This window comes from Chlamydotis macqueenii, chromosome 9 (genome assembly GCF_036417535.1).
Source record: "Chlamydotis macqueenii isolate bChlMac1 chromosome 9, bChlMac1.mat, whole genome shotgun sequence".
Taxonomy (NCBI): domain Eukaryota; kingdom Metazoa; phylum Chordata; class Aves; order Otidiformes; family Otididae; genus Chlamydotis; species Chlamydotis macqueenii.
Window position 1 is genome coordinate 4,115,052 of NC_141564.1, and position 144,179 is coordinate 4,259,230.

Consider the following 144,179-nt stretch of genomic DNA (forward strand, 5'->3'; position numbering starts at 1 on the left):
CTTTGCTTTTAAGCAGTAGATGGGTAGCATTATACCGGCCGGGTTAGTGCTAAATGTTACCAACTTCAGCCTCATTCCTCAGGGGATCATGAAAGAAAATTCAAGTGAGATGGTTTTGAGGCGAAATTCTTCTTAATCGGAGTCTCTACCATCCCATGGGTAGTGCAAGGCAGGAAGTCTGTTAACTGACTTAAATAAAAAGAGCTGCCTGATTTAAATTTAAATTGTATTGTTCAACAATGTTGTGTAATTAGATGGGAAAGCAGGAAAATCCTTTTATTAGAGATGTCTTTGTAGACAGTAGCCATGAAAGCCGCAGTGGTTGACGCTAATTACCATATTTTGTTTAAACTTCCATCTAAATGAAAGGATCTTTCAATTCAGAAGCTGCAGCCGTACAAAAACCACAAGTGCAGCTGAATTGCTGCTGCCAAGCAGATGGGGCTTTGATCAGAATAAGTTATTTGCAGCTTTATTGTCTGGCTGCCAGGGTGGGGCTTGTGTTGAGCCACCTCGCTCAGAGGGGAAGGGGAGAAATGGGTCTGGCTGATGCGAGATAAGTTCGGGGGAGAATTTCCCCATTCTTAGATTGTTTGTGCAGATGAAAGTCCAAGCTTGAAAAGAACAGCAGTAAAGTACTCGATATTGGGCCACTCTAATAGGTAAGGTGGTTTTGGTAGGAATACATGAGTATGTTTATTTTAGTTTCAGTATGGGAAGAGGGGGAACAGAGAATGCTGAGCACAGCTGACTTGTGGATTTTTCCCAGGGCAATTCTGTCTGGAGCATAGGAGTTAAAACTTGCACTGCTCTACTTTTTCACTTATGTGTTTCATACTGTATGAGATGGACAAAAACTGAGCAGCTTCACACATCTGAGATGCTTTTTGCAAAGCCAGTGTTGGAAATTGGTGGATTTACAAAGCCATCAAGAGAGTAGGATTGGGGTAAGTGAGAATGCCGGAGAAGGGACAACAGCGTGCTAAAAGTTCAGTGGTTTTAGGGCAATTTAATTTTTTTCCAGTTATATAACATCCCTGGGGGCTTTTTGATTACAGCAATTTACTGGTACAAAACCTGATTTCCAACGATGAGTGGAGAAGGTAGGAAAAACTACCTGGCACTCTGTGGATTGGAGCTGGGAAATGTGGACAGATGGAAGACACTAAAGTATAAAAGTAGAAACGACCACTGTAGGACAGGACTAGCCTGAGCAATACACAGCAAACTTGTTTTCTTTTTTTAAATTATCCTCAGTCTTGTCTGCCAGTGAAAGTGAAAGCTTAAAAGTGAGAATTAATAATTGTTTCTGTGATCTTGTTAGTCGAAAAGGATAGCTATGGACATGGTCTTATTTTGACCGGTGCCATAACTTAACTGCCTACATTCAGGCATTGAAGCTTTCTCAAGCATGGAAAGTCTTTCACATGCAAAGACGGAAAGGAGAGGAGTGGGGGGTGGGGGAAAAGCCAAACCCAAACCTGATAACTCTGAATTTCTTCGATGAAATACTCTGGCACAAATATTGTGGCAGAACAGTATCATCTCCAGGCAATTACAGTCGGGAATATTTGGAGGCCATTTCAGAATAATGTGGTTTTTTACTTTTTTCTGAGATGATAATCCTGTCTGTGTGCATGTTGGTATGTGCTGGTGCTCAGTGTTTGAGATTTGGCCTTCACCATGCGTATGAAACTTGATAATGGTCGACTCCCAAATAGCAGTGCATGGTCTTAAATTGGTCTGGATGTTGAGATCTGTGTGATTACTGCAGTTGAAGTGGATTCAAGAGAAAACTGTAGATTTGCTGAGCCTGGCTTCCATTTTCACTTAGGCAATACAAAAAAAAAAAACAAAAACCAAAACCAAAAAAAACCAACCCAAAACCCACAAAACCCCCCGAATCTCCAAACCCAGTCATTTGGATATATTTTGCTTTTTTTTCTTAAAGTCTCCTCTCTTTCTTTTACAATTTCACTTCTTGTCATCTCTCTGAAAAAAACTATCTCCATGGTGCTTTACACATAAGAGGGTTTCAAAGGAAAACATTATAACAATCTAGTCTTTGTGTCAGACTGTCTTAAAAAAAGCCTGAGAAAGTTTAAAGTCAAAGGGTAGTTCTTAGCACTTAGACATTTTAATCACATTTTATAAGTCAAGCTTTGTTTCAGAAGCACAGCAACACAGATGTCTTTGTTCTAAGCAAATTGAGTGCTCCTCCTAAAGTAAATAAATAAGAAAACTATTTTTGTAGTAAAAAAGAAACTCAGGTTTGAGATGCTGTGTTAAATCAAGCAGATTTTTGGATGCAAATTCCTACATTTAGTTCAGAATGTTTACCCCCACCCCTTGTCTCCCAAATGAAACCATAGTAGAGAACATGTTTCAGTAGCTTGTGTGGTAGAGTGTTATCGTTCACACCAGCAATCTGCTTTTCTAAATGGAGTGGACATAGAGCTAAAGGAATTTAAAAGGATGTCCCACTGTCACCAGTGCTATGGTAGCACATGAATGGGATGCCCAACAAGTCTCCAGCTCTTCTGCAGAGGTGACATGCCATAACTATACACTTGGGAGTAAGGCATTCAAATATTTGTCCCAAGATTGTATTAATCAGATTTTCTGAAAGATCTTAGAGGAATTTGAAGCCTCCCAGGGCATAATTTCTGAAAGTCTGTTAAACTGTACAACAGGCTGCCTTTTTTTTTTTTTTTCCCCTCCATGAGTGGTAATGGATAAGCAAAACCTTTTTGTGATATTTCTGGCAGTAATATAACTTTTTTTAAAAAAAAGGAAGGAGGAGGGAAAATATTTTAAAACCAACTTTCTATAAGTTTTGGCTTTTCTCCAGGTACAGAAGGCATCAGTGGTGGTGGAGAGAGAAGGCATTGGTGACAGGCAGAGAGCAGAGACTGTGGGGGTTTTGGTTATCTTTTTTTTCATTGCATCCAGCATCTGCTGAACCCTCACGCTCAGGTAGGACACGTTTGAATTGCTCCAAGAGATGAGCCTGCTGCTTCTCGCTCTGTTACGGCCTCATACCAGTGGAATAATTGGCGTAGACTGGGGTATATGCAGACAATCGTCGCTGTTGGTTCTTGAGGATTTCACCACAATGTCAGAGAGCATTTCTTTGACCAGTAAAAACTTTATCAGGTCAGTCCTCAGACTGAACTTGCGGGTTACATGTTACCGCATAATTGAGATACTTTTTGCTATTGAAACAATCCATGATGCAGTTCTGAACTTTTAAAAAATGTTGAAGTTGTTGTGGTAAAGAATAATATGTCTCCATATACTTTATTGTATCAAGACCTGTGCAAATGGCTGCTCCGTCCACCCATCCTGTGCATGAAGCTAATGGCAAACGTAGCGATTTGTTATCCTGACAGTACAGGAAGTGTTACAGTCTAATTTGCAGTTTTAAGAATTAATGCTGAAGTGATGAGAAAGAGGTGATAAAGATCGTAATCTGAGTGAAGTAACAAGGACCAGGACAAGAGTAGTGGCATTTACTTGGACATAAACAAGGTATTTGTTTGGCACTGCTCTGGTAGTTCAAATGAGGTGAAACAGATATAGAAAATCTGGGAAAGCACGTTTATAAACAAGAGTATTTACCATAGGTGTCCATTTATCACCAAGTTATGCTAGAGACCAATATATCTTTCTTGGCTGGTTTATATTTTTATATTTGGATATTTTTACAAGAATAAAATGAAAAATGATTAGCTAAAGAGCATTATACTTATGTAGCTTGTTTTCTTTTTGTTTTCTTTTTTTTTGTAACTTCAAGGTATTTCGTGAACCATCACAGTGACCTTCTGATTCACAAGTTTCTGTTCTTATTAGTGGTTAACTAAAAAGTACAAGATGACAGCTTTGTGGCTGCTGTAGTGGTGGTTTGAAAGTAAGAAATGCAGCCTTCTTTTAACCAGGAAGGAGTTAAAAGCAAACCAAATTCTTGTGTAAATAATCTAAAACTGGCAGCAATTCGAACAAGAACTTCCCAAATTGTGAAGCGTGGACTGCAGCCATTTGGCATGTTTTTCTCTGTTGTGCAATGTCATGTAATACAGTAGCTGGATGATTTTACCATATTTTGGAAGGCTATGTAAGCACTTGAATGCTTTCATGTAGTGACTTCAGACGTTTCAGCCTCTCAGGAAAGAGTTCTATTTTTGAGTATTTGAATTTAATCAGTGTCTGTGAAAATCATTAAGGATTGCTAAAGGAAAAAGCTCTCTGAGTTACAGATTTCTGTGCCTTAGGATCTGCAAAGCTGATGGTGCGTTTTGGTACGTTTTCTGATTTATTTGGGGAAATGGGTGTTCCGTAGGTTGCGGGTGAAATTACAGTCTATTCATGCTGTTTTACAGAGCTTCTATCTTCAGACTCCTAACTGAGGCTCAGAGGATTCCTGTATAGCTAAAAGCAAGCCATAGGTACCCCCAGCAGATGATTTATAACATCACTGTAATTATAACATAACTTAATTGCTCTCTGGAGAAGTACATCGATATCTGTATAGGAGACACTCTACGCGTGTCTTGGTACAGGGTCGTGAGAGGAGGCTCCTGCCTCAGGTACGTGAAGTTTAACATCTGGAGTAAGCTCTGTGACTATCCCCCTTGGCGTCTAGCGAGTTGGACTCTCCAGGGGCGTACAAATCAAGTCGCACGCTGTAAATTCACACCGTTGCCTGTTATGCACTCTCTTCCTTGGGCAAGCGCTCAGTAAAAGGACTGTCCTGGTTTTGAACACACTCAAAGGTTGTGGGCTTGGGGCCTTCAACCACACCTCGGCTGTTACGCTTCTTCAGGCCTTCAGAGCTTTTGGTGATCTCATTTTATAAACACACTTGTTAAGGCCGCTGAATCACAACAATCCCAGAACCTGTTGATGTGGAAGGGTTGCTCCATACAGGATTTTACTCACAGTGACGTGCTCTAATGTAGATTTTGTTTATTCGATGGCTGTTGGTTGCCCCATGTGTAGTGAGTTATGATTAACCTCTGTCTTCTGCAAAGCAGAGTTCATGACATCATGTTTAGAGGACAATACTTGTGCAAACAAATGTTCCTCATATTCATGGCAAATCTGCCACTCATTTCAAAGTGAGCCTACTTATAAAACCAGTCTAGGTGTAATTAAGGAAATAGGTTTAAAAATACCTGTCCTGACGGTTTGTAACAGTTTTGTAAACTTTCATGGAAACCTGAAAATTTTACAGGGAAAAATTGAGTAGGACATCAGTAGAGCGTTTAATCTCTGGATGTATGGTTTGTGCTGTGTGAAAACGCGTCTCCGAAAAATAAGAAATAAAATAACAGATCTTAATCTAAGAAGAAGGTTTTCCTGCATATTGCTAAAATTAATCTATTTCAGAGGAGGTTCACAAGAACACTGAGTAGTTTTAGTAACTTGATCCTTTTTGCTCTGCTATAAGAAAATCTACGTGGCGAGTTGCTTAACGAATTGTAGTTAACTCACACATTGAGAATGCCTTTCTTCTAGGGAGAACTTAATTGTGCATTTAACCCATTTCAGGACAATTTCCTTATTTAGAGCAGAACTTCACTTTTGCAGAAGAGGCCTGGAGGGACAGACTGCAAAGAAAACGAGGAGAGCTTCCTCTGGGTTGTTTTGTTAAGATGGTTTTTCCCTTACAGGACTTTCTCCTCTCCGCTGGCTCAAGGTCAGCAGTGACTTTCCTGGCTCGCTTGGAGCACAGCGGTAATGAGAACACACTTCTGGAAATGGCTTTGTTGTCTGTTGCCCTTGGAGCTAGTCCTTAAAAAGGGTTTTGTCCTTAAAAGTGTGGAGGAGCAACACTCAGCCGTAGCTAAATCCCCTTCCATTAGATTCACAGTTTGGAGGGTGGGAGGCTGCGTATGTTACTTATGCTCCCTGAAGGTTTCTTCTTCCTCTGTCCCTCCCTTGCTGACCTTGCCGAGGTGTTTGGCTGGAGCCAGGGCTGCAGTGATGCTGGCTGCCGCTCCCGAATGGAAGAGGGGGAGATCCCAGCCTGAACCGCACAACCGTTAAAGCCGCTCTTCAGTATTTGCCAACCGGAATTCCGCTGGAGTTTTACATTAATTAAGACTCTGGTATGTTGTCTTGAAGATTAGTTAATCTTGTCATTGTTTTTGTGCTGCTTACAAATACAATTAACAGCTATTAATCCCTACGCTTCCTAAGAAATGAGCAATAGCAATTTCCCCATCAGCTTGTTTTTCACAGGCATCTGTCCTGAGCTTTACCTTTACGGCAAGACAGCGCTAAACGAAGCTACCTGCAGTTCTGCTAGGTTCAATCTGAAATGGCTTAAGGGGCCCTAAAAACACATTTGAGTTATAGTCAGCCTGATAACCTATCTCGGGTACCTGTACTAAATCTCAATTTTACTTTATTTTATTTTATTTTTTAAATTTCCATATTCTCAAAGCAGTATTACGTCAAATTACAGGTTCCCTTGTCAGCAGCGTAAATTAATGTTATCAATCAATCTTCCTTCCTCCAGATAGTACTTTTCTAGAGCCTGCGTTTTGTTATATTGCAATGAAAATAAAGTTGATCTCTTATTTGGCTAAATGATGGTTGAGGTTTTGTTTTGTACCTAGTTTGGCTATTTTTTATATTTCTTGTGGCTCGAATTGGTTATAATGGGTCCTACACTTAATGTGTTTTAATTATTTCCTATCAACATTTTAAACTACAGTGGTCTCAATGTTATATAATTAACTCAGGTCTTAATAATCAAGAGGATCTTAACATTATTTAATTAAATTTTTAATAGATATGTTTAACATCTACATTTTAGTAATCTCATAAAGATGTTATCTTTCACTAAGGAATCAAAAATGTGTCTGTTATCCTGCTGGTCAAAGGCTGTAGATTTGAATTGGGCTTTTTCTTAGCTGGAGTTTTTTGTGGGTGTCATTTTTTGTTCTTAGGATAAATATTTTTTTAATCAGGAGAAATATCAACACTTGTGTACTGAACAAACTTCTTCGCTGCAGTGAAAAATCTATAAATCTATACAGTTGAGCTAAAACTTTGAGATGCCGATTGAATTGTATTTAATTGTTTCAATTATCTGGATCCACTTTCAGGAAAAAGCTGAGAGCCTTCTCACAAGTTCCTTATTCCAAGTCGAGTGTGACTACCTAGCAGTCCAGAGAGACACACATTCACATGGAGCCATGTCTCAATAGCAGGATTTCAAATGTTTCAAAAGCAAACAAGTAGTTATTTAAATAATAAAACAAACACCTGCTCCTTAAAAGCCAAAAGCAAAGAAAATCCAGCCCCTTCCTGCAAAAAAAAAAACCCAAATCCAGAAGCATTCTCTGTGGAAGAAAGTGAGTTAGTGCCTTTAGGAGTCTGCTGAAGTGAAAGCTCATTCTGCGCTCAGCAACTGAACAATACAGTCACGTTTATAGTGTTCGCTCTAAATAAATGTTCTTTGGCGAGTGCCTCCTTTACTAAATATGCTTTTTGTGGTTTTTACTTTTTCTGTAGCATCCCGCTCCTTTCATCTGCTAGATTTTGAATCCATTTTTGACAAAGTATGATTTATGTTTGTTTAAAAAAGAAAAGGAAAAAAGCTTTATGCATCTTGTATGTGAGACTTTTTTTTAACCTAAGAAAATTGTGAAGGATCTTGTCAGAGTTGATTTCTTTGTGTTCATCTAAAGAACTCCAGTTAAAAGCTTTTTGAAGTGTGTAGCGACTGCAGCAGCAATTTATATGGATGGGAGATCAGAGCTATATAATAAATAGCTAGCTGCATATATATAATTTCTGAAAACCTGCTATCTTATCAGTTAAAAACCTTTTTTTTTTTTTTTTAAATTAAAAAAGCCTCTAATTAACCACATGGTAATATTGTGGTATGATTAAGGGAAGTTTAATTTGAACTAGAATTCATTTATTTGCCAACATGAGCACAGTTTGGCAACGTGCTATTTAACTCCATCTCTGAATTGAGCTTTCTGCGTCGCAGCAATATTATTACAATTTAATGACAGAGCTGCTGACTTACAATTCAGCTAGCATGCAATTACAAAGCTTCTTGAGCAGCCTGTCCTCATCCCCAGCTCCGCTTCCATGGGTGACTACCCCAGAGATGGCTGACACTCTGCGGTCACCGTTCACTTCAGCATCCCTCTGTGAAATATTTGGGGCAGAAAGGCCCATGTTCCCCAATTGTTTCTGGAGGGAAGAACTGACTATCCCACCCCTGCTCCGTTGTATCAGGTTTTAACAGGGAACACTGAAGTTCTACAACTAGCAGACCGCAGTGAAATCTTCCTCCACGCCCTCCACCGTCACGTCCTGTGATGGTGTGCTCAAGCTTTGCTTTGCTTTCCTCCTGCGGAGCAAATTCCCCATCTAGGACCAGGTGGGTGGTGAATGCGGTTTCCTGCTCCTACGACCTGCCTCACCAGGCTCTCTGGAGTACCGGCTGCCCAACAGGGTACTTGTTGGGAGGATGACAGCGTTGGTTTGCCTTCCTGCTTCACTTCCTCTGGGTCAGTGGAGCAGAGGACCTGTGCTGACTTACTAAAGCCCACTGGTGTCTCATCAGAAGCAAGTGTCCAGTTGTGCCTGCTCCAGCTGGAGGTACTTGGATGTTCCAGGGAGCTCATGTCAAGCCAGTTCCGAAAATAATGCGGATGTGCTCTAGGACAGTCCCTCAAACTGTCTCTGGTGTTTAATGTTACGCTCTGAACGTGATCGTTTCAAGTCATATTGAAACACGAGCTGATTTTGTGATAAAGCACCTATATAGTAGACCTGTGGGCGTCATCTGAAATGTAGAAGTCACAGAAATTCCCTAATCATGTTTTTTGGGATTGGACTGATGGCTGCAGGATATGAGAGAACAAAACTCATTCGAACCCTCCTTCCAGAGGGCTTAATGCTCATCTTTGGTTTCCTAACCCATGACTGAAGTCGCTGTCTTTAATGCTTTCTTCACATGAAAAATCTGTGGCAAAAGCAGTGAAGCACGTGATCTCCAGTAACATACGGGATATTCCAGGCCAGGCGGGATGAGGCTCTGAGCAACCTGATCTGGTCGGGGATGTCCCTGCTCCTTGCAGGGGGGTTGGACTAGATGACCTTTGAAGATCCCTTCCAACCCTAACCATTCTATGATTCTATGATACATCATTTTGATTTGGCTCCTGCTGGTGGTGTTCTATCTACTGTGTGAGAACAAGAGGAGGTGACAAGATGACAATCTTTCCTTCCCTTTTTCTGTTTGATTCGAAGTGGTTTAGGTCCCATGTCTTTTCTCATTAAATGCTCAGTCCTGCTTTTTTGTACATCTGAAACAGACTGCGTCTTTTGTTTGTAAGGAATGCAACTGACAGTACAGAAGGGGTAAGAAAATGTCTTTCTGGCAAAAATGTCCCAGAAATTTGGCTTAAAACAGGAAAGTGCAGTTTTATATGTCTGTACAGATGTATTTAGGTATCATCAGGGATGTATATGTGTGCTTTGAACGATCTGCTGGTCTGTTATTCAAGTGTACGACATGGTGGGTCGCTAATGGAAGAGAGGAGCGTGGCCTCTGGCTGAGAGGGGGACGTGGGACCATGGCAGGACAGGGCAGAGCCAGGTGAGCCAGCACTCTGTGGCACCGCGTTGTAACTCAAACCTCAGCAGACAAATGTGTGGGGGTGTACTGGCATTTTGGGGGCTGAGTTTTTTTCTAAGTGGTGCTTCATAGGCTGCTAATAAAACAGAAAGGGAGCTTGTAATTAGTAACAATTATGCCAAGTACGCTGCAGAGTGAGTTAGTTTGCTTTTTTGGAAGTATTGCTTTTTTGTTAGTATTCTGCATGTCTTCAAGACAGGTTTTATTGTTCTGGCAAACTACTGGCATGCCTGACTGCTTGAATATGCTATTATTATCCGTTACCTTTCTGAACTCAGAAAGTGAAAAACAGAAGATTGCTGTTAGGTTTTCTTTTTCTTTCTTGGCCAAATTGTTCTTCTGTCATATGACAGAATTGGGAAGAAGTTTCTGTTCAAACATACACATTTTTCTTGAGAGAACAATCTGCAAATGTAGATATTAAGTGTTCCATCTCATAACATGTATCTAGAATGCGTAAGACATTTTCTAATATATTTTGGGGTATACCCTGAGGATATAGTTTATTAATAGAGCTAAACAATGACTTATTTGTTTCCATTAAAGATGTCTTTTGATCGGTTTCTGATTAAAAGAAAGGGGGGAAAAAAGTAGCTTCCCCTGAAAAAGTGACAACAGCTGAAATGCATGCAATTCAGCATTATGGAATGCCATGCAATTATTATTTTAGATCCAAACCAGTTAATCTTTCAAAGGAAGAAGTTCTTGGCATATCCAATTTCACGTTCTGGCTGTGCTTTCTGGTGTCACCAAGCGAGGTGCATGACGGCATTTCTTTCAAACAAACAGTTCTCCTGTTAAAATATTTGGGTCATGCCATCCAGGAAGAAATAAATTCCAGGTGAGAAGCTTGTAGCTAGGAACGCTGTGGTACAGACAATGTGTTGAACCAATTAACTGGGGGGGGGGATAAATTGGAGTTTATGAAGTCCTGGTTTAATTCCCAGCACAGAAATGTGTTAATTTTTCCTCTCTCATTCTCTACAGTTTCCATTAAAGGTCCTTTCCTCCCAGTAAATTCCAGGAAGCTCCAGCTGTTAACTAGCTTGCAGGATGGTGTTTGTAGCATGTTGGAGTTTGTCTCAAGCTAAATGCAGGCTAGAATTTGGGAAGCAGGCTCACCTTAGAGACAAAATATACAATAGCGTTAACTCCTAAGGTGGATATAATGGGAATTCTGCCTAACCCTTAGCTACATCAATAGGAACAGGACCATGTGATTTATGACTTAATGTGTGACTCCAAAGGTGGAAAACCAAAGCACGTCTCCATTTGCACACACACTTCGTTTTCATTTTTGAGGGCTGAGGTTCTGCTGGGATAGAGATGCAAAACAAATCATGAGTCTCAGGGTTTAGGGGCTTTTACACCAAAATTGCAGATTACAAAGGAGACTCTATATTAGTCCTGAATAGTTTGTCCTTATTTTCCTAAATAAATTAACACAGTCCAGTTTGATTTCTTTTTTACATCTTTAATTTGCATTGTGTTTTCTCTGTGCTGGTACGGCAGTGATGCATTTCTGTACTTGCTCGTCTCCATCTCATTCAGAATTCACAGGCTTCCTGACTCTCAGCCCTCCTCGCTTTACCCCTCGTCCTTGTTGTTCTGTGACCTGCTCTACTTGCCGGAGCAGCTGTTACTCCGGTGCTACCTTTCCCCCATCTGGGAGGCAGATGGGCTGATCCACAAAGAGCCGCTATTTGTTCGTAGATCAATTTTCAGAGAGTCTAAAGTGAGCAACTGACAGCCTTCCCAAAGATGCTGAACATGTCCACGCCTGGGCAATGTTCCACAAAACACGAAAAGTCTTTGAAGACTTTCAGAAAGATTCCTCTATATATATAGGAATAGGAAAAAGGACAGAGCATGGTAATTTTCTTTTTAAATTAGGAGACTGTCTTGCATACCTTCTTATGCAAGTACCTCTGCATTTTTTTATTTCACTCTATTTGTTAAGAGAGAAAATATGGCAAAAGGAAAAAGGGAGGGCTTATTCTCCTGTCCTAGACAACAGCGACTGCAATAGTTTAAGTATTTTATGAATTCAGCAAGGATTGTGTCATATCAGAAAACTAATGCTTGTTTGTATTGACCTGTGATCTCTTAGATTTTTCAGTTTTCCTGCTGGCATCCTGCTCTTCATTTCAATGTATTTGGGCTTTGCTTCCTGGAAAGTCATTATATCCTTGGTATCTAAATATGGTGTAAAACTATTTATCCTCTTGTTTTGGAATTGTTGGAGCAGTACAAGATGGGCTAGAGGTACCCTTGGTTTGTCGGAGTTCCGTTAGCAGTAGGGTGTATGCCATAGTGTATCTGACATCACGTAAACTGCGTATACATCACCAGAAGGAAAAGCTCTGTTGCAGGGCAACTTGTTACTTTATTAATCCTTTTTAAAATCAATCATAACAGATGGAAAATAAGTGAATAAGGGTTTTTGGGTTTATTTTTTCAGTGAGTGAAATGATGAGATTGTTTTCTTTATCTCCTCAGACCTTGAGTTCCTAGTGGAAAAGACGCTCAGTGAGACACGTTCCCCTTGACAAACATTTATGCCAGACCAGTCTCTCTACTGCAGTCGACATTGTTTCCCTTCACAGAGATTGCACCTCCCTTGTGAGCCCTGTGCGTCGTCCCAGGTAGGGTAGGTGGTACTTTGGAGAAAATATTAACAGAGAGTCTGCATATCCTGAAAGTGACCCTGTAGGTGTGACAGTCCCGTAAAGAAGACGATACATTTTCACTTCACAACAGAGGACGTCACAAGAGTTGTAACACACTTTAATTGAAGAACTGCTTTCTTGTAGAAGCTGGCCCACATGTATTGTGTGCTTTTCACCTTTGTTCACCATCTGTCCTCGCTGGAGCTGACGGCTGCCATCTGAGGGCTGCCTCCCTGATGCTTCATTCTCTGATTAGGGGCTTATGGCACCCTCGAAAAAACCCCAGCAAACCAAAGACAATCGGGTGTCTTTGTACGGCACGCACTTCCATATCCCCATGGCGCTTTTGTGTGTGCGCCCTTACCGACGGCCTTTTGTGTGTCCACACCCCAGATGGTTGCCTGCACTCAAAGCCTTTAGCAGAATCATATCCAAATTGTCTAATGGATAATAAACTGTACTGACTTCGCTTTTGATGTGAATGGAAGTTCACAAGAAACAAAAGATCTCCTGGGGAAAATGGCCGAAGATATGTATCATTGTAAATCCTGACGAGGAGGGGCGAGCTGAATAAATTACGAATGAATTACAACTACTCGCTGGGTTTGCTGAGGAAACAAGCGCTGCAGAAGGTGGAGATTAAACCCCAGAAAATACGGTAGAACTAGTAGAATATCTCTAAAGTCCTGTTGTCTAGATTATTGCAGCTGAGCGACTAACATAGACTTTCTTGTATATTCTGAGTCCAGCTGGGCCATATTTGATACTAGGAATACTTAGCAGTTTAATTTTACCAAAACAAAATGCTTTCAAGAAGAAGATGATTTTACAGTTGCTAGAGTATTCCCAGAAATTCACAATGGCAACAACAGAAAACCTTTGAGGCGCTCTCCCCTCCCCTCTGCCCTTCAAATCGGGGAACAGAAAAATGTGACACATCTTGAGAGCTTCAGATGGAGTTTCCTGGAGTTTCAGATGTTCGTAATCAGCCTGAGCAAAAAAAAAATCCACATGGATATTAATCAGGCTTAAGTAGTTATCTTTAAGTAAGTAAGTATTCCAGGGCTGGGAAAACAAAGTTGTGAGGGTTTTTTGGTTTGGTTGTGTTTTTTTGGTTGTTTGATTAGGTTTTAAACATGGTGAAAAATTTATTAATGTAAATTTTTTTTCAGCTTTCTGAGGCATGTTGCTAAAACATGCGTTTTTTAACAACTAAATGGTTTTTTTTTATATTTTTAGAAGTAGTAATTAGCATCGGACTTTTTTAACATAGAAGATAAGGTTATGAAACAGTAAAACTCTTAGATATATGTAATATCCCTGGAATATTCATATATATATTTATATATCTATAAAATATATAGAAAACCTCCTATAAACCAAAGGTGAATGTCTGGAATATGCTGGGTAACAGTAGTGTATTTTAATAGGGGGGATGTGAATAAATCCATGTTTGATACAGTTTCCGTAAGTTTTGGAAAACGCAGGATTTTTCTTCCAGAAGTAAGGCTGGGGAAATTCTGCCTTTTCAAAGAGAAGGATCTTTTTTGACTTACCTCTTCACTTGCCTGATAGTTATATTTTGAAATCTCGTGGAAGTCATCCACTAAGTAGTTTAAGAAAGCAGTTTTGAAACAAAAAACAGTCTATTTCAGTTAAAAAAAAAATCTGGGCACTGTGTATGTGAGATACACTATTATTTATATTTCCAGAAATACTTCAGTAGGAAATCTGGGTGACAGATCTACCCACATCAGCTCCTCCTGACGGGATCTGAAAGAACAGCTAATGCGCTATGGCTTTGCATGCTCAAGTTGCCTGTGATCCAAAGTATGCATCTTGTGGCTTTCCGCAAGTAATTATTTTCGGATGTCGTAGTCACATTAAAAGAAAAAGGAGAGATCATCACAGTCACTTCTTGCTAACTATAAAGTCAAAACTTTTCCCATGGGAGGCCATAAAGACCTCTTATCTCGCTTGACTGGCTCGATGGACAAGTACCAATATTATCAAAAGCATCAACAGTATCTAATCTGAGCTTCCTTCACATGGGCAGCAGCTGATGTAACAGGATGAATACACAGTAACCTGATGATCCAGGGGGTTGGATCAGCCATGAGTCAGTCTGAATGAGGCTAAATTGATATTGATGCACTGAGGAGTCTTAACTGAGCTGGTGAGGATCCACTCGCACCCCAAACTCATCAGTGTCACTGCCCTTTTGCAAAACAAGCACATTATGCACTGCAGCGTCAGCAGTCTTCCACGCTGACGTGGTTTGAGGTGTTCCTGTGACAGCCATCATCCCAGACTCCAGATCCATCTCTTCCTGTTGAAAAGTTTGTGTTTGATTTCTCTCCTGAAGTGGCCCTTCCTACAGTTGCTATAATGTACTCCGGGAAGCGCTATGTAGTTATACCACTTGAAAATTAAAGCTGGTGCAAAATATGATTACGTGCATTGTTGGATTTCAAAGCGGAGACCACAATGCCAGAGTCTTGTGATGTGGACTAGCTGCCAGTCAGGTTCTGATGGGGTTTGCGGCATTGTAATGACTTGAAAGGGTCTAACGTAGTTTCAAAGGCAGCTCTAAGAAAATGCCTCTTTGTGCTGGAGTGCAGCAGGCAGCCGAGGTGCGGGCTCTGGGCTTCCCAAACAGGAACTACCTCCTCAGAGGTCCTTCTCAGACAGAGCTTTCTGTGTCGGAATTTAACCACTGGAATTTGCCCTTCAGGTTGTGCAGAACCTAAAATGAGTAAGTAGAACGAGTTTTGGATTGTTTTCAGTACAATAATAACTATTGCCATTGTTGATCAGTTGATTCTGTTGTGTCCTCCCTGCCTTGTTTACTGCTGGCACAGGCCAAGCAGTCATGACTGGCTAAGAAAATGCTCTTCCCTAAAAACCTTGTACTGTCTTGTTCCTGTGTTGGTGGAAACTTATGGCTGTTTAAATTTTACATGAATGAAAGACTTGAATACCAACTCCCCAGAGCTATCGGTTGCTGCAGACAGTCCTGGAGACCGTGAGCTCTGGAGAAGTTATACAGGAGCAAAACGAAAGGGGACTTGAGCTGCTTTCTTCTTACCTGAGGGTGTTGTGTGTGTGTAGTCTGAGTAGTTTTTCTTCCTTATGTGACGTGTTTGGGGAAGAGACTCCACCATGTTATAGGATATGAAGTACAGAGTAAGCTTTGGAAATACATCTGGGAGTGTGGGTAGTTCTGCTTTTGGATAGGTGGACTTTTGACATTTTAGAATAAGCTACTTCTGCAATGTTAAGTGTTTCTGAATGTCATCCTCGTTTCTCAAATGGGGCACGCAGAATCTTTATGCTCTGTTTAGAGTCTCTGAACTAGTGAAACAGTTATGCAAGTGCTGATTTCCTAATCTCTGTGGGTTCTCCTTGTTGTGCTTGCAGGGGGAGGTACTCAAAGGCGGTAAATTCTAACTTCTGCCTGATGGCCCAGGGGAGCAGATCTCATTCTCGGTAGCAATTTGTCAAGTCATTAAGAGATACATGTCCTAACTATTCCTTAATAGTTTTGGTAGACTCCAAGTAAGGATGGTAAAGTCAGAATTCACAGTTACAAGTACGTTGCCGGGTCAGAATGCAAAGAGCCGTGTAGAGAAGCTCTGTCGCAGGAAGGTGTAAGCATCTGTGTTTCTCTGGATCCTTTGACACAGATGTCCAGCGCTGATGGAAGCAGAGCTTTGGGACTGGAGCACTCTTAAGACTCAAACATCTTGTGTGGGAATTTTGTGCACTTTAAACAACTATAGCTAAGGTCATGTCTTTTCATGTGGATATCTAAAATGAGTGAAAACGAAGATTTTCATCATCATCCTCAACTTTGGTTCCCCTGTAAGAACAATGATTGTAGTATTGCTGTCCCTAAGAGGGCTGTCAGAAATAACATGGGTGGGTTAAGCACCTTAAGTGGAAAATAGGATGCAGTGACACGTAGTTCTTCACAATCCATGAATCTCAACTGTGTGCTCGTGCTGTCTTGTGGACTTCAAGGTGGGCTTTGTCCATACTCTGTTCTGCTGATAGCCATTTGTTTGCGGCCTCACTCAACTCTCCCCTCTGCCCTTATCTGGAGCTTTCCCAAAACTCAGGCCTGCATTCAAACAGGAAGAGTTCCAGGGATGTAGATGCGGGGGGCATAGAGCAGGGCCTAAAGGGTCTTTTGTTGCGAGCTCCTTCTGCCTGGCTGGAGGCAAAAAAAAGCCGGGCGGCTGCTGGGCAGGCGGCCTGAATGTCAGCAGAGCAACTCAGCCTGATACTGAAAACCAGAGCAGATGTTGGCACTGCGAGTATGGCAATACCCAGAAGCCAAGTGGATAAAATAAAATAGTAAATTATTTGTTATTTAGATGGATTGTAGGGTAAGTGCTCGGTACTTACTGCAGTGTAGGAAATGTTTCCTAATGACTTTTGGGCAGAGTTGAGGATGGATGGAGGTTCGCCATGCGGTGACCGTGGAACTTACCTTCAAGGTGAGCGTGTCTGGGTGCTGTGTGAGATCAGCTCAAAAGAACCAGCTGTACCTGTACCAGGCTCAAAGTCTGTTTAAAAATCGTATTAATATTTTAAAATGTACTTGTTTCTTTTCTTTTAATGAGCCCTGTGGGGAGGTGTATATACGTTCTCATCTACACACCAATAGCATGTTCTAGCCCTCGTTAATCAAAATGACACTTTCTACACCCTCAAGTGTTTTCCCATTTGCACATGAAGTGTGTTCCCAAAACTCTGTGCTGCCTGATTGATCTCTGCATTGTTCAGTTTCCAGACCGACATGTCTAACGCTGGCTGAAAAGATACAAAAGTTGCCTTCTAATGTGATTGCTTTAATCTTCTTTTGTAGAATTAGTATTACACACCATGTAGAAAGTCTTTCCAAGTTTGCTTTTTTGCATCAAGCTTGGCACAGGCATGAAGGATCGCATCCCGTCTTACGCTGGAAAACAGGCTGCTTGCTGCCAAAAAAAGGTGTTAGGAGACACTGCTGCTTGGGGAAAGTGTGTAAGATGAAAAAGTCTGTTAAAAACTGAGGGAAAGAAAGGAAAACATCCTTCCAGGCAGGAAGGCTTGCCCCGCTTCTTCTGTTAAAAAACTGCCTGTTCTAGGGCTCTGCTCCACAGCGAGTGACGTGCAACAGGTAGGAGCCAGTGCGTGCATCCAAGAGGAGAATTTAAATTCAGTAACTTGTCCGCCGGTAAAGAGCACAGACAGACTACTCATGTCGAGACTTCCACGTGTGTACGTACAAACCAGACAAAGACCGCCTGAGGGGAATGGGAAACAGCAGAAAGCCCTTCCTGGGCTTAAAGAACCGTGGAGCATCTAGAAAACTCATTCATCCTTTGTTTTCTATTTATTGTGCTCCTACCAGTTATCCCAGCGGCTGGTGTGTACGCAGGGCCTGGAAAGGAGTTTAGTGCTCTTTTCTGAAATATTTCGGGTTTTGGGAGTACCTGAGCTCTGGAGGCACCTCTAGGTCCCCAGAGAAGGGCCCCTGCCATTTTCTGACGCTTTTCTGCCCGCATGGCACGTGTGAAACACACGTCCGGTTTTCCTGCAGCTTGTACTGAGGATTTCTTGACTGAAGACTCTCAAAGAATTTGCAGAATTTCCTCTCAATTTTTTTTTTTTTTTTAGCTGTTGAAACGTATTTCTCTTGTCTGGCTCAGTTCTTTGCTAAAAGCCTGTCTGAAGGTTTTAGTAAAAGAAATAAAAATAATGTAGACATAAATATCACCATGAAACAGTGGGGGAGTGGGAGGAGAAATCTTGCCCTCTTTGTCCCCAGAAGTATAAAGCAGACGTAGAACAACAGAATTTGAAGAAAAATTACTTCCCAGTGTATGTTCTTCACCATTTTAAGTTTTTATTGTCTCGTCCTGCAAGAGACAGTAATTTTTGTCACCCTTAGGGTCTGTGAGAGAGCTGAATCTATTTTTTGGGGTGGGAGGAGAAGCAGCATCTGACATTTCTTGTCTCAAGCTCTGACCTAGGTACAAATAATGCAAAGAAAAACCTCCAAAATGTACGTGTTTGGTGTATCCTAAGCCCACGTGCGGTCCCCAGCTCCAGCTTTCCCTGCCAGAGCGGGAGGTGCCAGCAGGATTTGGGGCATTTCCCCGTCGCTGCCCCACGGGAGGTGGTGTAGGGGAAGGATGCTTCTCCGTTAAGGAAAGTTTGTAGGTGGGCGAGTTCCACGCGTGCACGGCCGGGGGGGGGTCTCTGCCTCCGCGGGGCCGGGGCGGGCCAGGGGGCGGGGGGAAGGGGGCGTCGCCATCTGTTGTTAATTCCCCGGTCATTGGATTAGTAACCGGTGGTGATGAGATCAGCGGGATCGGCTTTCGCCAGGGGGCACGGCACGGCGCGGCCCGCGCTCCCCAGCCGCGCCGGCGGGCGGCCCCGGGGGGAGGCAGCGCGCACAAAGCCCGGTAGCTGCCACCGGTACCGGGGCTCCCAAACGAGTGGAGAGCGGGGCTGCGCCGCCCCGGAGCCGCCCGCAGCCCCCTTCCCCCCCCCCGCCCCGCTTTCCCGGGGCAGCGGCGGCTGGGGGCAGCCCGGGGCCGGTACCGGTACCGCCGAGGGGACGCGGCGGCTAGGGCGGGTGGTGGGAGGGGGGGTGGTCCGGGTTGGTTTGCTGGTGATCCACGTCGCTCCCGCTGGATTCTCCCCCTGCCCGCCGGCCGGATCGGTAGCGGCGCTGGGACGGGCTCAGAGGGTAAGTTTGGGGTGGGTGGGCTCTTCTGGTCGTGGGAATTCTGCGTGTTGTGCCACAGGGTGGAGGGATGAGGGGTCTTTTGTGCTATTTTCCACGCTGGTGGTTAAAGATATAACACTCCTGAAATGTTTTATGTTTTCCCGTGGAATGTTTTACGGTAGAAATCGGTTTCTTGAGCTATAAAAGAGAATATTTCTAGATGCGAGCGAGCTGGAGGTTTACGTTTCTTACCCACGGACTTTGTTTGACTTCGGGCCGGCGAAAGCCCAGCCTCTCGCCTAACCGTGGCCACGAGCTGACGCTTTTCGGTGGGGACCGGGTGCGTTTGCAGGCGGCAGCAGCCAGATCCCGCATCCAGCGCTCAGGGGGATCCGGAATCCCCCCCCCCCCCCCCCATTCCCCCCGCCCGGCCGGCCAGGGTGCGGGGCGGGCTGTGGCTTCTTCAAGTCGAGCCCGAGTTTTGTTTGCCGGCCCTGGGTTTCCACAAAGAAAGGTATCGAGTGAAGGTGCCCTCGCGTGACTCGTGAGAGCTCCCACGGGTGTGCCCATCGGCTCCGGCTCTTCCCACGGGAGGCCCCGTCCCCGGCGTGGGCGTGGGGGAGCCGCCGCTGCCGCCGCTGCTCTGATGTCGGGTACAGCCCCTCGCTGCCGAAGTCATAACCGGCATTTTCGGAGCGCTGTTTGCCTGGGGTGACAGATCCCCAGGAAGATGTCTCCACGCCGCGACAGAGCTTCTCCTCCGGGGAAAAACTGGCCGCGAAGAGCCACTGTTCGTGCGTGGGGCGGAAACCGGCAGCGTGTCGCGAAGGACGCTCCGTTTTTAATGTCGTTTCTGTAACCGAAGCAGCCAGGGACGTGAATATCCCGTTGCCCTTGGCTGTTTGGTGCTGCTGACAGAGCAGTGCCAGATGCCGTACGTTCTCTCCACGACAAGCGGAGGCTTTATAGCTGGCCTGGGTAACGGGAGTCTGGTTTTCCCGGTAGCCGATGGGCCTGGCTGCCTTGCTGCTGGCCCTGGGTGTCCTTGGATGACCCTCCGGTGCCTCAGTGTCCCTGCCAGGGCTGAAGGGAGGGCCGGTGCTTCCCCGCCTCGCAAGGGTGATGTGACTTCCCAACTTCCCAGCTCCGGGCCTTGCTGGGGCCCTCATGTGGGAGTTGCCCATCCTGGCGCTTTGGGGCTGGCGGAGCCGTGTGCTCGCGCCGGTGCCATCCTACCAGCTCCTCTCGGGACTTCTGTTTGTCTTTGCCTCAACCAGTTTTGAAACGCCAGGCTCCCTCTTCAACAGGCTTCGGGGCTCGGGAGCGATCAAGCAGTGCCACCTTTTTGCATGGAGCTTTTCAGAGTTGTGAGATTTTTTTTTTCTTTTTTTTTTCTGTCGAAGCATAAAAAACCCCTAGTGAAGTACTAACTGAACTTCTTGAAAGAACCAGAACTTCTGATTTTTGGTTTGACCAGATTACAGTCATCTTTATGACTCGCGTTTGTGCAGCATAGGAATTTCTGAACGATGGGCCGTCTCTCCTGCCGCTCCACAAGCTGATTAACTTGTCAGGCTTCGGTGTTGCTGTGTAAACCTCTGTAATGGATTTTCCATGTACCAAGAAAAATGGAGCAAGCTATTTTTGTCTCGTTTTCCTTCACAATCGCTCTTTGCCCCTCTTCTGTGTATGGCTCACTGTCCTCTTTTTGCGGGCAAGGAAAATAATTTTCACAGCAGAACTCGATGCCATGTCACAGGACTCTGGTGAGTTGGCTTTTTTTTTTTTTTTTTTTTTTTAAATTCAGACAGCTGGAGACTTTTTCCTTCGAGGAGCTGTTTTGCCTACACGTCTGAGGCATAGCGACAGCGATCGAGGAGGAAAGCAGAGCATGGTTTGCTGAGATGCTGAGATGTTAATTGTTAACAATACTTAGTCAAAGTGATTAGCAACATCCTGTTAGATACTGAGCTGTCCCATCCCCATAATTCTTCTTGGCCAGGAAGAGGAGGGTGGAAAGAGGGAGGGCTTTACTGTATTTGAGTTCTGTAAGCCCTGCTGCGTTTTGGCTGTCTCCTCTCTTTAGCCTGCTTGGCTGCTCACTGCTGCTACGCTGACATCCTTTACTCGATTCTTTTTGTACTGGGGCAACATCACTTCAGTGTAAATGTGAGGCTTTCAGAGCGCTTCCAGGCACGGTAACTCCCAGCTTGAATAATGGTGATGCAGAGCGGCCTTGATGCCCGCTTCCATTTCCTCCCTTGGTTAGTGAGGATAAATGCACTCTTCTTCTTAATAGAATATCTGTGTAAAGGAAATCTAGACAGACTTTCATTTTAGCAGATTTCCCAGGACAGACATTTGACGTAAATGTTGCTGGACTTCATCAATCCTGGCTTAGGGCCCAGGCCAGACTGATGGTAGAGAGGAGTGGAGGCCGGAATCTGGGGATGCCTGCCTTCCCGACGCCATCCAGGAAGCAAACCTGGGCTCGTGACTCGAGCGGCGAAGGGCTGCACGCTGGCAGAACTCTGTTTAGACGGACACGCAGCAAACTTGCTGTAGTCTTGCTGAGCTGTGTTAATGCTGTACACAGCTTGAGGCTGGTGGAGATGCAGGCCGCACATGGTGACCTGGGGACTTAAAGTATTCATTAAGTCAGTATAGATCCATTTTCTGGGAAGGGGGCGATGCTTAAGGCTGCCCATTGAATAGTTAACCCGTTTTTTGAAGTCGAAACTCTATACAAGGTTGCTATGTGCTGCTAAATATTTGCGAATAATTCTGGAAGTTAGTGTTGTTGGACTTACTGTTTGAAAGTAAACATGTGCTGTGGGTTGAAACTTGCCAGACCAGATAGCTACCTCGCCCACACGTATTTTTCGTGGGATTGTGTGCGTGCTCGTGAATCTGCGTCACTCCCTGCAGCGCACACATCCTTCAGGGATGGCTTTAAGCTGTCTTTGTAACGTGCAATTTAGGCAGCTGAGAACTCTCCTTGGCTTATGTACGGCTTTGCTGTAGGAGAAGGTGTTAATGCATCACGCCCTTCCTGGAAGAGTAGTTTGTCTTCAGACTTCTTCATTCGACTTCTGCTCAGGTCGTTTGTGGGGGTTGGTTGGGGCATTTGGCTGATTTGCTTTTTGCTTTGAAAAGGAGCGGGTGGATCGCTAACGTGGCTGGTGGACCATATCCTACAAGGACACCGGAGTGTGCCGCTCCAAAAGGGCTGACACCGGAGTTACCGATAACGAACAATCAACTGTTGTCCTTTGAGAAAGTTGTTCTGTTACACTCCCCGAGCTCCTGTGTTGCTTGCAGGCAGCTGTGTACTTGATCTGTGCTCTCTCCAGGGTAAAATATTTGGAATGGTGGGTGCTATCTGAATCCTGCGTTAAGGTGATGTCTGCTCTGATGTTAGGAGATGCCTTTGCCTTCCCTCTGCTGCTTGCACGGCTCTTATTCTATGGTGATAAAATTGGGTTTGGGGATTTTTTGTTTGTGTGTGGAAAGCTGACAGCATAATCAGTAGCGTTCACGTCCTGGCAAGGAAAAATCCTTGCCCTGAAGAGACTTAATTTTAGAGCAAAGCTTAAAGAAAACAACGTGCCCCAGTAGCCTTGGTGGCAGCATGGAAAAATCCGTTGAAGAGGAGAGCAAGCCAACGTGGGTCATGTTTTGGGAGCAGTGCCGCATAAGAGAGCGCTGCTCACGGGATGCCGTGACTTTGAGCGAAGAACTGCACTTGCCATTTGACTGGCAATATTTAATTAAAAACCGATGGCTGTGTTTTGGCTGCCTGTGTTGAAGACTGGGCCTGCCCATCATGAGTGCTGGGCAGAGCTCCCTGCTTTCCTTCCTTTGGTTCCTTTTCCACCAAAAGTGGAGCAGTGACAAGTAGTGGCCTATTTAACTTTACATCTCTGTATCTTTATATTTTTGTGGGGTTGTCTTTTCTTCAATGGATGTCGTCTTTGCCTCGTGGGCCAGTGCAGTGCAGCTCCTGGTTTGTGTGGGAACTGAAATGCAGAAATTTAACGTAATTTGCTGTGTTTTGGCCATAGCAAAGAAACACCTGAGGGACAGTTTATATCTATTTTCTTCCCTTAGGAAGAGGTGAGGTGCCTAGGCTAAACACGGGTGCTCAGCTGTGACCTAAATCTCTTCGTACTGAAGCCACGTGAACTTACACCAGCGCTGAGTGGTATTCTGTAGAATTTTTTGCTTCTGTCTGCATATTTTGTGCATCTTTGGGTTGAACGTCACGGAGTAATCCCGCTCAGGACTGGTGTCAGATGACAAGTTTTATTGTGTTGCACTGCAGCGCGTGGATGACTTGGCAGCTTTATCTTTGAGGATTTGTCAGGGGCTGAGGTGACAGGTACACCTTGGTGTGCAGCGTGGGGCGCAGCGGCGTATGAAATCTGCCTTTGAGCTGACTGCAAGTGAATTATTTTGGAGCCGTACAGCAGAGTCTTTAATTGAGGTTTGCTTTCTTGATTTAAATATGTGCATTTCCAAAAGCTCATTCTAATATTGCCTTTCACGTTTTACCCTGTCACCAAAGTCTTCTCATAGACTGGGTTTTCCCTTCCTGTGGTAACAATTCCCAAAGAAGATCTCACAAAGGGATTGTGAGAGAGAAGATTGCTCCTGGTTACACTAGCTGGTCAGAAGAATGAGGATTTCCTTCCCACAGAAACAGACCCATTCCTGGGACCTAACCAGGTCTGAACTGGAGTCGCTCTGCCTCCCGAGATCTCCCCGTGGTGGGGCAGCCTCTGAGCTTCCCACGGGAAGTTTGGAACAGCGCTGTCTGGACACTGCAATAAAGGGCTGCGGTAGCGACTGCTGGCTTGCGCTTCGCTGTGGTGTTTCTCCGGTAATTTTTCTGCTTGGGGGCAAGTGAGGCTGGTACCCAGAGACCATCCGAGCTTCTTCTACACCGAGCAGCAGTCCCACGGGATTTCCAGTTTTTCTCACGGTTAGACTGTGATGTTCAGTAGTTTGAGTAATGGTGTTTCAATTTTTTATTTTAATTCAGTAGCCTTTGTTAAAAATAATATTTCATGAATATTTCTAAGTCGGCATATTTAGAGTGGCTTTTTCAAGGAGGCATTGGTCATGCGAGAGCACTTGCACGGCTTTAGGCTTTTAAAAAGGTGAGATTTTTCAAAACTGCTGAAAGATTTAGGTACTTAATTGCCATTTAATTTGAACCGCTTCTCCTCCACCTCTTCTTCAATGAATGCAAAACCAAATTGCCTCCAGTGGAAGGATAGACTTTTTCATTAGGTACTGGAGGTCATAATCTTAAAAGAAAGCTGTGTTGCACCGAGTATTTACGTCAGTGGTGCATTTCATACTGAGAATGTGCTGACCACAGAAATCCCAAAGTGGTGATTGTAGGCATAGCCATGATCTGTGTGTTTGGGTTTTTGTTTTTCTGTAAGAATATTCTGAAAAATAGTTCCTTGGGGAAGGGCGAAAATGGCTTGGAAGAGTTGGCTGCTGTTGTCTTTGGACACTGAACTAATTCCCCAAAATCTTGAGCTTGTTTCCTGATTAAAGAAACTATTTTATGATAGAAGCCAGATAAAGTTAAACAATAAGTGCACAATGTTGTCAGCGAGGACTGTATTATTTCACAGGTGAGAAAAATGCTGTGACAGTCAAACCTATGACCAAAAAATAGTTGGGTTAGTGTTGGGTAAAGGGAATTTTTAATTTGGAGCTTTAAATATTTTCTAAGTTATTAGCTAAAAGTTTTCTTGTTTTGAGAATCGCTTGAAGGGTAACTTGGACGTACAGAATAATCTGGGGGCCAATACTGGTACTTTTGAAACTTTTTTGTTTTCCAAGTTAAGCATTTTAAACTTCATTTCCAGAATAAGCTCTCCTGTGTTCCCCGCCAAAGGCTGTCATGTGCTTTTGGCAGCAGAATCGTTGTGGTGTTTGAACTGCGTGGTTGCTTTAAAATAAAGTTCAAATCTTAATTTGTTCATACCAGTATTCCTTGCTCAGTGATATCACTACGTATGATTTTGTAGTGTGACCTGTATTTGAGGTCATTTATGTGAGTTGCTGGCTCAAGTTGAAAATTATCCCAAAATTCAGTGTAGCTAATCTGGGGATTTAAGAGTTAAAATTGAAACCAGGTCTTTAAGGCATTGTTGTGTTGTATTATTTACTTTTCTGGCTGAGACACTTAGTTGAGGTTAAAAAAAGCCCATTAAAATTTAACCACTCCATTTGTTTGGTTATCTTAAAACTTTATCCTTAGTTAACCCGTAAAAAGATGTTTGTAGATATTTTTTCCGATTTGTGTGATGTATTTGCATGGGGAACTGGGTATCTGCTCCCCATGGTTTGTCTCCAGGCTGGTTGAACTTGCATGGACCATCTGGGTGTGTGATTACTACCTTGTGCTGAACTTTTTCAAGGCCCTGGGAATATTTTAGTTCACTTGAGCAGGGTCATTATTTTATCCTTTGCATAGGAAGGAAGCAGCAGCATGGCCTTGGGCATGTGCTAAACCTGAGGCTGTTGATAAATTGAATTCTGAGCTTTGATGGTTTCATCCCGTGTTTTAGTGCAGTCCCTGTCTGGGGAGCAGAGTTGGGTGGTTATTTTTGGGGTGCGACCCGGCAAGGTGGTTTGGGTGCGTTACGTCCTCTTACTTTCACAAATTATGGTGCAGCATCAAGAAGCCAAAATACTATTTTCTCCGTCGTTGCTGCAAACTGTTGTCAAGCATGGCAGAGATGACAGAAGTTGTGTGAACTGAAGATGGTTTCACATTGATGTGTATAAAAGACAGCACACATTGCCACCCCACCCTCATTTTGGGCTGGTACGTACTGGTGTTACACCTGGTTTGTGCCAGGCGCTGGCTGTGTCCCTGTGTTTCAGTGTTGTCAGTCCCTGCTGCTGTGAACATCGGGGCAATGCCTGCTGTGATATTCTCACTTCTACTTCAGAGTGTGCTGATTGGTCACTAAATATTTATATAGCCTTTGGTTTTGATGCTGCAAGATAAAACGGGTGTGTTCTCTATCATCTTCGGTATCCAAAAGCAAATAATGTATTGAGGCTGCTGATTATTTAAAATGATTAAAACATAAAGTAAAGAAGTTCCTTTGTACTTCGGTCGGCGCTGACGTAACTGTTTCCAGTAGTCTCAACAATCTCACACGTACTTCACTGATGGCTTGTTTAGACTGCGACGCGGCGTCGTAAGCGCGATGATCGTCTCCCAGAGATGTGAGAATGTGCTGGGGAAGGATTTGTTACAACATGTATCCTATCTCCTCCTTTGAGGTTTAAATAGAACAAGATAGATGAAACAAGCATGCGCATGAGACCTGGAATATGTACTGGTTGTTCTTAAGTTTTTGGTTTTGTGTTTTTGTTTTTTTTTAAATGTTTATTTTAATGATATTTGAAGCAAAATGTGTGGGTGGAGAGAAGGGAGAGAGCCTTGCCTGGGCAATGCCTCTTCTGGTAGCTGTGAACTGCAGCGCAGACGTAGTGGGAGGAAGGAAAGAGAAAAATGTTGAACGGCACAAGTTCTTGGAGGTGCACCTGGAGAAAAGGTGATGAACTTGTCGCAGGGACTAAGCTTAAGGCTTCATCGGGATTTAAAAATGAAATGGGGAGTGCAAATGAACTTCATAGGCAGGGCACACAAAGGAAACTGACACAGTTGCTGCAAGACACTTCGGTGATGCTCAGACTCCTCTGAGGAGTCGGCACTGGTATGGTAATGGGTGATGTACCTTTCCTCCTTTCCTTGCCTCAGTAAGCCGCACTGGGATGGGAGAAGTGCTTGAGGCTGCTGCCACTGAATTCATGTCTAGGGATATAGTGGTCTTTCACTTTACCTTTTTTTAATTTTTTTTTTTTTGTTCTTTTTTTCTTTCTTCTTTGCGCCACTTACAGCATTGATAGTTCACTTGTGTTTTCTGCTCTTAGACACTGTAACCAGAATCAACAGTTCATTTTTACTCATAGACACCTCTTTCTAGCAATGTTGAACGATAGTGCAAGAGAAGAAGAACAATCCGTACGTGCCAGGCCATCAGGCCATCTCGGCTTGCCTGCTGGAAGAAGACACCAAAGGGAAATTCAAGCTGAAGTGTATTGACGCTCCAGGGACCGACGAGCTAGCTTTGACTCCTGCGCTCCACGTCCTGCTAATAAAAGACGTTGGAGCAGGAAGCCTTAATGAAGGCAGGAGCCAGCCCTCTCCCTTTACCCTCTTTATTTTTAGACTTTGTTTTCCCGGGGTAAAATAGTTGGCACCCTGGGGGAGCTATGCCCAAGGCTGGGCAGAAATGTGACTCAGTAGTGAAGGCTGCCTGGTGTGCGGTTGTTTGGGAGATGAGGGGAGGTGATTTCTCTTTCCCTGTAGCCGGAGGCTGCTGCCATAGGTGGGCTGATTGTCGGTGTAATGTAATTCCAGCATGTGGGGAGGCCTGACATCCTATTTGCTTCTGCAAATAGATAAAGACAGGGAATTAATGCAGAAGTATTTTTCTTTTTATTTTGGATGCTGGAAGGAGTGGGGAAAAACACTGCCTGAATCTGGCATCTAAATGTAGATGTCTGAATGGGCAATGCAGGAAACGTAGTAGTGAGTGTAGCAAGCAGCTCGGTTCCCCCGGAGCGATGCTGGCAGCATGGACAGCTTGGGCACAGAGCTCATGCCGGCATCTAAACCGTGCGGAGCGGGCATCACTTGCTGTGAAAAATGCGCGTGGGATGCTTCCTCTGGATATCCTGACACCACGGCATAACTGGCATTGTAACGTGACTTCCATCGCAGAGTTGTCTCTGAAGTGGTCCTCACAAGGGACATCCTGCTCGTACTTTGTGGTTTGTTTTTTTTTTTGGTCTGAATATTTGCTGTGGTTTTTGCTTCCACAGCTGTTCTGTGTTTGATTTCCTAAGTGGTAAGAAATGTGGTATGCTGAAATCAAAGCTGGGCCTGCTGGTCTATTGTATAAATATAATAGTAAGGGAAAATTCAAGCAGTTGCTGTGTTACAGCAGAGATGTGTGGGTTGATGGTCTCGGTAGGATTCAGTTCTTGTGTTTGTCTCTTACAGTGCAAGAAGAAATAATTATTACATGTAATAATTAGCTTTTGAAATAAAGGGGATTATCTTTCATTTTAATCGCTCTATCTTAATAGCAGGGAAGAAAAATAATAATTTTCTGAGAGCCTTGACTCTGTTCTTGGTGTTTCCTAGAATGACATCTTAATTGAATTTTGTATTTATGGGACGGATACTTAAAACTTGTTATTCTCATGGGTTCTTGCCTATTCCCCCACTGTACATTAATCAGTTGTATTTTTAATGAGTGTAAGCTTCTGTCCTGCTTGTCATACCAAACAACAATTCAGTGAACAATGTTTTGTGAAGAGAATTATGACTTCCAGTGATCATTTTAAATGTGGAACTCTACCTATTCAGCCGCACGTCTCTACTTAACACAAGGCATGGTATGGTTGCTTTGTGTTGTGAATAGTTTGTAAGTAAATAACAAAAATAGGTTTAAATGTCATGCCTGTCCCTAGCAAAACTAATGGCTGGTAACTCGCGTCATGGCTGGTGATAGATGGTACTGTACTGGGGGAGAACTTGCGCCCAGAAAAAGTAACCCAAGATCAGGACTGGCCGGAGACTGCTTGGTGAATGTGTTCTTCCCTAGATGCTGTCTTAATTCCTTCAATTAACTTGATTAAGCAGCTTAGCTTAAACAAGCAGAGTTTGTGACTTGGAAGTTCTCCCGTGTCGTATTTTCCCATTGCCTTGGGAATTAATTCCTTTGCTGTTCTGTCTGTGTAAAGCGGGCGGCCTTGGTTGCTCCCGTGTTTTGCGCAGACGTGAGATGGTGCACGCTTAGCATGAGCGGCACGCGCAGGGGCGGGGTGTCTCCACTCTGCAGTTGGATCTAGGCAGAAGTCGTAAATCATAGTGATTTCTGCACAGTGCAATTGAATGGAGACTGAGTGTCTCTCTTTTTTATTAGCATCCAAAGTTCTCCCCTGCTTAGATCACTGTGAATCCTTCCTCAACAGAGCAGAGCGTGGCCTCTTTCCCTTTTGTCTTTATCTCTGCTTTGGAGCTGGGTTTGTAGTGCAAGGTTAGCTCTGAGTGCCAGCCATGGCTACCTCTACCTAGGTACCTAGTAGAGCTTGGCCAAAGCAGTGACCGAGAAGACTTTGTACACGGGATTCTTTGCTCAAGAACGCTGTGTGCTATTTTCCGGTTACGGCACTTCAAGCTGCATTTTCTCACCGCTCTTGGGCGGCTGTTGGCTGCAGCTGTGGCACTGGTCACCAAATATTTTTCCTCTCGCCCTTGCCAGTCAAGTGGTTGCTCTTGTATTCTTCCGACCACTGTTTTAAGGCAGTGGTTCCCAAACAAGGGAATTGCACTTGGGGACCGCTTGGAATATAATTACTTTTCCTAATTGTACCCCCAGTGTCCTTAGCAGGTTATTTTGGACAGTTTTCTGAGTAAGTGCAAGTATTTCTGTAGCACTACAAGTTGCAATGTCTCAGGTAGGTTAAGTCCATGTGGTAGCTTCAGAAATTGGGATCTGTGCTTATAAGTGTGTTTTTTTTTCTGACAAGATTTTGAGAGAGGACTTGACACTGCTTCTACCTTTTCTCCTCCTCTTAATTGTACTGTGTTAATCAAAAGTGATGACATGTTTTGATAATTACTGGTGAGTCTAGATTAGGATTGAACTAGGTATCTGCTACTTAATGAAAGGTGGTGGTTGAACATGCTTCCATGATCTTTCTCTTCCCAGCAGTGGACTGCACTGGCCTTAAGAGCCTGTGCTATGGAGTTGGAGGTAAATGTCTTTAAGGGATGGTAAAAGCTGGGAAAAATATTAGAGTGGTTTAGGTGGTCTTTGTATATGCATCAGTTTCTTCCCCTTTCTCTACGTTGATTATGAGGGGAACATTAAATGAGACTGTATGTTGATTCTGGAGGTGTATGAGATGAATTCCCTCCTCTTCCTTCTCTAATTTTGGACAAGATTAACTTTTATGTCCATTGCAGAAATGGGCACTTACTGGCCTTAATTTTATCCCAACGATGAGCTCATCTACATCATAGAATCTAAATTTAGTCAGGCAAATCCCGCCTGTGGGATCTGCTTAATATCTGCAGCAGATTCTTATAATTTGGACATGGGTGGTGTTTAAGGAATTGAAGTGGGCCGGTGCCTATGGAGAAAGTAGGAGCAGCATCGTCTGGTGACTAGTTGGGATGATGAGGCCTCTGGAGCGAGGTCAAGAAGACTCATGTGGAAAAGAGCTCTGAAAGTGGGAGAGAGTCAAAGCCTTGGTTCTTAAGAAGAAATGATAAACCCCACAGGGACACAAAAAGAAGGTGAGGTGAATTTCTGTTATGCAGTGAGATGAATTTGGTGTGGAGTCTTGGGTCTCAATGACCAACAAAAGCTGGTTAGCTTTTATAAAGCAGTCTTGCCTAATTGTAATTATTTTGGGTTCAGCTTTTCATGAGTAGTTGAGTCCTAATAGGAGAGCAGATTGAAGTCCATCAGGAAGGCTGCATGATGAAGCCAGCCTTGTGGCTTCCCAGCATTAAAGAAGCTGGTACTGGGATGCGCAGGGGGAGGTGTGGAAAGGAGAGGGAGACTGGAAAGACTGGGATAGTAACAGAAAGATGATATGCAGGGGAGTTGAAAATACCTATTCTTCATTCCTTCCCTCAGTGTGGAGAAAGAACTCTGCTCATGAGAGAGGTTGTTCGGGTAGTTAGAAGCGTTAATAAACTTCTGGATTTTCACACTCCATTTAACTTCCATACTGCCTAAATTACTTTCTTCAGACTTGGCTCTACTTTTGATCTGTCTTTACAGTCAACTGTAACAGAGTTAACGGTAAATACAAAAATGCACAACTGCTCTCCATCCCATGACTGTAGTAGCAATTTCCATGTCTGCACAACGCTTCTGGGAAAAATATGTCAGTTGTCTTTTAAAAGAGTGGTTGAGACGTCAACCCCCTCGGATGTCTAGGATCTTTAAATACTGTTTGTTGGTTGTTGTTTTTTGTTTTTCTTTTTTTTTTTTTTTTTTTTTCCCTCCTTAACCTGTGGCTGGAGGGCTTGCTTGCCTCTGCTGAAGCGATTTGTGGTGTTTGTGCAGTATCCGACGTGGTTTTACATTCAGCAGAGTGGCGTGGTTTGTAAGTGACTTCTGAGTCTTAGGCAATTGTAAGCCATAGCTTGCTTGATAAATGCAAATTTGCATTTAGGTTGATACCAGTATCTTGGCTGTGATGTGATTCTGGAAGGACATTTCTATTAATCAACTGAATTCTATCCTGCCTGTGCTGTTCTTGAGGATGTGGTAAACAAAAACAAAGTCCAGCTCAAAGAAAGTTGAAAAAGAATAATTTTTCCACTATTTGTTCAGGAATGCAGGTCATACTTATAACTCAATGGGAAAATTACTTTTTGTCTTTTTCTTTTCTTTTCTTTTTTTTTTTTCCCTCCTGGAGGTAATATCTTACTTTTAAACATATTTCTAAATGTTACTTTTACTCTTCATTATGCTGGAAATCAAGGTGGTCTGTATATCCGTATGCAATCTAGGGTTTCACTTGTTCTTCCAGATTTAAAAACTCTCAATAACTTTCTATAAAATAGATATTATACCTGTTGATGGAGCTCAGCTTGTATTTACTGCTGTGCTTTCTCTTTCTGTATAGTGCTGCTGATCCAAGTTTAGGCTGAGCATATTTTTCTCCAGCGCAAAGCAGGGACCTGCCAGAGTTCCTGGAGAATCAATATCTCACAAATTTAGATGATGTTGTGAAGATTCTTTGCAATAATATCAAATACAGGTTGTTTGGTTGTTTGTTTGTTTTTTTGTGGAACGATTAGTTGGAGCATGCTCATTTTTATATCTCTTAGCAGTGGGAACTGAAGTGTGCAGTTACTTTGAGAGCTACGGACCTTGCATTTGAGCTCAAAGATCGTAGTCTGTGGTGAGTCTCCTGTAGGCAGGCACAGAGCTGGGTTATTTTTATCCATGCCTCTATTAGGAAGTCTAGTGTGGGGCTTTTTAAAGTACTTTCCTGGGGTCAAAAATACCTGGAATTGTTGGCACTTGTAATACGAAATTCTTCTATGCTGTTAGTCATGTCAGTAGTAAGGAGATGTAAATGCTACTCAGAGTAAGAGTAGCAACTTCTTTCACTGTGGCTTTTCCTAGTTGGAGACCCTCTCAGATTTTAACACTGGAAACAGCCTGGGATGCTCTTTCTCTGTAGAACAGTATTTGAAAAGGTAGCTCTTCCCCTTAATCTGGCTCTGGGACAGTGAAAGATCCAGAAAGAAAATAACATTCCACGTAGCCTTCCCCACAGCGAGACCATCCTGAGTTCTCACCAAGGCGTCCCTTGTGTCTTCAGGAGTGGCTGCACAGACTGGACATGGGGACATAACTGGCTCTAAGTCTTTAACTCCTTAAATCTTGGTGGCCTTTCCCAGCCTCTCTGCATTACCAAGTGTCCTATTTCCTAAATTAATAGCAAACACAAATGAAAATTCTGCTCTGTAAAACGGGAAAGCTTTTATGTGCATAAGGAAAATCAATTGTGTTGCTTGGAGCTGGGGAGGTTTGTTTCTGTGATATTGCTTTCCCCGTCATCCCTGTTTGTCTGTGCAATTGTTCTCAGCTGACAGATGGGCTTTAGCAGGGGCATGTGTGTGAGACAGATGAAATTGATTGCTGTTGCATTAAAAATGTGTTAAGTTTTTCTGAGAAAACATACATTTATTTATTTAACAGCGAGTTGGTTTGTCTTTTTGTTAGCGCTCAAAAGCTGTAGGCAGCTTCATTTGTCACCTCACCCGAGAAATACAAAATAATCCACGTGATCTGAATTTGTGATGGTGCTTCCTTGATATATGTGAAGTGTATTTACTTAATTTCTATTCTTTAACCTAAACCACTCCAGAAAGCGCAGGACTGATGAAGCATTGCTTCCTGGATCTGCGTCTTGTGGCTGACTCAGTATGAAATCTTCAGGACTCTTTTCCTGCAGTTACATCTTTGAAGGGAGCTCATTCTCTTCTGGGTTCCTTGGCGAGATGTGAACTGCAGCCCAGCTTGGTCTTCCCTGGGGTCACTTCCAAGGTGTCTGTCCCCTCCTCAGCTGCCTCTCCCGTAGGACCAGAGTTATCTTTGAGCCTGCTGCTGTCCTCTCAGATCTGGCTGTGGTGGCTAGTCACTGAAATAGTTAATGGGAAGGGTTAGGAGGGCTGCAGATGGTGTGATTGTGTAAGCCTATTTTCCTATTAAACAGAAGAATACGCTTTTGTTCAGGATCGAACTTGTTCTTCTGTATTCATCTCCTGCGTGTTTGTGCAAGTACAATGGCTGGGTTCCCTCCAACCCTGCCCTCCCCCTCTCCCAGTGCAATCCTGAGTGGAGGGAATGGGATCACCTATGGTGTGTTGAAGACTGCCTCCGTGGGCATCTCTTCTGCATCAATCTATTGAGGTCCTCCAGGTCAGATTGGGACGTGCCTCTGACGGGCTGCTTCAGCTGGACCATCCGATGTGTTTGCTTCTGGTCCACCAACAGCAAGAGCATCTGACGGCATTGTCTGTACGTTGCCGCTTCAATTCAAATGAGGATTAAACAGAGTAGGGCTTAGAAGGAAAAGAAGACGACAAAAGTATCCTGGCCATTCCAAAAGCACTGCAAATTTTAAGCCGTTAGTGAATGTCATCTTATAAATGGTATGGAGGCTAAGCACTAGAATTATCCACTGCAAAACATGTAGATGGGTACAACCAGATCGTGCCATCTCTTGTAGAGTCTAGCAAGTCTAGACCTAGGCTCCATCATGATATATGAAGACTTGCCAGGCTTGGAAAATGTTGACACACATGGAACACTAAGCCTGAAGCTTGAGCTAAGGGGCCAGATTTTCACTGGAGCATGTTATGGCAGCTTCTGCAGTTGCAATAAAGTTCTGGTGAACAATCTTGTCAAGCTAGAGGAGCTCTTGTCTCTCTGATTGTCGGTTTCTACCATCTTTGGACCTTCCCTCGCACTACTCGGGGATCATCTCTGGCACATCCCCTGGGATTAGCTGCTGGCTAGGCTGAGGAATGATGCTTTCCAGGAGTCTCTCTCATCTGTGACTTCCTAACTTTTCTTTCGTTTTAACTGGCTCCACTGTACGTTACAGCAAAAGAAAGGTAGCGGGAAGGTATTCAGCCCCATCTGAGGTCATCGTTTAATGAATGTTCTGGTTTTGAAACTGAAGCTGTAGGGGATATTGATCCTCTACAAAGCTGTGGAGGTAAAATGTAAAATAAACTGTCTAAAAAAAGTGCTAGACTGGTGAAAAGTAGTAATGACTGGAGAGAAACTGCAATATTAAAAATTATTCCTTGGACTTTAAATCTCACATGGTTGGACACCTATTGATATTAGTTGGTGAAGCACGGCTGAGTAGAAATGTAAAATGGCAGATGATCCTGTAAATGCAAAGTGGAGCTAAAAACATAATTCTCAATTTAGTGTTAAGCCTATTTCATGTGTTAATCTGCACATTTAATGTAACCCTGACACTTAAATGTTCCAGATGGCTACGTCAGCCGTTTGGGATGGTACTCCCTCTAACAGAAGGGTGGCTGAAGGATGATTTTTCTGCCTGAAGGGTGAGGAAGATGTAAGCAGAAGCTCGTGACTGTACTGAATTTAGACGTGAAGTTCAGCTGTGCCCCTTAGGGCAGCTTGAAGTGACTGGAAATTCCCTCCACGGCTTGGGCTGCTGCCTAAATAGATGGTTCTGCCTTTCAATTTTTTTTTTCTTTTCTTTCTCTTCTCTTATGCCAGAGTAAGTGTTTACATGACTGTCTGATGTACCCGACCAGAGGGTCTATCCACCTGAAAATCACCTGGCAAAATAAAATACTAGATTGTTGCCCACTTCAGCTTTCTGAGGCAGACCCATGTGAATGCAGGTTGCTGCAAGACAAAAGGGAAGAACGAATAGGAAGGGGTGGTAGCAGGGATGTAGCAGCTTGAACACCTGTAAGATTACGGCAATTGTGGAATCATATGAGTATTCCTGTTAAATACCTTGGAAAGAAAGGAAATGTTTCCTTTCAGTAACTTTAGAACTGGAATGGTGCTTTTTTAAAAAGTACTTGCATAGTAAAAAAAGTAACTTTTATTGTATTATGTTACTATATTTGTTCTTCAAATTACACTGCTGTATTCTAACTGAGAAGTCATTATGCAAAAAACCTGTTTACAGAATTGAAGTGGTTTTTTTTTTTTGTAATCTTTTATGTTTCTTCAGAGTATAAATGTTTGCATCTAAAACCAACTTTCAGTACTAGAGACGCGTGTTCCAGAGACACATGCAGAGAGACGGAAGGCATGAAACCAACCCAAAACCTCAAGTCAGCTCAGTTCCAAACTATGGTGGATGGAAGTATTTAAAAATACACGGTCTGCTGTATTCGTAGCTACCCAAGATTCCTTCTGAATTCCTCACCATATGACTAAACTGCTTCTAACTCCAGTGGTACAGATGGTGTGGTATTTCAAATTATTCTAATTCCAAGCAGCTAAATGCACAGTTTATTTTAATAACAAGCTTATCTTGAATTTTGAAACAATTACATATTTGTAACATGACAAAACAGGTTACCCTCTACGGAGGAATGTCCTTGGGATTTTCAGGATCTGCATCCCTTTCAGGAACTGAAGAAGTCCTGACTTAGTGCTGCATTGTTCCTTCCACGTGTTAAATGTCACTTGCTAAGTGTGCGTGCAGCATCACACTTTATCTGCAGCGCAGGATAGTTCAGAGTATCCAAGCGTTTTTGTCTGGTTGCTTTGTTACTGTATATTCCCAGTCTGACAAAGGAAGCCAACATTTTTCCAAGGGGGTGATAAATCAACAGCGTTGGATACCAGGGTCTACAGTTGAATCCAAGCTGACCAATCTCTTCAGGGTGCCAAAAATGTGCTTAATTCATTGTCACCCTCAAAACAGCGTTGTCATGGTTATGTAGCTGTTTGCGCACTGGGAACGCAGTTGATAGACGCTGGGCCGCGTGCCCTTGCATTGTCTGGGCTGATGTACAAGTGCTTGTTCTTGAACTTATAAACCCTTCTTCAGCAGCTTGCCCAGCACAGCAGAGCTCATGTTTTTCTTCTTCATGTGGCTCCTGTGGAGGCATTAGGACCAGAGTTAGATTCAGAGTACTCAACACTTTGTGTCTGTGTCCTGTTCAGGCATCTGGGGAACAAATAATTTTGGTGCCCACGGAGAAGAGGCCTTGGTTCAGAGCCTCCTGTTGCAACCTTTAGCGTTTGGGAGTGCTTGCTTGGCAGGGGAGGTGGCAAGGAGGTGAGGTTTGGCTGCGGGAAGGGAAAAAACCAGCGAGGGTCGATAGCAAAGAGAGTGGGGACTGCTGCGTAGAAGTTTGACATGCTGGTAGATAGAGGCATCACCTTCCCTGCTTCTACTGATAGACAGTTTTACAGATCAGTATTGTTAGTTGGGACTCATCTAGTGTCAATTTAGCAGAATTAACCTAAGCATCAGCAAGTTCTTAGTGTAGTTTTGAATTGTCTTTATGTGGTGTCACTTCTTATACATGTTTTTCAAGCTTTCTGCACATCTAGTTCATGAAATCCAGAGGGAAATAGAACTGAGTGCTGAAAACTGACTTTGCAAAAAGTATGTTTCTTTTATCAGCAGTTATGTTTTACCGATGCCGATGTAGGATTGTAGAATGGTTTGGGTGGGAAGGGACCTTCAAAGCCCACCCAGTCCAACCCCCCTGCCAGGAGCAGGGACATCCCCAACCAGATCAGGTTGCTCAGAGCCCCAGCAAACCTGGCCTGGAATGTTTCCAGGGATGGGGCAAAAAAGCACCCTATTTAATTACAGCAGAGTGACATCCTAGCAAGCCTTTCTCTAGTAAGTATAATTTGTGTTCTTGTTATGAATAACTTCCCTAAATATTTTGGCAGTCTGCATGAGGACACTGCTAAGCGACGTTGACACACTTTTCCTGTTTGGAGTTGGCTTGTTCTTGTGCAGTATACTTAATCTAATCATATCCGGACAAAGCGTGGCAAGAGTCTGGAACTGTGAGACAGAAATAACGTGGGTTACAAAAACTAGCAGTCTTCTCAACCAGAGACTTCCAGTTGCTGAAGGAGTGTACTAACGTGGTGGTGGTTCTCTTCCCATGAAGATACTACTTTATTTTCTGCAAAATATCTTTTATCACAGGGATAACTGATGAAACTTAGTGTTTCAGTTGTAGTCACTAAACAGGTATAGTGGAGAGATCATGTGTGTTAAGCCAGATTGAAATATTTATTTATTTCCTACATCCTGTAGTGGTTTGAAATTACTGGAAGAGCAAAGCTTTGGAAAAAACCTTTGAATCAAAACCATACAGTGAAAATACATGTTCTTTTAATATCAGAATATTTACGTGCCTAGCGAGAAGAAACAGGTAAGGAAATCTAAGCTTCTCTAAGTAGTAAAGGTTATAAAAGTCCCAGGAGTTGAGTGATGGTGCTGTACCTTGGCAAGTTTTTATTAATTCAGAAGATGGTGAGAAGGTTTTAAAATGAAATAGTTCTGTAAATTGATTGAATAGTGTGTAATCTGTGGTGTAGCCATTCAGCTCTGCAGAGAGGAAGCTGGTTTGGAGTACCTTTGCCAGATGAATTGCTCCGTTTCCCCTCGTGAGTGCTGTGCTCGGCTTTCCCAACAGCCGCTGGCGTGGGATAATTGGATAGCTCTGTAGGGAGAAGCTGCTTGGAGATCCTGACAGGAACGATGTGAATGTGACGCTGCTGAGGCTTCTGTGTTGGAAGTGTGGTGTCACCTGTGGAAGTGGGGAGGGGAATGTTTGTCACTGGAGACAGGCTGGTGAGCTGCACTTCTCCAGCAGCAGCTTCTGATGGGGTGAGGGACAAGGGGATGCCGCTGCAGCCGTTCCTCACCTCGGCATGGGTCTCTGCCATCTGCTTGGTGGAAGTGGGCAGGATGCAGACAAGGAAAGCGAATAGACGATCTTGTCTTTGAGACAGGTCGCTCCCATTGTGAGCTGCTAGGAGGACTTCCAGCACAAGTCCTTCCCTTTGGAGCTCACGTTAATGTTGCACCGGGTTGTGAGCAGGTGGTACGCGTTGCAACCCCTCGCTGCCTTCTCATATAAGGCTTTGTTTTTTGCATTTACTGGTTCAAGTCCAGTCATACTTGAATGAGATGAGTGTGGCTGTAGTTGGCTGTCTAGGAGAAGCTGAGAACAACTACCGGCTACCTGCAACTAGGATGCAAGAGCGCGTAATACGTTACAGTGGGTGGGAGAAGTACGCAGTGCAAGGTAGCTTTTGAGCTGCACCACTGCTCAGGAACTGCCGCATCTTGAATGCATTAGTAAGAGTCTACATTATCATCCTGGAGTGAAGAAACAGTTGTGCACTTGTCAAAGTGCTCACAGTGATGCATTTTGCTCCTCTGAATTACCAATCTATTTATTAGTGGCCTATTTACGTTACAGTTTGGGGCACATTAGGAAGAATGTTTGTCTGTGGCTTGCCAAGTGAGTCACTGTGGTGTTTATAATCTCTTGGTGGTTTGCCAGATAAGCCTCTGTGCCAAGTTCAGCTTCTCATGTGATCAGGAAGCCATACAGGAAGATGCACTGAGGACTTCCCTGGCCGTCTCTCCTCGGCACTCTGACAGGGATACAGCCATCATTTTGTGCTTTAAAGAGGAGATTTTTCCAAGAAATGTAGAGCTTAATCTCATAGAACAATCACTGGGGTTCCCTTTGAACATCTGACATCTCCCTTTTCATATTTTTCTTTCAAGCTCAAGTAATCAAGCACCCCTTTCGAAGGAACTACCCAATCCCTCAGCGTGTATCCTCCTAGGAAAGCTTCCTTACCTGATGACATTTCCTCCCTCTTGCTCTCCTGTGTGTACATCAGTGTCAGCGTTTCACCTCCCCCAGGATTATTATTGTGGAATCAGGTATTGGACTTGTTTCCATGGGCCGAATTTGCCATCGTACCTTTGACACAACCTACAAGTACTTCTGCAATAGTGGGAACAGCAAACGTCAAGTTAAATGTGATGATTATTTAAAATTTCAAATTCCTTTTACATGGTTTGGAAGAAGGAAGCAGGATCGCTCGAGCTGATCTCAAGTGGGGAGCTCCTGTGAATCATTCTGAATCCTCCTACGAGTGTGATGTTGCCCAGAAAGGTGGTGGCTGCCCCATCCCTGGAAACATTCAAGGCCAGGCTGGATGAGGCTCTGAGCAACCTGATCTGGTTGGGGATGTCCCTGCTCCTTGCAGGGGGGTTGGACTAGATGACCTTTGAAGGTCCCTTCCAACCCTAACCATTCTACGATTCTATGTGAGGGGCTTGGGGGCTTATGTTTAATCTTGATTTTTAAAGATGAAAATTAGGTGCAAAGAGGTAGCTGTTTGTGAGGTATGCACATATACACATGTGGGACTAGTCACCTGAAAATAACATCTTTATACAGTAACTTCACTGTCACATAGATTTGAAAATACATTTTTTAGTTTTTTGTACTTTTATTTTCCCCAAAAAAAAAAATGTTCATGTAAGACAGACGTTTCATTTCTATATTTAATACATGCCTTCCAGTACCTAAAGGGGGCCTACAAGAAAGATGGGAACAAACTCTTCAGCAGGGCCTGCAGCAATAGGACAATGGGTAATGGTTTTAAAATAGAAAGAAGCAGATTCAGACTGGATGTAAGGAAGAAATTTTTTATACTGAGGGTGGTGGAGCACTGGCCCAGGTTGCCCAGAGAGGTGGTGGATGCCCCATCCCTGGAAACATTCCAGGCCAGGTTGGCCGGGGCTCTGAGCAACCTGATCTGGTTGGAGATGTCCCTGCTCCTGGCAGGGGGGTTGGGCTGGGTGGGCTTTGAAGGTCCCTTCCAACCCAAACCATTCTGTGATTCTGTGGCTTACCAGGTAAAGTCTTGCAAGATGCTTTTGGCAAGACATTTATGCCCTTGTGCAGTTGTTGGTGTTTTATGAAAACCAGCTGTCGCCTAGGATCTTCATGCTTTTGAGAGTCTGGTGATTTTTGCTGCTTCTGGAGACACTTCATCACTGTCAGTAAATAAACAAGTGGGTCTTCTCAGCTGTATTTGAGCATTTCTGGACTTGGCACTTATTTTTCTAGAAGACAGAAATATGTCTGCTGCTGCAGACACTTTATTTGATCCCATGTCAATCATCTACTCCAGTTTGTAGGACTGTGTCTTCGTTTTTATTCCTTTACTACTTTGAGGTTCTTGGCTTCCCTTTGCACTCTGCCTGAGCTCTAAAAGGTGAATTAATTGAATTTATCCAGGCTGCAAAGAATCTCTCATAGACAACTTCGGAAACATCTTACCTCGGTGCTTTTGACCACTTCCAGCTAATTTTTTTCTTTTTTATTCTTCATAAAAAATCCTAAAGCTTGATGAATTTTTGTTGGTTTTTTTATTTTTTTATTTTATTTAAGGACAGAGTATGTTTAAAGTAAACATTTAAAATTTGCAGCCATTTGCCTTTGACTGTATTTGCTTTCATAATGGCACAGAAGCTGAAGCCCTGTGTTGCCAGCTCGAAATAAAAGGAGATTCTGCCCTAGCGCGTGTTTCTAAGGCCATGAAACAAAAGCGTAAGTGAAAGTGAAGCCACCGCCGACCGTAAAGTTTATTGCTGTTGCTGGGGAAATAGCGTCTGCCTTCTTCAGGACGGCTGTGAACTTGGCCAGACAGAATGGGTGGAAGGGCAGAAGGTGGAGAACGTCTGCATCCGATTATGAATTGGAGGAAATGACTGTCTGCGCTCTGTGCGCTGGTGGGCTCCGTATCCTGCTGGCAGGCTGCTTAGTGCCGTAGGATACGGAACAAAAAGCGGTGAATTGTCAGCTTTCTGTTCAAAATAACTACTGGGGATGAGAAGTTGTTCTTTAAGAATATGCTGTGGGTTTTCTGTTGGCTTTCTTAAACTAACTGGAAACTTTCTGCTTTCTTTCAGGAGCCTTTTTTTCTCTGAAAACGTTGCTGCTAAAAAGCTCCAAACAGGAGAAGTAAATCCAGTCGGCTTGTCGGGTCACTGGCTCAGCGTAAAAGTGCTTTCATGAGGTAACGTTGGGCCAAAGTCAACTTTTCCTTCTCCTTTGTAAATCTGCAGCCAAGCAATGGGCCAGAAAATCTCAGGGAGCATAAAGTCTGTGGATGTAAGGGAGCCCCCTTATAGACCTGTGAAACGGGAGCTGAGAGGCCCGGATTTTTGCAAGCCTGCCCGACTGGATATGCTGTTGGATATGCCCCCTGCCAAGCTGGAGGTCCAGTATAAACACGCTTGGAACAACGAAGATCGCTCCTTAAATATATTTGTAAAAGAGGACGATAAACTGACTTTTCATAGACACCCAGTCGCCCAAAGCACAGATTGCATCCGGGGCAAAGTTGGCTACACGAGAGGCCTGCACGTCTGGCAAATCCACTGGCCCACGCGGCAACGGGGAACTCACGCCGTGGTGGGGGTCTCCACGGCCGAAGCTCCGCTGCACTCGGTGGGATACACGTCGTTGGTTGGTAGCAACAGCGAATCGTGGGGCTGGGATCTGGGGCGCAACAAACTCTACCACAATTGTAAAAACCAGCCGGGGGTCACGTATCCTGTGTTTTTGGAACCGGACGAGTCTTTTGTACTCCCGGACTCCTTACTGGTGGTTTTGGATATGGATGAAGGGACGCTTAGCTTCATGGTGGATGGACAGTACCTTGGAGTGGCCTTCAGGGGACTAAAAGGGAAAAAACTTTACCCCATAGTCAGTGCAGTTTGGGGGCACTGTGAAATTACAATGAGATACATCAACGGACTTGACCGTAAGTGCCACCATATTTCTTTATTACGCTGTCTTACAACTTTTCTCATGAAGGATTTATTTCTTTATCCTTTCACTGTGAACAGAGTGTGCTGGGGGCTAGGGGATTGTCCACTCTGAGGAGGTTGCATTCTGTAGTTACTGGCCACAACTACTGTCTCTCCTTTGTGTCTTGTAATGATGGCATGGATTCTATCAAAATATTTTTCCTTTTGGAAAGCAGAGTGGCAAGAAATCTGCGTCCAAAGAAAGTGAACAGACTGAGAAAAAAGATTCTGAGAAACTTCCTGGGTATATTTAACAGTAAAACTCTTGTTTACTGGAGGATATGTTTTAAATCTGTGGTTTCCAAACAGGATTTGTGGATCCTGTAAAAATTTCCTGTAGTAGTGGGAACTCTTACATGGTGTGGATAAACATAGCTGAGTGCAGGCCAGTGGGCTTTCTTTCCATAGCTGCCGTTCCAGGACCCTCGGAAGCAGCTGTGGATCCCCAGGAATTGGGGAGCTTGGGTCAAATGTTGCTTTCAACAGTTTTTCTGAAAGAGTAAGAACTGTTCCGTAGTTCATTTAGGAAGGTGCTCTCTTAGGGTATTTTCTTCTCCAGAAATACGGGGTTTTGGATAAGCGTGAGCTATTTTTGATCAAAAGGGGTACTATCAAATAAAATGGTTACGTAGTAAGGAGCAGCGTGTTGCTGCCGTGACCCTGAAGCAGTAGCCCACCAGAAGATGAGTTGCAGAACTGAGTCTTGTCCAGTTCTTCTCACTGCTCGGGAAGACGTGTGCTGTGCCAGGTCCATACGCAGCACTGCGTGCGTTCCATCGTGCCCGTTTGTCTACGGTTGGGGAGTGGGAGGTAATAAGTGGAATTTGGTTCTTGTTTAAGGCTCTGTTGTCTCAGCCAGATGAGGAACCATGAACATAAATAGATAGATTTAACAAAAAATAGATGACTGAAGACAATTTTCATGGCTTTTGGCCTTTATGAATGAAACCTGGTCTTGTAAAAAGAGAATAATAGCAAGTGTACAACAGCTGCCCTTCAGTTAGTAACTTCTAAAGGCGTGTACTATTCTTTTCAGTTAGGAGAAGGTGGTCTAATTTTTTTCTGTCAAAAATTAATTCTCTGCTCATTAGCCTTACATGTGGGATATGAAGTAGAAACATAATTAAGTAATTTGACCCTGTGTAAGATTGCCTTTTTCGTAAACAGCGGTAATAAGCACTGGGGGAAAGAATCTTTATCCACAGAAGCCCTGCAGGTTATTACAGCTGGATGCTGAACGGCAGCTTCCCGAGTGCTTTCGGGTTTTTTTTTTTTTTTTTTTTTTATCTGCCAAACTAAGCAGAGTACAGCTCGGCTGGGTCCACCAAGGAATCGTTCTGCATTCCTTTTGCTCAGGGGAGCTCTAGAAAGATGAAAACACAGGAGGAGGATGTGAATGAGTTTGGTAGAAATTACAAAATGAAGGGGGCTAAGAAGAGCAGGATAGCTGTGGTCTGTGAGGTGGCAGAGAGAAGAATTCCCATCCGGTTTCTCGTGGGATAATTTTGCTGGAAGACGCAGGAGATAGCTTCCTAAACTGTCCCTGAGAAAGTCAAAGTAGTCTCTATTTTTTTTTTTTTTTTTTTTTTTTCTTTAAAGCATGAGCCAATGGCTAAAAGCAAACTTGTAAACTGAGCTTTTATGTAGGCCTGAGTGTTAACCTGATCACGTGAAGAGGAAGTTTAAAGTCACTTTGCCGTGGGGTGAAGTTTGGCATCCTGGAATCACATCATTTGTTATCACACGTTCACTGATCCATTACTGTCCTGCAACAAAAACAGCATTCAGGAAACCCAAGTAGCTTGCTTAGCTGGTGCTCTAAAGCAAACACCCGTTCTCTGCAAAAAGTGTTTCTGCCCAGCGGTGCAGGTTTGGTTGTGGCACTCTTCCTCTGCGCTCTCATAGCGCGTAATATTACAGGCTTTGGTAATTGTTCTTGTGACAATCAGAGTGGATCTTGAAGAGCAGTGAGGCGCACGTGTTGTATTTGCAATTTTAAATATATTTGAATATGGGCAGAGGGGTGTTGTTGATTGCTTGCTTTTTAACCTTACAGGTTCTCTCTCTCTCTCTCTTTTTTTTTTTTTTTTTTTTTTTTTTTTTTTTTATCTTCCTTGGAAGTATCTTACACTGCTGATTACAGCTTTTAGTAGCTCTGGCAATGGTAACCTAGCTGTTCTGGAAGCTCTGCTGTCAAACGGTGCCGTGTGACTCGCTGTTCGGTGATTAATTGTCACTGCTCAGAGTGCGTACTGCAGCCTGCAAGGGGTGTTTGTGTGGTGTCTTATAGAGCAGATGCAGACCTCGGCTGCAGGGATCTCTAGTGTTCAGTGCTTGCTGTTTAAATAGAAGGCCTCTGAATACTTTAAAGGCCTGTGTGTTGCAGTCGTCTGGCAAAGAGTGCAAGGCTTGCAGGAACGGAAGAGTGAAAGGATCAAATCGTGGGCTTGCACAGCTGCAGCGAACTTAAACATGTGTCGTAGTGATAGAGAGATGAAGCAGACTTTGAAGTACGTTAACTATGGCATAGATGGAAGAATCATAGAAGACTAAGGCTGCAGGTCTCAAAGATCAAGAACCTGTGTGCCCTCTGAACTCAGGATATTGCTCCTAGAATAATGCTGTCATTAAAATGCATCGTAGTTCTTCCAGCTGCATCTGGTACCCGGAGCATTCTGCTTCCAGAAGCTGCTTTGAGCATCACATGATGTGCTGTGAGTTTCACAAGACACTTTTTCACTCGTGTTTGAGAGAATTGGAGTTGCAAATATTTGTCAGCGTTTGGGAGGGAGGGCAGGGGGACAGGATGGAGAGTGCTCAGCATCAGCACGTTGAGTTCTTCCCAGGACAAGCTTCTTTGATCAGATGCCATCAGTATTTACCACACTGATGTTTCCTCAGTGCCTAAGTTTTACAGAATTTTACATCACGCTTCTGACTCACTGCCTATTGCAATAATTAAAAATCCCAAATAACATAAATGCAGTAGATATTATTTTTCAGATGCTCTTTTCGTCAGGGGACATGCATGTTCAAAAAAAGCTTGGCTATTTCTATCTATTGTCTGATGAGGAGTCCTGAAGATTATTTATAGACTGAAACAGAAGTAGTGAAACACTTCTGTATAAATCTGTACCTTGCAGATCATGTCTGATACATTAGTACTTGTGTGTTTAAACAAAGCAGTGGGAGGACAAGATAACAGTGCTGTGGTGGAAAACTTGGTCATTGTGTAGGTGAGTTGAATGTAGGGATTTATTTCGATTCTTAAAAATGCCTGACAGAATAGTCAGTATTTTGACTTCCAGAAGTCAAAATACTTGTTATAAGTGTGCGTTACAGATCCAACTCGGCCATATTCTTAATCAACACGGAAGAGCAAAGCAGATGGTTTGTATTCTGTATGTATATAATAATAATACGTGATCCATAGACATAGAATTTGATAATGCAACTCATAGGTACACAATTCAGAATTTAATATCTTCCTAGGTGGGGAGAAGGCAGAAGAGGGCTTCAGAAAGTTTTTGTTTTGGTTTGGTTTTTTTTGGTTTTTTTTTTTTCCAGCCATCCTTGTGTGATAGCATAGTTGGTTGAAATGAAATGCTGAGTGCTGGCAGGAGGGTTTGTGGGGCTCTGCTAGTGGGAACCATCCGACGTACACACATCAGCACAGCACGCTCTCGCTAGCGTGTCGTGAAGAAACATCTGCAGGTGTGCATCAGCACTGGCCTTCTGGCCGTCTCTAAAAATGCCTATCAATAGTGCTTTTAAATTTCTTTATCCTGTCACATGCACGCTTGCTGAAAGTGCAATGCTGGCTGCTACAGCTGCTGCCTTGGAGTTAAGGGTCTGGTTGGGATACATTGTGGGACGTGTCCTAATTAAAGACAATGTGATTGCAACAATTTTAAAGCAAGCTACAACTTGCCAGGCTCTTGCCTAAACTCTTTTGACTGTTGAGCATTTGTCTTGAAAGAGAAGGTGTACTTAGCAATATAATTTACAGAAAAGATTTGTGTGCACCAGTTAATATTTTAACCCTCAGATCCTTCTTGTAGTATTCGGTGCTTATCCTGGGTTCCGTCTTGGCCCGTGCGTGGCCTGGAGGAAGGGTGGGCCCGGCAGCTGCGGCTGCCCCTGCAGCCCGCGGGGGAGAAGCTGTGGGGTTGTTCTGTGTCACTGGTGTGGGGAAGAAGGGGGCTCAGGGCGCATCCCCTCAGTTTGCTGATGCAGCTACAGAAGTTTTGGGATGTGGAGTCTCTTGGAACCTTCTGCTCTTAGCCTTGTGGAAGGCCACACCTTCACCCTTGAATCACTCGGGCCTTAGGCTGCATGTGTCTAACATTGTGAAATAAGGATGATGGTTCTAAGGTAAAATAACAAATTTGGAGCTATGGAACTAAGCACAACTTCTTTCCTCTTCCGTACTGTTCTCAGTTTATTTTAATTCACAACGGTCTGCCTCTAACATACCACAAATGCTAATTATAAATATGGCCTCTTCCCCTTGGAGGCCTCTGTACAGTAAAGAAATCTAAGTCAAAACTGCAGAACTGTTAACTGCCAGGAGAAATAGATAATCTCTCTTTAGACTCCCTGAGCTTTCTCCCAAATGGTTTTCAATTAAAATGTTTAAATGGACGTGGTTTTTTTTCTTTATCTAAACATGTTTGTTTGATATGATATTTATATAATGCATTACTCTGGGGGTTGCGATGGAAATAACGCAGTCTGAAAATCCAGTACTGCTAAACTGTAGGAAGAACTTTCCCTACAGACACGCAATCAGAGGATGAAGTGGTAGTAATTAGGCAGCTAACGCTGTGAAGAAGCAATCTTTAGCTTTTGAGATAATTTAACAGGAAGCAGAATTTTCAGTTCCTGCTTGAGGAACCAGACAGCTCATTGGTGGTGGTTTTTTGTCTGTTTCCACATGCATCCCTCTTGCCCGGGTTAAGTGCATTTCTTGTCTTTTAATCCTAATTTGTTGACGCTTTCTAATTAAATTCTTAGTCTCTTCTCAGCAAGTTGAAACCGCTACGCTGTCCCTAGAACATGGCGCTGGGTTAATTGGCTTTTTGCCCCAGCCACCTCCTGCCCCTTGCTGCTGGGCTCTGCACTGCATCTCTCCCCAAGATACTCTTCTTTTTTCAGTCCTCCCGCTTCTTTCCCTTCTTCCCCAGCTGAGTTTTTCTTCTTTTACGTTGCCACACTCTTACTATTAATAAATTCTTACCCTAACATGAGCTAGGGCAGTTGTTGTTATTGAGAGCAGCAGAACGTTTAGGTGCAGTGTCACTTTTCCAGAGGAGGGACGTTTCAGATGGAAGGGTGTGATTTTTAGCTGTAATGGTGAATGGTCTTTGTAATGATCTCTTCAGGTATGTTTTGAATATCTTGGTTGTTTTTTTTTTTTTTGCTTGTAGAAATTAACTGTAATCATGGAGAGAATGATCTGATTGCCTCAGGTTGGTAGTAACTAGTTGCTTGTGAAAGTGTGTAGCCAGAAAGAGTTTCTCCAGCTCCTGCACATGTAAGATTCTGGTCTTGTTTTATACAACTTTGACCTATTAAGACCTCCAGCCACAGAGACCCCTCCGGCAATCTAAGGCACTCATTAGCTTTACAGATAACAGTGGGGTTTTGGGTTGGTTTTTGGTTTTGTTTGTTTGTTTTTTTCCCTTACAGTCTAGTCTAGTTTGTTTATTTAGCAGGGAATCCAGTTATCATGACCTGAAACATGAGAAGGGGCTGACATACTTAATTTTAAGTTCAGTAGCTCCCACAGCGGAGAACAAGCATCGTCAGTCCACCGTGTGTTACGGTTTATGTGCATCCTGACATATCGGTGCTTTTAATTCCTGCTCTGGTTCATAAAGATGCCATGGCAACCACCAAATCTGACAGTTTTAAGGAAAAAACACACATTAGCGTGTTCTGATCGTGTTTCCACTCCTTTCCCATGTATCCTGTTTTTAAGAACCAAGAACCTTGAAGAGCAGTGGTTACACCTCTACTCTCAAAGATGAAGTGGATGTTGTAATCTCAAGTTATGCTTTGAATGTGGTATTTATTACACTAAAATAGCAATTAGAAATTTGATAAGCCTTGCATAAACCTTTTATGATTTTGCTTGAGCTACGATGCTGGAATTGCTCAGCGATGTGAACTAATTCTCACAGGTTTCTATTAGAAGTGGAAATTTGGATTTACTCTGTATCGCTGTTGGGCATTGTACAGCATAAAGCCAAGCTTCGGTGCAAACAATGATGCTTCTGCAATACATTATCCAGTGATGTATTTACTTTATTGCTGAAAATGGGTGTGCTTTGTCCATTTTGGCTGTGACTTCATACAAAAGGTAAACATGATGATTCTGCCGGTGATTCCACTGAAAGTAGTGATGGTGCTGCCTACCTGGCTGCGTCAACGAGAGGAAAGCCGCCCTGACAGCAACGCTGCGTTAAAATAATGCTGAGGCTCTGACTCAGAGGCTGGCAAGTGCCAGAACAAGATTTGCTTTGTGCAGCAGTAATTCTGAGCTGGGCGGCCTTCAACTGTGCCATGTCCCACTTTCTCCCCAATAATGTTTTGCTCTGGCATTTTTTCCTTGAATCTTCTCTCCCCAGTGCTCTGTATATGTTAGCTGGTGGGTGTTTGTTTTGTTTGGTGGTTTGTTGATGGTGGTTTTTTAAATTTTTTTTTTTTTTAATTTCCCTGGGATAGCTGGCGGGGAAACCTGTCAGAGCTTGACAGTCCCTGCGTTCTCAGGTTCAGTTTTGTGTTGTCCTTTGAAGATAAGAACCGAGAAGTCCTGCTAGTGAGGACAGGACTGGATCAAAGCTCCCCCTCGTCTTGTTTGATTTGTGCATATAAAGAGAATTTAAGTAACTTGAGTCTTTAAACAGTTTTGGGGTGGGACTGATGATCAGATCTGTCATCAAGCCTGTTATCAAACCTGATTTTTTGCTGAAAAACCTCCAACACTGGAAGTGTGAGATGGGGCATTTCAGTCTTCAGCGTTGAAACTCAGGGTTGAGGCAGGGGAAATGTTATGCGAGAGCTACTGACACAACTTAACTTCATGTACAGGAACTATGAGGATTCTACCAGACCTGACACATCTTTGGACGGGGTTTTGGCCTTTTTTGGTTGTTTGTTTGGGTTGTTTTTGTCTTTTTTTTTTTTTTTTTTTTAAACAAAAGAGAAGATTACTTATTAGCTCTGTCTCTGCCAAGTACTCATCACTGGTTGGCCAAACAAATTATCTTATTCCAGAAAAGTGACTTTTATGAAACCCAAATGTATTATGAGCAAAAAAGTAGGTAGCATTAAAAAAGGAAAATTTTTGCTTGAGATTCACCATTGCATTTTCTCACCACAGACACTTATTTCTACAGCATGCTGCGTCCCCATTGCAAATGGGAGTCATGTCTGCGTGTGTTGTTTGAGCATGATAGTTAAAGACGACGTGCTTCTGCTTTTCAATAAAAACTGTAAATGTTTAATCATATTCTTCTTGCGTATGCCACATCTCTGTATGCCTGTTCAGTATGCCACTGAATAGGCCACAAAGCCTTGATATGGCATCTTGAAGCAAAAAAAAAAAAAAAAAAAAAAAAAAAGCTTCCTCTTCTCTGTGGTTTCAGCAAGCTTGACAGCTACAGTATATTTAAGCAAGACAAAGTGATTAGTTTCCTTTAGATCCTGGTGCTTTGCCTCATTTCTTGTAGTGTTTACCTTCTATTTTTTGGCATTCTCTGAAGGAGGGAGCATGTAATTGCTCTCAAAAAGATGTTTCTCTGTCCATCAAAACAAACCAGTGTGGGGTGGTATTAGCACCCTGTTCACACTTTATGCTTCTGAAAATGCCTCATCTCCAGGTAATTCATATGATGTAAAATACGCTGTTAGGAGAGGCTTTTTTAAAAGATCTTTCTCTGTAAAGGTTAAAACAATTTTTAAAGGCTTAGGAGTTAGGGCTTTTAAGCACTTAATGATTTTTTTTTTACATAGAAAATTTAAGCTTAAAAGCTAGCATAAGTATTATGAAAATAATGTATTTTCGCTGACTAAAACTCCCCAGTAAGTTGCCTCTGGTGAAGGGCATTGGGCACGGGCACCAGATCGGAATCTGATGTTCACACCAGCGCAGCCCAGCAGCGTGCTTGGAGTTCACGTACTTTCAGTGGCAGCTTTTTTTTCCAGCCTCGCTTTGTAGACTTCTATATTCTTTGCAGTATTAACTGCCACGGTGCTGAATTAGCCCTTGCACTGAAAAATTGGTCGGGTTTTGACACCGGTGATGTTGAAGGCTGCCACATTTTATGAAACCAGCACTGTACGGTGGGTCACTTGGGGCAGACTGGACTGGAACCTGTGCGTTGGCTCCTGAAGAAATGCTAATTAATTTCTTGGTTCATACTGAGTTTTATTGCACTGGAAGGTCTCCTCATCACGTATGTGGACTCTCTATCTTTGTTATTTTAACTGAAGCAATAGCCTTAATGCGCTGCGTATGGCTGTAGCCATGACTACTCTGCCGCTCGGTGCGTGCTTGCCATATGTGTAAACAATTTGCTGATTTTTAGTGGTATGACCTCTTGGCCTCTGCCTGTATAAACAAATGAAGGCCAAAGTTCAGAGAGATCAGAGGGGAAACTTTAAACATCCTGCGAAATCTGCAGTCCATTAAGTGTACATTAGTATTTGGTTACAGCCGATCCTTTTGTACTTGTAAATAATTTGCTCGTGACACATTGAGGATGGCTTCGCCCAGTGCACAGAGACTTCAGGGAACGTAATTGCATTGGGTTTATGTTGAGAAACCAGCTTCTGTGGTATTTTCTTGTCTCAGGAAGGGAAGTAATGCTAACACATGCTTCGCTTTTCATTTAGGTTGACATTTAAATGTTTAAGTTGTGGGGACAGGCCACTGAAAAAAGGGCTGTAGCGTAGAAGGAATGAATAATAACGTGAGAGACAGACGACCCTCAGGTAACAGAATGAAATGTGTACCAGAGGAGGAGGAAAACTAAGAGGTAAACTGAGTGCCAGCAAGATCTAGGGAGATCTATTTGGAAGAACAATGTGAAGAAGGCACTAGTGCTTCAAAAGAAGAGAGAAGGCAGAGAAGTATGGTAAGAGGGTTAAAAAAGGAAAGATGCCGAGATCGTAGCAGGAGGAAATAAGCCTTGACGCGGTAAGCCAAGGAGCAAACAGAAAAGAAAGGTCAGGACTATCCAAGTTGCTGGATGACCAAACATCCCTACTTTTTTTTTTTACTTGCAGCAGGCGTTTTTCTGGCAGGAGCACAGGAGCTCGGATTCCAGGCCCCAGCTTTATGGTAGGGAGTGAAAATTAACCTGGCTCCTCCTGGTGTTAAGCACAAGTGTGCTGGGCTTTCCTGGTCCTGGCAACTTGGTTTTGTAAGTCAAAGCAAGTCAAAGAACTGGACAAATGTTAGCTGTGTTTCCAGTATGAACTTTACAGGAATCACTGTGGTGCTCTTGGCCTCTCAGTCTTTTGTCATTTGTGACTTTACAACTGAGCTTTTCAGTTTGAGTAGAAATGACTGAACTGTTAATACTTCTGGATCCAAGAGGCTGAATTAACCCTGCAGATTTTTCTGACTGAAATAGCCTTAATTGATCGCTGATGGACTTGTATGTTTCTAAAAGTCTATTTTTCTTAATTTTCTGAAGACTTACTAAAAATGGAAATCTGTTATTGCTACATAACAGATTCTGTATCCTCTAAAAGAATTGTATTAACTTCCAGGTATAACTGATCACCAGTAAGAAGTTTAAGGCCTTTAATAATTCAAGAATAAAGAATAAAGTAGAAGCTAAATGGTTTGTGATGCAAACATCTTCAAAATCCAGCGTGTAGCCTTGAAATACTGGAGTTACAGCCTTTTACGCTCATCCTGGACAACATTTCTGAATGAAACATAAATTGGCAGCGTGAACAATGCATCTGTATGCAAACAGCAGCTTCCTGAGAATGCTCCCCCCGTGCCCCCCCCCCCCCCCCAATCACTTATGCAGAGGAACTTCCAAGCTTCCTCTGGCCCGTTTTTTCTGAACACCTTTAGTACATAATGCATATATAAGTTATAATCTTAAAATAATACAAGAAGTTTGTCCTCAAAACAGAATGCAGATGGAACAAAACAGAACGATGATTTGGACTTGATGATCTTGGAGGTCTCTTCCAATCGTAAGATTCTATGATTTGAAGTTTGTACCAAAGCGGGTGATGCCTCCAGCAGCTTCTCTGGCTGTGGAGCAGCAGCAGTTCTGTCCTTCTGCTCCTTACCCACATCCTGCTGCTCTGGTCTCTAAACATCCAGGGTGTGGTGTGGTGTTGAGATGCTAGATGTGAGAACTGACCTGTCTAGGGTCTAGACGAGATGCCGCACACGGGAGTAGTCAGTAAAAGCTCACTGCTGAGGAGGCGTCGCAGTAGAAATTGGCTACAGATTGGCTATTTCCAAAACTGTCTAAAAAAGCATGACTTTTGGGGCGAGGGATGGATGTCTAGCCACTTAGAGAGGCCTCCCCTGCAATGTTTTGCTGTTGTTTTTAGAGATTTTCTAATGGGGAATACACTGTTGTGGAAGTGGCCTGTCATTTCGGGTATAGTGCTTCTTTCAGAGCAAGAAAAACCATTACTTTGTTGTGGCGGATGGGTTTCTCAGCAACCCGCTCGAACACACTGGTCAACAAACGCTGGAGCTCCAAGCAACTTCTCATCCGACCGCTTGGCTGGAACCACCATCTGCTTTCTGTTCCCCAGATTTCTGTGTTGATAGAAACTTCCTTAAAATGCAAGTATCAAGAAATGTTTTGTGGATGAAACATGAGTGAGCAGAAAATCTAAATGTCACTTTTGCTTTAGTACACTAAATTGCTTATTCCCCATTAGTCTGAATTATTGTCATTTTGGTTTAACAGAAATTCACTTTAAGTGTGAATTTACTTACTTAATTTATAAGACATCTTAATAAACAGTTACATTAAGCATGTAACATTAAATAGGGAAAAGGCTTACTTTTCTAGGTAGGAAATTACAAAATGCTGTATCTGAAAAAGCGTGTTGGTAATCATTAGGCAGGAGGGAGCTGAATTAACATTTTGTACAATTGTTTGGTTTCCATCATTGACAATTGCTTGCAATGACAAATGTCATGATTTGCTATTTATAAACAGGATAAGCTGTAGATCTGAATCTCATTAATTTTAACCTCTTCTAGGTGTATTCTCTCCTCAGTGCACAACTACCTTTGCAGTGTTAATTTTTAAAAAAGGTTAGGCATTTCAATGAGAGCTTTTGGCTGACTCTATATGGTTAGTGTTTGAAGTAATACGTGGAAGTAGATGTTTGATAGGAATTGGCCTGCTCTTAAAGCAGGGGGGAAATGCTAATTGAATGTACTCTCTATTTGGGAAGTTGCTCAATACTAAGAAAAGCAGAAACTTGCATTTATATAACAAATATGAGAATACACATTTAAGTGTAAAAAAAAAAAAATTTAAAAAAACCCCAAAAAACAAAAACCAAGCCCCCCAAAAACAACACCAAACCAACCAACCAAACAAAAAACCCCAACCAAACAAAAACAAAGCAAAAAAACCCCACCAAACTTTTTTTCCCCAAGCTTTTAGGATTAAGATTTTGAGCCAAAAAGACAGATGGTAAATCTATTTCCCAATGCTAATCTGACAATAATGTTCTGATCCTCGGTGGAGCTCAGTGACGCTGTGTGCTCGTCTGAAATCCACGGGCTGCTGGTAAAGGGTATCTCCTCGTGCAAAAAGTCTTCTGTGTTGCTTTAGCTGGTGATGGAGGAGTGCCTTCTGCTAGGGAGCAGGTAAGGGTGATGCTGTTCCTCTAGTTTCTCTGCAGTGAGCCTTGTAAAATACTGAATTTTCAGGAGGCAGGGAAGAAAAGTGCTATGTTATCCTTTTCTGAGTGAACGGCTGTAAGCCATCTTTTACTTTATTCTTATTTTCTATCTTTAATCTGCAAATGATACTGTTTATATTCCTACAGAATTGAAAAATGGGCTCTGTTCAACTGATTCTGCCCGTTGTTTTGCAGAAACAGTATTTAGAAATAGTCTTTTGAGGTAAAAAGGGAGAAATGACCTTTGAGGAAATTGGGGTAAGCCAAGTGAGTGAGTCATAAAAATGCAGTTGTGCAAAGCTGTCTGGATGTGTCTTAAACCCATCTAAATTTGAATTCATCCCCTGAAGAAACTCTAAATTTTTTTTAATTTTTTTTTTTTTAAAAAAAAAGAACAAAACCCAGAGAGAAGGGCTTTCAGAGGCCTTCTGGACCTTCTCACGGCCGGTGCTGGGCAGGGCCTCTTTTCCTTCTGTTTCTGTGTTGAAGCTGGTCTCAGTCACTTGGTTTCTTCGGGGCTCTTTGACTTGGTTTGGCTCTTGCTTTTCTGTTTTACCCGGAGTGCAATAAATTGGTAAGCAAATGGAGCCTCTTTCGCATAAAGGCCGATGTTTGGTATGACATGAGGCTTTTGAAGAATGAAATGTTCTGGATGAAGCAGAATTAGGCCTGTAAATTTTCCAGGTCTTTATCTGTTTTTAGGTAATGACTTCCACATTTGGCTGCATTATAATTTTACAAATAAGCTTCTGCAGACAGTTTCCATGCCCCATATGGACCATCCAAGATGGATGAATACAGATATTTCATTCTTGCCCACTTTAGGGCCTATCTTGAAATTCTCATCAAACACCTTCAGCTATTTTTGAAAAAGTGAAACCAACTGCTTCATTAAACACATAATTGTGTGGTGCAGACAGCAGTCTCCGAAGATGTTACTCCTCTTTTTGCTAGGTAATTGTAGTGGGGAATTCAGTGCCCTCTGGGGCACTTCTCCTGCCATCGGTCTCCAGTTGTTTCCTGCCTCACAGGAAGAACAGCGAACAGTAAATGATTTCTGGTTTTAATTAGGCTGACACAGACGTGTGCCCTGAAGTGCGTTAGAAGGTGTTGTCATTAAGTGTAGTGTCCCTATAGGCATTTCCTGGGAGTCCCTTACGGGGATGTCCTGTCTCTTTTGCCTCATTTCTTGAAGCACCGAGACCTGGACTGCCTGACTGCCGCACTTCCCGGAATGCTGCTGACGGGGTCTGTTGGCCTCCGCTCCTCCTTGCTGTTCAGGTGCAGCCAGACGAGCCTCTGACTCCGGGGCAGCTACAGCAAAGCAGCGAGCATGTAACGCACAGCTCAAACCAGCTCTGCAGTGCCGGACTGTTAGCAGCAGTGGGATGTTGGTCCTGAAAGCAGAGGTAAATCCACATCCTTTTGGCCCAGGGATTCATTTTTATTGCCTATTTGCTGCTAGAATTTGTATTCAGATGGTAGTTTTGAACAAAATAACTGGCAGCAGTGGTGGTCTTGATGAATGCTTGTTTAGGCTCTTCATACAGAGGGATTTAGGTGTCTCTTCAGCCATTGCAATTTGAGTTCAGTCCCTTTTTAACAATAAGCATATGAAACCAGAACTTCCACCACTGGAATGATGGCTCTGCAGCACTCCAACTGGCATTTTTGTGCTCAGACTACAGAAATTTTCATGTTGGTCCCATTGAGGCCTCAAACCTACCTCTGCAGTGCTTTTCAATTTTTCTAGATGTTCCGGTTGAGAAAACAAGTATATTTTTATATTATCTAGTCGACACGTACAATAGATTACATTACAGAGGGAAACTCATCTAGTTTTTGCTTCTCATCGATCTAGGCTGGAGATCTAGTGTTCAGATAAAAATTAAATAAAAAAACTAACAATATGGGCTTCTGCTATTGGAAACTGTAATAAAGAATAGAATTAATAGACAAATGAATATGTATGATGATAATTGTGATTGTTTCATGGAAGGGAGTTAGGGTAATGCTTTTCAAAGTTCTCTGAAGGTGGTAAAACGTAGGAGTAAGGGCAATCCGCTATGTTTTGAAATTCCAGATGCTTCAGAGAACCTGATGAAAGCATTCCTTCTGAGAAACTTGTACATTGTTGAAGTTGGACGTTTCTTTAGGGAATTTTTTAAAGACAGACAACAAAAGATAGAAGTAAATGGTCCAATCTTAAGTTGGAAGGAGATTATTAGTAGGATCTCTGCTGGGATCGACTGTGCTCAGTATGTTAGCAATGAACTGGAAAATAAGGTGAAGTAATAATTTACACAAAATTTTTCAAGGTGGATAAATCTAAATTGGACTCCAAGAAGAGTTCTAGAAGAGCCCTGCAGTACTTAACAAGTGGGTAATTAAGTGGTAGGTGACATTTCAGCGATGTTATGTGCACAGTAATGCAAAGTGGAGGACAGTGGTGAGGGGAGCAAATCTGCTGGATGTAGTGTGTGAAGAGTTCCTGAGCATCATTAACTGCTGCCACCTGGAAAGAGATCCTGGAGGCATTGTGCGTGCTATTAGGAAAGTATCAATAAAGAGTGATATCCAAAGGGTGAATGGGATACTGTGAACCAAGCGAGGAAACCTGGTTACGTTATTGTGGCCACCTTGTATCTTGAGTATTCTGTGCTCTTGTCCATACCTGTTTTCCTGTACCGCTTCTCCCCCGCTGTAAAAATAAGTACATAAGTACTAAACTAAATAAATATTAAAATTTAATAGGCTGGATGAGAAGGGAAGTATGGCTTCTGCACAAAGAAAGAATAAATAAACCTTGATCTGACCTATGGTCCACCTAGCTCGTTATCCAGCCTTCAATAATCATAGAATCATTAGGGTGGGAAGGAACCTTCAAAGCCCGTCCACTACCACCCCCCTGCAAGGAGCAGGGACATCTCCAACCAGATCAGGTTGCTCAGAGCCCCATCAGACCTGGCCTGGAATGTTTCCAGGGATGGGGCTTCCACCACCTCTCTGGGCAACCTGGACCAGTGCTCCACCACACTTATAGTAAAAGATTTTTTTCCTAATATCTGATCTAAATCTACCCCCATCTACTTTAAACCCATTACCCTTCATCCTGTCACAAGAGGCCCTGCTGAAGAGTCTCTCCCCACCTTTCCTGCAGCCCCCTTTAGGTGCTGGAAGGCCGCTCTAAGGTCTCCCCTTCTCCAGGCTGAACAGCCCCAGCTCTCTCAGCCTGGCCTCACAGCAGAGGTGCTCCAGCCCTCTCATCATCTGCGTGGCCTCCTCTGGACCCTCTCCAACATGACAATTAATAGCTGACAGTTACGTAATTAATATAATACATAATAATATAATTACATAATTAATATATAATTACATAATTAATATGATACATAATATAATGACAATTAATAGCTGGCTCTGGGAGAGTATGGGAACTGGGGAAGCTTATGGGGTGATCCCTATTTTCCTGATTTCCATGAAGCTTATTTTGTCTGAGTGATCCCTTGGCCTCTCATAATCTGGATTTCAGTGATTTACTCGGCCAGATGTGTATATGTTTAGTAACCCTTAATAGTTAGTTTCCTAAACTCTCTAGTCTCTTTTTGTGGAGCTGTGTAAGCATTTTGCATCCAGAGCACGCTGTGGCAACTTACATATGTGTTATGTGACAAACCACCTTCTCTAGTTTGTTTTGGCTTAGTTCTTCAGCCTGAAAAAGAAATAACTGCAGAGAATATTAAAAAAATGTCTATGCATTCATAAATGGCACAGAAAAGTGACTGTGGAAGGTTTTGTGTCAAAATCTGATGACTGAGGTGTTCCAGTGAAATATCAGGTGCCTTATATTTTTTTTTTTAATATATATATTGAATAATCAGTCCTGTGAATCATTGTGGTGAGATTATGCGGAAATCGAAAGTATAAATGGGTTCGAAAAGAGGTTAAATATATTCATAACGGATCTACTGATATTGGTTGAACGTGGCAGTCCAGTTACATCCTTCAGCATAGAAAATGGAAGACAAACAAGCATTAAATAAACTGTAATAAAATTATCTGCTCATAAAAAAAAAAGTTAAAATTTCATATGATGCTTCCCTTATATATTAAAATAAATACAAGCTTTAGTTATATGTTTATTAAAACTAAAATGCCGGGAGGTAACAGATGTGAATTTGTGGCTCTACATATAATCATCTACAATAGGAGGGAGAGCGTAACTTCATTTTTAGTAAAATGTTAAGTAATTTTGAAGAGCACTGAAGAGCAATGTTATGCATTCCAGCAGGGATGACAGGACTGGTTTGTCTGGTCATATCAGGTGAATTTAGTTTCCACTTTGCCTCTATGAATAAGATTAAAATAAGGTATGGAAATACTACTGTTAGAATTATTTTGTATTCTGCTTCTCACATGTGTTTTCCATTACCAACTAAATGCTTAAAATAGTTCCAGGAGACTAAAACCAAGTTTTTGTCAGACACAGTTTATAAAATATTTTCAACAACTTAAAATGGAAACAGCTTAAAACGGATTATTGTAGGTAAGCCTAAAAACTGCCCTCAGAAAAGATCAGACCATGGCAGAATTCCTGCTGTTGCTCTATAGTGGAGTTAATTCCACCTTTTTTTCCTGAGCTGAATACGGGCATCCGTTCGTATTCAGGTAACCCTTAATCCTGGAAGGAAGCTGTACGTGTTGGTTGCAGGTAGCTGCTGACCCATCTTTTATTCAGAACTGGTCATCGCAAACCAGTAAGTGTAAAACCTTCCCCGCTGAGGAAGAGCAGCAGTTATTTTGTTTTCTCTCTTTAGAAAGCAGATGCAGCTCAGCCTGTGAAGAAGGAGAAAGTTCTGTTTAGAAAGAAGTACATTAAGTCTGATCTAAAAATCCGTATGTTATTCAAATCCATCACCAGTGCTTCAGGACAGCAAGGGAAGCAAATGCCTCCTGCTGACTAATTTTATATCTGCTTGATTAGACGCAGCTTTGAGAGTTCTGTTGGCAGGTTGCACTGGTTAACTAACTGCTGCAGTACTGGAAATAGGAGCCGTGTTCAGAAAATGGGTAAAAACTGGTATTGCTAAAATTGCCGATATGGACCCTTGAAATGGTTCACTTGGAGTTTTGTCTGAGTTCTTGGGAAATTTGGCCTTTCTGGTTTACTTCCAGTGTATATATGGATCGATTTCTTTTAATGATCGTGTCTGGTTTCTGCTTGCGTTTGGGGCTTGACGCTCTGTATCGGACCCTTAACGCGTTACGCAGCACCTGACAAAAGCTGCCTCTTGCTTCGTGCTCTTCCTAGGAGAGCTGGTACAAGTTTTGTCTCAGTGGGCTGGCTGTAGAATAGAATTCCTACTGAATCCGAAGGCAGGGAGTGAAGCATCAGGACACCTTTTTGGCAGTTGGAGTTGGTATGACTCTTTGTTGCAAAACATCACTTACAAATGTGTCACCAGAATAGTGTCCCAGTTTGGCTTTTAATTCATTGAGTGGGAAAAAAATGGAGGTTCTAGGCAATGCAACAATACCAGAAGCTTGTGTTTGTGGGTTTTTGGAGCTAAGCGTGTGTTCTTCTGAAGGAATTACCTGAACTCTATGCCTTTTCTATTTTATTTTTGTGTCTTTTAAACTTTTTTTTCTTCCTAGTGTTATTTTAAATACGGAGCATAACTGGACAGTACAGTCTGCGCAGTCCTCCCTATAAGCTCCCTGCTGCTGTTTTGTTGGGAGAAGTTGAGCTCTTCAAAAACTACAGTTTAACAGTGCTGTGATGATGTTAGGGCTTTGAAGCGCTTCGTGTTCTTTCCTGACATTAAGGTCCCATTCAGGTGCCAGAAATACCAAGGCAGGGACTTGGTAGCATGTTGTGCACATCATGCAAAAGACTTGGCCATGGAAAACATTGATGAATTCCTTGATATTGATGTTTTGGGTTTATTGCTGGTCTTTTTAGAAATAATCTCTTTGGTTGTCTTGGTTGATAAGCCTAGACTGAAGAGGGCTGATACAGAAGAAAATGGTGATCTGCAACCGGCTTGGAGTACCCCAGGGCAATATTAGACTCTTCCTCTTTATCCCCCCTCGCCCCATCCCTTCTGTGTGTACTTTGGGGTCAGTTGGGTGTTCTAGCCATAGCTTGTGTTTTTCATCTTTCACAAGCATGGAATTTGCTTTCGAAGTCTGACTGCAGTCGCAAAAGACGAGGGGGCTTGCTGGGTCAGTATTGTCCGATGACATTTAATATTTGACTGGATTGCGTCTGAGGCGTAGGAGCTGAGTTTAGTTACTGGTGCTGTGTTGAGCGTGCTGTGTTAAGCTTCAAGGGGGAAGTGAAGCGTGTAAAGTAACATAGGATAGCTCTTTGCCTTATTTGTAAAGCTCTTTTCTGAAGGATCTGGGTAGTGAAATGTATAATATGTTCTTGAAACTGGTGAATCCTGGACAGAAAAGAGAGTAGGGTACCTTGATAGTACGATCACTTTGGGGTATAGGATGATTTTGCAGGTGCGCTTATTAAAGGTGACTTCATTAAGAAAATTATTTGAGTTTCATATTGGGATTGACTCCCATTCGAATGAACATCACCCTTTAAGAAACATGGGTAACGGACATAAGAGCTTTTTGCATAAGAATCTGTTTTATCAGATGCTTATTTTTGTTGGTGTGCGTTCGTGTACTTTGTTGGAAGCATTTGTTCGTTGCATAAGCTCTTAGTGCAAATCTTTATTTGCTATTACATTTTATTACAAAAATCTTTTGACTAGACGGCTACTGTGTTAGAAACACTCTATTAATAAATTCGCTTCCTGCTTGGCGTTGCTTTATTACAAAGAAACTTTTTGTGGAGCAAATGGGTCCTGCCTGTCTTGCTCTAGGTACTATGATTACTGCAGAGTTAACGTGGCCATGTGCTTGCAGAAAGTTTGTAAGGTGAGGGAGAGAGCTTGGCGTTTTGTTAGCTAAAAAGCTTGTGTTGGCATGAGGCCAAGGTAAACAGCACTACCCCTCCGCGATTACGATTCGCATCCCTCTCCTCAGCCCTTGGGGTTCCTTGGGATTCGTGGCATCGCCCAGGGCCTGCCCACAGGCGACACCGATCCTGTTATTGTATTGAACAAGTATATGCAGTGCATCTGGGGAGAAATAAATTTTCTGTTCTTTGACTTTTTTAAGAGAAATTTTACTGCATCTCCCTTGACAAACAGTTCCTGTAGGTGAGTGATTGCTGTTTTCCATGAAGGGAAAACGTGTGGGTGAATCCACACGTTCCTCCGTTACGGTTTAAATGTCTGCCTTCAATGTAAGATTTTAAAGCATGTGTAAATAAAGTGGTAAAGCAAATGTCCCCATTAAAACTTACTAAATTATTGAAATACATTTTTTTTTTTCCTGCAAATCACTCTAGGGCCTTGTTTGTTTAATTTTGTTTAGAAAAGCTTAGAAACATTTTTCTTTGGGAAAACTCCACATCAACTCCTCCATCACATTTTCCTCTCTCTGTACATACACATATCAACATAGGTATACACAAATAAATAAAAGCAACATTCTGAAGCATGGAAGAACCATCTTCTGTCTCTGTCCATCAGAGGCGAGGTTGCCTTCCGTACTGTGGTTGTCAGCTGCCTTCCCTGCCTGGTTCACTTCTTCTTCAGCCAGAAACCGCACCGTGGCTCGGGAGTTTGGATTCAGGGAGAAAAACTGATGAGAAAGAGCTCTTTCAGTTCACATATGCGGGGCCCAAGAGGATCTGCTGGTTTGAGGGAAAATATGAACTGGAAGTAGGTTGCATGTTTTAATAGTGCGGGTAATTTATTATCCTTTGGAACAGTTCATCAGAGCATATGCAGTAAATTCCTCTTGTTCCAGAGAGTGGTTTTGGTTTTGTTTTGTTTTGTTTTGTTTTGTTTTTTTAATTCCGCTACCTTCATACAAATGTATTCCATTTATTGGATCTGAGGTCTTTCCCTCCGTATGAGATCTGGAAGGTAAAGGTTTCCAGGAACACATGTTGCAAAGTAACCTTTAATAGCAGGCGATTTCCCTGGTTGGCTGGATAAGGCACAAGAGATGTGACAGTTCTTGGTCTGTGAAGCCTATGAGGCCCTTGACTAATGCACATCTGGCTGACGGACGCTGGGTTGATAGATTCCTTGGTGACTGCTGTGAGCGAGCGAGAGTGGCACCGCAGGATTCTTGCCTTTTGGTCATTAAATATCATGTAGTCGCTCACATTTCTTTTAGACAGCAGCTAATGAGATTATGGATATTTTATGTCATCTCTACGTCAATAATGCAATGTGGGCCCCATGGAGAATCGTTTGGGTTTTTCTTTGACAAAGGAAGCGAAAAGATAATTTAACTCTTTGCAGTAAGAGATTTCTTTTAGTAGTTCCAACTTGTCACGTCTATTTGTGACCTTGAAGTCACACCTAGAAGCAAGGAGGCTAATTAGTAAAATTTTATAATTGCTTTGGATGACTCCCTAAATTATAGCCATGCAATAAAATCAGTATCTCCTGGAGCAAAGCAAGTCGTACTGCAAACACAGGCTAGTGCTCAGGGGTATACTGGTGGCATTGTTGTGCTAAACAGGTTTCAATATCAGCACTAGGTTGTTGTTTGGTTTGGTGGTTTTTTGGTGTCGTGTCTCCCCCCCCCACCCCCCCATGAGGTTCATGCTTCAGGTTGCATTTCCTGATTAAATACCTTGCTTCTTTCGTTGCTTTGTACATCCAGGTGATAAAGATAAGTGAGACTTCTCTTCCATGTTGTTTTCTAGTGGTTTCTGAGTAACTCCCTGAACTGGCAAATTAAGTACTAAGAAATGAGGAAAGCCATTTTGGTGCTGAAAATCCCCCCATGTATGCCATTCGCTTCAAGAAAAGTTTGGGCGTTTTTTTTTAGTAGGCTAAATCTTGTGTCTTGATGGAGTAGCTTAGCAGCTCCATTTTGACTTCACACAAGGGCTTAAACCATAAACGAGCAAACTTTGTAACTGAAGAACCATGCAATCGATACAGACGTCTTGAATGTCTTTTACATAGCACACAACATTGTATTTTATTAGGTATCAAAGATTCTGGTTCCATATCATGCTACAAACCACTCCAGGGCTTCCTTGTATTGCTCAAGGATATCACGCAGAAGCTATTTGTTTACCCAGAAAATATTTGCCCAGTGCTTATGGGCACCGGTATAGCACAGAAGTCAAACTCCAGTGTCCTCAGGTTTTGTTCAGCAAAGGCAAGTTTGGGTAATGAGAGAAGCTGAACGTGCTAATGCCATGGCTGTGTACTGAGCACCAAGCCCAGCTCAGGGTGTGAGCTCTGTTTAGAAAATCCTTCCAGTGTATGCCTCAGTTCATCTGAAGTCAACGGCATGTAGGAACTTGCTCAACTGTACTCAAGGACTTCCTGGTGCCTGGCCCAGATCTGTAGAAAGAGACCAACGTACTGGTGGCAGAAGTGGGTTACGTGCACGTCTTACCGAGCCAGCTGATTCATCAGTAGTGATGGAGCTTACAAAAGACTCGTTCTTCTGTTGGTACGCCATATATTAAGATAATCAGCTGTGGTTGTAAACTGACTTATCTGGTTTGAAAAAAAAAAAAAAAAAACAACAAACCCACAAACTCTTTTCAGTCTTTCATCAAATACTGTTTTGCTGATGTTGACAGAAATGAGAGACGGGCGTGCTATGAATACACTTACCCTCTTTTAAGTTTGTCTGAGATAATGAAAAGTCACATCCTTCCCCATCCACACCAAGAGCAGACGTGCTTTTTGCCTACAGACTTGCCGAGCTGGCAGTCTCTGTCACTCGGTCTCTGCTATCAGCCCATCGTCTGGTCAGGTTTTGATTCTGCTGGCGAATCTGCAGCATCTAGGTAGTTGATGTAAGAAGTTCCCTTTTTGTTCCTACTGACACTTCATCTTCCTGTGGTATATTTCTGTTTATGGTAGTTGATTTTTAATTGCTTGTGTTCTGTTTAATGTGCATGACAAGGTGCAGTTGTGGCATTGAGATATTCCCCTTTGCAAGCACTTGGAAATAAATGCCTGTTTACTGGTGGGTTTATATACGCCGAGATCTTAAAAATAACAAATTTTCTAGGATCATTTTTTGTCATCACGTACACGGATAAAGTCCTGATGTACGTTAAACGCAGAGGAAGGTCTTTGCGGCTCGCCCCTGCTGCAGGAGTCTCCTGTTTGAGTGACTTCAGCTGAAGGGGGAAAAGGATGAGTCATCCATCAGCTTATCATAAGGCGGCATAGACAGCTGGAAATATATCCTGTCTGGAGATTTGATTCCAGTAATCAGCACAAAATAACCGTTGGCATCACACGGGGTAACGCTGAGCCCGTCTCGCTGGAAAAAAGCTGGGAGGAGGGAAGGGATTAATGGTGCCAAAATAGCAAAGGGTAAAATTGTGGCGTGTGTAGGCCCGGTGTGTGTTCCTGTCGTGTTGTTTGCCTTCACAAACTACATGGAAGCAATTAACTTGGAGAGTGTTGCTCTGAGCTAGTATCTTATTACGATTTTCTTTTAAAAAATAATAATAATAAAAATCTAAACATGGGAGTACGGCAGTTTCTGTGCCTGGGGCTAAACTTGCGGCCTGGGGAATGGGTTTCTCACAGTACATTTCTTAATTGTAGGCAGCTTGGGTTGAAATCTTGAATGTAGCTTGCAGAAACATTTGAGAAGGATGTGGCCAAAATAGGCTGTGTATTTAATTTTTATGAGCATGGCTTTTGTATTTCTGTGGTTCAAGGCTTGAGAATTCCATGTCTCCATTTGAACTTTGAAATAAGTGGAAGTGGGTGAAGTGAACCAGTTTCCCTTGCAAACCTCGTGTTTGTTTATTTGGAGTGCTTAAATCTACCAAGATATTAAAGCAATATAGCTGCTTCCCAAGGCAAATTAGAAACATGGCCAACAGCGAGGAGTAGCGTGCGGGTTTGACATTATTTTCTGTCTTGGCTGCACAGCAGCCATACAGACAACAAATATCCCAGGCAGACCGAGAGAGGAAGAGATTGCGCGCTCTCAATGTACCCATGGCCAGCTTCAGGAATAGTATTTTAGCAGTATGAGTGTTTATTAAAGCCCTTTTTCTTTCTGAAGCTACCAGTGTGGTTAGGATCACCCCATAATATTCCTGTCCAAAACAGCAGTTACAATTAATATATTTTTCTTTTATCCAGTATTATGAATTTCATAATCTGTTCGCTGAGTGCACAGAGTACATGAGGGATTTTGCATTCATTTGAAAAAGGCTAATTTGTAAAGCCTCATGCAAATCATCTCTTTAGCAGAAAGCCCCAGGGAGTATATGTATACTTTGTTTTCATGCCTTTATCAAATGGATCTGTAGGTCGGAAGCTTTCACAGTACAGAACAGGAGCAGCAGGTTACTTCTCTGCTCGGCATATGGAAATGAGATTTCTTAAAATCACTCAAACAGTGATGTCTGGATTTGCTGCTTTGAAATGGAAATTGGTTGCAAAACAAAGATGTTGCTTTTATCCGGTTCTCTGATAGCCTTGCTGGTGCTTCTACAGGAGGCAGGAGTGAAGTGTAAGGTATTAAAATAACAAAACCGCCAAATCCCTTTTTTCCTTTCAAACTAGCTGTACGCAGTCCATGTTCAAAGAGTTCTTGCTTCTGTCAGAAACTTCCCAAGTTAACATAAAGGCTATAGTTCTGCTAAATAAATGTTGAAAATGCTCACATCAAACGTACGCGCAGTGGGATCTGCAAACGTGGGTCTGGAAGCGGGTGGCCTGAAAATCCAGCCTGGTTCGTGGCTCCCACGCCAGTCCTCTCTCTGCCTAAAGTACCAAAAAAGAACAGTTTCCTCTTGTGACTGAGTATTTTTCATGCATGAAAAACTTAAAAATAAGAGGAGGGTGGTGATTGTGTGTGGTCTGAGGAAAGAGATTCATCAGTTTAATACTGAAGGATGTGCATTAACTGCTGAATCATCCTCTTGGGGATCCTTTGAACTGTAATCTAGCTGAAAGGAAGTGAACAGGCTTTTTCTGTGCAGCGTAGCATCAATACGGCATCTGTCTCTGAGGGCTTAGTCTTTAACATGAATTCTGTTATTTGCATTTAAAAATTTATTTAGAAGTTTATGAATAAGCAGCACCTACAGGATAATTTGTTGGAATGAGCATGTGAAAAAGGCCTGCTCTTTCCCACAGGGAATTCTGGACGAGTGCTTTGAAGTTTATTCTTTATGCACTACCTAATTTTTTTTTGGATGACTTGAAAGGCTGCCAGCGTCTCTGCTGATTCAGAACAAGCTGATAGTGTTCTCGCTCTCCGCTGCGGAGATATCTGTCTTTGGTGGCTGGCCGGGGTGAATTAATGCAATGTTTATGGGGCAGAGTCTGTGAAGCCGATGCAGAATCATTTTTAGAGAGCAAGGATCTCTCTTTTCATGTAAAATCAAACAAAATAGAAGTATATTTCATACACTTGTAATTAGGAAATTTCAGTGGGGTGTGTGTTAAGCGTTATTGCTTAGAAAGGTCATGGAGGTTTTGCAAAACTTGTGTTCTGCTTTTTGCTATTAAATTGCAGCCCTTAACGTGGTACCAACATAGTCTAATAACAATTGAGGATACTTTTGCAGCAAGTTTGACGAAAGAAGTGAAGTCAGCAAAATGCAGCAGATGAAGCAGCAGGCGCAGTCCATGCAGAGAAGACGCGCAGGTTTCCAGGGAGAAAGGTGTTTTCAGAGACTGGGTCCATCCCTGCCTCCTCATGATCTGGGACAGTGAAAGCCCGTTTGCATATGGTTGCAGACTACCAGGTTATTTTTCTTAAAATCCTGGGAATGAGAGTATGAGGAAAAGAAATCCAGTCTAGGCCACACGTGTGTCTGTGGATAATGGCCCTCAGGAAGACAGCCTCAGAGAAGTAAGTCTGGTTTTTGTGAGCGAGCACCTGTTGCTTTTCACAGAAGCGATAATCCCGGAGCAGCTGCTGGGTGGGACTGGTGGGATCGGCTCCCGGGCCCTGCTGTTGGCATAACGTGTTTAAGACCCTGCATGTGGACTCACTGATCTGCTGTGTGACAAACACAAGCGGCACTGGGGGAGCGAGGACCGGCAAATGGAAAGTTACAGAAGGCTCCTTGCTGCGGCTCGGCGTGAGTTCCTTTGCCCCTTCAAGAGGCCGCATGAGTCCTCTGTGAGCTCTGGGTGCCGTGGGTCCGTGTTTGCAGGGCACAGTGCTCACACTGCCCTAGGCACTGCCTACGTTGGTCTTTCCCTTCCAGCCTCTCTAGATGACAAAAAGCCCCACAGTGTTTTAAAGCAAATGAATGTGTATATTTCCTTTTCTTGAATCTGACTTTTACAATGTCACAGCATAGCAAATTTCCAAATTGTGAAAGGCTTCATCTTGCAGGTTGTGCTGTTTCTCCCGTGGGCTGAGCTGGCACCGGCATTAAGGTAGGACTTCAGGAGGTCTTGATTTAACAGGGGCTTGGAAGCCTGGTGGCACTGACAAGCCCTTTAAAACCTATTTTTGGACTAGAAATACTGAGGAAGGACCAGCACTGTAGTTTTCTAGGGCTCAGTATTTTCCCATCTATGTCTTTAGGCAAACCCAATGGCTGGGGATTTTTTTTTTTTAGTTTTATGTTTTCCAGAATGTTTGCATAAAATGAGGAAAAAAACCAATCCCACAACATTGTAAGGTTTTATAAAATTAGTAAAAACACAGAGTTATTTCTACATGATCATGGGGAGCATACTTCTGAAACGAGTCACTTTTTTCCTGTATCTTTTTTTTTCTCCCCCTAAAGTGCCTGAAGATGATGCTCTGAAGATGCAATTATCCTTACAAGGGCTGTGCAACTTCTTGTTCATGTCGTTTGTGTAAACTCCCATGACTGCTGTCTTTTGGTTATTTTATTTGCAAGATTTGGACTGATAAGTCCCAGGTTGGGTGCACCAGCCAGGATCAACCCTGGTCAGCTTCTCATGGTTGCCGCTCCTTAGCAAAATGCAGTAGCGGAAAAAAGCAGTGGGTCACGGTATCTCTGCTGCCACAGAGCAACACGGTCTGTCTCTCTTCGTTCCTGTACCTGTGCTGCAGTCTAAAATTGTGTGGCATATGTAAGCAGACGCGTGTATTTAAATGCAGAAAATCAGAGGATACTACTTCATAACTCACCGCTGTCTTTTTTTTGTGTGCCTTTTGAAGAAGATTCCATTCACCAGAAGAAACACTTTATTCTTGGAAAGGTCTTCCCAGCGCTGGTGTAGCTCACAGGGAAGCAGTTGTTGTTAATAAGAGAGTTGTGTCTTTCTCAGTCATCTGAAGATCACAAAGCACATCACAGGCATGTGAAATAACAGATTAAAAATCCCTTTGCCCTCTTCCTCACCTCTCCACTAGCTCTGCTTCTCTTTTTTCTTTTGTCTGTTTTGGTGTTTGTCTGTGTAACCGAGATCTATTTAAGATTTTTGAAAGGTGGGGGAGTTTGTTTTTTTTACTCAGGATATTCCTTTAATGTACTAGAAATCACCTTTTTTAGTTTACATTTATTGCAGTGTTTCTTGGAAGCTGTGAGTGAGAAAAGACAAGGGGAACGGGAGTTGCCTGTTAGATGGCTACAGCCTGTAGCATGCACCTAGCTCTCGAAATGACCAAGCACCTACTCATGCTTCAGGTTTTTTTTCTGTTAAAATACAACAGGTAAATTTTAATATTCTTTTTGTTCTGGCTTTTGTTGTTGTTGTTAAGGTATCATTTGTTTGTGTGGTGCCTGCAGGACTCTTAGCCCTGGGCCCAGGCGAGGCACGTGGCCAAGCCGGAGAAGTTGATAAATCTCGATAACGCAACGGGCAGTGGGTCAACATTCTGTATTTGTCAAGGTGTTAAGTATCTTTATGGCAAATAATGTAATTTCAGGGATGTAATACGTGCTATCAGTTGTGCTAATTTTCTTATAATGTTGCATTTACTCATTTGGGGTTTTGTTTGGAAACTCTCAAAAGAAATCCTGCTAGGTTGCATAGCAGTGTTAACTGGGCTTTCAGAGTGTCATTTAAAATTGATATGTGTCTAAATTCTCTATAGTGCTCTGGAAATGGAATGATCAACAATCTATTCATTGATTTGGTTAGCAAGTGTCAGGCACCATAAATACAACCGTGTAAATCTATTTAGATAGCTAAGGAATACATCGCTGTTCCAGAAATAAATACACTTCACTCGTCTTTTTAAATGTCAGATTTCATTTGGTTATGATTTGTGTGATGGGCTTCTGACATGCAGACAGTGTATGGCTCAGAGGAGGATCAGTTATTGATCCTCAGCCTTTAAAGAACATAGTGACTGTTCCACTGCGGGAACCGGGACCAGCGTTAAAAAAACAGCAGCGTGTGGCTTTCCTACAGAGTGCACGGCAGTGCTTCCTTCCGTGCTGGCACGCGTCGGTGAGGTTAACTCAGAAGGCTCCGCTTTTTGTAAAAGGTGAGCTGAAAGCTCTTCCCTGCTCACCTCTATCCCAAAGGATGGGTTGTATCATAACAGAGCTCCGTGCCATAAACTTTGGAATAGTCTCTCCTGCTGATGTGTCTTGAGGTGAAGAGTGTTTTTCGTGGGAGTTTTCTTTCATCCAAGGTCAGTTATTACTCTGAAGCCTAAGCAGAAGGTATATAAGTACTGTTAGAAATAAATATATAGTTTCTTCAGTCTAAGACGGAAATCCTCATGTGGAGGTTTTCCATTATTCCTCCTTTCAGGAGTTCTGGTGAACTGCAGTGTTTCCATAACTCGGGATACAACATATTTCTTAGCTTTTCATGACAAAACACTTGTCACGGTATCATTAGCCCCAAACAGTGAGTGACACAATATGCTTTGGAATGTGCATGGATGGGTAACTGTAAGCAATGCTCAGATTATATCAGCAGAAAATAAAATCAGATTCGTAGTTCAGCAAACGGAGTATGCAATCTTTCAGGAGCCATCTGTGTGTCTTGTCCTGCCCAGTACCAGAACACCTGGCCTTGACAGAGAGGACATCTCTTGTTGCCCAGAGCCAGGTGAACTGGTGGATGCATCTCCTGAGCCTGAGAAGTGACAGAAAGATGAAGCCACTTTTCAGAGAGCTTGTTTTAGGATATTCTAGATGTTTGCCTGCGGAGAATAAGCCTTTGTCAGTAAGTGTCCGCTCTCATGAAATGCAGTGACTTTCTTCCACTGACTTCCACAGCAGCAGATGAAGCCCCATAGTGTTCCCAACGGCTGAGACACAGTTTTCTGCCTTGCTTCCTAGTCTGGCAGCATCTGGTGAGCGTCTGCACGCTTTGGGTTGGAGCCACAACAATGGGGCTTTTGTTGCATCCAGTGTTTTGGAAGAGGAGGAGGTTGTGTGAAAGTTAGTTTTGGGTAGCAGCTCATAGCTGGTAGCATGTTTCCCGTCACCCTTCAGTTGATGCTGCAGATGCAGTGTTACGTTGCCTGGAAAGGAAAATGGGAGTGACTTTTTCATGAGGGAAGTTGGACTGTAGAGAGGAAATGATTCGCTGGAGCTGTTTGTGGTCCCCTTAATGTGTGGGAGTTGGGATTTGGGCAAACTATAGAAGTGGGACTGATGAAGTGGAACTCCTCCTGCCTCTCATCTCTTACAGCTTACGATTCAACCATTGTTTTCTGCATTCAGTTAGCTCATTTGGTTGTCTCCTGCAGCCAGGTTTGGAGACACATGCTGATTAAATTGTTTAGTAGTAATAGGTCTCGAGCACTCACATAAATTTGCAAGAATAATAAAGAAGTCAAATGCTATTCCAGGTGGGAAGTAGTATGTTGAGCAGATAATTCGTAGCAATGCGAGCTCTTAACACTTTCTCAGAATTGGGGAAGGAGAGGTAGTTTGGAAACACAAACTCTAAATGGGAAGTTTATTGCTTGTTGTTGTTAACATTTATGTTTTATTGATAGTACTGTATCCCATACCTGTGCTCTGCAGCCAAGTTCAGGTTTTCCAGTTAAGCAAAAGGCTTTGGTATCTGTATTTTGACTTCAACTTTTAAGCAGTCAATAAGATTTTTACTTTTAAATGTGTTTAACAAAGTTGGAACAGAAAAATATTGGTTTTATGGTGAAGACTGAGCAAATTCTATCAAAAGCTAAGAAGGTATGACAGGTGATAAAACTGCTTAATGTATTTATTACCCACTTACTGAATGTTATCAGGTGTTGTGTTTTTTTTTTCAAAAAGAGAGTGACATGACAGCCAGCGTGAAAACTGTTTCGTTTGATCCTGGGGTTGCATCCCAATGTCATGCGGGACCCCAGGAAGGAAAGGTGTGACGGTTCCTTCCTAGAAAGCAGCCCTGTCTGCTCAGCCAAGGGGCTGGAAGGTGGCAGGAGACACAAGCCCAGAGGTCAGCTTGAGGTGTACAGGATGAGGGTGGCTGCCGGGAGGAGCGGGAAGCTGATGCACAGCCGAGGGCCATATCTCCAAGGTAATGGAAGAAATAGTTTCTCTGTGGACATGCTGGGGGAATTTGTTCCCACCTGGAAAACTGCGGAGTTCATTAGCGAAAGGCAAGTTGGAAGGAAAGGACCTCTACTGCCAGGCCGTGGCAGGAGGTTTCTTTACAAACCTCTTAACTTGGATTCTATTTTAACCATGGGATCCAAATGTATTTATTTAACATTATCATCTTTAGTTTGTTCTGATGAAATCAGGCTTTAAGAATGAGTTTTTCTGTGGTGTTTCCTGGGTGCTTACTTTATGGTAAAGGTTTAGAAGACTTTTCCTCAAAATATTTGCGGATTTCCACATCCTTTTCTGTGGGTGACTGCACCTATTCTTGTATGCTTGTCCAAGGGTTTTGTCCATTTAGGTTTAAAATGAACGTTCCTAGTGGAGAGGGAGCTTCTGGGTTCTATCTGAAAAGTGTCTGGATGAGTTCTTCATACTGTTAAGCAACGTGGGAGTTATCTTGAGGCTATAATTTGTCTCATTTGTTTTTGGGGGTTTTCTTTTTTTCTTTCATATGCTCAATATTTTACCACATTCTCCCACAACCCAGTACTTTGGTAGTGCAAGTGCCTTTTCCTTAAATAAATTGAAGAATTTTGCTTTCCAATTTTCTTTTCTCCTAGGTAGTAGTGGAAGATAAACTCCCCATATAAGCCAGTTATGGATAATGCCACTCAATTTGGAATCCACTACACTGCCTTTCCACTCTTGTTAATATTGTGTTGGTTGAGACTCAAACAGGTGACCAGGAGAAAAACTGGGTATCTAAGAGGAAGAGATGAGGATTGTGTTTCTGTACTACTTACAGAAAGGATGAGGGTATACTGTGTGCTGAGCTATAGAATATACGCACACTAAGTTTTATCTGGAGGTAAAGATGACAGCAATGTACCCGTGGTTGATTTTATGTTCTTGTTTGGCTCCATTATTTCTTCTTTGGGACTATGCTAGCACATGGTATCTATTATATGATAAAAGTGGAGCTTCTTGTGGCAAGGCAGACAGAGCTTCCTTACAAGATTTTTGCCAGCAGTGTTATTGGGACGACTCCCAAATTGGTGCCTTCGAAGTAAAAAGAGAATTAGTGATGTACTCCTAGACCAAAAATAGAAAAAAAAGGTTTTTAAAGTATTTCACAATAAGCGACAGATACCACTTAGGGTATGATTGGTGTCTACACTTCTGTTCTTATGACAGTAGTCATTGTTGAGAGAAAAGCTTCTAATGAGGAACCAGTTACTGTTTTCAGTCCTTCATATTTTTTTTTTTTTTTTTGTTCCCAAGCTTGGCTACCAGTATTTGGACATAAAGTATTACTCAAGAGTCTATATGGAACATACACTTTCCTTAACAATCTTAAGTCTCCAAGTATTAAGGAACAAGTAATTTTTTTTTTTAACTAGAATGCAATTGGAAATATAATGCTTCTGTAAGTGCCACCAAACTTAGTGACTTCTTGTTTCCTGTTTAAACTCTTTATTATTGCCATAAATAGAATAACAAGCCAAAGTCAAAGGCTTTACTCCAGCTAGTTGAGACCTGCAGAACTGCTGTGTATATGCAGTGAAGCAGCTGGCTTCAGCTGGGTTATGGTGAGTACTACAGGAGATACTGACTGCGGTCACACTGGCTAATAAGTTCAAAGCAGAGCTCTGTCGTGAGATTTAATGCCTGCATCCTCCAGAGAGGAGGGTGGGGATTTAGAAAGGAAAATAGGCTGTGTGGAGAAATGAGAAGGTCTGCTGCGGTGGTGCTGTGATGAAGCAGTAATTCATCAGCCTGGTGACCAGCAGAGAGAGGACGTGTAGCGGGAAGGCTCTTGGCTGAAATTATGTTTGTCAGATGGTAAATACAGCTTTTCCATACATTTAGAGAATAATAGAAAAAATGTACTTGAAAACTGACTCTTACTTTTGTATCTTGGGTAAATTTAAAGTGGCAGATCTGTCTGGAACAGCCAAATACACTGCTCTCCTCTGTCCCCATCTCTGCACAATGTGGGGCTGAGGGGACGCTCTCTTCGCTTGCCCTGCCTGCAGAGAAGCTGTCAGCAGTGAAGGAGAGGATTCAGGGGGTAAAGTACAGCTAAATCTCCTGTAAACAGTGAAACTACAAATATCTCTGTCACGAGGTGCTGGAGGTTAAAGCCTGCAGAGCTGTTACAGATAGAAAGGTGTGAACAAGCAGAGAGGCTTGGACAGCCTCAGTAAGCATCAAAACCCCCTCAGAAAGCAGGGAGGGTCCCCTTGTGTTGAGCTGTGTGGAAGAGGTAGGAGGACGGAGCGAGCAGAGGTCGCTCTCCCTCCTCGCTTCACTGGCGGCATGGCCTCCAGGGCAACCTGGTGGCTGCGCGGCTGCAGGACCAGGCCTCGTGGAGGGCCGGAGGTGACAGGTACGTACCGTGGCAGGACACTGGGGTGGAGAGCCATCTCCTTTGCAACGCTCTTGATTGCTGACAGCTCAACATCCAGTCCTGTATTTCTGACTTGTAAGTTTTGTGGTCGGGTACCTGCTGTGGGACAGGCCGGCAGCTACTCGGGTGCAGAAATGAAAGACGTGCGTGTGCCCTGCCGAAGGCTGCACAGAAAAGGAGACTCGGGCGGTGGAGGAGGGGTACGCAAAGCCAAAGCACAAAATGGGGGAAGCAGGAAAGAATCAATAGTTCATTAGATTTGTAGAGTAGAAGGAGGAGAAAAAGGATTCATAGTTCATCACATCTGGAGACTTGGCCTGTGAGATGTGGTTAGTTAACTCAGGAATATTCTGTGCTCTAATTAGTGGACATCATCTAACAGCTCGCATCAGTACATGTAAAAAAAATAAAGGAGAAGTAGAAATTAAAGGTAGGCAGCTTGCAAAGCCTATCTTAGGGGCCGGCACCCCCTTAAAGAGAACTTGCTGACAGATATGAAATAATTCCTTGAGGTTCTTTGGCCCTCCTTCACCACGAATAGCATCGCTCAGAATTCTTCAGTTTTCAGTTCGGATTTCAGTGAATGCGAGTTTTGTCTGCAGGATTTGGCGTTGTGGTTTTAATAGTTCACAGCCCAGGTGGAAAGTAAATACTGTGTTACAGGAGAGAGGTTTCAGACTTGGGTGTGAGGTTTCCTACAAAATGAGCTCACTTATTTAACACACGTTGGCTAGAAGTAATGCAGTCATGCAGTTTCCATAATTACACTGTAGAGAAAGAATGGCTGCTGTACTATAAAGGCATATTTTTAGAAAGAAGGCTGCAAACAGGCAGCGTTCGTTTGAGCTGGCACTTCACAGCGGATGTAAATAGTTTAAGCGAAAAGGGCTACTTTTAGTACAGAGTAGCTATTTTCTGTGCTTTTATTACTTTAAAAGATTGTGTATTGGCTGGCATGAAATGCTGATGGTCTCGTTAAATAATCTTAAATATTCCCCCTTGTTCCCTTGCGGCGGCAAGGGGAGAACTCAAGTTTTTGTGTTGGCTCCACAGGAGCAGCATCTGAGAGACCTGCAGGCAATCCCTTTGCTTATGTGTGGCTCCAAGAAAAGCGGCAGTTAACGGTCATTTGCCTTCAGATAAAATAACACAACTAGCTTTTTTAATGGCTACAGATGATGAGAGCTTCGGATTCGGAGTTCCCTGTAGTCCCCTAAGCTGATGAGTCTGCTCCTGTCCTGCAGGCACGAACACTGCGTGACCTTTTTAGCTTTGGTAAGGTACAGATAATTCTCTTGGCCTTTAAGGGTTTTTTTTCGTCCTCCTGTTATTACTTAGCTGCCATCCTGTTTGAAGGGAATGAATTAACCTCAAATCTACAAATGCTAGGAGGAGGCAATTATATTAGATGGATAAAGCAGCTCCAGCATTCGGCAGAGACCTATCTCTGGAGACTTCCTAAACGTCTCTCTTGTGCCGTGGACACAGTGGGTACGCCAATATTCAGATAATTTTGCAGAGCTTTATTAGGTCTCAGTGAAACCCTCTGGGCGCTGCTGTACAACAGTAAGCAGGGCAGAGCTTGGAAGCAGCACGCTTTGGGGCAGGCAAAGGTGGTTGGGAAAGATCTGGAGCGGGTTTCTACTTTACCCAGGACAGCTGTGGAGGAATTGTTGGTGTGCTCTGTTAATTTTAGCAACATATTATCTTGACGATGAGTAGGTAGGGCGAAACTTGAGAATGGCAGGAACTGACAGTGCACCTGCTAAACCAGACTGCTCTTTATAATCTGTAATTCAATTGTTTGTTGTAAAAGGAAATACTTTGGTTGGCAGGCTATCAAGTGTGTGATGATAGAGGAAGCCTAAGCCTGCCTGGATAGCAGGGGTAAAACCAGGTCGTGACACATTGTGCTTTTTCTGAATGCACTATATTCAACAATTTTTTCAGCCATTTAACATGATTTGCTGACCCTTGTAAAGAAGAACTGAACCCTAACGAAATGACTTTTGATTCATGAGAAGCTGTAGCTGGACTAGAGAATCAGGAACATTAAAATTTGTTTGTCGTATCTAGTGACATTTACACACAGTCCTAAAACAGGTGAGATTTATTGGCGTAGCATGCTGACAGCTCAATGCTGGATCTTAGTTTTTATTAATGATATACATCAATTGCATCAATTAATCATTATTACTGTTGTAGCATCTCGGCATTTGTATGTTTTTCTACATATACGTACCCTCACATGCATATATTTCAATTATGGTTATCAAAATAGGTTTCTAAATGTGGTCTCTAATTCAGTCCCTTTGTGCTATTCATCACTGTCACGCTAAAAGCATGTAGATGGCGAGGAATTATGGCACCAGCTAATTTAATAGTTTATAGCTGGTTTATTCCTTGGATATCTGGCTCACTTTGTTAAGCATTGCCATAGATAAAATGGGAAGGGGAGGCCACTTACATTATTCCATGGCACAGGAGGAACATTGGAGAAGGACATTTGGTGGCGGTAGAAGTGGTAAATTGGGCTGACAAAATTGTTTGCTATGCTTAATTGATATTTTCTTATATAGAAGAAAAATGGTATTATTAGATAAGATGATAAATCCACAGGTGCTGCATGTTATATGCCACATTTGTCTGTCTGGTTTAAATTTTTGCAAGTTCTAACCATTGTTTAATTGTGGTGCATAAATTACTTACATTTCTTGTTCTTTTCCCTAAGGATCTTCCACTGAATTTTGTCAAGACTAATTACTCTGGTCCCTGCTAGAGCTGCTCTTTTACATCAATAATCATTCACAACTTGCTAGGTGCCTGCAGCTACGAATCAGTCATTTAAGCAACCCTGGGAAGTGTTTTGTAATTTATTTTTCACATTATATAGCCCATCTGGTACTGGAAGAAGATAATAGTTATAGGCATATTATCAACTTGAAATCAAGCCATTTCTGAAACATGGTAATTACCGGTTACTTCAGCCACCGCCGTTGACTCTGAGCAGGCATGCGTGTGCTGCTGGGTGCATACAGCAGACGGGGACTTCTTCCCTCATTCTTTTTTTGCTGCATAAAAGACTTCCAGGAGAACAAGTAGTCTCCTGATGGCAGCTGTCCCACTCCCAGGCAGTGCCATGCCATTTTCTCGCTGCGCCCACTGCACTTTATGGGTACAGCTGCTCATGCACTGCTGGTGGTGCCCCGTGGTGGGGTTAGGCCATGGGTCTATGCTCCAAAAAGCAGAGGGGCTGCGGTCCGTGATGTGCCGTCAGCCAGTGTCGCGCAGCAATCCTGCAGCCTGGCATCTCAGGGAAGGGACATGGGAACTGACCTGAAGATGGGCAATACGAACAAAATTTCAACTGAAGGTCATAGCTTTGTTTAAGCAACCAGGCAATTTCTGAAGGGATTTACAATCATAGCACCACAGAATGGTTTGGGTTGGAAAGGACCTTCAAAGCCCACCCAGTCCAACCCCCCTGCCAGAAGCAGGGACATCTCCAACCAGATCAGGTTGCTCAGAGCCCCGGCCAACCTGGCCTGGAATGTTTCCAGGGATGGGGCATCCACTGCCTCTCTGGGCAACCTGGGCCAGTGTTCCATCACCCTCAGTGTAAAAAATTTTTTCCTAATATCTAATCTGAATCTGCCTCCTTCTATTTTGAAACCATTACCCCTAGCCCTATCACACCAGGCCCTGCTGAAGAGTTTCTCCCCATCTTTTCTGTAGGCCCCTTTTAGCTACTGGAAGGCCACTATTAGAGCTGGGCCCAATATGGACCCCTGAGGAACACTACTTGTCACTAGTCTCCACTTGGACATTGAGCCATTGACCACCGCTCTCTGAGTGCGACCATCCAGCCAGTTCCTTACCCACCGAGTGGTCCGTCCATCAAATCCATGTCTCTCCAGTTTAGAGACAAGGATGTTGCGTGGCACAGTGTCAAATGCCTTGCACAAGTCCAGGTAGATGATGTCCACTGCTCGTCCCTTGTCCACCAATGCTGTCACCCTGTTGTAGAAGGCCATCAAATTGGTCAGGCATGATCCCAAGAAAAAATAGTTTATGCCTTGAGACCTGCTGCCTTTGAACGACCTTTCTTTCTGGAACAGAGTAGTGGCAAGCGTTATTTTGGGAGGTAGTCACTCATCCATAAGCTTAAGAGCCAGGGGAATGGGGCACAGAGACAACTTCCAGGAGTGGGAGCTGGATCTGGCTGGGAAGAGGAGCCACCTCTTTGGGCAGCTCTGCATCACCCGCCCTGCCCTGGCCGCAGAGCTCTTAGGGGGCTGGAGAGCGCTGAGGTGCTGCAAACCAACACAACATGAAACCCGCTTTAAAGGCATGTTTTGCGTTGGTCCGTGGTAACAGCAGGTACATTTTACAGCAAGAGTAAATGTAAAGGAAAAAAAAATAAATTAATAAAAAAGATTGTGTTTTGTAAGGTTCCACTGTTCATCAGCAAATTTTTAGAAAAACAGTTTAATTTAAATGGACTTTGAACAGAAGTCAACCAAAATGCAGAGTAACTTTTCTGTAGGTCAGGTGATATTTCTGTTTACATCATAGCGGTGTATTTGGTGTTTCATTTTCTGCTGCCTGTTTGAGTGATGAAAGAGGATGGAAACCCAGGATTTTTTCGCTTACCTGTGTTCTAGTTTACCCAGTCTAATTATAGATGTCATGTGTGACCCTTTTCTACTCTTTCTAATACTTGTTACGAGGGAAAGAAACTTGGGCTGCTCTAGGATAAGGCTTGATCAGTTAGTGAAACAGCCCGTGCTGTGTTATTTACAGTAGCAAGATATTAAACTCAATGACCCGGTCCTTTTTTTCTATTTTTCTTTTTTTTCTCTCAAATATCTTCTGTTCGTGTGCCAGAAGACTTAATTGTTTCAAGCTGAATGGTTTTAGCATCTTTCCCCCTCATCTTTCGTGTTGTACCAGAATCAAATGGTGAAACTTGCATGTTTCATGGATAACTTAGGCAAGTTATTCCACAGCTCACTTCTGATATTTATCTCAGACCAGTTTTATTTCCAAAGTTGTATGATTTCTTAAGCAGTTGCTCTTCATGCTGAGTTACAACCATCTCCCCATTACTGCTTTCATTTTAACCAGTTCTGTAGGGTAAATTCTTTTAATTTCTCCTCCCAAGCTAAATTCAGAGAATCTTAAATCGAGCTGAAATGGTGAATTACTGCATACAAACGTTAGAAGTGTAGTAGTGTAATGCATTATTTACCATGTACTGCAGTTTAATGGCTCTGTACTAGGAAACTGGATTAGGGATTTCGTTTTCCAGCCAATCTGAGAAATGGAAGGCTGTTTTTCTTCTTGTTCCAAAGGGGAAGGATCTAGGGGGGTGGCTGAGCTTTGCCTTTGACTCACGCTCCATAATTCACAGCTGAAAGATGCTTTCTGCGTCCGTCCCCTTGACACGTTTGCTGCCTGTTTTCAGAACAAACCATCTGTTATGCTCTCAGTATATCTCACAGTCAGTTTTATTCGAATATACTGAAAGCTGCTGAAGGAAGAGATTTTTTTTTCAGGCACTTAAGCCTGACTAAGTGGAATGAGTGACGTCTAGCTGCGCTCCTCAAGACTGAATGGTCTAACAATGGAATTGGACTGGGCACATCCTAGCTGGAGCGCTCCGATGTCATTCCTGCCTGCGTGAGGAGCCACTCTGACTCTTTCCAGCTTGTCATGATAAACCAAACTAAGAAGAAGAGTGTTCGTCATATGAATAATTAATTTGACAGGCGTTTTTGCTGCTAAGTCAGCACTTTGCCAGCAGTACTCAGGCCAGCTCTTGGTGCTGGCAAGTGAGTAACCCCCATGGACGGCTCCGCAGGATAAACGTAGTAAAATCTGCAGCTCTTCAAGTGGCAATCAGGCATAACAGTTCATTTATCCTGCTTATGGATTGTAGCATCTCTTTTCTGTATTTTTGAAAAATACAGAGGAATTTGAGTCTCAATCATTCCCTTTTATTGGTAAAAAGGAGACAAACCAGCATACAACTGAATGCATTACGTGTGTCCAGAGTGGCACAGCTGGTTTCTTTTCAGAATTTCTTTCCTTGGTGTTTTTAACTGAACAAACTTAATTTCATGGAGGCGGCACTGCAAGTGCTCATCCTCTTAATACCTTTAGAGATTTTTCTCACTGTTTGAAAACTGCTGTAATGCAAGCCAGTCTGGCAGAATGGTCACCTCCTTTTAATGAGTTTCTTTTTACTTTTCCTTTCTCAGTAACAGCAACTGGAGAACGTGAAAGTCTTTCCTTTGGGGAAGGAAATGCTCATTTTTCCAGTGAGGAAGGCAGATGATGCCCATGCATTGTTGAATATTGCTAACAGGACAGAGGTCCGCTCCAAGCTGTGCTTGTCACCTGCCAGAATCCCTTATACTACATTGCTCTACCACAGTGTGAATTTTCTGCCAAAAAAAAAACCCCTCTAAAATTAAAAGCAGAAGATTTCATTCATTAAAATGTGACAAGTACAAAACCTAGCCCTGTACCAGCTACTATGAAGAAAATTAACTCTACCCCAGCCAAACCAGCACAACATGGCTGTTGACTTGGCTATACCGAACAGGTTACCAGTGCTACAGGCAAACCCCTTTCCCTTTGGACTGGAGTGGCTTCTCTGGGGCCTGTGTTGGGCGAAGGATCCACCAAAGCCCTGGTGTGGTTCCGTCACGGTGTTTGCTTCTGGACAAGACTCTGTCCCTGTTTCATGTCAGTTGAGTTTATGGTGGTACTGTGTCCTTGTGGCCTTTCATTCACACAGGGGCCTTTCCCAGCTCTTCAGGCCTGTATTATGCACACACAATATTTGGCAGGGTTGCCTGCTGGTTTTTACCACATCTCCTGTCCATCACATTCCAAACGTGAGCTGAAGCAGGACAAATGTTGCACCTAGCTCAGCCTCTCAAGCCAAATCTTTGCTGCTTCAGCTGTTGAAACAGAGGGCGTTGACAGAAGCCTGCATCTAAATGTTCTCTTACAAAAAGCTTTGAAGACACAGCAAAGTGATGTAGCGTTCCTGAATTCCAAAGCAGAAGGCTCCCCGGGGCCATGTCATGTCCAAGTGCAGCACGAGTGTATCAGTTCAGAAATGGGTCAGTGTGGCTTTGAGCACAGCCCTGCTCCGTACCTGCGTGCAGCAGAGCGGACTTGGTTATGCTGGCCTATGTGGTGCAGTCAATGTCGTGTAGGAAGTGTGGCAGAGCTAGGAGTAAGTCCTGTGTGACTGCCATGTCCTCGTGTGTGCAGTGGCTTGGTATTCACAAAGCCTCCAGATTCTCCCCAAACACTGGTTCTTCTCACAGTGTTGAAATAATGATTTTTGTAGGCCCTGGCTGTCCAACTCTGACATTGCATTTACACCGGCTGCTCCTGATCTTTGAGGCAAGATGATAACGTCTTTCTCTGATGTGGGTTTTTATTAATTAGATATATAGTTTTAAGTTGATGACGTTGTATTTTGTTTTCCTACAGCTATAAGCAATAACTCCTCAGTGCTATTTCATTATACATTTAATAGTCAAAGTTAAAGAGCTGAACGTTTGCTGAAGTGCAAATAGAATCGTCACTGGACCTAAGTGAACGTGGCGTGCTCTTTCACGTTATTCTCCTAGTTTCTGTCACCACTTACAGGAACTGAAACGCCCCTCGGATATTTCAATCATCCTTTGGTGGTGAGGAAAGCCAGCCCATGATGATGCCAGGTGAAAGCACATCCCGCTGGCCGGTACTTCTGCTTGTGTCACTGCCGGTGTAGGAGCTCCGCTCCCAGGCTGACGTCCTGTCAAAGCACCCAGCTTCTGTGGAAACTTCCATTAGTGATGCACACTCTCAGCTGTACTTAAGCTATTCCTTCCTTTCCGCAACATCTTTCTGTAAATACTTTGAAAGCATTTTAATGCGTTATTCTTAACCTACAGTCACCTTCCTGGAACAAAAGATGCGATTAGAAGCTTGTTAATAAAGGAAGGAATACTCACTGGCCAAAACTGGAGGATGTACGTGTAGGAGAAAGCGTACCTACTGTCTCGTACCAGAGCTCCAGCATTTTGCAAGGTGCTGCCTGTTATCTGAGCACAGTTCAGATGCTCTTATATTTGAATTAAAAAAAAAAAAAAATTGTGCTGTTATTTGACAAGCCATTTTGGAGCCAAGTGCATAGCATTTTGATGTGTTCCCCAAAGCTTTGTTCAGCCCTTGCGGTATCTGTTCTGTTTGAGATATTGCAGTTTCCCATAATAAGGGCTAGCTTACCATTGCCCTTAATCCCGGTAAGATACAATTAATGTAGAAAAACCAGTGTATAATTTGCTTCTACAGATAGACTACACTATTTTATTTTAAAGAGGCTAGTAAAACTTGTTGGTTTACCACTTAGGAGCATAACCTAAAAGTTCAGAGTCTGTGTTGTTTCCCCAGAGTGATTTATAATACAGCAAGAAATGGAAAGCTTAAGAAAAGGAGGAGGATTTGGATGAGAACAGTTAAAATTTCTTGGCAGATGCTTACTGCTAGGGAAGCTTAGTTCTTTCTCTCTTTTCTTCTGGGAATGAGAGGTTTGAAGGAGGAAATGGCTGATCTGGGTTCCTGAGAGTGTTTTCTGAAGGCAAGCTTAGAAAGCAGCCTCATTTGTCTCTCAGACCACATCCCGCTGAAAAACGTAGCGTGTGCTCCTGACTTGCTGGGGTTGGCTGGTGCTTTTGGGAACGGAGCCACGGCTGTCTGACAAAGGCCGCTGGCACCAGTGCCCAGCTGGGGCTCCCTGCACTGCGGAAAGCTCGGAGTTGAGCGGTAATAAATAATAGCCTTTTTCTGCTGGGGAGAATGGAGTCATGTAGGTGCAACCAGAAACTTGTATTCTTGTTTCTGAAAGCCAAGGTTAAAGACTTGTGTAAAATGTAAAGTGTTCTGATATTGCTTAAACATTGATATTTTGCTTTTATCAGATGAACTTTAGGTTTTTTAAGTGATATTTTAAATTCTCACCAATGGTAGATACAGAGAGGGCATGGTAGAATTTCCAGCATCATGAATTGCTTATGGCACTTAGGGGAATCATTATTATTTGAATTTCTGATAACAGCTCTTAGTTTTACTTTCTTTTGAGCAGCGCTTCCCAAACACCTGGTCTAAAACAGTGGTAGGCAGAGCTTTACCGAGGCTGTGCAGGATTAAGCTCATACACTGCATTATGTCCACTGAGCGAGGCAGCTTTCGGGGATCCTGAAAAGAGTCAGAGGCACTGGAGGGCTGCTGGTCCACTTACTTTTTGTATTCTGTGCCATTCCTTCACCTTCCCTGCTTTGTGGGCTCTGGATTCCTTTGTGCATGCAAATATAATTAGTTTGGACGTCAATATTAAAGCCTAGTGATGATCAGAAATTTATTATGGGTGTGTTTCATCTGTGTGGCAATGGGGTTAGCAGTGCATTTGTGGCCCTCGTTGTTGTAATCATTGTGTGTCTAATGTACTGTGTTGCCCAGGGGGTGTGCTTGGAAAAACAGGAAAGCCAAAAGCATGGCAGGTGTCAGCGTGGCTGCCGTTCAGCCAGGAATAAATTTGGCATTGCCCTCTAAGGACTTTCTATGTGGTGATGTTTGCCTTCATGTTCTCTGAAGCTCGGCTTTGGTCGGGATAGGCAACGGAAAACAAATGCAGAAAATCAGAACTTGGGCTCTGAAATGGCAGTAGCTATTTGAGAGAATAGCACTGAAACGGAGAAGTTTGCTGAGGCCTATCAGCACCCGAGGGTCTCTAGGCGTTGGGAACTCGCGGAAGATAGAAATGCACATAGGCTCGCTCTAAAGTCCTTTTTCTCTGAATGTTTTGCTACTACTGATAAATCCCTTCTTTCCTCCCCTCCTCCCTCTTTCCTCTCTGGTGCATTTGTCCTAAGAGGAACCTCAGACCCTGGGTTTGTCCAGAACTCTGGTGGGAAGTGGCCTGGTTTAACTCTGATCAGTGTGTAACCTCTCTGCTTGCAGAACTGCATCTGTGCTGCCGAGAGCAGGGTGAAACCTGGAAGGAAGAAAAAGTCTATGCATATTAGTATCTTAGTATGTATAGAAGCAAAAAAAAATATTTTAAAAAGTTAGGTGCTTAGCTTTTAGAAATGGAATTTGCGGAGACAAAATTTCCGAGCAGGCCTTTGAAAGAGATACGGTAGTCGCCAGAGGCTGGTAGTTGGAAATGAAGACAACTTTGGTCTGTTCTATATTTTCATTTTGTGATTAATGAGCAACTCAACCTTTTGAACTTTCTATATTTGCGAGAGTTCTTGAGTCCATGCATTATTATTTGGGATCATGTTTTTATTTCAGGACTTTTTGAAAATGTTTTTCCATTAGCTAAATTCTGTAACCAGGATGTCTCCATAAAGTACTTCCCAAAAGTAAGAGAGATTTCATTCAGATATTGTAAATAGCTGCAAAAGAAATTTTTTTTTTGTGATACATCCATGCTTGAAAGGACCAAGCTGAATCTTTCATCAAAATTGGCCACAGCCTGTAAGGACAAATGCACATAAAATTAACTGAACTTATTTGAAAGGAAGAATTCAGCCCTGCTGTGACTACTGAGCACAGACCAGGAACAGATGGGTTTGGAACTGGCAAAATTTTGTGACCTTTTCTGTCAATGGTAATTGCTAAATCCATATGGATCATCCCAAACATTGATTTGATGAAATGAGAAGTATTGTGCACAACTGACTTCTAAAAAATGTGATGCAGCTAAGAGAGAAGTAGATGAAGCAGTGGGAATGTCATCACATTGTGCTGCAAGGTTACAAACGCCGTGTGCTGAGTCCTAGTCTGTACTGGAGATTGCCACAGGGTGACTTTTGCTCTTCTGGGAGATCTTCAGGCAAGAAGGCAAGTTGCTTTCTATGAAGTTTGCTTTTGCTCAAGGAGAGAAGTTCTTGGTCAAAGCTGTATGGGAGAGGGATCCAGAAGTTTTGAACAATTGTCACCTGGCTTTGGTGTTTTAAAGGGAAGAATGCCCTGGAAGGTCAGTTTTAATTGATGTTACCTAACGAGGGAAAGGCAGTGATGAATAATATATAGTCTTGCTTTTCTCTCTGGAAGCTATATCAATAAAGCAAATCACATGAAAACATTGCCCTTCTTTATTAAGCTGGAAAGTTACCTTAGAGAAGTGAAATGTGTGTTTTGGTTGGTACCAGGATCCTGAATGTAGAAACCCCAGAATTCTGATTTGGTGTCACCTCCTTGTTTCTTGAGCTGGGAGATGGGTGGAGGGACAAAGCCAGTCCGTTTCTCATTGCTGTGATAGCCCAGGTCTTTGTGTCTCTGCTTTGGTAGTACTTGACTGCTGCTGCCTCATAGCTCTGAAGGAAAGCATCTTCCTTGATTTAACACCACTTTTTGAAGAAGTTTTTCTGATTTTTGAAAGGGCAAGAAGGAGATGCAAAACAAGTAGGAGCACTTTGGGAAATGAGTGGGTCAGGTTACCCTAAACTCTTAAGTCTTCTTGCCTTTAGTGCTTGACTACAGGCTTCTTTGGGGTTGCGGTTTTGATTCTATGTGTGGTTGAGTAAGTTTCAAAACAAGCACAAGGTCTTGATCTCCACTCCTGGGGAGGAGAGTAAAAGCGTACCCAAAGTAAACAACTAACCAATGGGATGGGTTAGGAGATGGGTTAAACCGAAGGCTCCCTGGGAAGTGTGGTCCCACCCCAACAAAGGATGATTTTGGAAAGCTGTGTGTAGCTGTTTTCTCAGTTATTGTTGATGTGATTAATTTATCCAAGACATCAGAATGGCGTGGGCATGCTCATATGCCCGAGGGGTCAGTGTTTATCTCGAAACTGTGAGTACTTGGGAAGAAAATTTCGTCTTACAGGCAGATTGACATCAGAAATGACTTGGCAACAGGGGAAAAGTGAAATATCTCTGGCTGGGGGACCCCGTTTAGCAGTATTTACCCTGGCAAAATTCCCTTTGGCTTTGCTGACGATGCTGGTGGAGTGAAAAGGGCTGAGTCGACAGGGAGCGGAAGGAATTCGGTGGGAAGCATTCTTTTTTGCTGTGTGTAATTCTGAATATGCTTTTAATGTTTTGGAGAGCTGTACTTTGGATTAAGTACCAAGTTAAAGAATTTGTTTTGATAATTTAGGATTTCATCTGTTGCATCAATGTCACCTAGATTTTAGATTTAAAAAAGCAAAATATACTGTGCCTGATGTTTACAGACCCACAGGTAGAAAGGCTTTTCATTTTTAAATGCCACTTCACTGAGTGACACTGTTCGCTTTGAGAGTAGGAGCACAAAAAAAGGGGAAGGAGACAGCTGGTAAGAGGAGAAAATAAGACAGACTTAAATGGTTTAATGGGTCAAAAGATTTGGTTGAAAAGAAAACAGTCATAGTGAAGTTTTTTTTTAATATATATATGTTTATTCATGCCACACAGGCATAAAATGGGATTGATATTTGTCTCTCACTTTTTTTCTTTTCCTTTTTGTAATCATATTAAGGAAGAGATAAACATTAGTGTTAAAAATATGAGGCTGATAGTAAAGGAGTCTGTCCAGAATCTCTTAAAACATAATGGAAATTTAGCATCAAACTGATATTCCACTAATTAAAAAAAAACAAAACAAAACAAAACAAAACTGAAATGAAAAAACCCCGATTCTTCCCATTAAAGAAGTTAATATATAATTTTGAAATTGTCATATCCCAAAGTGTGAATGAAATATCAAAGCAAAAGTTGATAAAAAATGCGATCCCCCTTTTTTTGGGGCTGGAAATGGCCTTATTGTCTTCACCAAGCTCTGCTGCCTGCTTGACACTGTAATGGATCAAGTCATTTGTTGTGGTAGGTAAGCACGGGCTTGCATAAACTCACTTGTTCTTGAAAACCTTAACCTGCGTATTTACCAATGCCCAGATAAGAAAATGTGTCCTCTTGTAAATAAAACCATGTTGAAATTAGTTTATATTTTGTACTAAGAAATTATTGTACATCTGCCCAAATTTTAGAATTCTATGAGTATTTTTTTGTGCTAAAATCACAACATTTTTCTTAATATAAGTAGAATAATATTAATTGCAGCTCATAGCTTCATCTCTTTTGTCTATTATCCTTTGTTTAAGTCTAAATCCTGAATCTCTTCAGGAACTGGAAAACACAAACACGTAGAAATTGTTATAAGAATTTTAGTACATATTCCATTTCTTTCATTCTAGTTTTTTGTTTGAAATCAGCTGTGTTCATGGGTTGCTGGGATTCCCTTTCCTCCAGAAATAAGGTGTGCGAGTACATTAAAGAGTTGAGTGAATTGCTCAGCTTTGCTTTGTTGTTCCCAGATGCAATTTTTTAATTGCCAGCCTTACAGATTGACTCTGGGATCTGAAAATCTAGATAAATCTTTGCTCGTAACAGCTTTTCTGCATGCCAAATGATGCTTTCCTTTACACCTGTGCCACTGCATTAGCCAGCTGGCAGCTGGGGGCGGAGGGAGCTGGAAAAGGCTGGTTACGGACAAAGCCTATGTGATAATGAATCTGTAAGAAGCCATAACCCAGACCTTTCGTGGTGTTTTATAGTTCCTTCCACAGCACAGCCACGCTGCTCGGCGGTTCAGCTGCACTCGGGTGCATCTCCTCATCTGATTTGGCATCCGTGATGTCCTGTGCAGATGGCGGTCATAAAACCGCGAGCAGGTGACACAAAGCCCGAGGACAGAAGGGGCAAGCGTGAAGCTGAGAGATGTGGGAGGAGGAGAGGGCTGGGGTATGAGCCCCTTGGTTGTCCCCTTTGTCTGAATTCATTGGAACAGCAAGCAAGTGCCATCAGGGGAAGAGTCCTGTGTAGTTTCAGAGGTCCAGAGAAAACGTGTTAGCTGGATCTGGTCAGCTGGAGGAGGACAGGGAAGAAGCCATGGACAACTGGCTTGTCCAGCTGCTGCAGGCCTGGTTCTCCAAATATATTAAGCAAGGTTTTGAGGAGTACGATGATGGATGGATGGAGAACAGCACCAGGTTCCACCACAGCTGCCACCTCCCCTTTCAGCCATTCAGGCCAGAGAGGAGGGCTCCTGCTGGCCATCCATTCAGCAGGACCAAGTACAGGAAAGTGTTGCCCACTGGTGCTGCCCTGAAGGTGAAGAAATTCAGAGTGAGCAAAACTCAAGTTAGCTACCAGATTCTAGTAATCCAATGTGAAATTCCATATTTTTTTGGGGTGAGCTTTAATGTTTTCATCATGTTTGATACCCCCCACATGCATGTGAACAAGACAAGTCACTTCAGTGGGAAACCACTCTCCCTAGCCCACCTACCCCCTCACTTCTCCCTTCCCACCAGTGGGTTTTATGCTGGTGCTTCAGAGGCTCGAGGTACGATAACACATCGCATACGGAGGCTGTAAGGATGCGTAATATGGAAATCATCTTTCCACACTCTATTTCTCACAAAATGACCAGACTGTTTGTAAGAAAACATGCCAGGAGTGTCAGTTGTAGGCGGTGGCAGAGCAGTGTGAAATTTCAGACAGAACTTTGCTGAGGCTTAGAGGTGGTAACAGGAGCTTTTGATGAGAATAGCCGAGCAAGGGTGAGTAAAGGCAGTCCTCTGTGCTCTGCCTGTGATATGAGAGTGCATTTGTGTTCAAAATGAATGCTTTACAAATGTCTTCAGAGAGCGTCAGCTGTGTTTGCGTACTAGGAACGATGAGAAATCCAAAATTCCGTATGAAAAGAATTCACATCATCTCCAGTACCCATTTTCTGCTGATAAAGATTATGGTGCTTAAGAAAAAAAAAAAAAAACATTCAAGAAATTGAAAATATAAATGATGCTAAACTAATGGGATCAAATTAATTATATTGAGCCTAATTGCAGCTTCAGTGCTCCAGTTTTATTCCAGTGTAATTGTATTAATATCACAACAAGAGTAACAAAGTGATGAGTCAGGTCTATTGTTTGCGGATCTCCCCGGAGATCGTTAGCTTGTATACGATTGCATTAAAATTTAAATGACACGCCGCTGCTGGTTTTTTGCTCGGTTTGAGGAAATCTGCATATGTTGGAGCCTCTGGGTAATTGAAAGTGAAGCGGTTGAGAAAATGTCCTGTAACAATGATACGAGAATGTAGTCAAGTATTTATTGTCTTAAACAGCTCAGCACAATCTGTTCATTTAAGTAGGAGAGCCGTCAGTTCTGTTGCCCTGTCAATACGGTGAAACTTTGAGGAAGGCTGCGATGTGGTGCAACGTGATGCAGAAGATGCTTTGAATCAATTTAATTGCTAACTAGAGTAAATAACTTGTTTAGTCTAATACTAACCACCCGTACAGAAAACTACTCTGATAGGTTCCAGCTGAGAATATGACTTGTAAGCAATGGAAATCTTGAATGAGCACGTGTTATTTCAGAATGGTAGGATTTAGAAGTTCTTGTGAGGCTCCAGCGTGCTGGGCGCAGTACAAGAAAAGACGACAGGGTGTACTTCATGGTCCCGCGCAATGAATATGTCATAAAAATGCAACAGGCAGATAAAACAGGCCAGCGGAGAAGGGGAATGGGGCAGCCAGGTACCCGCCTGGTTCAGCACGTAGTTCCAACATTTCGTCTTTTTGCGTGCTCCTCTTTCATTCTCTCTCAAAAGTGTACTTGGTTAGCTTAACCCAAAATAAAAAATGTGCCTAAGAACAGCTGTTAAAAACTTACAATTTTGAATTTTAGAATATTTGGATCAGTACAGTTAGGTTTCCTACCAAGAAATCTCACCATCTGCTGTAATACTATTGAGGCAGAAACGCGCCAATGAATTCAGGGATCGGAGAAGATTCACCAAAAATCTTTCTGATTTCCCCACCCCCCTGCCCCCGAACAATAAAGGCTTGTTGACAGCCACGGAGGGTGTTGCAGGTGTGTACTTGTGCATGGGTGTTATATGTGCCCGTTTCTGAAGCACATTTCATGAAGAGATAAAACGCAGGGATTTGTTCCATCCTATTTCAGTCGTGTTGCATATTGCTTGCAGTGGGCGACCTTCTGTTGCAATAGTTGTCTGCAGCAGTTCATCCTTGAAATCTGAACTTTCCTTCAACTTTCTCCGTTATTACTTTGCCCGTAAATCCGCCCATAACCCCCAAACAACTTTGTCTTTGAACTGCAATGCATCAGCTCAGTGAAATTCTCATCCAAGCTTTAATCTCGTCTCACCTTGATATATTTTAACTTCCCTCTTTACGGTCTGGCACGCAAGCTGAATTTAATGGTGATAAATGTGTTTCTAAGAGTAAAAGCTATAAAGTGTACATTAGAGATTAATGTAAGCCAAATCCTCATTCCCAACATGGGAAACTTGGGGAGGTTTGAGCTGGGAGGAGCTGAGGAGACACTGGTTGTAGTTTAGGCTCAGCTTCTAACTTCAAGCACAATTTTTTTTTTAATTGGTTTTAAAAGAGTGTGTATTCATATTGGGTGTCTTTACTACAGAACAGTTAGATCATCACTGAAATAACTGTCTCAATTTACCTTCATGCCATGCTCAAGAACAAAGAGAAGAGCTGTTCTGAGAACAACAAACAAATCAAGACCAGAAAGCAAATATTTCCAGCTCATCCCTCCTATTTCCATTTGCCCAATGCACACGGGGGGTGCAATCCTACATGCGCTTCCTCTTTCAGGAGGGGAGTGGCCACCATGCTCACTCGCACTCTCTGGCAGCGTGCAAATCGATGAAGCTGTGAGAAAACCAGCTTTTTACAGGGCTTTGCTCCTTTTTAAAGAAGTCATTTGTTTGCTGGTAAAATTCATTATTATCTGGCTCTCGTTTGCAGCTTCTGAATTATGTAGAGCAGTACAATTTGGGAATCTAGATTGGAGACAAGGAGTGTTAAAATGCTTTCAAATATGAATCACACCTGTGATTTTTTGTTGTAGTTGCTGGAAATGGAATCCTTATAATGCATATGTACATTTAAATTAGCGGTTGTAATTCAGAAAATGAAGGTTTTCAGGAAAGTTTTCACAGCGAAGTTTGCTTGTAGATTTGACCTGGGCAGGACTTGGTATTGCTCCTGTTCTCCGTATTAGGTGTGCTTGATCTGGAGACCTTTTTGGGTGGATCATAAGCCCACCTACAGAGCAAGAACTGGAGAGCGCATTGAGCCCCTCAAAGAGGGTTTCTACAGACCCATGTGTATATGACTCTGTATAGCCAGTCTTCCTACCAGCGTACATAGACAAGTGACTTTCCTGCAAAAACACTCCTATAACCAATGTGATTTTTTAAAGAAAGTGTTTAGGCATATGCTTAACTCTACTAAATAGAAATCTTTAAGAATCCATTTTAAGCCTGCGTTGAATACATTGGGTTTAGCCATGTGCTGTGGTGCTGAGTCAGGACCGGTTGTCGAAGTCTTGTCTCTTCTTCGTAGGAGATTGCAAACACGTAAATGCAAAAAAAAAGAAATTGCAAGGACATACATACTTGTGCTCAAATTACGGATTCTTTATCGGACCCCTAACAGGAGGCCACTGGCTTTGGGATTGGTTTTGGTTTGTTTTCATTCTGGTTTGCTTTTCCACTCTTTTCCTCTCAAGGAGGCACAGCTGGAGAGCATTAACTGAAAACAAATGATGCTGCAGAATATCTGCTTGTTCATTGCTGCTTTTTCAGCTTCATTCTGCTAAATGGTGCCTGATTGAAGTTTTAAACTGTGCTTAACTGCATTTAACCCTTAAAAGCCAAAAGTATCTGGAAAATAATCCCCCCTGCCCAGCCCGAGACATGCAGAGGAGGAGGATGGGGGGTTACCCCTGCGTCCTTCCTTGCTTTCCTTTCTCCCTTTAACACACTTCAAGTACCAAATTTTTGTGGGATGTGGGTTAGTTCAGATACAGGGAGGCATTGGTGTTATTTTTATGTTTTGAATTCCCCACCCTGTCCGCTAAGAGCGAGGCGCTGATGGGGTACAACATAAAGCTTTGTTTGTCCTAGCAGGCAACTGCCGGAGAGAGCGGCTGTTTATCGGCCCTGACTGATAACGACAGATCTCACCATCTGCCACCCGTTCTGCTGTTGAAGAAGCGAGCGCGATGGCTTCCAGCTGTATAGGAACGTGGTGCGTGGGTGGGAGGGCCATGTTGGAGGGGCCGAAGGAGGGTGTGTCCGTGGTCTAACAGCATCACCTGCTACAGCGTTGCTCGGAGCGTGGTAGCCCGTCACGTTGGCCAAGCCAGTGGAAGTCCCAGTCCGCTGCTCTCAGATAGATAAACGTGGGAGTTAGGGAAAAATGCTCTTTTGAAAAAACATGGTGTTCCCTGTTGAACCGGAGAACTTGAGAGTGGTGATTACTCTGGATCGCCTGAGCTGTAATTAAAGTGGGATGTTCCAAGGTGCTGCGTTGGGCTGCAGAGCTTAAAGACATCTGTGGGGAAAATAGATAAGTGGTTCCTTTTATCCCGTTATCATTTGACTGGATTTTCATTGCTGTTAGGAGATTTATTAGCGTTTTTTATGACTGGTCAAAACCTGTGTTCTTTAATATATTATTTGCAATTTCCTTTCTCTAGATTGTGCCATTTAAGGAACACGACTCAAATTTTCCATCAGTTGCATCAGGGAAGCCATAAATATGTCACGGGGGGTGTATTTATGGAGCGTATTATGGTGGGGAAAGAATTCGGCCTGCACAGCGTAAAATTAAAACAATAATTAAGTTTTGGCAGAAAGGTTGGAAGGAAAACTCCTGGCTTACATAGATCTGTGTGTTTATTGTATGTGATAATTAAGTGGTAGTTACAGATTTCTGTATACCCTGAATAACCCCAATGGAAACTCTTAGGCCACGTTACCCGTCAGCAGGTGTTTTAATACCTGGAGGAAGGGGAAAATTCAAGAAAACTGATTTATTTTAAAAAGCATCCTGCAGTCCGGAGTATGGCGGGTACTCAGGTACCACAGTGGGGTCAGAGGAACGTCCGTCAGAGCGGGTGGGTGTTGGGTGGCAGGGTGGTGATGAGCCGGGGAGAGGGTCCCTCTTGGAGCTGGTGGCCTTGGCTCCATTGCACGGAGGGGAGGCTTCTACCAGCTTCTCACAGAAGCCAAATTAGTGAGCTGGCTCTTCCAGCAGCGTTGGGACTGGGGAGATGCCGTCCCCTTACTGAATGCTGTGCGATTGCCTCTCTGTCTCATGTAACACTGTATTTTTTCTTTCTTTCTTTTCTTTTCTTTTTTTTTTTTTTTAATCTGATTTTAAAGCTGCCTTACAGCAGTTGGAAACAGTAAGGTGAATTCCTGAACATAAGTGCTTTTTAGTAAGTTTAAGGCCAAAAATATCAAAATATAAGATAACTTGGAATCTTGGGTAGACCTATAGAATAATTTTTAAAAAAATTCTTAATTTTTGGTGACGACGATTCTCACCAAAATTCATTTCAAAACTTCATTTGCTTTAATTTTGCTTTGTTTGTGAGTTCTTTTCCCTAGGCAGCTCTAATTTCATAAAATGAGATAAAAATACGTTCTTCGTAGATTAATGAAAGCCATGAACATTATGTGCTGTTAGAGCTTTAAAAACTTCTGTTAAAAAAAATGAGTATTGTCATTTGGCAGATAACTGTTGTGTGCTAAAAGCTGCTCTTTTGTGCGAGCCTTACGTAACATTGCCGTTAATAACGGTTAGTGTTACTGGATGCTGAGCGACTTGAGTATCTCAGCTATAAAAGCCTGTTTACAAAGATGAGGCAGTCCCATTGGAGTGCCAGATTGTTAAATAACTACAGGTTGCCAAAACTAAATGAACTTTTCCGCTGGTAATGATGTGCAAATTGCTATCGAAGATGCATATTTAAGGGAGAAATGCTCACCAACACATAGTTGTTTCCAGTTACCAGTGTTTCTTTGCCTTTGTCCTTAAACCATCAGGGATACCATTATTTGTACCATATATAAACACAGCTCTTCTGTGTTATTAATAGCTAAATAGCTATTTTATTTAATTAATTTAATGTATTAAATAGCTATTTAAGCTGGTTTTAAGCTGTTAAGGGAGGTGATTCTGCCCCTCTGCTCCGCTGTGGTGAGACCCCATCTGCAGTACTGAGTCCAGCTCTGGAGCCTCCAACATCAGAAGGACGTGGAGCTGTTGGAGAGGGTCCAGAGGAGGCCACGCAGATGATGAGAGGGCTGGAGCACCTCTGCTGTGAGGCCAGGCTGAGAGAGCTGGGGCTGTTCAGCCTGGAGAAGAGGAGGCTCCGGGGAGACCTTAGAGCGGCCTTCCAGCACCTAAAGGGGGCTGTAGGAAAGATGGGGAGAGACTCTTCAGCAGGGCCTGTTGTGATAGGATGAGGGGTAATGGGTTTAAAATAGAGGGAGGCAGATTCAGACTGGACATTAGGAAGAAAGTTTTTACACTGAGGGTGGTGGAGCACTGTCCCAGCTTGCCCAGAGAGGTGGTGGATGCCCCATCCCTGGAAACATTCCAGGCCAGGTTGGCCGGGGCTCTGAGCAACCTGATCTGGTTGGAGATGTCCCTGCTCCTTGCAGGGGGGTTGGACTGGATGGCCTTTGAAGGTCACCCACCCAAACCCTTCTGTGATTCTATGATTCTATTAGCTATCATGTTAAAGAGCTAATTAAGTTATTTTTTGCACCACTTGATGAACCGCAGCTCTGGGTGAGAAGAGCAACAAGGCTGTTGCTGCGCCTTGCCCCCAGCTCCCAGGTGTTCGGGTGTCGGCGTGCGTGTAACTGTAGCTTGGGGAAAGGAGCGTTTGCGACAGAGTACCCTGTGGTGGGCCTGTGGCAGATACACTTTAGAGAAGGACTGGAAGCAAAGACCTGTTTCTTAGCCGAGGTTTTTTTTTTTTAAATGGGCCTTCTTGTAAACCACTGGAATACAATTAGGAGATACAGAAATTAAACTCTGACTCATAAATTAATAGTTTTCAGTAATGTGACGGTTACGAGGGGCCGTCTTTGGGTAAGAGGTTTCATAGTAAACTTTAAGTGAGAAGCTGATTCCTTAAAGTCCGTTGAGGAAGGGGACGGGAGTTGGCCCGCGGCTTGGCGCGTGTGTTACCCAAGGAGCTGGAGCTGCACTTTTCTCTCCCGGTTCTGCTGGGGCCCAAGAGGAAGCGCTGGGTTTCCTGTGCAAAGCTTGCTCCCTTGCCCTGGAGTGGCTCGCTTTGAATTTCCTCGCCTGGTTGGGAATTTAATACAAAGAGCCATTCTTGTGAATCGTGTTTTCTTTACAATTTAACATTCCAGCTCAGCAATTCATTCCTCCTTTTCCTGATGGCAAGAACGTTACTGGAATTCACATAACTTTGGCAAAATGGCTGGTTCATGTTCTTTTGGGGGGCTTGAGTGCTCCAGTTCCGTTCCGTTGAGGATTATTCTAAAAATACAACCCTTGTCATGCATATTAGCTATGCTAAGTAGTGAGATATTCTGACAATCAGGTAATATCCTTGAATTTAAAAGTTTTTGAAAGGTAAATATTTAATGTTGTGAAAGAAAGACTTTTTCAGTAGCTGAACTTAGAGCGAACCATGTGGCTTCAGAATATTCTTCTTCCCATCTTCTGCATTACTAGAATATTCTCTTCTCAGCATTATTTTTATGATCTCAAATGGAACTAGCATTTTGGAAATACTGTTTCGAACATCGGAACGTGCTGTTAAGTGTTTTGGATCCATCAAGTCTGTGTGTGTGTTTTAGGCAGGGTGCATAGCAATATACACCCAGGATGGTCAAATTTTCCTTTCCGAAAGGACCGAGTTAGTTATGACTGAATTTCCCTGAAAACCTGAAAGCACTTTTGGTGTTTGCATGTGTGAGAGAGGCAGTTCGGCCATTGCAGCAAGATGATGAGCAGCCTATTTGCAGCGGTCCATTTCCTCGCTGGCACGCTGTGCTCTGCTGTGCTCCCATCATCCCAGTTCCCACTCCCCGAGCTCCGGTGCAGGAAATGCCTCGCAACTGGCGAACCATCAGAGCTGCGAGGGGGCCACGGCAGAGCCTGGGCTTGGCACCCAGCACGAACGCCAGATAGCGGCGGCCGGGCTGGACGCCAGGCATTGGCACCTGATGAATGGTAAAGCGTCTCTGAAATTACCGGTGGCTTATGCCAGTTCCTGAGGCAGGGGACCTGCTGGGACACATGGTGGCATGTCTCGCCCAGGGCCTGGTGTGCTGGAGAAGGGCGTGCAGCCCAGCCTGTCTTCTTGGCTGCAGGGCAGGGTGCTGCCGAGGGATGTGCCCGGGTGCCAGAGGTGAGAAACTCTCCCGGCACCGTACAGCGCAGGGCCAAGGGACTGCACATTAATACAACATTAATGCAAGGGCCTGCCCCTGGAACTCACCCAGTTTTCAGAACCCAACGTGTGCTTCTTAAAACCCAACCTTTTTTCCATATAATCCTCCTTTGTAAAATATGTAGTAAAAATGTGAGATATGATGGATGGGAGAGCGCTTGCATTAAGGTACGTGCCAAATGTTTAATAATAGTTAGGTTCTCTGAAAATTTTCGGTCTTTAATTTTGAACAGTTTCACTTTTATCCCGTAAACAATTTTGAAACCTGAAGTTATTTATTTCCCTGAATTTAATTTTTAATCATTTAGGACACTTCACAGCTGCAAAAAGTTTTTCTTTAAAATGCTGCTATTACAATTTTTCCTCAAGGTCTTACAGGTAGCACCCCAGAAAACATAACTTTTATTTACTATGTAGGACAAACCTGTTCTAATGTTGTTGCAGGTTAGAACTTCTGTTGGATAGAAAGGAGAATAAAAAGAATATAGTTAAATTTTGAAAATGTGCAAAACCACATTCAGTATGTGTAATTTAGCAGCTGTTGCACACACGTGGGGACATCTCCTTTAGCCTTTGAAATGCCTTGTAGAAGTGAGCCAGGAGACATCCATTTAGCATTTCAAGCTTGAAAAATATTTCAACCTTTCCTTAAAGTTTGTTTTGAAGTTTAGGATTAGCTCTGTGCCTGGCCGCACAGATGGCTACATTTTACAAATTCTGTTGTGTAGGGGAAAAAAAGACCACATGGTCAGTCAGTGGCTTTAACAGCTCTTAGTCTTTATTTTACATCTTCTTAACGGGACCTCAGAGATTCTGGGAAGATCCTCAGAAAACTGTTGGGTTTGGTGTAAGACTGGTAAGATGTGTTGTATTCTGTGTCCTGGAACTCACGAGCTATTTTTGCTCCTACTTATTAATCCTGGTTAATGACTTTTGCAGCTTCATCCCTTAAGACTCAATGTTCATAATTCTGGTATGTAAAAATAAAAACTAAGATCACCTGTCTACAGAAAAATGTTGCTTTATTACTGGAATGTGAGAGCTCTTGTTTTTGTAATCTTTTAATAGTTAGAATTATAGATGAAGTGGATTTTTAAAGAGAAGTAGACGCCGTATCCGAGTCACTGAAGTGGTTGTAAAGTTAAATAAGCTTTTTAGTCATTCAGTGTACAACAGAATGCTTTCTAAGCTTTTTCCCTAGACAGTTTTGGGAAATACCATCATGAACCGTGGACTATACAAATCAAAAGCGATGCTGGAATAAATGATGGAAAATCCATTAAGTCAGTGGGGTGTCCCCAGAGCAGACAATTGTAGCATATAAAACCAATCCTTACATCAGATATTTTGTACTTCGTAATGATTTTTTTCTAGTCATTTTTAAAATAATATCAGCTAAAGGGTTGGTAGATTAACATAGTTTGTGTAAATCTACATGTGGAACATAAAAGAACTCGTGATAAAACCACTGAGTGCTGTACGATGTTGAGCACTTGTAATCTCTCAAGTTTATAAAAGGTTATCACTATAATGTGGGCACATGAGGGTTTTTTTTCCCCTCCCTCCACTTGAAAGTACTAGTAAGGTTTTAAAGGCTACTACTGTTTTATCACATAAAGAAGAAGAATTTCCTATAGTCTTTTAAGCTCTTACCTCTTTAAACCAACACATCCAACCAAATCCATCTGGTTGAAGTTGTTGTTGAAGATAGCTGTGGCTGCTTAAAGGCTTTACAACGTTATTCCATTTCCCGCTGCAAAAAGATTGCCATTGTAAACTCTGCAGTCACAGAGCTCGTTCATGCTGCTACTGGATGGAAATTCTATGATGTTCCTGCGATTCCGTGCGAGTCTTGCAGGCCAGGATGGGATTTAGGGCTGAGATGGTTTGAGACGTGCTGCAAATCGTTGTGTTGGCATCTCCCATCTTAAGTGCTATCAGCCAGGTATTTCTGACAGATGCTTAATTCACTTCTATTAAATTAAACTAAGAGCAGCTACAGATGTTGTGTGTAGATTTTGAGGGTGTTTGTGTATATTTTTATGAGAAAACACCTCCTGCTTTCCAGTCAGCTGAATCCTCCTCCCCTAACTGATTCATGGAGGAAAAGGTTAAATTTCCTCTAGACTTTTGAGGGTGTTTTGTTTAGTGTTTTGCTTCCCATGAACTTCCTAGACAGAAAGGCTAAGAGAGTGTTGCAGGAAAGCAGTGTTTGCTGAGCAGTTTGGTTACCCTCAAGTACAGTCTCCAGTTCCTAAGACGCGGAAGGAACTGGTATGTGAAGGTCAGAAGTTGCCAGCATAGTTCACGTTAACACCACATGACAACGTTGGGTTATAAACCGCGTAGATGATCTTTGTCTTGTTAGAAACCTGTAAACGTAGTAACTTCTTATGCTGCAACTTGGTAAGCCTGAAGAGTGGTTCTGGATTATTATTTTAAGACTTAGAGATAAGGAAGCTCAGCCTGAAACGTTGCAGTCACTTGGTGTGGGTGAAATGCATAGAAGTCTGTCTTTGCTGCTATTGATTATCTTAATTGCCTCATGCTTTTCAGGTTTCTCACAGTGCCATTACTGTCTTTGTGACTGTTTCATACAGTGCATGTTAATAAATAAAACATTGGCTGTAAATGGAGATGCTGAGAAGTTAACTCTTTTCTTTCTTCTGGTTTTTTTTTTCAGCGGAACCCCTGCCTTTAATGGACTTGTGCCGAAGATCAATCCGTTTTGCTCTCGGCAGAGACCGCCTGCATGACATAGAAATTCTACCGTTGCCTCTGTCTCTGAAAAATTATTTACAGTACCAATAAGACATCTAGAACCCTCTGGCCTCACATTGGACTACATCAATGCAAATGGCAGAAAAATGTTTACAGCAGAATATAAATCTTCGTGATGGACACTTAAGTGTTATTTAATTTTTAATATATATTTTTTTCTGAACCAGTGAAAGCAGATCACTGTGGGGGACTACTAAAGAATGTGAAAACATTGATTTGCTTGAGATTCGTGCGTTATCTGTTGCCTGTTGTGTTTACAGTCCTGAAGGCCATTATTCTCGTCTCTCATATATTGGTTTATCTTCGTTGCCTTTGGTAAATGCCAATAGAAAATCTGACCTGCAAAATCTGCTGTCATGCAGGACAGAGCATTCTTCAATAACGTGATGATTTTTTTTCCCTCTCTGATACAGCTCACCCCAACAGATAAAAATAAATTAGCGAAGGAAAACTCTTGACAGTAACTTTTGAAAAGTATTTAAACTTTGCCTTTGGTATCCAGACTTGTTGAGAGCTTTGAGTGTTCAGCACTCAAGATAATCAGGCCTAGAGTATCTAAAAGTTCTAGCATTTAAAAAAGCAGGTTATTGTCTAGAAGAAGAGTGTGTGATTTAAAAATGTGAGAGGAAAAAACTGGTCTGTGTGTCAGAAAGATCAGGTGTTGGACGTGGTAACAGTAATATGCAGTCCATTGTTTTCCAGACCAAATCTAGTCCCTCCAAAGTTCTGCAGTTCATAACAAAGTGTTCACTATCCCAAGAATTTAGGATATTTGTATTTTAGAAAGCTTGTCACTTTTTTTATTTGAACAAATTTATAATTTTTATGTGGTATGAACTCTTAAGTACTTGGTTCTCTTTTTAATGTATGTGTGGTTATAATGTTTATTTATCTTTTTAGAGTCTGTGGAGTTCTCATTTAACTGTTTCCTATCTTGGGGTGACTGATTTTGTTTGGTTTTTTATTTTTCCCCAGCTCCACTTGAAATGTATTAATTTTTCAGGCTCATCCCATTTTTTAAGATGCTGCTTTCTATTTGCATTTCGTACACGTTTCGAGTTATCTGCCTGATCAGTTATCTAGTTTTTAAACTGGAAGTTGTTGTTATGGCAGGATGTCAAAAGTTTAGACTGAGCTGCCTTCAGCATATTTTAATGTGAAATTACTGATGAATGAGGAGAAAATTTCTAATAAAGTCTACTGTCCAAAATAAAACTCATGTCTTATTTGATGAAGTGTTGAACAACATAGCACTGCGTACAGAGTTGGAGTTCAGTTCCTCCTGCAGCTTTGCAAACGTTTCTGTTCAGCGCTTTGGAATTGCTGCTTTGGGTTCATGTGCGAGAGACATCGCGGGCAATGTCATGTCCTGTTCCTGATTTTTCCCGCTCACTCTGAACATAGCTGTACTCTTGCTTTTAACACAATTTTGGCCAGATTCCTCTAAACAAAGCCTCAGTTTGGTGCGAAGTCGCCCTTTGAGACTCCGTGCTTTTGAGGCAGGTTGAAGTTTGACCGCTGTGCACTGATGATGCAGGCGAAACCGCTGAACCGCAGATGGTTGCCGTTCTCTCAGTCATCCCAAGGAACAGAATTATAGTTTCAGTTGGAAAAAAGAAACATGAGATAAACAAGATACAACAACACAAGCAAGAGTGGAAGCAATGAAGGCAAGGTAACACAGAGATGTCAAAAATTAATTAACGAGTATTTGCTTCTCAGGGCTTAACTGTGGAAGTTGATGCTTGCTTCAGCATCAACTTACTTTCAGACTTGCTTTCACTTAAGGCGAGAGGTACATACTGTATTCCTCACCTAAGTCTTGCAAAGGGGAAGAAATTACAGCTGTGATCTGTATTTCTTACTGTTCCCAGTTGCTTTGTTTAAATTAAACCTTTTGTCTCAATAGGTACGTAGGAAAAGGAGATACAAAGGTATAACAGCTCACTCAAAAGGAAAAATATAGCTGTGTCAAGTGATCTTTCATAAGCAAGGTAAGCAGCTGTTCAGGAATGGCATAGTAATCCTGATAGACCTTATTTTTCCACCACCAAAGTCTGTTCTAGGTGAGCATTTCCAAAGATGAGTGTTTCAATGTGTCTAAGTAGACTTCATGCTCCTTTGGATAGCTGCCGGGATACAACTGTTAAGTGTTGTCTTCTCTGCTCTTTCATTTGCCTCAAACTGACAGCTTTTTAATGTGACAGTAAAGGTGGGAAGTGATATAATGAGACAAATTAATGGTGCCTCTGTATGTTAATTAACCAAATTACTTTACAGTTGGATTGGAATTTCAGGGGATGCCCCTTCTGTGAATATTTCTTTAAAGCAGAAGTCCTTATTTTAACTTTCAAACATTTTTTCTAACCCTTAGCTGTCTTCCAGGAGTGCTAGTTTCACAGGAATGGTATTTTTATTCTGTTACTGTTCCCTAATTGTGTGTTGTGATGCTGTGGACGCTAGATACACTCCTTCATGTGGGATTAGGGCTCTGCTTTTGGAGGTTGAAGTCTTTTTGATAGTTTTCTTGGTCCACAGAAGTCTTATAAGGAGCACGTACCATGGAGAATATTAACAATACCTCAGTGTTCCTGCTAACCATCCCTTTTCAAATAGATTCTCTTCCAAGAGGACTTAGAGGGGAAAGCAGAGTGCCCGTCTGTTCTGGGGAGAGTGAGTGAAGCATTGAGGCTAAGCAAGCAGAGTACCTCCTCACAAAATGGACCAAAACAAGTCTCCTCTCTGTTGCTGATCTCCAGCCTGGGCGGTATGTTCCTCACACTGCTTCTCAAGGCTCACTTTACTGGAATGCAAACATTGTTTACTGTCTGCTTCAGGAATGAATTGAGCAATAATTTATAAGGTGGCAATGCATTGGCTTTTGCCCAAAACAGAGGTCAAACACTAAGTTATGATCGTTGTCCAACCAATGCCGTTGAAACATCTCAGTCTCTCTATCCTGGAAGCCTAAATGCAGCAAGATATCTACCCAGAAGTCCACTCCCAGGAATATTTAACAGAGAGGATGATTGCTGTACTACTTTGTGATTTGCAGCAAGATCTCTCCTGCATCTGTATTTTTAATTTCCAGCCACTTTGGCTTTCATCACATGAAGAAACATGGACAGTAGATGTGATGGTTTTCAGCTTTTGTGTCCCTGTGTCTGAGCAAAAGGAGTGTAGCTTTTCTAGATGTGATCTGGAAGTGTTCCCATGGCTGATAAACTAAGGCTAAGAGAAACTCTTTAAACAAAACACCTAAGTCTTTATTGTAGCACTTAAAGGAAAAGGGTACATGCCTGGGAGCTGCAACCAAATTGTAACCTTTGTGAAGGGTGCATGCTAATTAGTGGGTTGCAGCAGAAGTATTTCACCAGCTCTTTGGGATTTGGATTTCTAATATGGCCCCTTCCTAGGAAGTACTGAAGGTGCAGAATCCCTTCTGTTAAAACTATGGTTAAGACTTGTGGATACGTGCATTGTAGCAGTGTTGCCATTCTTCATCCTTCTGCAACTGATGCGAGGGAGGGGGCTTAGTTTCTCCATGAAGAGGTGCTGCTGATCATGACTGTAACCTCAGTGACACTGTTAGCTTCTAGACTTACTGAAGCTGTAATTTTATAACACCCAAATTTGGAGTCAAATTTGAGAAATCTGCAGCTGTCGCACACATGTCCCTACTACCAGGCTGACAAAGTCAGTGCTATGAGGGCTTCAGATTGGACCGGGGCAAATGTGTTGAAATGTCTGTATTTGTGTCCAGAGGTAATGTAACGGTAGGTAATGCAGAGAAATTGTGAAGTCTTGCTGGTGTTGAAGTTTTTATTTCAACAGGTTGTCTGAGATTGTTCCTATTGAAGTAGGATCTAACTTAGCACGTTTCTCAGTGTTCACTTGAAGCTGGGAAAAACTGTTTGAGAAGCAGATATGTACGAATCATTCCAGTGTTTCTGATAATTACGAAAGAGCAGCAAGCCAGAAATGCGATAAAATTTCCTCCTCACCCCCGTTACAGTTGGTATTGTTAAACTATAACCATATGCTCTCACGTCAGTCAGCAGCAATCGCTGTGCGGCAAGCTTCGTATCGGATCCAGCAGGACTCATTCAGGTACCATTCCAACTGACATCAGCGGGAGATCTGCCTGAGTCAGCACCGCTGCTCTCGGTTCCCATGTAAAGCTCTGCAAACATTTCCAATTCAGCGTATTGAGCGGTACTTTATTACATGTAAACGATGTCAAGCAGATGGTTTCTGCAGCAGTTTTTCAAATTTGGCAAAACATGCTGGCAAGTGTAGTTAGGTAAATGTTGTGAGAAAGTTGAACGAAAAAATGCGTCTAGTTGAGGCTGAGAGCAATATCCAAAGGGGAAGCTAGACTTTTTGGCTCCTTGATGATGATTTTCAAAAGCTTTTTAATTTATAAACCTTTAAAATCTCGCAGTGGTTTTCATTCTGTATACTTAAAGGAATGCAGGATCTTTATCCATTCCTGTTTATCTCACCAAAGAATGTCTGGTGATCACGAAGTGGAAATCCTTTGTTTGCTTGATTCAAAAAGACACCAAAGAGCCTCCTTCCTCCTTGGAAAATGTGCTCTGGAGACACAGAGCCATGAGAAATACTCAACACACATCAGCCTGAGTGCCCTCCCCACTTCTTTTTTTTGAGATTGCAATTCTTCCTTCAGAAAAGAACTTGGTGTGTTCTGCTGGCAGTGTCTAAAATAAAAATGTCTTGAAGCATCTGCTGCAAAGCAGAACGCCCTGCTGAAGGTATACTGAAGCAAATTTTAATGTACTGTGGTGGAGGCAGAGGACAAAGGACCAGAGCTCTAGAGAACAGCATTTCCCTAAGGGTTTACCTTCTTTTCTTTTTTTAGCCCCGCTGTAGAACACAAGTAAATTCAGAGGGGAAGAAAAAAAAAGGTCTTTCATGCTTCCACCACTGCCAGGTGTTCAGTGTTGACGTTTAAAGTTCAAGCAATAGCATCTTTTTCCCTCTCTAAATCCTTGTTGCACAGCCTTAACATCCCAAAGCTCCACCACTGACTGCGTGTGCTTCTAAAGCCTCTGAAGGGCTCTGGGCTCTGCAGCTGTATGCAAATCCTGTATAAAACAGCTGGCAGGATCAGATACTTCTAGTTTCCTTTGTGTAGCTGTGAAAATGTGTAAGTTATAGAGACTCTGATCTCTCCAGGAGACAGTAGATGTAGAAGTAGAGTTCATGTTTTCCATAACTTCTAATATATTAGGAGTACTCACAGTTGAGACAGCTACAGCTACGTTCTTAGATTTTAATATATTGTTTCTCTGGTTGTTGAAAGCTACAGCACAAGAGGCAGGTGTCTTCAAACTTCTAAGGAAAAGCAAACAAACCAAAAATGAGCCGATGTTTCTGACAGTCCTCATGTACAACAAATTCTACTGACAGTTTCAAATACCAGTCATAAGCCATGTGCCATAAGGCACTTAGTTAAAGTCAGCATCTGTTCAGTGTGCCTGGATCATTCTGCCGTATTTATTTATTTTTTAAGGAAGAAATTATTATTAAATAAATAATAGTATTAAATAAGGTTATTCAAATTGCAAACTCCACTGGGAAATGCAGTCTTTTAATGAACAAAATGTTCATATTCCACTTAAGACTTTTTTAACGGACACACAAGTAACTGCTGCACGCATACCTGGGAAGCTGATGCATGTTTTTAGTAGCAAAATGCTTCAGTCTTTTTTCTCTTCACTAAGAAAATCAGTTTGGCAAGTGCATTGCTGCTTATGTAGCAAAACGTGAACAGCTCTAAGGCGTGGGGCCAGAATTTCAACATACACATCTAGAAGTGACTTCTCAAGCACAGTAAAGGCGCCTGTGGCATTATTTTGTTGACTGGTGTTTTACCTTATTTATGGATAAATTTAAACTGCATATATTCTTGGGAATTAATAGGATATGGATCCTCCTGAGCTAAGTATTTTATCAGGGCTTGCCTAGAGGTGAAACAAGCCAAAACCACACTCCCTCACAAATGAAGCTACCTGGGTAAACATAGTCTGGCATCAGGTGCTGCCACTATTAAAATGTTTCCCAAGTCCTACTATCTAATTGCATAAATGAACCTTCATTGGAAAAAGCCCTCTAAAAAAGGAAAGGATGTTTTGAGCATTTAATTGGCCTCCAGAAGATCTAAGTTGAAATCCAGGTCCTACCAGAAACCTTTATCACCTCGATGATTTGCCAATTTTTTCTTTTTTTTCTTTTCATAATTTCCTTGTGTACATCCAAACATCTTTCCATCTTTAGTAGCTAGTGGCTGTGTAGGTTCTAATTCCTTTGTTGGACTGGTGTTTTGTATCTAATACTCTCTGCAGTGCTTCTGTAATGCAGACTACATCTCCAGTTTCATAGTCACTGGTACCAAACAGCTACAAACTTGATGATTTGTTTGTGGCTAGCATAGCAGAGCAAGGACTTCTCTCTCCACATTGTGTAGGAGCAGTCTCAGTGCTGGTCTTGGCTAGCTCTTGGGTGACAGCACTGAACTCCGCACAGCATCGTACTCGGCTCTTTCCGAAAACTCGCACCACAGTGTAAGTGGTTTTGTCTGCAAGAAACAAGTGTTGTCCGTAACTCGGTTTGGTTTCTATGAGTCTAATGCAGGAACTCTGATAACAGCCAGTACCTTACCCTTTGGGTACAAGAGTTGGATCTCTTTAGTAGACAGATGCAATTTAATCCACCAGCTGCCTCCTAGTCTGTAGCAGACTGATGTAAGCCCTGAAACACACCTTCGTAATATTTTCAATTTTTGTTTGTCCCTAAGTTTTCATCATACAAATAAAAACATCCAATTCCTTTATTCAGTGTTTTTAATCTTCCTGTATTTTTTACATCGCTGGTATTTGGGAATCACACTGTGTTTCCCAATTTAAGCTTCATGAAAACACAATTTCTTGTAAAATGTTTGCTATTTTCCAGTGGCAGTGTGTGCCCTGCCACATCTGAAGGAAAGCGTTTCTTTTTGTTTATTTTGATTTTTCTACCTTGTAATTTCATTCCTTTCCTCACCAGCCACTTTGGGGAGAGCATCTTTACTGTTGAACTTAACTGCTCACGTCCACAAGAGCCTACTCAAAAGCATGTTGAGACACGTGTCATGTTAGCGGCTTTCAGTTGAACTGACTTAATTTGTTTTTAATTTAGTAATTGTCCAGTTATCGAGTCCAGTGCCCCCGACGGGCCTCTTTCTGCACATATACACAAATATACAAGAGACCACTGCTGGTCTGCAGTTTGCAGCTAACATGCCTTTTGCCTTGTGCATCTTGTTTGCCTGTTATGTGCAACTTCTCTTGATTCTCCTACTGGGACCTCGATCCAGCAAAACCACCGCAGGTGCTTTAACCTTCAGTGACCTTACTTTAATTTGTCTTCTCAGAAGGATCAGTAGCATTTCAAGTAAGAATTTGGCTTAATTTAATGTGAGTTGTCACGAGAGCATAGCAGAAGATGGGAATAAATATGAATTTTAATAATAGAGCTGCGTATTGTTGAGGTTTAAAACTCCACACTTTAGTTTCTCGCACATCTTTAACTCTCCCCCACCAAGGAATGCTATACAGAACTTTACTATCAATGCTCACTCTGACATAAAAATAAAATAAATAAATTTGCAGTTGGAATTCAGAAACTTCCTCCTCTTTGAGATCCATGACCTCCAGCTTCCTGCTGAATCTGAGCTGGAAAACAGATCTGGAGAGCCTGGTTTTTTGCATTGCTTGGTATTCCCATCTCCCGCAGAAGTGGGAACAAGCGTTTTACTTGTCAAATAACGGGTGATAAATGGACAGCAGTGATGGAAAGCTCTCCTAGGATGTTTTGTCTTCTGCATTGAAAGCTGAAATGAGTTGTTGGTTTTGTTTTTTTTTTTTTAATTATCTCTCCAGAAAGATCTCCTAAACATTTATCTTCTAAACATGTGCATCTCGTTCAGCACAGGGAGATGCTCCCAATCATTTTGAAGTGCTAGCCTTTTGGATCAGGGAACTTTTTGACTTGAAAAAAGCAAGGACACATTAGATCATGCCCTGTTTTGATTTCTTTGATTTTTAATTAAGGCTTTAAAGTTTTGATTGCTTTCTGGTTTTGGAATTTACTTGTAGAAATACAAAAATACTCTTCTTTCTTTTGTGAGTTTCCTTACTGAATCTATATGTTTTTTTGTGGTTTTGCTGTAATCAAGGAATCCAGAGGGATAAATAACATATTTTGTGGGTCCAGATGATTGAAATTCAGAAGAAGAGACAGTTTTAGGCGTAGAAAGTAGTCTTCTCCACTGAAATGCAAATGCCGATTTTCAAAGTTAAATTCCGATTAAGAACTGTTTAAACTTGATTCTGCTACACAGGCATTTTAGAGTCAATAAATACGTTGGTTCTGTGCCCTATTAGAATTTTTCACATTCCTGAGCCACCAGCAGTTCCTGTTTTCTGACAAACCCGCCTTTTCCCCTTTAAGAGGAAATATTACTTAGTTTCTTCTTTGTAATATTCTTCCCCCTCCATCGTTGCAGGTACAAACTTCTCTGATGATGTTATTAACTTGCGTCATCACTAGTTTAAAATTGTGTTTTGCTTTGAGGATCAAAGCTTTGGCCTGAGTATCCTGAAAGCTGGTCTGGTTTTCAGAGCGTAGCATTATTCTCATTACAGATGTTATCTTCGTCTGTAAATTCACTCCTGGTCATATCCTGCAGTAATGCCTGCATTCACACCATCACTTCTGCATCGAAGATAACGAAAAGGAGCAGATGTCATATATTCAATCAAGATCTTTCCCTTTCACCATTTTCCTGTTTAAAGAAAACAAAGATAAATTAGTTCTGAGAATTTTAAGTTCTCTGCTGTTTGCACAGTTCCCTTTTGAATGTTTTCCTAGGCCTACACCTACCCTCCTCTCATGGAAAACGTGGTGGGAGCTTGCCATGAATTTTTGTAATGGAGTAAAAAGAAAAAAATTAGACTTCCACAACTCTCTTAAATACTGTAGAGAGGGGCAGGAAAAAGCAGACAAAGTAAAATCGCTTCTCTTCTGTTTTTACCATTTAGAAGCTAATAGTGAACTTACAATTTGAGTGCAATAGTTTTATTTTTCTATCCCATCCAAACACTCCCAGTTTGCTTGTCACACAGCTCCCTGGATTGCCTCCTCACTTTGGGTAACGCAAAAGTGGTTCAGAGACAGACTAAACCAGTAAAAACTTAAGTGTATTTCCAGGCCTTACTGTTCTTCCCATCATCAACTATGATTAGGGTTTTTTTTAATTAGTTTAGGCTGGAATGTTTAGGATGCCCTGACAATGACATATCAAAGATTTTATTTCAAATTGTAGAGGTTTTTTTCACTTTGCTTTATGCAGCATCTTAGTTTTTATTAAGAAACAGTGTCTTCTGGCACAGAAATATGCCCTCTCTTTTCCTGTCTTACACTGTCAGTTCCTGGAATTTATAAGTTATTTCACTATGATTTGTTTTCATTTTGTTCCGGAGAAACTCCTTTGCTCTAATCCTTTTCTGCAGGAAACCAGTGTAAAACTGGTTGCCTCCAGGCTTATCTGGAAGCTGCTCTGTCTATTCACAGAAGAGGTGTGGAATGGTAAGGAGAATACAAATAAAGCAGAATTTATAAATTACAGAGTTGGATTCTTCAAATCATAAAACCTATGTGTCTTGGTAGGATAAGCTGGATCAAAAGTCCAATTTCACCCTGTCCTGGTCCTGGCTGGGACAGAGTTAATTCTCACCTGAGCTGGGAGAGGAGCTGGAGCTGGAGCTGGAGGCCCCTGTGGCTGGGGACACAGCTGGGACCGGTTACTCAAATTGGCCCAAGGGCTGTTCCACCCCCTGGGACACCGGCTCAGGGTATAAGTGAGGAGGGTGCTGAGGGGCAGGTTTGGCTGCTCTGAAGGGAGCTGGGCATTGGGATCCACCTTGAGCTGCTGTACTGTAAGTTAAATGCTTAAATATTTTCTGTTATTAGGGATTTTTTGTTTGTTTTCAATATTTGGGTTTTTTTTTAATCTCAACCTACGAGTTTTGCCTTCTTTTCTTTACCAGTTCTCTCAATCTCACTGTGGAGGGGGGAGGATGAGGGGACAGTGAGCAACTGTATGGTGTTTTAACTACTGAGTAGGGGTAAACCATGACACACCCCAATAGGTATTGCTAAGCAATGTGTGGGAAACACAGCCCCAGCGCATGTCTCTGAGTTTCTTGATGAAACTCAAACCACATCTTCAGCTGTCAGTGATTCCTAACTCAAGAAATACTAGGCAAGCAAAGCTGCTCTTGGTCACCTGTAGCTCTCCCAGGGTCCCTGTGCCAGATGTTTGCTCTGTCTGCAGCACAAGGAGAGCACGGAGGTCCCAGAACATCGTTACCTGCAGTATGCAGTAAACAATGCAAAGAAAATCTGTGTTTCTCTGGCAAGCTGTGCTGCTTGCCCTTGCTGATGAAGGGAGGGAAGATGATGAAGGAAGACTTCCTTGAGAACACGTTTTTCCCATAGCACCCACATTTCCATAGAAGGGGGAAAGAAATAGATGTTTTCACCATCTTTTTTTAAGTCTAGAAGAAACTGTTAGCTCATTTAATCTAATAGTTCTATAAAGAACAGCATAGCATCTGACTTTAACAAGTCAAAACCCTTCTGTTGGGCTATGATGCTTAGCTAGAAGACAATAAATGTTTCTCATTCACTATTTTTTATTATAGCTTATTCCAATTGTGCATAATAACAATTAATGCTGAGAATTCAGTTTTTACGGCTGTTTAACATTATCTGCCTTGAGCTGCTAGCCACTGGCAGTTCATTTTGTATGAAGTCAGAATGATGCAGCACTCAGTATTGTCTCACCAGGCTGGTACATGCACATTGTAAATGAACCGCCACTTGATCATCTTTTGATGATCTAACCATACCATTAAATCTTACATTGTAAGGAAACATCTCTAACTTTTGATAAAGAACGTGTCTCTTTCTGTGTGCCAGATTCTACCTTCCCTTACAACTGTTTTTGTCAGTCAGTGGTCTACAGTCAGACAAAAAAAACCCTCTCTGTGGCCCTGTCCACCACTTCATTATTGATGTGAGGAACAGATTATCCTTTCTTTCCTTCACTTTCCTCCCTTTTTTTTTTGTTTCATTTGCCACAGCATTTCTTCTTAGCTGTATGTCTATTGTAGCCTTCGTAGATTTTTAGCTACTACTTCCTGAAATAGTCTCTCCTCTCATAATTAAAGCCTGATGTCTTGTTCTTTGATACCTAACTTTGACTTTTTCATCAGCATTCTGTTTGAAAGGGTCTATTTTTTCAGGTGATCCAAATTTTTCTGTACAACTGACCTGCTCTCCCTCATTATCTATCACCCTGTCCGTCATTTTGTAGTCTGTAAATTTGATAATTATGATTAACATCATAATTTGATAGCTGCAATCAAATCACCAAGGAAACTTCAAACAGCACCGAACTCAACTGGAAATACTTCTCAGTAACGCTCGCCTGTGGATAACCTCTTCAGGACTTGTTAGCAGCCAGTGCTTATCCACTCAATGTGCACTTTGAGGGCGCTGTCATTTTCTAAAACAAGGCATCAGGTACTAGGTCCAATTATTCACCAAAGTAAAAATAGTGCTTTCTGTTTTGCAGGTAAAACAAAGTTCAAAAGAATTATGTGAGGGAGAGGTAGAGAAGACTGGCAGACAAAACCATGTAGTTGAGGAAGGGAACCAAAAGAGAGAAGGTAGCGGGGGGAAAAAGAGAAGAGGAGCTTTGTTACTAAGCAGAAGTACAGTAAAGTTTCCTGGTGACCCGGTGAGTTATGCAGTCGTTATGACAGTCTCTGAAAAACATTTAGCACGTTCTTCAAGGCTAAATGGCAAATTTAAAATTTTGCTTTCCTAGCAGTTTGGTTTTTACAAATTTTCTTTTTATTTCAATAATGATCTTGTTGTTACTGTGCACTCTCCTGCTGTCAATTGCATTGATTTATTTCTATTTGTGTGCATGACTAAATCTTTGAGGCATTGTCAATTTGCTTCCATTTGACTATATTTCCTGGCTGTATTTACAGCCACTATGCCAGAAATATAATATCTGTACTCTAATTTTGTCCCATCTTCCTCATGTCTTATATTGTCAAATCTGTTGCAGATTGGAAGGATGATTGTAAGAGTTAATGCTTTGTAATGGGTTCCATCAAAAGACAGAGTGCTGAACTGAAAAGCAGATCCTGCAATGCATGTGATATAGAAAACATAGTCGCTTGCTAAAAACACAATGAGGCAAGTCTGCTTTCTAGTTTTGACACTGACTTTTTGTACCTGGGTCACGCCTGTACCTTGGCCACTCCTGCATTTAGAGGTGTTTACACGCAGTCACTATTTCCAAGGAATTAATTGATGAAAAAAGTTTTTCTAAAGGTGGACCAACCTTTGGTGCCCCAAAAGTACTTTAGAAGATAAAAGGATGGCTGATGAATGCGATAATGAAATACTTGAGGTTACGAAGCACTGCTGGGTCAGCTTCTATTAAACATTGCTTTCACAGAGGCTGATCCTGCCATGCTAATGGGTTTATAGTAATGGCACTGTATCGAGATACTATACAAGTTTACTGGTAGGATGCTATCACTGACTTCTGTGCACACAGGTTCTCGGGAGATGCCTAGTTCTTGCAGCTTGGCAGCCTCACACGTACCTGTTCAGGAAGGGTGTACGTCTCAGCACCTTGGCAGGGTTACCCGATGCTTTGTTAACAGCACACACTGAAAATATGCTTGGCCAGATGAAGTTTGGCTCAGCACAGGCGATGAGGGAGGGCTTGGGGAGCAGAGCTCTGTGGATCACTGCATACCAGCTGGCCGCAAGCTCGCTGGTGAGTGCTCATTCCTGCCTGCCACAGTGGGAGGCAAGAGGAGACTGAGGTGGGCTTGCGATTGTACGCTGCTCCACAGCAGCTACAAGCGAAGCTTGCCTCTGAAAGATCCTGGTTGCTCCCTGCCCTTCTGTATCAGTGCTCTCACGTAACAATTTAATTTTTTTCCAGGCAGATATAAGCACTGTCTAAAATAGGTCAGGAAATGTAAAACTAAACAAAAGCTGTCATTATCCTTACCTTTGCTTAAAGAGACCGTTCTTCAGTTCTTTGGGGATAAGCTTTAAAAGTATGTCTTTCTTTTCTGTTTTAAAGTTTCTGCTTAGTTCTGCGTTTTATATTTTGTTTCTTTCACTTGGAGACACACACAAAAAAAGAATTGAAGTGTGGCAGGACATTAGCTAATACCTTCGGCTGTCTTGGCACCACCCTATAAATTCACGGAGCTCCATCTCTGGTGAATTTTTGGTTTCTGCCTCCATGTCATACAGCAAAATGCTGTTCTTTAAAAACTAAAACCTGTGCTTGTTTTAAAGCTTACAAAATGCATTCTTATTCAGTCTACACTCCCTTTGTTTCTAGGCCAAAAAGTGACTGTTCTGTGTCATTTTCCCATGGTGTGCTTACAGACAGCAACCGCGTGCCCTCTCCTGTCTGCTGATTTGCTCACAGGTGATGTTATTCAGGCGTCTTCCCTGAGCGAGGGAGTCTGTTCTTGGGCACAGACCACCACAGTTGTTGATAGGGCCCGGGATGAAGTCCCGAGGGCTTGATACAACCCCATTTCTAGGTCTGTTTTTAGGTTGTGCTTGCCTTATTCACAGGTTAGTTATCTTGGCAACTCATGATGACAAATATGAGCTGTTCCTCGCGCCCTTTTCCCCTTGGGTGTATTTATAGGCTACGAAATACAAAGCCAAGGACTAGTCTCTAGCCTTAAGGCAGAGCGACAGACTGGCCAAGGTCCAGCTGCACAGCAGCCCTGTCTTTGTGGCTCTTTTGGTTCAAAATGTCTGAAACGGTGAGGAGAAGTTGCAGCTTGAAACCAGGCCTGTGAAGGAGACGGTGTGGTCTGGAGGAGCCGAACGTGCAGCAGGGCCGTCCCCAGCCTGCTGGGGCCGTTCGCTGGTGGGCTGGGCCTGGAACCTTCTGAACGCCTACCTCCTCACCTTTGGAGGGAGGCTGTGCAGTAGTCACCAAACCACAGCGGAGCTGAAGGCTGCAGCAAGGGGAAAGCAGGCTGTGTAGATTCAGTGTGCAGGTGCTCAGATGTAGGAAAGGGAGTTACGTGGGTTCCCCCCCACCTCAGCAGCTTCCCCGCAGGGCCTAGCAGATCTGTAATGGTGGCGGACCGGCACCCGGAGGGTAAAGGTGTGTGTGGGCCGCAGGCCGGGCCTCAAATGCATTTTGTCCTTGCTTGAGAGGCAGTTGTTTTTCCTCCAGAGGAGGGAAGGCTGGTGGAGACGAAGGGCTGGGAGGAAGGAAAGGTAGGCCTTGTTTCAGGTGTGTCTGTGTGTGGGGATGGGGGTCAGGCAGCCCAGGCCGTGGTGGAAAAGCTGGGCCCGCGTCCTGCAAAACACAAACCCCCAGCTGCGGATAGCCTCCTGAGGTGCCAAACACTGCACAGGGGCAGTGTGTTTCCAGGGAGGGAAACGCAGCTTTTGAGGTGAAGAAGAGAAATAAATGTTTTCCCACAGGAGAGTAACACAGCGGGTACTCCTGAGGCGGGAATCAGCTGGGATTCTCCTTGGCGCGGCAGCAGTGATGCCTGTGGGGTGAGAGGCCGCTCCTCAGGCCTGAAGGGCCGAGCTGGGGGACACAGGCACCCCCATAATGTGCTCGGTGATGTTTGGCCTCCCTGGGTAACTGTAGGAGTTTGAGGGTCTAACCTGAGCCACAGGAAGAGTTTTACTGTCCGACGAGCCTGTAGCTGCCACTGAAAAGGGCGATCCAATCTTTTCCTCTCATCCACAGACATGATTGTGCTCTGCCTTCCCTGTGTTGGTGCTAGCGATTGTGTGGCCGTGCAGGCGGCAGAAAAGGAAGAGAAGACATTAACTTTCATCTGTATCAGCAAGTTTTTCTGATTTGCCGCGTACCAGTGATTGCTGGTGGTGACACAAAGGAGGGCAGGAGCATACAGACATGAGTGTGGGTTCAGAAGGGTTTAAGTTGAAACCACATCTTAAGAAGCAGCATGAAGTGAGGAAGCATTCATCTTTTGTGCAGATATACTGTATCTTGAAAGACACTTCTCTGTTTCTTTAATCTTTCTAGCTTATGGACTCTTGCACCCAGCCATCTGTTATCACCTTTCAGCATGCAGTGCAATGCAACATGTCTTCATGCCGTTTCTCTTTTACTCTTCTCTTTTTTTCTTCTTTTTTTTTTTTCACCCCAAAATTAACTATTTGCAAATAAGAAACTTTCTCAGTTTCTGTGTGCAATTTTTAAAGGTTCCTGTTGTGCTGCTTATCCCATATTCCTCAAAACAGCGGAGTATTTACTGAGCAGAGGGAAGTGCACTGGTTGAGAAGATTGGATTTGCAAACCTTTTGGTAACACCAGTATTTCATCCCAGCATGGTTTTGTTTTGTTTTCTTTCTGGCTTCTGTTGATCTTAGAAGGCAGGTAGACAACTGTTACTAGCTTGTGAATGGTAGCTCATTATAGCTTTTTTTGAACTCTCATAAATCAATCTTAGTGCAAGTACTTACTTACCGATTAGTTTGGTTGAAGTTTTCTTTTGATTTTTTTTTTTTTCCTTGAAGTTTGCTCTGTTTCAGATGGCTCTTCCCCCCCCCCCCCCCCATTTTTCCATAGTGTTATTGGAGAGCAACTAAAGGTTACTGGCTTAGGCAATTATTCTTATTAGAGCTGTGTAGGTTGTGACACACTTTGTAGGTTTTCCTCAATTCCAAACTCTTCCTCAGGAAGCTTTATTTTCATTATTTTCTTAATATTCACTTGATATTGAATGCAGTGGGGTGGGTTTGTGGTTTTTTTTGTTTGTTTGATTTAACAATATCCATCTTACTGACAAATTGATTTATAGTCTTCTGCTTTTACAGCCAAGTCCAATATAATCTAACAGAAAATAGCAGCTTTTCTCTGAATTTTCTTAAAGAAGCCTACGGAGTTTCTAATCGTCTCTTAAACGGGGTACATATTTGAGGTACAGATGCAGAATACGTACTAAATTCTTGATATATGGAATACTGTGAACAGCTAACAGGGTGCAGAATGGTATATCAGCGAGTGTTCTCTGGTAAAATGTCTCTCTCCTCATGGGGATGTTTAGTCTGGATGTTCAGGTAGTTTCTGGGATTATATGGATTCAGTGAAAGATCACGTGGACTTCACAATGCATATTTTTGGCTTTGTTTTCCTTACACTGCCACTCAGCGGTCAGTAATGTTGTGTCATCTGGAGGGTCTGGCTTCTGCTGGCTGAAAAATTGCTATCCCAAATGTTCAGCTCTTTGTTCTGGGAGTTCTTGTTTCACGGTGGGATCACACTAGGGCTAAGTCTCAGTGTTCAGAGTAAGGCTTGCTATATCGCCAGATGAAATCTTGTTTAACCACACAGTTTTCAAGCAATGGGATTAAATCCCATGCCAAGAACTAACTTGCCGTTCTGCCGTAGAGAAACACGATTGCGCTCCCATTTAGAGAAATGGGACTCATGTAAGAGCAAAAAGTTTTGCTGCTTTTTTTTTTTTTTAAATTCTCCTTCTATTGATGTTGTATATGCATCTTGATATTTTGTCTAACTTGGATGATTCATCGCTCCAAGGGCCAGTAAGGAAAAGGGAACGTCTAAAGGGCATCTCATCCTGGCCTGACGTCATTCCAGTGAAATGAAAAAGGTGCTTGGGAGGGGGAATGAAACATTTCTCATGTTCAAAAATATAGTCTTGTAGTTTAGAATTATGATACTTGGAAATTTACAACTATTCTAATTACATTTAGAGAATTGAGTATATTTCAATGCAAAGTATTATTTTACAGATATAATTATTTCAATTTTAATATTTTCTTAATTGATTTTTTTTTTTAATTACATGCATTGCAAATGATGAATGGTTTTGATCAAGTAACCATCTGGAAAAATTTTATCCTCTTTGTTTTCCAGAACAATTTCACCTTCCATGTGCATTTGGTATGTAGTGGACTCTTTCACAGGATGCTGCAAAACAGACATAGTGCTTGAGTCTTAAGGGAAAAATCACAAATGAGGCACTGTTCATCCTTTTCTGGGGATGAGTGAAGAGATCAGTGGGACCTATGTGTGACTGGTTTTTGAGCTGAACATACCTGTTCGTTCTCTAGTACTTTTCTATGATTATTTTTCAAGCATTGAGACAGCTTCATTTTGTCATCTGAATTCCTGTTCTTTGATTGTCTGCATCTTACAAAATAATTTTCCAGTCTCTGATTGTGTAATAGGGGACACATCTTCCAGCATATAATTTGTTAGGTAGATAACTTGGATATCAAACTTTGGTTGTTATGAAAAGTTCCTGCAATTAAGTATGCTTGTAAAAATGCACTTGTTAAGTGCAGGAGGCTCATCAGACTGGCACAGGAGTAGGGCATACAGCATGCGTAATCACCGGGGAATTATGCCAGGACCTAAATCGTGTTGGTATTTTTCAATTAGGAAAGTTTATAGATGCCTGGAGATGAGAAGGTTTAATCTCTTTATGATATAAGGTGCGGGAATGTTAAAACTGTTCTCTCCAAAGAGCGGGAAGTTTGCTTGCTTCCTTTACCAGCTGCAGTCGCTGATGGAGTTTGCAGGGCAGGGATGCAAAAGGCTCAATGAACAGACATTTGAGGTGAAATCAGAAGGTAGCTTTCTGCCTATGTCCTGACAGAGCATCTGAGGCAAGGAAGGCAGCACAAGATTAAGGTAAATTTCTCTCCTTTCTAAAAGGAGATAAGTGTTTGGGAAAGTGTAGTAAAAGTGATGGACTTGAAGAACAGCAGCAACCACTGACTCCAACCTGGAACAGAATACAGTTTGTTATAGAAAAATTGGATGTTATTAGCGTTATTTACAGTGTCGTGAGCAGAAGGGGCAATAAAAGGACGGAGAAAGGATGATACATTGAGTTACACTGGCAGAGATGCAGAGTACAGGACAGAGGAGGCAGCACTTCGCAGTGGTGTGTGCTGGTTAGAGCTGTGTGGGGCTGCGGCTGTGCAGTGCTGGCTGCTTCGCAACAGGAAGAATATTAGCAGTGAGAGGCTGTGGTGTTCAGCAGTTAGGGTGAAATCCAGTCCCAAGACATCAAGTTAAAGGAATGTTTAAAATAAATACTTTTTTTTTTTTTTCTTTCTATCCCTCGCTAGGCAATATTCTTCAGAGGTAAGCTGAGGGTTTACGTTTTGGATTGAGGGGATGAAGCAGATGGTTTGCAGTGGTTACCAACAGAAATGTGAGAGCTGGAATTGAATAAAAAGCTTGGACTACATATTTCTGTGCTGAAATAAAGGAATTGAATAAGGCTGCAATTCAGCAAAAGCTTTTCAAAACCATCTCCAAATCCAGCCTCATTCAGCAACAGCGTAATTTTTCAAAAATGCCGAACTGCAAGTGAACAACAGTTAGTCTGCTAAATTGCTTGAGTGCTCTTGAAAATGTGCCACCGTGACATGGACGTACTGATTCAGGAAGACATCCCAAGTGACGAAACAGTTTAAACAAGGGTTTATGTCCATTTCTGAATTAGGACTGTTAATGTTGCTTACATAACAAATTGATTCTCATAAAGCTTAAGAGCATGTTTACATTTAAAGACAATTAAATGGTCTCTTCCTTCTTGCTTAGCAGAAGGAAACATCTGAAGCAAGTATGATAAATTAATTGAAAACATTTAGAAATTTCTTTGAGAGGGACATGACTGAAAATGAGGAAGATGGGCTGAAAAGGATTGAATTAAAATCAAGAAAATATGTGTTAGTTCAAGCTTTTTTCTTTACTTTCTCTGATGTGTCACAAACAGCTGTAAAAAAGCCCAATTTTGCACCTGTGAGATAGGAAATGCACAGGTCCTGAGGACAATGAGCAGTGTGCGGCAGTCCTTGGAAAACAAGCTGCTTGAGGCAGGAGTAACAGAGATGAGTGAGTAACAGTGGTGGTGTTCGGTGTCTTACAATGCTGGTGGTGCTCTCCGTCTAGAACTTCCTTGCCTATTAATCATCCATATCAGTGCAAGCTATCTTCTCTCAAAGCTTTCACAGTTCATGAAAATGTGAAGTTAGTCAAGCAAAATAATTCTGTCACCACTCTGTAACAAATCTTTAAGGTTTATTGAACACATTTGACAATAGTCCAGGAGAACAGCTGCGTAGGATTAATCATTCTCAGGGCAAAAGCTGAATTTTCCAGACCTTTGCGTGCACTTCACAGTCTCTCTTTCTTAAATTAAAAGCCTGTTCCTATTAAAAAGCTGAAACAAAAAAAAAAAATCAACACTTAATTTTAACAAATTTGTCTTCTTGACAAAGCTACAAAACTCTCTGGCAACAAGCAACCAAATTATGACCCTTTTGAGTGTGGACTGTGCCCCATCTCTGTGCCTTCTGCTGGCTGCGCAGTCCCCACGTGAAACTAGGTCTTTGTATGGCAGTTGGCATCTCCAAGCCTACAGGACTGTTTGTTTGGTTTTTTTTTTTGTTGTACCTGCTGGTGACCTCAGGCTTGAAGTGCGTGAGGACTGGCCGGGCCCCTGAAGAGGTCTGGAGCATAGTTTCATGGGGTTGTGGAAGAAGCATACGTTGTCACTGCTTACCTTATATTGTCTGCATGAATTTAACAGATGTCTGCTGTCTGTCTCCTAGGTTACCAATTGAATATTTCCAAGTTCATAGACATGCCAAAAATAACAGAAGTTGCAATTTATTTTTATTTCATCTGTTTTTATTTTCTTGAAGCAAAGGGAAGCAAATAAAGGGTTTATTTATGACAGAAGGAAATAATCTGTTTGCAAAATTTCCATGGTCCAAACTGCGCTCTGGCTTTACCGCACCCGCTCCAGGAGGAGGGGTTTGTCGGCTCTTCCCCTGGCTGTAGCTGTATCAACGTTAGTCCATGGGAACACTGAAGTCTGTGCGGCAAAAGCTGCTGCGTAAAGACAGGTCTCTTCAATGAAACAGCAGCTTTTGCTTTGTGGAAGCATTTTTGCGAGTCAGTGATTTCTCCCTATGTATTAACATCAATTATAGTTTTGTTTTAAAATCTGGAAAATCTCATTACTTTTTCTCCTTGTAAGGATGGAGCTTCTAATTCTGATCTTCCATTTGCCACTGATTTTGTGGGAGTGACTCCAGAACTAAGCAGAACAGATCAGGCTGAGAACCAGGGTGCTCTTATTCTGACATTAACTTGCTCTGGAACAATTTACAGTTTTGTAGGCAGCTGATCTCTGAAGATGCACAGGGGTCACCACTTGGCAAGCTACTCTGCTGAGATTTACATCAGTAAAGATAAGCCGCTGAGAAACTGATGATGAGTGTGGTGCACCCACAAGTAGAGATGGCAGAGTTACATGAAAATTTTTGACATTTGAGCTTTCTACCTGTATGAACTTTAATGTTTATTTCATGGAAGCATTTTCTTTTTGGAATATATTCATAAAGGCCATCTGTTGAGGTACACTGAATTTTCAGTAGGTATAAGCTAGGAGTTTGGTGATGAACAAAATGAGCAAGCATTCAGTGGGACGTATTTTACTTGCATTTTCTCTTTAGAAAGCTGAATTCTAAGTATCTGAGGAACTCGAAAGCACGGTGGCTCCAATTAAGAGTGAGTTTGCTCTTGCTAGATGCTTTTTGGTCTTTGCTGTGAATAAATAGCTAAGATGCCGGTGAGATAAGAACATACACCTTGATCACCTGCTGGTGATGTGGTCTATTATTCTGTACTGTAATTAATTTTTAAGATGTTCAAACTAGAAATGTCTGTCTTTTTTTTTTTCCCCCCTGCCTGTATTCTTAATCGTTAATAATCGGATGTGAAGGATTTATTTCTCCAGCTTATTTCAAAAACCAGGAAAAAGAAAGATGTTCAAGTAAGAAAGTGTGTGAGCGTTGCTCAAACAGGCTTGCTAGACTTTTCCAACCAGAACCCAAGAACAGCAAGAGATCACGTTAGAATAATTGAACGTCCTGCGTGCCATCTCAGTGATTCTGGGATTCAGTAACCGCAGTGCACCTGGCGCCAGACAGTGTCTGCATTTTCAGAGTGTTTCTCTGGATAAGAACGATCCAGCTGTCAAACACTGAGTCTGGAGAATGAAAAGATGAGCATGATACAGATGATGTACAAAACTCTCTTGTGAGATTATGTTTCTGAAAGAGCGAAGTTTAAAAGGAATTAATCAGAAAAACCCACTCTTATTTTTCAGGACAAAAATAAACATAATAATTTTGGGGATAAGTTAAATCCTAAACGAGACAACTGCATATTTTTAGGAGTAAGAAACTGAGCTAAAGCAGGGCTGCATGGAGCCACATGCGAACACATAAATTATTAAAATGTGTTGCTGCTATTACTCAGATGCTCAGTAGGATGAATTAAAACTTGCCTGCAAGGAACTAGGCAGGAATCCTTTAACCCTCCTACTGCTGTTTATAAGCTGTGCTCAGTTCTTATGGCTTATGTGTCTGGAAAACGGATAGAATGCTTTGTGGGAGTTGTTACATGAAATTTGCTTCTACAGGAAGTTGTTTAAATCAATGAAAACCAATTACACCGCTGTAATTATTGTTCTTTTTTAATAATTTACTCTGATGTTTTATGAAGAGCAATGTTCTGCTTTCCAGCATCAAGCTCTTTGGAGCCTGAACCATGAGTAGTAGTATCCCGTTATTATATCCTCTGCAGCCCACCATCAATATGGTTCCAGCAAAGAGTAAAGATCTTTGACAGGTCAAGTCATGTGAAGGAGTGACAAATACTAATGTTGGTTCTGATATAGTAATTTTTCATTTGTGGAACTGAAAGTACTCTTCAGGGTAGTTACATTTATATTGCGTGGTTCAGGACGTTGAGGCTAGTTGGCTTCCCCAGGGTCACAGCAGCAGGGCCAACACAAGAGCAAAAATCTCTTGATAGAAAGCTGTTTCCAGGGCACCGATATCTGTGCTTGAAAGGCGTTTTGTGAACAAGTGGGCACATTCATGTTCTTTTCAAAAACCAGTTTATAGCTGTAACGGCAAAATGGGAAGGGACTGAGAACTCTAACATAACCTAGCTGATAGGCAGGTTTAAGTTAATTTCCATTCCTCACTTACCATTTATTCAAATAAAATCTTTGGCATTTAAAATGAGTGAGAGCTGGAAGTGCTGCACTTGGAAGCAAATTGAAGTGAATGTCATATGAAAGAGCACAGAACGAAACATTTTTAAAAGGCTATGCAGATAGGCAAACTCTGCATTAAAGTGCTAATACATACTAATAAGTTTTAAATGTTTGTGACTCACAGAGAGATTGCCTTAAATAATTTAGACTTGTGTTTGCTAATGGCTGTGCCAACCAGAATATAAATACATACAAAATTTGATGCAGATATAGTAGCCTTCTTGTCTTCCTAGAATTCTATTTACATCAAATAATTTGAGTTGCAGTGTTCATAGTATACCTATCGGATAAATATTCAATAGAAGGAGAGAAACAGCAGTGGCAGTATGAAACAGCAGATTTCTGTGTTAACCGATCGCAGGTGGAATGTATGTTTCTGTTTAATGGAGCCCTTATACATCTATTTATATGTTGTTCCGTTCCTTCACAAACCAACCCTGGGTTTTGGTGGGTTTTTTTTTTGTGTGTGAAAATGTGCTGAAGCTGTCTGCTTTGTCAGTTTGAGAGTGCTGCCTATTTGTGAAAACCTGAAAATACGAACGTCCTCACCAGTAGGATCAACAGCCCCGGAGAGTCACCTACTCAGTCTGAGTCCTCTGGACTCCTCTTTAGTTCATGGGAATAGAAAGACAGTCCAAAGGATGACCTCTTTCACATACCCTAGATACCTGTCTTAAAATGTGAATGTTAGATTATTTTACGTTTTCTGACCCATATTAATGAACCATGGAGGAAAACGATCTTGTAGTTAAGTAGGCTGTAGTTAAGTGAGTAATAACATGAAAATATGTTGCAGGATGGTTTCAATGAGCAGTATTTAGGTCTAGATCCTGTACTCAGTTGTACTCTCCATCCTCACCCCAAATTATACATTTAAATATTTGACTGCAGTCTAAGATTGAGCCTTTGCAATTTTAAGGATTCTTGTTGTGTCATTCAAGTTAATAAGAATTTCTTGCCATCTTGCTTGACACCTGGACCAGATCTGAAATGGGCTAAGTCTGAAGGCATGGTGCTTTTGCAAATAGTCTGCCGTGTGTTTCTGTGTGGGCTATGTTTAAATATGAGGTATTATATTTTATGGGTTAAAGGTAGTTTTTTTGACGTTTTTCATGTTAAAGGTAGATTTACTTTGTGGGTCACAGTGAAGTCTCCAATATGACAAAGAAAGTTTCTAATAGAGGTTTCAGTAGATGTGTAGTGTATTCTGTTTGTGTAAGTTGTCCCGTGTAGACTCTTTATGAACGCAACTTGATGGAAGAAGTTGAGGTAGAAAGCCTATGTGATCCCATGTTCTGTATAAATCCATTGTTGCGGCTTTTCCCTTCTTTTCTTTTTGCGCCTGGACTTTAGTTTACAGTAGTTTTTATTTTTAGAGAGATGAGTTATTGCTAGAAGGCAAAGTTGGATTAAGGATACCCAGCTTCAGTTTTGTGCTTACCAAAGGCCTTCAATGCAACCTTGGGTAATCATCATCATCATCTCAGATGTCCAAAGGTACTTCTGAGCACATGAGCAAATTAAGATCAGTCACATTCTACTACTTTCCCATTTATTCCAAGGACGTTCTGAAGATAAATAAAGTAGAGGCTTTGTGGTGCTCAGATATTACTGTGAGGGGAATTCCAAGAGTTCTTGAGACAGTGAAATTATAGTTGCTCTCTAGACAGTCCTTGACACAGTCATCAACAATCCCCCTCACAATCTCTGTGTGTGCCTAATGAAGCTCCTGTAACGCAGAGCTGTCTCTTATTTAAAATTCAGGGGCGTTCTTCAGCAATAGCAGCATCACAAGCCACGTGAGCTGTTATCAACATTAGCAAAATGCCACTTTCCTCACATCCAAAAAAGTACATTGGCTATTAGCAATAATCTGCCCACCGGCCAATGGATTTAGCACATAATCTACAGAAGTCACTTACTCACTGCATTTCAACATGATGATACACCACGGCAAAGGTGATGTCCGAGAGAATGGTGTCCTTTGCCCATGCTGACAGGTGGAAACTGGCTATTTGTTGTTGAATAAGAAGGGACGTGTTTATTTTTGTAAATTCTATGAATGAATTTGAATGGTGGCTCAAATGTTACCTCAAGCAAGTGCTCTCTTCTGCGTCAAAGAATGTTGTAAATCAAACCACGTATAAAAATTCAAGAGTTCTTGAGAGCACTTTGCAACTGGTACAGCCAATGCAAAGTAGAGTAGCAGTAAGTAGTCATTCTTTACTACAAATTTTCTCTGGTATCAGAAAATTAATGTTTACTTTGAAGTGAATACTGAAGTAAATTAAGCAAAACTCACTGTATTGAAGTTACAGTTACCAATGTGGTTGTTGGGTTCTATTTTATCCATTTAAACCATGAGTGAAACAGTTACCAACCCCATCCTTTTTAAGGCTGAGCATGGAAACATTTACTAAACGCAATAAATAATGATCTCCTACAGGCCTGACAATTATAATTCAAAGGAACAGAATATTGTAAGAAAAAAAGGGACAAAACAAGAAGAGTTGAAGGAGGTAGGAAGTATTGGTAACTTTAAAAAAATCTCTTTCCTTCACTTCATTTCTTCAATTTCCCTATCATTACAATTTTATTCTAATGTGGTAACAATTATCTGAGGGTATCTGAAAGTCACAGTCTTGAGGTTTTGGTATTATGTTAATTTCCATAGTAATGTGCTTCATTTTTCTTTCTATATTACAGAATTAGGTTTGGCGGTCTCTTGAGGAACGTCAGAAATGGAAGGTGGAAATGAATCAGCGCTGCGTGAGCCACTCCCTTGCCGCGAGAGTAAAGCAGTTGTGGACTGGTCTCCAGGTTCCAGTGCTACAGGTACTTGTCTTAACACATGTAGATGAATCACGTCAGTGTAGCATGGTTGCATGAGGACATCGAGTCAAGCACCTCAATCTAAGTGCTTGAGATCTCTGACATATTTGCAGGAAATGTCACTAAGGCTTTGCTTATATAAGTGACAGGTCAGCTAAACCATTATTTCTTTGCCTTGCCTTAGCTGCATTGTATTTTCTTCTGTCAAATACGAACAAGTGAAAGACCCTGTGTTGGCTGCTAAGCGCTGCTGTTTGGTAGCCTTAGAGAGTCAGCTCTATCACTGGCATTGTTTTCTTCCTCATGCCAGTCCTTGCTGCTGTCAGATTAATATGCTGCACATTTAAATATTCCTGGACCACATAGATGTTGTGTAGCCTCAACTCTTCTTGAAAGAAAGTGAAGAGTTTGTTTTAGTAATGAGATCCTGTGAAGCCAAACTTTCCCTCCTGAGTGAAAGACTCTCACTTATGCTTACAACTGCTGTCTGTGATGACTGAGCTGCTTTCTCTCTGATTTTTTTATTTTACACTTTTACGATACAGATGAGTTCACAGCTGTGTGATGTACTTGTGATTTTCCAAACAGCAAACATAGCACTTAATTTTGTAATAAATCATAATGGGCATGAAATTTGGTTAAAATAGACAGAATAGCAGCTGCTTGTTGGTAGTAACATTTCGTTTCAAATACGCAGATTTTGAACCCGTAGCGATATGTTCAAATGTACAATTGTGATATCTTGGGAATACTTGTAAAGAGCTCAGTGCAAATTTCGTCTCACTACCCTCAGCTGCAGTGGCACTGGGGAAAATAAATTGAGTTTTTAACAAAAATTGCATTTGTGCGGTATTACAAAAGGAAAGTAACAGTAAATATTATGATAATAGTAAATATTATGATGCCGTTATACAAACGATTTCTGAAATATTGTGTTTACTCTTGGTTTGTACGATTTTTTTCTTTCGGTTACTTCAAGGTTGTGCTCAGGAATTTAATTTATATGAGACTATATTTCAAGACAGTCCTGAAGAATAGCTAAAAACATGACTAAGACTTGTTTGTAGTAGTAGTAGTAAATTTTATGTGCCTTTCTATGCACTTGTAAGTTCCTGGCTCTTTTCCTCCCGTAATCCATTTATGCAACAAGTTGCTGTTGTCCTTACAAAACTGTTCTTTTCTCCTACCTCATTTAGTCTGTGATAACTTTTTAAAACCCAAGGAGCAGCTTTGACACATAGAGATGTGGGCACCTTGTTAGAAACAAAATCAATGTACTAGAAAATGGTTTCGTTGAGAGACGTAATATACAAAATAATTGGTTTGTCCAGTTGTGTAGTCTGATAGCACAATGTATGTCTGTGAAAAGGGAGAAGTGCTAATGAACAGGTATATTTTCTCCTGTCAGTGAATGAACACAGTATAACTTGCCTCAGTTGAGCAGCAAAGAAAAAAATAATTACTAACTCAAACCTTCATTTTTGTTTTTCTAGAATGGACACAATGGACTATCTTATTGTATAGCATGGCTAATATTGTATTAGTTTTCATGTTTGAGAAACTGGGAAAGGATGAATGTGTGATATCTTTTACAGTTGCAAATTCTTAGCATAAAAACAAAACTGACCTAGTTAATAGTGGGAATATTGTTTGATGTGGATTAGTTTATATTCTTGCACACCTTGTTGGTCTTAAGATAGGTTATTTAATGCTGAAGACACTTGTCCATCTCAGCTGCTAGGGAAAGACGTGATTTACCCTGCGTTGTTCCCTTAGCCGTTCCCCATCACTCCTGTCTTTAGTGTCATCTTGTGCGTATGACTTCTTGGAAGGGACAACCTAGTTGTGGCTGGAATTTGTTGTAGCAGGAAGGACTCCTCACACCAGCTGTATGCTGACTGAAACATATTATCTACCATGTTTAAGACAATGACCATGGGAAAGGATATTGAAGAGCAGTCGGTTTGGTCAGGCCTTACTTGCTATTTGTTCAGAACTCCAGTATGCGTGTGAGTTATACTGAATACCCATGCAGTCTGTCTGTTGTAACCAACTAGTTTAGGGATTGGGGTTTTTTAAATAGATGTTCGAAGGCAGATAATAGAGACAATTAAAAATAAGAATGATATTGGATTGATGGTTCCTCTGGTTTTGGTCTCATAGGGAGACTTATTCCGTGATCTGTGAAGGGAAGTCAGTGCTCCACTTCATTACCTGCACTGCAAACACAGGAAAAGCCAGTCTAGGACTCTGCTGCTTTTCCACCTGCTCTGGTACATACCAGGAGAAAGTATTTGCTTGTGGAAAATCTGTAGTTACTGCAGGAAGAAAAGTGTAGAAAATAAACTATGTTCCTGCAGAAAAAAAAACATGTTCCTGTCTGTCAAGAAGCATGACATTTTGCCATAATCTTCCATATAAACGTAACCTTTGCTATTTGTATGCTGTGTTAGCAGATGACAGTCCAACTCCGATATCGCTAGCTAGGAAATGCTTCCTGACCTCAACTACTTAAAAAAAAAAAAAATGCCACAAACAAGTTGTCATGCTCCTTTACAGAACCTGCAATGAATCTGGGGCATGGTTTTTCTCCCACACGCAATCCAGCCAAGTAGGTTAGTGAGATTGAGAAGTGCTCCGGAAGAAGAGGAAAAGTAAAAATAGTAACCTGCAATTATATAATGAGGGTGTTCAGACTTTAAATTTTGGGGAGGAATGTGAGTGTGTGTGAAACTGGGAAGGCATTTATCCTTTCCTAAAAGTTTAGCCTGTTTTTTTGATTGCTAAGATAAGATTGGAAGAAGGCATGAGATTGCACTAGAGGGATTTTTGTGGTTTCTAGAAAGCCCAAATTAAAAAAAAAAAGTTGCAATTCCTTCATTTGAGCTGTTGTATGATTGCATTTATAATCATCTAATTATCCCTGTCAAAGAGAACTTGTTCTTTGTGAAAGTACCCAGATACTTCTCATTGCCTGCAGGACAAGCAAGTTGCTAGCTTGAAACAACCCTTCTGTCTGATCTAATACAGGTCCTGTATGCTGCAGAGAAACAATTTTAGTCCTGTACCACGGACAGGAGAGGAGTGAGAGTATCAGCTGCAGGCTGGCCGTGGTGATCCAACAAATCTCATGCCTGCAGGGAGGTCATTAAGCCCTCTCCTCTCCCAGTCATACTAGGCTGTTGGGGGGAGTGCTGTCCCCAGCCCCCAGGCTTGAGTGTTGTTCAATAAAAGTGGTGGTTGTCACTGCTGCCTGTCAGAGCCACGGTCTACTGGACCCAGGGTGGCTTTCTCCATTTCAAGGACAAACTGATAGTTTCAAGGTAATGCTTTGGACAAGTAATTGTGCATGCCCTGGGGAGCTGTGGGAAGCATGTCGCTGTGCCGGCAGCATTCCCACTTGGGGTGAGCCTTTGTGGTGTCTTGGCAAAAGTGACAATCCTCTGAATATTTCTTGCACGTTTATACTCCCTGGGCTAGTCATTCAGCTCTGGATTTTGCAGTTCCTGCTGTCTATGCTGCAGCTTTTTTGTTGCTGTTTTGATAATTACAAAATGTATATTTTGCTAAGGTTTCCAGCTGCTGCTGCCATCTGTCCTCTGCTACACCACATAAAACATTTAAAATCAGCACTAGGTCTCTGGCCACAGGAGCCAGTGGGATGCAGATCCAGTACTGCTAGGGACAGGCAGCCCAGAAATGGGTAGAATGAGGTCTTCTTGATGATTCTTGTGGGGATGAATTCAGAATGTGGACTACGTATCTGTCAATTTTAAATTGGGTTCCTCTGCATCTGATATTTGAGCTAGGAGCTAGACATTCATTGTCATTCTAACTTAATTTGCACCATCCTAAAAGTGCACCTGAAAACAGTTACCCATGATGGCTCCTTGCCCTGAGTGACCTTGATATCTGTCATTAAATTTAGTTTTCTCTTCAGTCCTTTAGTATTTAGAGTGAAACAGAAATGAATGCCTCAGAACACACAAGAAAATAAAAATCTGTTGGATCAAGTGGGAGAGTCCTTCACATCACTATACCCAAAAGATAAGTATGATGTGGATTCGAGATCTGTCTTCACTTTCTCTTGAGTCATGGGGTTTTGGTTTTTGGGGTTTTTGTTTTTTGGTTTTTTTTTTTTTGTTTTTTTTTTTTGTTTGTTTGTTTTGTTTTGACTTTGAGAATAGCACTGTCATCTACTTACCTCAGGTGCAGACCACGGACTACCAAACAGATGGCTGATTTGTTTCTGTGCCTGAATGCAGTTTCTTCTCATTTTTCATCAATACTGTAGCATAAGGGAGATCTCTACTGAAGGTGGATAAAATTCTCCTTGACTTCCATTCTTATAATAACCTAGGGGGTAGCATTATTCCTTTGGGCTTTCTAGTATCTTACCCAAATTGTCCATCATGAAGTTTTCTTGCAATTAGGCTCTTAACTGAAGTATGTTGCTCTGAATTAGCTTGTTTTAAAAATATCCAGTCATTGCAGTAGCCCGGTAGCCACTGTGGCTTATTACTCTCGGTTAAGTAGCTATGTGTATTGCCATTGATTCCAGCTTGTTTCAGAATCAGAAAACCCTGATTCCAGGATAAGAAATATCCTTTCAAGAATATAAAAACTAAATCAAATTGTACAAAAGAGATTTGAAAAGGGGTGAGTAAAATGTGTGTACTCTTGTTGAATGTTACCTTGATTTATCCAAATCTAAGAATAATAGGTCTCTGGCTGGTTTAATTTCCCCTTAATTAATAGAACAAAGACTATAAAGACTAGAAGAATAAATCTTACATCAATCTTGACCTCAGCTGCTCTGTAGCAAAAGCTTGCAGTGAGCCATTGAGAAGGAAGAGATAGAAATGTGAACTGCAGATTTAGGTAATCATTATTAAAATCTAGTGGTGTTTGGAGATACAAATAATTAAATAAGGAGGGATGGAGAAATTGTCTAGCTCTTTTGACATTATACTATAAAGATTTCCTAAACGTTTCCACCACAATTCACGTCGCCAGGCAGCTGGGCCAAGCGTGTATCTGGGAAGCAGAAGGGATGAAAGGAGCGTGTCCTGGCATCTCATGGGGACTGCACGGAATCTCAGTCCTATGGATTATTGAAAAGGGATTTATCAAATCAATCTACATTTTTGCCCCTCTGCCAGCCAACAGTATTGGATGTTTCCAATGTAGCTTTTCAGGTTATGGAGGGGTAGAAGTGATGGTGCTGTAAAGCCACTGATTTCCCTTTCTTTTTCCAGTGGTAATTCCACCTCTCCTAGAGGGACACTCAGTCTTAGAAACTATTTCTTTAATGTTTCTACTTCCACCCAGATTTTTAACAGATGTCTAAAGCTGCAGCTACTCTGAAAGGTGAATGAGACCACGACTCTGTTGGCTGGTTGGGCTTTTATGTATTCCATATGGAAGTAAGAAAAAATTTAAACAATATTTTAGTGCTGACAACCGTGTCAAGAAGAGCTTAGCTGGCAAGAAGAGCAGGAATGGTTTTTATGAACTCCTTGGAGGCTTGCAGTTCTGTCCTCACGAAAAACAAAAGAAACAAAGAAAAAACTTGAAGAAAGAAAATTTGCTATATTACTTGTTGCTTTGTCAGTTTTGTTGTGCACAAACTGGAGAATGTGAGGAAGTAGGGGAGATGATGGGTTAAGGCAGACTTGTGAGATAAGTGGCAAAGAGTTGACTATAGTCTTACTTAAATCCCACCGCACGTGCCCTTATCACTGGGAAGGTGTGGCCCTGCACCTTGGACCTCTCTTACACATTGCACACAGTGAATTACACATTTCACACTTTATTCTCAAATCCCTGCATTGTTTGCTTGATAGGTTGCCACTTCTGGTTTATACCAGCGTAAATGAAATCTGAATTGGGTGTCTGTGCACACCTTTTCCTTTTCCTGCCCAGAAGGTGCTGCTGGGAAAGCTCTGCTTTTCCTGAAATTCTTAAGTGTTCCATATCCAATTAGTTTACATTCATGGATAGATTCAGTTCTCTTTAATTTTCCAAGCACAGTTTCAGTGCTGTCAGATAAAATATTAAAACATCAGAGAATGGCAAAAATGTTTTTGGTACAATGGTTCTATATCTGGGATACTGCCATGATTTTGTCTTCCTACTTATGTTCTGTGTTACTTTCCTTTTGTTATATTACTTTTTGGTAATCTAACTGAAGAATTTTGATCTCACAAGCTATTTCAACACTTACCCTCAGTCAGTTTATGATTAAAATAAGTAATCAGTAGTTTGCTAAAATCAACATATATTTTTTAAATTTTATATGAATAATGAGACCTTGGGGGGATTCTCAGCATCACAAAAAGATTTTGTAAAAGCTGTGTTTGGCACCACACTGTGTTGATAAGGGTTACTGCAGTGTTATTTTGAAGCTTCGTATCCACATGTACTTTGGTGGGTAGGGTCACAGGGTGGCACAGCAAGGATGCTGCCTGGAGCTCGTCTGGAAGATGAAGTCTGTGGTGAATCCCGGCATGTGTAGTCTAGTCAGGAAGTTCTGGCTCTGGGCAGAGTGGAAACCAGATATATTCTGGCACCTTTGGTGAATATTGGGTATTGTTTAAATGATCCAAAGTGAACCTCAGATGGAACACAAGAAGTAAAAATTTTTCATAAGATTCATGTGACCTGAAAAAGATCCCTGTATTCTCATCAGGGAAAATATAAAATAAAACAAAACTGTTTACAAAGTAAAAAATACATTCTAAAAAAATGTCAGTTTTGCAGAAATTGCCGTTGGAACTTGATATTGTACTCTAGAAAGGTTCCTTCTCTGCAGCACTTTTCTTACAGAAAATGCCCCTAATTTACATTACCCTGTCCTTGAGTTCAGTGATTAAAAACTGATCCTCTTCTGTCCTTCCTTGGAAAGCGGAAGGAGTTTTTCCCATATGGGAAATGGGAGAGGGAGTCCGTGTGGTCCCTGGAGAGGGACCCTACATGGAGGTAGTATGCCGTCTTCCAACGCAGCAAGTGTTTCACCCACAAAGCTCCCTGGAGGTATTTTGCCTCAGGAGCACTAGTCTGTATGATTTCTAATCCAAGGTGTAACATAAGAATATAATTAACTAATACAATATAATTAATCAGCAAGATGCCCTTTTGAGTCTTGAGAACGAGATTTTAACAGTTCAGTCCTGTTGTCCTTTTTTGCGCAGCGCCCGGCTGTGCAGGTATTCCCGGGAAGGAGCGGGGCTGTGTACGTCGGCGCACTCTGCATCAGCGAGGGTGACAGAATCAGGCCTTCTGTGAGCTCGCTCCCATCACAGCCAGTTACTCCTTGTTAAATACGTTTGTAACTATGGAGGGAATGAGGCATTCTGTGGGAATCAAAACTTTCAGCAGTGCTTCCGTTCCTGCAGAGAGCAGAGTTGAATGCTCTCAGTGGGAAGGTCACCCACGGTGTGTCCCCAAGTGGGAGGGGACATCAGCTGGCTGTGTAGATAACACATCTCTAATTGCTAGGGATTGTCCTCCTCACAGAATTAGCTATTATACAGAGCTCAGCTTGTTCATCAGTTTGATGTAATTAGTTCAGGTTCATTCTATGTCCAACTCACCAGTCTGGTAACTTACAGCACCGATTCATTAAAATCATAATTGGTCATCTTTTTTATTTAACTGCTAAGTTATTTTCCATACTGAGTGACTACACTTAGCCACTATTGGGAGAGAATTTGTTAATCTAATTAAAAATGGCATACATATGAGGGTTATAGACTTATTAGAATGGATAAGAAGTTAAGAAGCAAGCTCTTTTAAAGCATCGTATTGTTAACCTTGACCATGGTGTCTTTCCCTCAGTGTGATCCTTGTAACCAAATGAAAAATTAATGAAGAACATATCCACAGACCAGGGGCCACTGGTCCAGGCAAACTACAGCTAACCATTTTAGGATAGGTGAGGGGAAAAAAGGAATTATCTTATCTCAGCATTTCCAGTAGACTCTGTATCTTGCTTTTAGTTTATAAGAAAAGCATTTTCCCCTCTTATTTCTCATGTATTATCAGAATTTACTGTCCCTTGCCATGAAGGAGGATTGTTTTTATTTACTAATATTGAGTAATTGATATATAAACAGAATATCTATACTTAGTTAAATGAAAACTTATATATGTAGAAATAAAATATCTTACACATTCCATGTATGACTACAATCACTATTTTGATGTGTTTACTATACAAAAAATATATTAACTTGTAGCACTGGAGTTTCATGCCATGAAAAAGTGAAGCATTTAGGAACTTAATTTTATTTTGCAGTTTATACTTTAATGGTTCTGTAATGAGTTTGCTTTCCTCAGAAATAAAGCAAGTGTTGGGAATCTGATGGCATGGTTCTGCATAGCGTGCCATAATTGCAATGCTTATTTTATTTTGCTCCAGTGCTGCAGCAGGAGAATGTTTTAAAGAAAAAGGGGCCTAGGGTTTTCTCATCAGAAAGCACCATCTAGTGTTAGTTTTGAAAACTTTGGCCCAAACTATAACGAACAATATAAAAAAAAAAAAAACAAACCCCAAAAACACAACCAACCAACCAAACAAAAACAAAAAACCCAACAAACCAAACCATCTAAGGACTTCACTAAAATAAATGAAAAGTCTTGAAAGAAGAAGTGGCACTGGCTGCACAAGTCATAGCGTGCTGGCTGGTGGGACTAGTACAGTACAAAGATTTCCTTGGCACTCTGAGTAGTAAGTTCACTCTAGGGTCCTTCCTATTTGAATAATCTCTCACCATCATATATTTTTGATCTCTTGCATTCCAGCCGGCGATACAGGGCAGAAGCATTTCCTTGTGACCTAGATGCTTGTGAAATGACTGTATTTCATACAGAATGTGAGAGACATTACTTCATTCAGCAGGCAGGATGCTGTAGTCACATCGGAGGTGTGTTGGGTTGTTTGTTTGTTTGTTTTTTTCCTCCTAAGTATGCTTATTCTCCTCCCAATGTTCAAGACCTTTTTTTCTTCTAGTTCATGTATTTTTTTGTTTAGGCTCAAATCTAAATCCATTCACCCATTGTGCAGCACTCGGCGGAGTGACTGTGTTCTCACCAAGCCTCTAGAGTAGCCTGGCTTCTTTGCAATAGCAAACCCCAGATGATTAGTTCCCCAACTTCTGTGATACAGGAGAAAGCTTAAGTTTTGGTGGGGTGAAAATGAGCAGGACTAGCTGTGGAAAGAGGATGCTGCTTTCCTTACAGCTCATGTGTTTGTGGTTCTGCACAAAGGGATACCTGGGCTCTCTCTTACCCCAAAGAGCGTTTTTATATGTGTTCCAAGAAAGCGTTCCCAACAGAGTGTGAGGATTTCAGTGGAGGCTGCTGAGGAAGACTTGCTGTTTGATTCCCTCCAGGCCAGGGGTTAGAACAGCCTTGCTGATGCAGGTGAAAGCTCTTTATCATGTTATCGTGCTCTGGCTAGTGAGGAAAGCAGCTGGCTTTCTGCTGATAAGACCAGCAGATTGTGTGAATGATTCTGAAAGTTACAGAGTACTCAGAGTCCTCTTATCTCAGTAGGAGTTCTAGATTTAAACTCACTCTGTGAATTGCTCGTGTATAAGGTACGTACTGGTGACTGCTGTAAGCAAAATCTGAGATATGGTATAGCGAACGTGACATACAGTTATCTCCTCTGGGGAAATGACAGAATTAAATTTGAGGTTTAGCTGGAAGAAGGATGGAGCAGATTTTAGCTTGCCTCCTCTCTCTTGAATCTATAATGTTTAACATATAGAAGATTTTAAAATTTCAGTCTCTGGAGACCAAACACATGCGTAACAATACTTACAAAGAATTTGATCTAAAACCCACCGGTGTCTAGGAAACATTTGCAGTAACTCTGCTGAGGATTTTGGATCTGTCCAGAAGTAATCTTTTTGATTAATAAAGTATAGCATAGCATGTTGTGAAGAAATTTAAGGCTCTTAAATAAAGAACTGGCTAACAGCTAGGGCAGCCTTAGCAGAGTTCCTCAGTGAATCAATATCTTCTAAAGTTGAAATAAGGTCAACAGTTTTAGAGAACCATTTTATATGTGGCAAGATTTTGGCTCTGGACAAAAAGGATGAAACAAACTAAGTTATGTCCTATGGGTCCTTTAAGGAATTCCAGCAAAATAAACAAGGGCTGGAAAGAAGGTAAATAAATGGTTAATAAAAAAAACCAAACCCAATACAAAACACCAAAGCAGTTGAAAAGGCATGTGAAAGCAACTCACATTGTTTTAGACCAAACAAAACTGAACCATAACATTAGAATATAATGTTCCAGAATATTTGGGATTCAAATGAAAGGTTATCCTTTGGGGAAGAAGTGAAAATGGAGGAACATTCTTTTTCAGAAAAATCGTGTTGTTTAGCCCAATAAGGACAGTGAAGGCAAGTGGAGAGGGTATTAGAGTCCTACAAGGAACTGCTTACCAAAGCCAGGCAGCTTGGATTGAGTATTCGCGAGTCAGATTGCACTTGCTAACAAACACAAAGGGAGTTCACGGTCAGAGCTGAGCTTCTGCACGGGCAGAATCTTATCCTGCGGTAGTTGTCAGAGACGTGAGTCACAGACCTCTGTTATCCCTTCCACTCCTGCTAATACACTGACAAGGAAAAAGGTCAGAGAAGTTATAATGCAATAAAATACTCTCTGATCCTTATTCTGGCATGCTTGCTAAGGATGGGTGAAGCATGGATTGAATGCCAGAGGGAAAAAATGATTGAAATTTGGGATGCAACTTAATTATAAGATCATGCAATTTATTGAACATAATCTGCACTAATCCATAGTTTTGGGTTTGTTCGGGTTTTTTTGTTTTGTTTGGGTTTTTTTGTTTGGTTTTTTGTTTGTTTGTTTTTTAAGTTGAAAGATTAACTAAATACCTCCGGTTTTGGAGCCATCCCTGAAACATTAAACTTGAGAAATACAGCATTACTGTTTACAAAATTGACAAGTTGATCCTGGCTCTCCCAATACAAACCAACTTTCTTAATGCTCTAGCTTCCTGATTTGACAGTTTACATCAGAATCGTAGATGGCTTTCTGAATTTTACATTAAGTTTTCAAGGTAGTAGAAAGACCTTAAAAATATAGACTTCATATATTTAGAACTCAGAAACTATCTGAAATACATGCCAAAATATCTCATTGTATTTAAGATAATTTAAGATTTTTTTTTTGTAGCTGGATTAATGCTACTAGAATATAGAGGGGGTGATGTGTGCAGAGGCAAACAGAAGAAATAGCCTGTGTTACACTATTTTCTGCTTGCATGGAAGCTGCATTCTTGGGTTTTATTTCAAGGCTGCAGGTGAATTAGAGAGATTTACTACATATATGCACACACTATATGTATGGATATTTAGTCATTGTCAGTGTTCTTTAATGTTTTGACCTGTAAAATTTTCCCAGAGGAATGGACCACTGAATTGTAAATTTGAGTGAATGTAGTTTGTAGTTACATTTTGCAGTTCTCCTAGAAACAGTCCACGGACCTTCAGACGTTGGGGAGCCTGGCCTGGGAACTAGTTGTAAATATAAATACCTGCAGTGACAGGCTGTGAGCACCTGATGGCAATAGAAGGACATTGGAAACATTTCGGTGCTGTTCTGCTTTTAATTCAGTGGAATAGAAAATGAAGGACAATAAAACTGCCTTGACCCCGTTGTTTGAAAATGATGATTAGTAGGAACAGATATTTTGCCCAGTGAAGCATGATTTTCTATTGAGGAAGACCCAGCATTTCCCAGACAGCAGACTTTAAGAAAAATTAATTAGAAATTACCTCAAATGCCAGTTTGTTTAAATTTGAAGATGCAAAAATAAACTTTGTAGTGCGTTAGTAGCCGTATTAATATTAATGAGAGCACGCAGCTTGTCTTGTTACCACAGTCACAGGAAAACATGGAAAAATAATGAGCACATCTGCTGTGTTCATGGGAGCACAGCGAAGAGCTGCCTCGACTGGCAGTGCCCAGGCTGTGCAAGACGTGGCCCAGCACGTCAAAGGGCACCTGGGCAGTTGTGGAAGCAGCAGATATCGGCGCGGGAGCATCACTGATGTCGCTGGTATGTCTCTGGTTACGTAACGTAGGTGTTCCCGGTGCTGAGGAGAGTTGGCTGTCTCACCAGCCCAAGGTATGAGTGTTTTTCAGAGGTGCTCACGCAAACTGCTGTGCAAAGGCTCTCGCAATAGCAGGAGCACGGGTAGAGGCGTTGCTAGCATGAGTCAGGTCGCCATCTTAACCTAGAAAAACATGTTGCCTAGAAAGACTACTAAGTGTGAACCGGCTAAAGATCCCAGAAATTAAAACAATTGTTGGCAGATATTATTAAAAGAAGGTACGTTTGTAACTGTGATTAGGTTTAAATCTGCAGTTCTGAGTGAATGTGGCCTGCTGTCTGTAATCTTGTTGAATTTTATATCCAGAGGGGCATAAAGTTCACAAAGATGAGAGATGGTGGCTCCAGCAATGAGTACATCGTTCTGAAAGTGTACAACTGCTTTTATCCCCTGTTGAAGCCTCTCCCCTGGATAGCCTTAGAGTTAGTTTTCACAAGAACATTTATTTATAGATGTTTTGTCAGATAAAGTGACAATTGTTGTTTTGTTCGAAACCAGTAGAAAGGAGATTAACTCTGCTGTGTTGGCTTTTACATGAGATTCTTTTGTGCGTGTGCTTATGCTAAGGGAGTCTGGTGGCTCTAGCAGCCGTCTGAAATAATTAGATTGATCAGCATCAGCAAGATGTTTTCTGCCTGTGAAAGTGTGAGAACACCAAAGTGACACTTGCTAAATTATTCTCACCATCCAGTTGCAAACCATCTTCTCATTCAATATTGTTCTTTTCATTTTTTCTTGCAAGGGATACTTCCTTGTTGCGTTACCTAAAGAAGTAGAAAAGAGGTTGGCATTTAATTTTTGTCTCAGTTAAAATGACTTTTCCCCCCTAGAGACCTGTGGGGGATCTCAAACAGGGAGTGAAGGATTTTTGTGTATCAAAATGTGTTGTGGCTGCAAGTTTTAATCACAGCCAGGGTGAAGATAACCTGTTACTGTGTTTGATATTGAAAAAGTGACCAGGTGCATGAGCTAAGAGCATAATGAAGGTTTCAATTGTGCTGAACTTTGACCATCAGTACAATATTTTTCAACAGATGTAGTTGTATGTTGATGAACATGTTTGTATACGTAGAAGTAAACACACCCATACACATCTGGATGAGGACACTATTAGTGACTAATGTGAAAAAAGTCTGCAGTCTAAAAGGTGTTAAAACAGAACTGGTAGCAACTTAATGGGTAACAACTTTTTAAAGGAGACATTTGTGTGCAGTAGAAAGTTACCTTGAATCTATAGCAGCATTTAACATCTCTGGTTTGGTTAACAGATGGCAGATAGAAAGCTGTAAAAGAGTAAGACTGAATTAAAATGCTTATAACCCCTTTTTTTTTCTCTAATAATCTGGAAGACCTTGGCAGAAGTCTGAAAGCTCATCTGGTTGCAGGAAGACTAGGTGATATATTCTCTAAGGTACCGTAGGGAAGACATTTTTCAGTCTGCTACAACAATAATATTAAGCAGCAAATAACAAGGCAGACTCTGAACTTTACTGGTTTATGTATGACACCCTCCACTCTTCACAAAGCTCTTTCTGGCCTAGCCTCAAACTGTAGGGACTTGAATCTCTTTTCCTTCCTTCTTGTTATCCTGAGTATCCTGTTTACCCAGAGGATGGAAGCACCTGACTTCTGATCTCCAGCGAGCTGTTCCTTTTCACAGATTTAATTTTCGTGTTAAACACTCAATTTTAGTGTATGAGGAGTAAGAAAAACTAGAGGGGGAAGACCCCCGTAGCTTTTTAAAAATCAAGTACTCCTTGTTAGTTCTGCATGGAAACTGATCTATGTTCATGTTCCTAATTTTCTTCCTGACATACATTTTTTAGATTGTTCAGGCAAGTGAGCTACATCAGCATGTAAACTGCCCTTTCAGCTTACACACTGGATTTTCCTTCCTTAAAGCCTTAAGAAAACTGTACTGAAAAGTGAAGTGGGGGTCAGCAGTATTTCTAATTTAAAAGTATATATGTGATCTGCTCTCGGCCATTTAAATATCTATAGAAAATCCATTTGCCCACAATTGAGGCACATAAAGACTGCATGAGGAGAAGGCGGAGGGTCAGACTTGCTGCTCAATTCTCTATTTCCATTTTGATTTATCGCATTATTTTCACTCTTTCTAGTAGCGGCAGAGCTGGGCCTATAGATTGATTATGGTCAAAGGCTTATTATTTTCTGACCCCTCTGTTATTAGAAACATCTGTCATCTCTGTGGCATTCTGAAAAATGTATGCTATAAATTTTTGGTAATCTTCTCTAAATGTGATAAACTGACTTCAATTAGAAGAACAGAAGGGGAATCCCATTATTACAGGATCATTCCATGGCTAGTGCTATTGCCTGGATGGTTAGAGAAGTTGTGCTGCTGTTCAGGAAATATCATTTGATTTTAAAAACAAGGCAGCAAATCTCTTTTGCCAAAAAAGGGCTATTTCTGCAGTGCTCTATTCAACAGCTTCCAAAATTCACAGCTCTCATCACTGCCTCTTGTCATCTTTCTTTATCTTCATTGTATATAGATAGTTTGGAACACTGAGGGTTATTTTGCTGCTTTGTCTATATTTTTATTCTCTGTTTCATGTTCTGAGTCTGCATTAACATGTCTACAGTTCTAGGGAATTTCATGGACCTACTAGATGATAAGAAAGGATGTTAACACAAAAGAGTCATAACAAATAAGAAAATTTGTTATAAAGCCCAATGAGAAGCAAAGAAATAGAGATGGAGAAATAATAATTTCATATAACAGGATTACATACAGCGTTCCTTCAGAGCAACCTTCTCTCTGGCCTGCCTTTGAGTTTGTTTGACCCCAGGTTATATCAGTACGGTATGATGAAGACAAGCTAACATGCTGACAAAAGCAAGCTAGCCAAGGCACTCTGTACCACAGCACACCTTCATTTTTACTTTCTTAAATATTTTATCTCCTTACAATCCAAATTTGCAGGCTCCTTTTTTTTTTTTTTTTTTTTGTTTAGAAGATTACCTTGGCATTATTCTGTCAATACGACAATCTAAAAAGCTTCTGTAAACCTTTGCTGGTCAGGTCATGATCATCTTCAATAATAGATATTCCTTTCATTTTACGGAGGGAGATTTGAAGCAGGTGGTTAAACAGCTTTCATTGTTGCATTGTTCATTGCAAAGCTGGGCCAAAATGTTACATGCAAGCAAATAGCTTTTGATGTATGTAACGGCTGTTCATTTCTCACAGCACGTATCTCTCATTTTAAGCACTTGCTATGATACTAGGAGCTTGACATTATGATTAAGGTGTTATTTAAGTACCCCAAAAATCACATTGATTTGGATTTACAGAAGCCTTTTGGATTCAAGGATAAGGAAGGCATTAGAATACTTCACAGAAAGTCTGCTAGGCTTGCTTGTTTTTCTCTACCATTCTGTGTAGCATTAAACTTTGGTGCAAAAAGTCATCATTTTGTAACAGCTGTACCCAGGATCATACTGAATCATAGCATTTATAAACCACAGCAATATGGCCTTGCGTGATCCACTCTCAGCCTTGTTAGTCCAAGTATAACAGTTTTTAGTAATAAGTTCTTTGCATAATAGTTTTTTAGTAAAGTATCTAAAAGCAAAGCTGTAAAGAGATAGGTATAAAACTTACTGGATATATTTGAATTAGTCATCAATGACAAAGAAATCTACAAAGAAACCCTGTTTATTTTCTTCAGGTCCTAGAAGGGAGCATTATTATTACTTAACTAGTTAAAATGAAAAATTAAATTTTGCAAAATAAAGGTATTATATTAGCACAACATATGTTCAGTTTTCAAAGTAGACAAGACAGATTCATATGTGGTGTGAAAATTCTAATTACTTGCCTCTGAAGCAGCACAGTTTACCAGACAAATAAGTGAAAGGAGATTAACCTTTTGACACTTGGAAAAACACCATGTTTTCCTCAATATTTTTCTTGCTGATTCTTCTATTTGCATTTAGAATATGTTAGTTAAGAACAACTCCGGGTTGTGATACTCAAAGTAATTATTTATACAATACCGAAGTAGTATCTCTGTTGGGGAAAAAATATGATTAACATTTCCTTCAAACTGCCACCTTGCTAAGGCTCTTTACGCCCCTGGTCAGAGTTAAGGCAGGTGGTATTGACCCGTGAGGGTGTATTATAGGAATGCAGACGCTCTGCAGGAGTACTGGCCTCAGGTAACACAGGAAAAACAAGATGATGTTGATGAGGAAGGTGAAACTTATGAATTTAGGTTACACTGCTTTCTTAGACATGGCAAATCAAAGTGAGCAAGGTGGACAGGCAGCTCTCAGTGGGACTTGAGGTCTTTGTAGCCCCCTGCCAAGCTGGGTATGGTAAAACCTGGAGCAGAGATTTATAGGAGAATTCCCCCCTAATAAGCACAGGCCAATGTCTCTGGTGTAAGGAGAGAATGACTGAGATGTACCCTTTGATCCTCAGCAATGCCTGAAGTGTCACTGGGAAATGCAGCCTGAGGTTAGCTCTGCGCTCGAGAGACACGCTTTGAATTTTCACTAGAGGGAAAAGTCATAGCAGATCTTCCTTGTGAAACGGCGTATTCCGCTTCTGAGCCTCTTTTTATGCCTTAACGTGGCAAGGGGCTCCAATTGCATGAAGCTTTGAAAATCTGCCATTAGGGGAGGAGTGTTAGTCAGGAATACGTTGTTTTCCTGGTATTAATGAAGTCTTAGATACTTGGCATATTTCTGCCAATCTCAGTTAAAAATTGAGTATATTTAGAGCCTTGGGCAGGGAACCAGGTATTGTTTCCAATTGGAATGGATAAAAGATGGTTTAAAAGGATGTTTTTGCATCTGTTAGGATTACAGTCTGAAGAAATGAGGATGAGGTATCACCTCCATCATAGAAATACGTGGGGTGTGCATGTGTATCTTTACTGTGCGAAGGAAAGCAACGTAATCAAACAGTTCTGCATGACCGAGGGTGAAAGGTCTGCTCTGGCTACTTTCACTTGTATTTTTTTAAACTTCAGCCATTACAACTGAGGACTCTGATCCCAAGTTTTCTATGTGTTAATCTGAAGCATTTGTTGATAAATGAAGGAAATGTGGACAGGTTGTTCTGAGTGTTTGATTTTCAGTTTTTGTCAGGTGTTTTTCATTCCAGAGGCTTCCTGGTCTATTCTCTAGCTTCCCTTGCGAACTGTGAGGTGTTCAGAAGGGAAATAATAAATGATGCAATTACTGAGTCAAACATTTTTATGGAGAATGTTAAATGTCTGATAAACTGAGCAACGTTTTCAGTTTTCAAGTGTTATATGATGATCTTTCTCATTGTATTACACGATCAATGGCATCACACCACACATAACACTGAAATTAATTTGCAGTTTTCATTGATGAGATATTTGCCAATCTAGCTTTTTCTTTGACCAGGACTATTGTGCAAAAGAGGAAAAATATCCCGTAATAAATTCTGTCTTTTCTAGCCACTGCCTTTTATGTGTACCACGGGATTAATTGTACAGTTAGGTGAAAAGCAAATTGAAAAATGAGTGAGAAGAATATATTAAGAGATAGAGAGTCAGGATAATGTATCCTGGAGCTAAATTTACAGTGTAAAACCAATACTGTACATTGATAGCACCTGAGAGTAATGCATGTGCTAGAGAAAATTATATTGCAATATGCCTTGATTACCATCTGCTTGAATTTAATTAATTTCCTTAATTGGAGAACAATGCATTTTCTAATTACACATGAAAACACCACTAGCTATTGCAGAGTCTATCTACTGCACAAACTCTCCCGGTAGACCCACTGCCTGTCTAATTTATAAAGCCTCATCTCAGTGAACACGGGCTGTTTGGCAGACTCTTGCCAATTACTCAAATTAATCACATGTGAAGCAACATTCCAAACTTGTAATTTAGGTGCAATAAAATTCTAGCTGTGAATAACTCTGCTCATACAGATACAAGAGTGAAACCTCCATCAGAAATCTAATTAGAAAACAATACAGTTGAAGCTGGAGTCAAATTCAAAGTGAAATGTACCATCTGAATAAATGCTTTGGAGATAATGGCTTTGACCACAAGAATGAAAATTAGTCTCCTTACTTTAGACCAAAAAGGTAATAAAAAATTAACCTATCAGGGAAATAGTAAAATATTTAAGCTGTACAATCAAAATACCAATCCCAGAGGACAAATTTCTTCTACTTGTGGCTCTATTGAGATCTAACTTAGTTACAGCCAAAATAAAATTGGTTTAGTGATTTAAACTAGGATTTCCTTAAATTAGTGTCCCTCTTTTCTGCAGACTAATGGAATAAATCCATCAAGGTATGTCTACCTGGTGGCTTGATCTTCTTTTGGATGTAATCCATCGCCGTTCAGCAGGGCACCCTTTCATAGATGGCCATTTCTCTGCCTGAGGCTTGAGAGTGCCCCAAATAAGAGTAAGGAGGCTTGGCTCTTATCTGATTTCTCACCTGCCTCATTTTTACAAGATTAATTCTATGCCAGCTATTTGAGTTTCTATAAAATGGGATCACATTTAGCTTTATTACTTTGATCAAGGGCAAACTGTAAAAACCGGGCAGTGCCCAGGCTGGGAAGAGGAAGCAGTGGATCCAGACAATGAACTGCAAGGGTTTCCTGTTCGCCTTGGAGGAAGGTAGTTTGCAACGCTGCAGCAAAATACTGCCCTTAGGAACATATGCTATCTAGTTATCATTCTGACACATCCTCTGCATGTTCTTTGCGACTGAATTTACCAACACGTTTCTGAAAGTTTGAAACACACAAAAGAAAAACGAATGCAAGTCCATGTTCTTAGTTTGCAGAGTAGGCTGTCTGTCGGTATGTGATTAAAAAGGCCTGTCTGGCACAGAGCCCAGCACAACTGTTTCAGTGCATTTGAGCAATACTTTCCTGGACATGGGATCAAGTGTCCGTGCATGATTTTGATGAACCAATTTCTTTTGATTCTTAATAAAATACGGAGTGTGATTTTTACATCCACAGCAGGCACTGTCAGTCTCTGAATGAGGCCAAAGAATACCTATATTTTTGTATCAGGCTTTGCAAATTCAGAAAAATATAAAGAGGGCAACTAAAAAGGGATTAATTTCAAAGGAGAGTCTGAACAAGGTGCTTGGGAGGAACTGCAAAACTGGTGAGTGCCTACCACCCATCAAGAGGGGAAGAGAGGGAGAGACCGATTACTCTGTTCTGTGGTTATGTCCCTGGCTGAGATGGGAATTCTTGGAAGAGCTGACCTGTTACGTGGTTGCAATGTTTAAACAGGAAAGCATGTACCAGGTTTTTTATTCTTTCTACATGTGTTTGGTATTAGAAGGAAAAACAAAAACCAAAACAAAAAATATCTCCAATGCATTCTTAGGACCACAATCTTGTTGCTTCAGTACAAGGTGCTTGGAGGCTTTCCACACAATTCCTGTGCAGGTTCAAATTTCTCTGAAGGTATTTTGTAGTCTTCATTTTATGAGGCCTATACATTCATTTTAAAGGAAGTTCAATCAAATAAACATGATCCTTATTTCGACTCTTGACGTGCTTTTTATACTACCAGACTGTAAAACATCTCATTAATCTACTGTGCATCTGTTTGCCAGGGGCACTAATCACTGAGCGTCATTCATTTCAGGAACTTGAATGGACTCTTTGAATGTGTCAAAATATTTGCAGTGACTCAGTATCAGGAAAGCTACAAGGATTTGTGAAATTGTTCTTTGGAAACAATTTATCTGAACCAGGGAGAAGAACTGATTTGTCTCAGAATTAGCCAGCCAGTTGGGGTTTTGTGAT

General features: G+C 41.9%; 1 protein-coding gene across 2 annotated transcripts; it reads left to right on the forward strand.

Moving 5' to 3' along the window:
* Positions 1-19,012: 19,012 nt before the first annotated feature.
* SPSB4 (splA/ryanodine receptor domain and SOCS box containing 4) lies at positions 19,013-100,287 on the forward strand. Of its 2 annotated transcripts, none has more exons than XM_086754654.1 (3): positions 19,013-19,084; positions 41,201-42,057; positions 98,989-100,287. In XM_086754654.1, the coding sequence occupies exons 2-3, from the start codon at positions 41,364-41,366 to the stop codon at positions 99,114-99,116; spliced, it is 822 nt and encodes a 273-aa protein (XP_086610780.1). In that variant the 5' UTR covers positions 19,013-19,084; positions 41,201-41,363; the 3' UTR covers positions 99,117-100,287. The 2 variants fall into 2 exon arrangements, with proteins under 2 accessions (XP_086610780.1, XP_086610781.1); XM_086754655.1 differs by having other exon boundaries at positions 19,015-19,088; positions 41,204-42,057.
* The last annotated feature ends 43,892 nt before the right edge of the window (positions 100,288-144,179 follow it).

Coding starts and splice junctions, on each gene's coding strand:
- SPSB4 (XM_086754654.1), top strand. CDS start 41,364: ATGGGCCAGAAAATCTCAGGGAGCATAAAGTCTGTGGATGTAAGGGAG. Junction 42,058..98,988: donor ATACATCAACGGACTTGACC/GTAAGTGCCACC, acceptor TTTTTTTTTCAG/CGGAACCCCTGCCTTTAATG.